At 37.7% G+C, this 144,179-nt stretch overlaps 1 protein-coding gene across 1 annotated transcript; it reads left to right on the forward strand.

The window, feature by feature from the left end:
- Positions 1-32,736: 32,736 nt before the first annotated feature.
- Positions 32,737-82,204, forward strand: OLFM3 (olfactomedin 3). Its single transcript, XM_054286327.1, has 6 exons — positions 32,737-32,947; positions 66,462-66,608; positions 69,001-69,156; positions 72,217-72,436; positions 79,018-79,124; positions 80,856-82,204. The coding sequence occupies exons 1-6, from the start codon at positions 32,879-32,881 to the stop codon at positions 81,531-81,533; spliced, it is 1,377 nt and encodes a 458-aa protein (XP_054142302.1). The 5' UTR covers positions 32,737-32,878; the 3' UTR covers positions 81,534-82,204.
- Positions 82,205-144,179: the final 61,975 nt, after the last annotated feature.

The raw sequence follows: 144,179 nt of genomic DNA on the forward strand, positions 1-144,179 counted from the left end.
ACTTTTGCTTTCCCAGTAATTATTTTCATCTTCGTGTTGCTGCTTCACTGCTGCTCAAAACAGAAGGCATTAGTCCACGTTCAGTTTTCCCTGTGTTGTACACAAAGGAATTGTGACCTCATTGGTCTCTAAGTTTTATTTCCATCCCTTATTTGTACACTCAGAAAAGTCAGTAAAACATTTCTTTTGAAACTGCTATAACTTCTGCAAATGTGATTTATTGATTAGATGGCAAAGCATCAGTCATTGACTTCCTTATACACTGGCATTGAAGAACATCACAAGAGACTTACACTCACTTTCATTTATTTGCTTCCTAAGCTTATAGGCTTTCTGGTTCATTGGTTGTTAACAGTAGTGCTGACTTCCAAACCAAAAAAAAAATTACAAAAATCAGACTTCAATCCAACACATTAAATGGAAAAGTACACTTTGTATTCATTGAAGAAAGAAATGCAAGTGATAAGGATGAAGATAAATATAAACCACACCATTCTATGAACAAGTTTCCTTCCTCACACTGATGAGAAATGTGAGCTACATAGTAAAGGCCAGAGTAGCCTAAAATAAGCACAACTGAGATCAGAAACTGCCTCCAGTAAATTTAAACTAAAAGTTAATTAATGAAAATTATGAACAGATAGTTTTTCTGGTCTTATTTTTACCCGGTTTAAAGCAGACCCAATTACAGTCACACCACGCTTGTATTTATATGGCTGAATTTTCCACTGGAGTTTGTATCACAGCCACTAATCCAAATGAAGACTCTATGAAGCAAGAGAGAAACACTTAAGATAGTGTTGAAATAGTTATATGAATCATCTGCAAATCACAAAGCAGCTGACTTCATTTCCTACAGCATGGAATATGAGAGGAGATCATGAAGAGTGCTGAACCTTTACATCAAGCAGTATAAAAGGTGTTTATGTGTTCTAGCAGCTGTTTCATAAGTGCTTCTGAAGGATAGCCTGCAGGTTTCTTCCTGAATATTAAAAAGAATTTCATAATTGAATTGAATCATGTTAATAACCTAAAGAACTTAATTTAAAAGTGGTTTGTTGGATTGTGTACTAGAGGCAACTCAACAGAATTGTGTTTTTGTCTCCATTCTGCTGATGAGTCACATAAAGAAAACCATCGTTTTTCTCACACAGAAAGTGAGATAATCATAATACCTTCTTTCTCACCTACTAATGAGAACTAAAATATAAAAACTAAGCAATGTTATTTGTAAACTGACACCTTAACAGAAAAGAACTAAAAGTTATTTAAAAGCATTGTAATTTTGATCTTTTGTGTCTAAAGATCATTTAGCAACATTAAAACTTACCTAAATGATAACCCAGAATAGTAAGACAAGTTCTCACCCTACACTTTAAGCTCCTCATTTATGATACCTTTGTTAAAATCATAGCAACTACCTGAGCTAAAAGCAGCATCGTTAGACTTGCTGCCATAAATCCATCCTTTTCTTTTAAATTTATCACATTTTTGTTAGGAACATTTTCACTGCAGCATTCTGGTTGAAACATCCTCTTGTTTAGCACCACATATTGGGAAAAAATGAAATTGCCTCCTGAGGAAGATGAAGTATTGGCAAATTTTCCTGAAAATTAATAAAAAAGTTGGTACACACGTTGACACCCTCCTACAATGATTATTAAACATGTATAAAGCATGATTCATTCAGTTAAAATAGTTACATAGCCAGAAAGTTTGTGGGAAGCAAACTCATGCTCAGTATAAATCCAGCTGAAGTCCATGGCCTTGTACCAGGGATTAGGCTTTTGACCTACATTTCCTAAAGGCATGAAAATATAATTCAGTTTCTTATGAACAAGACATCTAGCCATTAGAAACCCAGGTGACCCTTGCAGGCACGACTGTCAGTCTGACCCAGTAATTCCCTGCATTAGTATTACCCCCATGCCACCTTGGAGGAGAAAACTCCTTTCAGAACAAATTGTCAGCTCCCTTTTAGGACACTGCAATGAATTATAGGCTCTGACATTGATTTGTAGATGTTTAAACTGGTCAGTGATTTGCTGCAGTCAATGGCTCTAGCTGCAGAGTGCAAAACCAGAGCACCTCTCACAACATGTAGCTGACTCAATATTTTCCCAGAGTAATTGCAATTCTTTTTATGTTGAGGAGATGGACTATGATTCATATCATCTCCCACAATCCCTTCTTCATAACAAACCGTTTGAACAAGAACAAATTATTTGGAGGTTTTCACTGCCAGTTCTCTAGGGAACAATCTATTTCTACTGCCTGATGGTAAACATGTGCCACAGAATTTTGAATTTTGAAAACACTACATTTGAAATAGCCTAACATCTACTGGAAAGATATGACCATAAGTAAAAGCTATTGAAATGCTTCTATTTTCACCTGTGAATACTCCTGCTGGGGACACAATACAGGTTAACAATATGTGCATATGTGTTATGCATATTTTTTAATTCAATTATTACAGAATTTTTCATTTACTGTTAGCAGACAAGGATTTTAAGGTTCCGACAAGATCTCTTTCTGAGTAACTATCAACTCTCTAAGCAAATTAAGAGATGAAGGAAAGGAAATCATTGCAGGACAAGATCTGCTCACCTGATAGAAATAAAGACAAGATGAAAAAGACAATTGGATTGATGGTACAGAAGTACAGAAAAGAGATGGGACAGAATATAACACAGTGGTTATATTCACCTGTAAATATCTAAACTATCTGCAACTAAAAAGAAATGCACAGAAGTAGACATTTGGAGCTTACCTAAAATATGGTACTCCCCAAAATATATCTGACCTGCAGTGTGCTGTGTCAGCTTAGTTACATTGGTGCAATACATGTTGGTGTGGACCTTCTCCCTAACAGGCTCCCTCTAACCTCAAGCACTCTTACTCTTCCATAAGTTTAGATTTATGCATATTCTTCTCTGTATCACCAAAGGATTTTCTATTATCTTCCCAAGTTCAAGAGCATTCTAATCTGCCTCTCCCAATTTCTTCCAAGACTCACTTTCTGCCACAAGTAACAAGGAATACAATTTTCTTTACTTGCCACAACTTCTCAACTTGGACTTATACGGATAATTCTTAGGGGTGAGAGGATGACCTGATCTTGCTTGTTCCAGAGTGAGGGAATCCTACCAAAGGAACCAATTGCCTTGGATTTCCAATTGTAAGGCAAATTTCTAGTTAGAATACCAAAAGCAGCTTTGCTTTTCTAAGATTCAAACTCTAGTCCAACCAGAAGTCTAAATAAACATGTCACTTAAATAAGATTCTTCATAAAAAGCAACTAAATGCAGCACTGTTTACTATGACTGGTCTCCTCAATTCTATATAATTTCAATATTTGCAACTATAGAAGCTCATTTACCAAAAATATTTTAAAACATATCAACTCCAGTGTTGCAATACTGTAAAATAAATGAGAAACAACACAACCACCTATAAACAAGGTTAGCTATAACACAAGTGGGAAACACATTTCTCAGAAATATTGTAGCATAAGCCGACACATTTGCCCTTGTAACTCTGTTGGTTATCACCCTAAATTACTTACCTCTTTCAGGGCATTTAACAACTCATCTTCCTCACTAACCATCACTTCTCTAAAAGCACAAAGCTGTGATTGTACAAGGTTCTTAAGTGAGCAGACCACCCTAGTAACAGAAGTGAGCCCTGAGAAATAAGAAAAAGCATTTATCATTCATGTTTTAACATAGTTCACCTTTTGCTAAACTTCTTTTTTTCTTGAAGATTGCAAAAGCTTGGAGAAATATATAATCAGATGAAAAAATGAAAATTCACAATCGGAACACGGTGACAATGCCTGTTGTGTTTGTAACAAAATAAGCCAGTTCTACACCTTGACATATTAGCCTGAGGAAAGAAACAGCATTATACAGCCAGATTTGCCTGCAATAAAGCTCACTGTCAGGTGAGCAATGAGCTCACAGGGATGTGTTCCCTTACTGTCTCACAGCAGGATTATCTGAGGTCATGCTACTTGGACAAGCAGAAAATTCTAAACATCTTCAAGGATATGCAGTGCTAGGACAAAGGAGATTGGCTTTAAACTGAGCAGGAGTAGGTTTAGATTAGACATCAGAAAGAAATTCTTCCCTGTGTGGGTGGGCAGGCATAGGCACAGGTTGCCCAGACATACTGTGGATGTCCCATTCCTGGAAGTGTTCAAAGCCAGGCTGGATGGGCCTTGGAGCAGCCTGGTCTAGTGGCAGGTGTTTCTGCCCACAGATCTTTAAGGACCTTTTCAACCCACACCATTCTATGGGTCTAAGAATCCATAATCTGCATGCACTCCCTCCATATGATTATCACTGGGGGTGACTGAAAACTAACTGGTTTTAACTGGCAAGTGGCTACCAAGTGTTCTGGTGGGAGAACTTTTCCCCCCAAAAAGCAATAGGGAATTCACTGCACGTTTATAATTTTGTCTAGATTTGTCTATTTAAGCTTTTGGTTGGTTTCACGTTTGTGATTTTTTTGGCCAAAAGAAGTATAATTTTAAAAACAATGACTAGAAAAAGTACCAAGACATTAGAGAAAGCTGCCATTCAATGCACACTGTTAAAAAGCACAACATGAGATAGCCCAGCTGAGAAACAAAAAAACGACCAATAATTATTGGGGCAGGTAAGAAAACGAAAAACTGGGAAGAAAAGAAAATGCTACAGGGATTAGTCATAGGAAGTGCTGAGGTGAAGAGCTAAAAATGTATCCACTGTGCTTAGACACAAAATTTGTGTCTGAAGGTGAAACCAAAGCTGTGCTTGTTCCAGATCTCATTCAGCAATTGTCAAGCAAAAGGAATATGAAATTATCTCATTTTAAATTGTCAGAGAGTTCAGGACACTCCATGTTTTAAACAAGATTTCAGTTGGAGATGTATGAAAAAGTTGAAATAAAAAATTGCTACTTCTTTGCCTTTTCAGTGTCTTTACCGTATATTTCTATGTAAATACTTTTATGTTTGTAAATGGAGATGTTGAAGGAGAAAAAGGAGATGTTGAAATTGGAAAAAAACCAAGAAGAGTCACAACAGTTACAATCTTGCCAACGTACAACACAAGAAAAAATAAGTGATGAGCATAAGGTTAGTAAAGGCTTAGTATTTTATTTATTAAACAAGAGCACTGCAAGAAAGATAAAATGAAACAAGCAGTAAGGAAGCAGCAGAATATTTTTTCAGGGTATTAAATTACTCAGAGGTGATCTTTTGAGACATCTGTATTACAAATACACAGAGATTAAAGAAGCATCTAGTTCTAAATTTTATCTCAGTATCCATAAAATTTTTCATTGGAAGCCCTTTTTGTATTGATCCAAACAGGGTTTTTACTTATCATACTACAGCAGTTTCCATTATTATTCATCTAGGGTGCAAAGAAGCTCTTTGTTCTGTAAATAATTAGGATTCAGATGCCAAGAAACCAGCTCAGAGTGAAATCAGGGTCTTAGACGCTCAGAAAGACACATACCACCAAGATAGAGCCTTCACAGTCCAAAACTTCAGTAATACTAGGCACTAAGTAATACAAGCCCATAGAGTGTAAAAATGAAACACTTCACACTCAACAAGGTCATGAAAGCTAAGAAATATGAAAAAAGGCAAAAAGCCCATTCCTTTCTTTTGACATAGTGAACAAGAACATCCAGAATTCAAACTAAAGTGAGAAGCTAGCAGCACCCACTGATTCTCAAGGCCTGAGTTTTCTCTTTTGCCCTGCAAAGTCAGCTCATCTAAACAGCCTCTTCCTGAAGCTAGAAAGGAGGGAAATGTTTTTTTACCACAGGAGTAAAGCTCTTTTTCTGCTTGAACCCAGGGAATTCACACAGGCTGACCATGACGTGTTCCCCTCTGTGTTAGAGAGGATCCTTTGGCAATCTCTGCTCTTCCCAGACACTAACATAAACTCAGTGTGTACCATTTTTTCCAAAGGCAAGTACCAAAAATTTTTACATTAGAAAAGCTTAGATTGCAGGAAAATCACAGACTACATTTGCTGCGAAAATAAATGAAGAAAAAGATGCTACACTGCTATAGGAAGAGCAGATGCCTGCTTAACCCATAAAGTAGAAATATATTGAGCAGGCTATAACTAATATTTTCTTCTAATTAATTTAGAATATAGGCATTCTAAATTAACACAAACATACACTGTCATCATGTATAACCATTTTGTAATGCAGAGAAGTGTAAGACATAATAAAAAAATGGGCAAGGAATATAGAAACACCTACAGAGGGAAAGGAAAAATAGGGAAAATGCTGGTTTTACCCACTATGCTTCCAACTCCTCTCAGCAAAGAGCCCTATAGCCTTATATGTCAATCTCAGTGACTATGACCACATCCATCAGCACTAACTGTACAGCTCTGTGGCACCACCATTAAATTAGGATAAGCTTGTTAATAAGATTTGACTGCTCTGAAGTGGTGACAGTTATTAATAAATTTTACAAATGGGGCACTGGCAATATGCCTTGTTACAAAATGTCACTCTAGTACAGTTTTCTTTGAAGTTTCAAAGTGGCCTGATTTATCAGTTTCTAAATACTCGCATTGCTGAAATCTTTCAATCTCTTATTCCCTAACTTGCACATTCACTTGCAGCTGAGCAGATAAGAAAAACATTACTGCAAAATAAACTGGGAAAACACTGAAGCTGAAGGTTTGGAAACTAATTTTCACCTCACCAAAGTTTACAAGTCTGCATTTCTAGAATTTAGAAGGAAAATACTAACTTTTTTATCAGGAGTCTCAACCTGTCAGTAAGAGACCTTTTTACTGAGTTTTGATCTTCTGCTGGCACTATAATCATCAACAGACTCTATAACAAAGTGCAGAATGTCTCATCTACTTAGGACTCTACACCATAGCAGCAGCCACCATGCAAGCTCCAGGGTCCATTCCCAGAGGGGCTGTGCTGTACAGCACCCACCCCTCTTCCCCACCACACAGCCCTATCTCCTTCCTCCAGCATTTCTCGAGCATGCTCCACAGTACCTCTATCTCCCTTCACATCTCCCTCCAAAATGCAGAGTCTAAAGCACTGGATTCACAATGTTCAAGCACAGATGCTGTTATTCCCCACAGCTATTGCCTTATGGCTTAGAATAGAGTAAAAAATTTACATAACAGTTTACATAATTGTTTCAGAAAAGCATCAATAATATTGTGGGACCAGGCAGGTCCAAGGAATTTGAAGAAAGAAAAAATGCTATTACTGATGAAAGTGTGTTAATTTAATCTCTAAAGGTCAGGTTAAGCCTGCAGGATAAAGGTATCTGCTGCCTTACACCAGCTAACTTTATTTCTAAACTGACAGAAAATCTAACACAAGGGAAAAGGAGAACGTATGTGCAACTGACAGCACAGAAGGGTTTCCTTGGAGAATGAAGTTAGACCCCAGACTCAGTATGTGGTAAACCACCAGTAATGCTGCAAATCTCTGGAAAAAACAGCAATTATTGCCCCTCACCACTGTGACTTCCAATCATCTCTATTCAATTCATGGGTACATTCCTTCATTATACAACAGACATGCTCCTTCCTACAACACTCACCCAGTGTGGTACAGTGTTAGGAAAGAGAAGGAACAGGCTCACTTCGTGCTCCTGTCTGCAGCTACTCAATGTGGCTGCTTGTGGCTCCCCACAGAGTTCTGACAAGCATGGCCTCGGGACACCTCCAGTAGCATGAAGGAAAAGCACATAAGCAGTAAAGAGTTCAAGGACATAATGGTTTCAAAAAGTTTCTGCTATTTTTTCATGCTGTTTCTTGTGCAGCCTGTTCTTGACACTGTTTATGCTTCTGTGCAAATAATATTTTAATGACAGTGTTATGAATAGTAAGTCATTAGAAGCAAAGAGAATAAATTAATAAAATAAATCAATGAAAAGCAAAGGCAAGAGAGAATTTCAGTGGTGAAAATGCAGAGCTTTGCTTACTGATGCTTTTCTCTTGCTGCAACATCCAATTCATTTTTAAATGGTCCCTAAAACACTAAAGGAAAACATACATGAAAGCTTTATACTGAAGGTGTAGTGGACTAGTAGAGCAGATGATATGTATTTGTTGTATCTGCTCTTCTCTAAAAGGTTTCTTGCAGGTAATGTACTTAATCAATGCTGTTTACAGAACACTGCTGTTTTGTTTTTGAGGAATCTGCAAAGAAATTCTGTTTAATCCTAAAGCCAATATGGAGTTCAGCAGTTTCTGCATTCCATATTCCTTAGAATTAGGTTTCTTATTTGAAGTAGAGGAAAAACTATTGAAGAGAATGCATGTTTCCTGCTTTTAGAGGTAATCTTCCCTGTGCAAGACAGCAAAACCCAAATTCAAATTGGCACAAGGAACTGTGTTTCCAATTAAATTTGTATCAGAGTGGCATTGAGAGAGAATGAGATAGCAGTGAGAGCCCAAGGATATAAGAGGTCAGCTTATACATAATTAATTTGTTAATCTTCCATGGCATTTCAGTGAAATGTGTTATTTTCCCAAATACATCCAGAAGTATGACAAGCTGTCTTTTCAAGTGGTTTTATGTGCCTGTGCTCCACATTCTGTATTTTGATAGAAAATAGAATAGGATTATGATATTTTTACCACTTTTAAACATCTCTCATCATTCTGGAATTTGTTTACTTTGACATCTGCTATTTAATAGCATGTTCATATTCAGTCAGAATGTCAATCACAAGAATCCAAAAATACCAAATGGCCTGGGTTATTTCTTCACAAAGAAATCACAGGAAATTGACTCTAAAAGTAATTCCTCACAATCATTTATGTTTGATATTCCAGTTTAATTAACGGTTCAGAGGTAAGAATGCAAGTCTTTTAATTAATTTAACAGAACTGGCTTTTTTGTTTTACTAATTATAAACTTTGTTCAAGTTGTGTTTAAAATTAGAATTAGATAATTCCTTTACAGCAATGTATTAAAATTGTTTTGTGAGCTCAATATGAGGAATCATCACATACAGAGTGACTGATTTTATGAGGAACACACAAATAAATGCATGCACTCCTGGACTGCTTTGCTATGTTGTGAGACATTTTATTGCTTTGTATTTCTCAAATTGTCTCTGAGAAAATAACAATTATGAGGATGATTTAAAATTATATATTTAAGGACCACTATATTATAAAGTGGATTTATTCAGGTTTTAAATGGTTAAATACCTATATAACTGAAAAAATTCTCTAGCTCAGAATGCTCTCTGTCTGCATGTATTATCAAAAGAAAAATCTTGCTTCAAATACAAGGAGCAAAACCTGTGCCTTACTGAATATTACAAACAATATTAATAGGAATAAATTGATGCTGACCTTGAATGCCCAAAATTATTCTGTGTCAATGCTGACTCATAGGATGATTTTGACCTACATTAACATTTTATTACCTTTTGGCACTGTTTTTAGGCTGAGCCAAGATAACATTTGGGCATTACTAATTTCTTGTTAGTGCCTGTTTAATATACAGCCATTTAGGTAAAAATCAAAGAAAGAAAGAAGAAATTAAATACACAACAAAATGCACTTACATTTAGATTGAAGAGATATTTTAAATATTCATCATGACATATGTATTTATGTATTCATGATAATCACAGTTTTCTATTCTCAGCTGCTGTGATCTTTTGTTATGCAAAATGTGAAGTTACATGAGCATTTTTTAATTAAAATTCTTAGCAGGGAGCTACCTTCAATACTCCATTATAGCTCATGCTAGAACGTGAAGGCAGTAGAAATTATTTCACAGAGATAGTAGATAGATAGACAGACAGAAAGACATGGATCCAGGATCAGTTTGTAAATTACCTTCTTCTAAGGCATAAAGTTTTTGATTCTTAAGCATCTTTAGCTGGTTTAGGCTAAATTACATGGCATGACAATTGCATTACTGCCAGACTGTCAAGCAAAGAACTTCAGGAAGCCAGAAGTCAAGGTCCTCAGAATTACAGAGGCATTTAAGGGGGAGTCTAGAGGGCATAATCTGGCCATTGTCATACTCTAAGCCTAGTGGTTTCCTCAGCCTTCACTCCAGAAACCTCTGTTCTGGAGACTTTTTCTCCTTCCTCACTGATGTTGTCATCATCAGTGACGGTCCTAGACTCAGCAAAAAAAACTCAACAAACTAACTAATAGTGTCTAGGGAAAGCAGACACAGAATCCTAACCTAAAACCCTCAAATACTCAACAATTGTCTTCTACCAGCTTCCCTGATCTTTTAGTGTGGCTTTAACCCCTTTGGTGTTGAAACAACTTTTGTCCTGCTGCATTTAACCTGCATTTAGGAGATCCACAGTTCCAATCAAGAAAGTGAACTTCATCTATAAATTGCACTTCATAAGCTCTTTGAAGCCTGTGCACAGAGAAAAAGAAACAAATGCTTCAGTGAGAAATTATATTTTGCAAATGGAAGAGGCAGCTTGAAATTAACATTATTTCATCCATAAATACATGAGGATAAATACAATACTAAAGCTTCATAAAGCTTCTGTGATGGATTAAGAAAACCACTATTACACTACTACAAATTTATTAAACATAATTGGAAGGGAACTTTTTCTTTTGTCTAAAATTAATTTCATAAGCAAATGGAATGTATTTAGACTGGAAATAGAGGAAATGCAAATCTCCCTTTGACTACCCAAGTCTTTCAGTCTTTGTTAATAAAAGCAGAAAGAAGACAGGAGACAAGGGAGAAAAAAGGAAAAGAATGCCTTCATGTTATAATAAATAAGCTTTTAAACACAATAATTTAAGCTGATAGCTGTTGAATTTAAATACAGGCAGACACATCACTTGGAGCCTTGTGATCAGCTTCCAAATGGTGTGGTAGACTTCCAAGGTAAAAGAGGTAACACAAACAATGCTCGAAGACAGGAAAAAATCAGATATATTACTTGAAAAACTTTCTTTAAAATCCTTAGAAAGAATTAAAAAAAATAGTTCTTGAACTGCTGGATAATAAAAATCAGCTGTATAAACTATAATGCTCAGTGCCAAATGGACTAACACATTTCCAATACCTGCAAACCACATAGGACTAGGCAAGTCTTGCTCCTCTACTACAAGGAGCAGGAAGATTTACGTGCACCAAGTGAAGTGGCTGAAAGAGAAGTATGAATACGAGAACATGGTCTGTAGCTTCTGTCCCTGAAAAGGCCAATCCACAAGTGTCCTTCCCCATAACCTAATTTCTCCTCATTTTATAAATGGTAACAGGAGAGTATGTGGAAATATCTGTATTTAGAGTTGGTTCTAGTCCAATTAACAATGAATCAATATTGTAAAACAAAGTATAGGCTTGATGTACATAAAACCTTAACCTATGTTCTTCAAAAAGGCACTCAAGGGAAGGAATAAAATTGCTTCATCAAGCAGAAAGATTTAAAAGCCTAACAACTAACTAATAGCAAGCATTCCTGGATTTTTAAATACAAGATCAAATTAATACTCAGCCTTTCATCTTACTCATATTATCTTTCTATGAATTCCAACCGTCCTTCAGTAAAACAAAAAACTTGAAAGGCTTGGATTAATATTAGTACCACAACATTCCAAATTTCTAGAAAATGCATAAATTATAACAAGGAGCCACAGAGTATTGGCTCTAGCTCTCCAGAGAGGCAAAACCAGGGTCCCCCGTTCCTGCTTTCATTAATATCCCTCAGGACCTCCATTTGCATGCTATTTGCCAACTTCAGAGTAAAAGGCATTTGGGTTTCCTCTCCACATCAGATCAGTAACTTTCTCTCATCATCCTACACACAGTGAAGCAGGAATACCTCTCCCAGCTTTTAAATTAATTTACTGCATTTTGAGATATCTACAAGGCTCATTTAGTATCCACATTTTCGTCATGTAGCACACCACAGTTGCCACCTTTGATCTTTACTACAGTATTGGAGATCTACCTGATAGGCAGCTAGTTTATTTACTACAGTGTTAGGTGTCCTTTGAGTTTTACAAATTGGTCCTCAAACTATGCCTAGGTATACAATAGTGAGCACTGGAATTGACACTCCCTTTGAAAAACCTTATTTCTAGTCCTGGCTTCCTTTCAAGTACAAAGAAATGACTGAATACACTAAAAATAGTGATGTGTGGTTTTATCCCATCAATCTTCTGTTGTTTTACCCACGTTACACCAATAATTTGATTACTTCCTTTCAAAATCCAAAAATTATTTTAGTAACTGTAAATTATGGTGGGAGAAAAGCAGGAGTTTGAAACAATTTTCTCCTCAGAAAGTTTTCCCAGTTATGATGATCAGTAATAGAGATTTAAATTATAGATGCATACACAAACTAAGATACAATGTAGAGATATATATATATATATATATATATATATAATGGTAGGTATAAATACAGATGTTTCATATGCAAACTAATTACCAACATAAAATTAGGTTCACAATGAAATCATAAGAAACCTAGAACTAAAACATCAAAACCCCAGGACAGGGAGGATTTATGATTTTTTCCAGTTCAGACACAACTGTGTATTCTACACTAGAAGTCTGGTATATCAGAGATCAAATGAGAAGGAAAACACTGAAGCATGGACAGCACAGGCACTATGACTGGAAACTGCCAGAGAGAGAAACTGGGAAATAGCTGGACAAAAAGCATAAGGCAGGGAGATACAGCAGGGGCATGAACTGAGAAATGCAGGGATGATTGACAGGATTCACACACTGCAGTATAAATAGGAATAGCCTGAATGCAAGGATACAGAAATGATAACTCAGACCACTGAATAACAACACAAAACTTTTCTGGAAGAGAAAATCAGGCACACTACCATAGATGACACCATATCTCTGGAGGACTGGGACTCTTTTTTTAGTCTATTAAACTGTAGGAATAAAATTCTCATTCAATTTACTTTTCTGAATGGGTCATAACAGGCAATGAATCAAATCCCTTGCTCTTTTTCATGCCTTTAACTGTTATGAATGAGTTGGGTTAGAGACCCAGTTAGAAAGACAGAACTTGTTTTGCATCAGCTAACTGCCTGTAGAGAAAAAATATGCAAAGGACTAGGTATTTTTTCTACTACAAGTCACCTTAAACAAAACAAACTGGAAAAAAAACCCAACCAATTACACATTTATCACATAAAGATATTAAGGCAATTTCAAAAGGAGAAATTTTCTACCATCATCAACCTCTACACATGCAAACACAGTTTATGAAGAAAGTGGTACAAGCCTGCACAAAGGCAGAATTAAGAAGGAATAAAAGCTTTACAGGCATACATATATTGATATGGCATCCACTTTTTCCATTAAAGACTAAATTAGCAAAGCATTAAAGAAGTCTTAAAGGCTCTACCACACACTGCATCAGAAATGCCAAAGAACACCAACGACAGATGTAAACGGAAGCAGTAGTACCAGTAGCACAGTATTAATAGCTAGTTTTAATTTGAGTCAGATCAGCAGCTGTCATGATGGGTGGGTTTCAACTTGAATTACTCCATGGCAACCAAGCTAAAGGACTCTACTGCACTCAGATTTAATATCTGCAGAGTACATGGGTTGTGGCACTTGCTCGTATCTACTTAAATCAATGTGCAAGCAGCTATTTGCTCCTCAGTAGCCTTCAGGTGACTTCTTAGGTATAACAGTAGTCATTCTAATCAACAAACAAAAAAAGTACTTGCAACATCATATTATGCACTTGCAGACATTAGGCAGAGAGCTTAGCTAGAGACCATGCAGTATGGCTCTTCAGGGTAAAAGCTTCAATGCTGAAAGACAGAAATTATGAATAACTTTTAAACAAAAAAATTGAATACAAAATGGTAAAAAAAACCTACACAAAACAACACACTTTACTTCATTAATAAAAAACCTTACTGCATTCGTTTAGCAACCATTTATTGGGAACTGAATTTCCTTAGGAAGATCAATTCAAAACAACTGAATATTTTACTGGAGCTCAAACCTCTAATCAGGAATTACTTGGATTGTAAACCAGATGCATTTTCTTAAGAAAATTCACCAATGAAAAGTAAAAGTATATCTAACACTACTAGCAAAAATAGACATGAGTTCATATGATATCTCAGCATGTAATTGTGTACAGTCAATGGATGGGAGGATAATTGCACTGCCTAATTTTACACACTTAAGGCACACTTAAGGTTTAGCAGTCCAATTTCCAAAATTCATGTATATTTTCTATCCAATCTAAACAGGCTCCCACAAAGGACAATCACAAAAACAATCACATCAGCACAGATTGCCATTCCTTATGCTGATTTCCAAAATACTTTTAATTGCCTTTAATACACGTCAACTTCTGATTACTCACTACAGAGGCTCTAAATCATCCACGCAGATGTCTGGATTTTTAAAAGTGATGTTACATCAAATTCATTGAAGTCCTGTACAGGTTTTTCTTTCCATCAAGCAAGATATTTATTTGACCTATCAGCTATTTTACAAGTGGTCTGCTTGAAGCCTGGGTAGAAACCCTTTCTGTCTTCATTGCCTTAAGCATGGGTCATGAACAGAAAGCAGTGCTATGAGGTCTACTATGTGAGCTGCTGTTAGGTGAAAAATTAATAATGATTGACCCTCAGCGACATGTAGAGCTAAAATCAACAGTAATGGCAGCTCAGATATCTTCTATAGCTATACTATTTAATCTACTGCAATATATTGGAGGCCTAAGTTTTGATCAAGGGAATATACTTTGAATATGTATGCTGGATGATGTAAATATCTTTTTCTCACCCTTGGTAAAAATAAGAACACTGTTATGTGAAGGATTCTTACAAGAAATCAAAATATAATGTTTTCACTACAGAGAACAAAGATTTCTTCTTCTGTCATGAATGTCAAGCATTTCTGAGTCATTGTGAGAACAAAGAAGATGCTGTAGAAAAGCCTATACCATCTTCCCCCTCAGTCCCTCTTGATCCTTTCAGACACACCTTTCATTTCCTTTTGGGTGTTTTTTAGGAGGGCATTGTTGTGACTGGAATAATAAAATAATAAAATGTTGCTGGAATAATAAAGTGTTTCAGGAAGAGCACTTGAATGCAAAAAGCCACTCTTCAGCTGAAAAGGAAGCAGCTGGTACTCTGTAACTATGCAGCAAAGAATGCATGAACATTAATTTCAATTATTCCATCATTATGGTTAATATAAAACATACTGCTTTAAAGCAAACTGTCCCTGTAATCTTTTCCGTATTTCAATCTGAAAATACACTACCTGAATCACTTCTGCTTAGTCTTAATTTTTACATTCTCATTGTATGTGTACTTATGAAGGCCTGAGATAGAACATTTCCTTGCAGACAAGCAGAACAACTGTGTTTCATACATAAAAGTATACTGAAAGTATATCTCAAAATTTTTCTAAAAGCTGTGTTATATCTGGACCTCTGATTAAAACTGGTCTTGTACTTTGGGGAATAATTTCAATGACAATAAGCTTCTTTAATTTCTCCAGTATGTTCCTTCTTTGCTTGGGAAATTTTTTTTTTCTGCACAACAGAGATATGGGGATGAAGGAAGAAACGTGACTTTATTTAGATAATTGTTTGTATAAGATACTGTTTATGGTTACAGAATCATGACAAAGGGGATTTTTTGATTAATGAAGTTACTCAATTAAAAATTATTTAATGTGCTGGATTAGCAGGATGTTGGGAAAAGACTGAAACAGTTACCTGGCAATTGATCAAGGAGCTTTGTCTCATAGAACAATACCAGCATAAAAATAGCTCATAAATCTGAAAAGCTGATTACCAAAACTGTTGTGGGAGCTTTATTTTTTAGAAGAATATTGAATTAATGAGGAATAATACAAAGGGGGAGTTTAATTATTCTGATTAGAAAAATTTTCAACCCTGGCCTCTCAGGCTGAGTGTGATTATGTAGGTCACATATCTAAAATGACTTTTATGCATATTTCATTAAAAGCCACATCTTTTCATGAAGGATAGGAAGCAACAAGCCCTCTTCAGACAGTGCTCTCTCTACAATGCTTTAAAAGAAAGCTATTTCCTTTGTGGTTATGGAGCTGTTCAGATGAGTCATCAATAAACACAAAACCAGGCATATTTCATTTTCAGGTTATTGCTTTCACACAACAATAAATTGTTTTCTTTCCCACTCTCCCCAAACCCTCACAATAATTTTGAGTGTACAGTAATTAGACAATGACCAGGATTCTTAGTCTACTTGTACCTTTGAAGGGTTACTATCAAACTGATGAGAATTCTTCATAAGCATTTTCAATGAAGTCTTGATTCTGAGTCAATTTGTAAGAATTTTCTATGAAATTTTGCACATACAAATGAAATTAAACAATTGATAATGAAATTATTGAGCAAATATATTGATTTTTTTTTCAGCTGACAGCCACTGTGCTGTTTTCAGACAGGAAACATGTTTACATCCCATTTTAGTGTTGTTCTGCTTTAATTTTTAATTGGGTTTCAGAATTTTTTTCAATGTAACAAAACATTTCTCACTAGATTTCTCACACATGTCAATGCTTTCAGTTTTTTAATCACCATTGTCACCTTTTCTTAGCTGTAAGACTGAGATTTCATGTACTGCACATACTTAGGAGAAAGGTGAAAATGCATGATCCATTAAGAATCAGAAAGACTAATTACAACTTAAATGATAATTTTTCGCCTAGTCTTGAACAGCTAATAAGCATAGTGGAGCATCAGAAGGTTGACAGGATATTGCCATACACAATGCCAAATCCTGGATGTCAGATCAGTGACTGAATGTGGATAAAGTTCTAGTTTATCCAAAACATTTTACTGCTGAACTGAACCATGTGTCTTCAGAAGGTCTGTGGAGATTAATTTACACACTACCATATCTACTTAGGGTCCTAAATAACTGCTTGCAATGAGGTTTAGGGGAAATAATTTCCCAAGTACTCCTCAACTCCTGTTTTTATATACATTCACACCTACATATAAGGAACAATCATGATAAAACTGTGCTGTTGTTAAATTATGAAGCCACAGTTTCTATCACCTCTTGCTATATATCTTGGCTGTGGTACTTCTGAGTCTGAAATATTTGATGGAGCTTCGGATTTATTCCTCCAAACTTCAATTATCAAAATGAATTCCATTATGATTTTCACAGCTGAACAATTTCAGTCTTCAATGAACACTATAGGAAAGGTATCTGGAGTTGTTAACCAGAAATTAGAAAAGAAAGGCATCATGCAAGAGAGATGGTTTATCTAAGCAAAAGCACTAGTTCAGCACTGCCTGAAACAGCACAGACCACAGTATATTACGTGATTGTTTCTCGTGACAAGAGAATTGTCATCAGTCCCTCTACTGCTGTTGAGACTGCAAAGCCTTCTCTTGAAGCTTTTTACGCAGTTCCTCCCTCAGTGTTCTAACCCTCCTCAGCATCTCCTTAAATGCCACTGTGCTCTAGTGGCTTATTATGGTTCCAGCTCCCTTCTGACCAAACTGTGCCAGCTATCCATTGCCTGATGAACCATGGCATTTTGAACTATCTTCTCAATAGACAACACACACACAGGGGCTTTGCCTGGTGTGAAGTTTCCAACCCACACCAGCCTGAGGGGAAAAGAGAGACTAACACCCCAGAGAGACTTGAAGCTGTCAAAAAACCCAGACACATACTAAATCCAAAGGAGGAAGGATGGAAGTTTTACTCTTAGTGTGGGACGGAGTTCAAACCAGAAAGTGCATAGGATTTGTATACACTCCATCTTGTGTGCAGAAACTTACTGCACTCAGCAGTGTTATTCTGATGTCCCACACTACCAAATCATATCCACTCAGAGAAAACTTTCCTTTGTCTCCTCCTTACATCAATGTCATTTACAGCCCTCTTCATGCAGGCCCATGCTAAATGATTGAAACCATGGGAGTCCCTCAGACTGGTTCCCAAGCAAGAGGAGTCATCTTCCAAAGGATCCCTTCCTCCAACAAGAATGCACAGGGCAAAGATAGACAGGGTCTACACTTGGGTCTACTACAACCAAATGACATGAAATTCTGTCACCACTTTTTCTGACCCATTTTTCCCCACAGGAATTCATAGGCCTTAGCAGATCCCATACTAGCCCATTCCTTTAGTGAATCACACAAAAACGAGTTGGAACAGGTAAGAAATATGAACCTCTTCAGAGCTGCAAGTGATTCATGAGCTAATGCCCTGGGGCTATTAAATTTCTACAAGAGAGTGAAAAATTGTATGGATCTGGACATGTTTGTTAACACAAAAACCCTAATGCTATATGCTTACACTTATGATTACCTTTTGTGCTTTCCATTTTTTCTTGTAATTTTTCTTTTTGCTTAGTTTTCATGTGCTGTTGACATTTCAAGTATTTAATCTGGCACGGAATTAACTCCTAGTCTGTACAAGACCATATGCCACACTTAGAGCAAATACAAACAAGGAGCTTTCATCTAATCTCTATTTTAATTTGCAATGATCTAGACCAGTATAATATGAAGGAGTACCATACCAATACCAACATAGAAAATCAGCAAAATACTCCAGAGAGCACATCTGCTACATCAACTAAATTGTACCTGACATCACACACATGTAAACTGTGACTGGGCACAATGTGGGTAGCTTATCACAGGGCTCATAGGAAATCAACATTTTTCCAACAATTATGCCTCTGAAACTTATAGAAGAAACAAAACAATACCAGGATCTGCGCATTCCACTGTTTTTAATTGGCAACAACAGTTAGACTTAGTCTCAACGTTTCCAGTATTTGCTTGATAGCTCCTGGTCTGAGCCTAGTAGAGAAATCAGAAGACAAAACTGCACTAGTTTTTATAAACACAACTAAAAACAGAGAGATAAAATCACTGAGTTTGGCATCACAGGAAAAAAGTAAGAATTGAGTAAACTTTGCATTGTCCAAGTAGACATGGGTAATTTCCATCTAGCTGTACTCATTCTTTGCTACACCTAACTGAGGTTTAGCTCACACATATTTCCTGATGCTACTTTGTGATAGCAAGGCAGCAGTTGTGCATTCTCCAAGAGCTCTTCTCAAACAGCTTTTGAGAAGAGAAGACAGTCTTCCTTCAATTCTGACTGTGACTCAGATGTTGAGATATAAAAGGGACAACAAAAACATCAACAGAAATATTTTCCAGTATAAGGGACACTTCATCATCTCAGCAATTAAACTACATTTTAAGATCACTGTACCTTATGCAAGGAAAAAAAACCCAACACTGTAACAACCATATCCTAAGGGGTTGCTTTCTTCTGCCTGGAAGTTAAGTGACATTAAACATTTCTAAAGCTCTGTGTTACACAACAGAAACAGCTTTCTTAGCCATGTATGCATGTTGTATATGTCATTTACACTGACTGACAGTGACTTAAAGGTCAGCATCCAAGCAAATCAAGACTCTTGGGAATGGCATATTGCAAATTAATGATGAGTAAATTTCAAAAGGTTCCTCAATTTCAATTTAGCTCACCCTCTGTAAGTATGGAATGCCATATCTATAAAAAGAAGTACATCTATGACACAGGGTTGTATCACAAGTCGGTGCTGATTGAGAGTTGATTATAAACATTGCAAATATGATTACATGGGATTTTTTTTTGCATTTTAAGTTTTAATTAGTTGAAACTCAAACTTTATAACATAACTCAAAATCAGACAAATTCAGTAAAACACATTTTTACACGTGCTTATGGTTGGGGCTTTTTAGCTTAAGTAGGTAACCAGAATTTTTTTAAAAATTAGATAATTTTTTTTGGATTTGTTTCAGCTCCTGTTTTGCTTTCTTACTCAGTATTTTTTGTTTCAGTCCTTTCCCTCTTTTTTACCTCTGTTCACAGCCTGTCCCCTTTGTTACCTTCATTTTCCTTCTACTGCTATGCACATAAAACATTTCTGCACTGCATAAACATTGTCTAGGATATGACTCCCAGTTACCAAAATCCACCATTTTTCCTCACAAATAATGAAAACTGTTTAAAAAATCCAGGAACACTATTTCAGTTAGTCTTCCCTCTGTGTACATAAGATCTATACATATAGTAATAAATTAATGTTAACAGTTTCATATACAACTTTTCAACCAACCCACACAGCTGAAGTTCTGAAATACAAATAGTAGAATTTTATGCAAGTACTTCTAATATCTTCCTCTACTAGCCTGGAGAGCTGTGCCATCTTTACAAATCTTTGTTGTGTTAAGCAAAGCTTCTTGAGAAAGCACCTACTGTTTGTATCTGGTTTTGTTTTTTATGAATGCCTTTGATCCTGCTTTGATATTGTTTCAGTCAGTCCCACAGAATGGGAAACCAAAGTTGCATTAAAATCCTTAGCATGTTTCTGAAAGCCATCATTTAATACATAGGAAAAAGTGAGACTATTAAAAATCTTTCAGCAAGATTTCTATAGAGCTTTGATTGAAAAAGTTAGTTTTTAATTCTTAGATTATCAATATCAATATAATTAATAGAATTAATATGCTGAATCTAGTTAGGCAACACATTTTCTCAATTTAAAATAAATAATAAAATCAAGATCCTCTAGTTCTGTGTCTTTGAACAATCAAAATATGCAGAATGCCTTTAATTTCATTTAGATGAAGGCAACTAATTGGGAAATTACATTTTAGAACATAGCTAACTGTATTCCTACAGAATCTAAAAAGTATGGCAAAGTCAGTAACAATAGCCTCATGCCAGCTGAGAGAGCCTGCTCTTTTAAAGGTAATTGTACTCCTCTATCTAACACATAACTCAAAAATGTTTGAATACAAGTGGCAGTTACAGGTCTGCAAGATGATACCATTCAGTACTATTCTAATATATTCTGTCACAGACCCATATAGTTTACAGACATGTATTGATCAATCTGAAAACTGATACAATCCAGATATTTTTTTCTGAGAATTTGTACAGAGAAACTGGATTATTTAACAGGAAATTACCAAACCTATATCATTGACTCCAACTGAAGATTCATAATAAAATATTAGGAATACTTGTCATTCAAAATGTGCTTGGCCTTGTTCAAGGACTTCTCAATATCAAATGCATAAGAGATTCCTTTGGCCCATGACTGGTTCAGAAGTAAGGATATGCTGATCACCTTGCTAGCAAACAGAACAGTAAAATGTAAGATCTCTCTGCAAGCAATGCTCATATAGGTGTCTCCTCTGTACCACCACTAATACTTTTCCCCCAAATTCTAATATTAAAATAATTTCCTTGACACATCTATCCCTCTCCTCAATTTGGATTAAATTAGCCAACATTTCATTTCAAAAAACTAAGGGGAAGATGAAGGATAGAGCAAAGTGTTTGCTTTTTTCTCCTGCAGCAAACAGGATCAAAAAACCCAAACACTCTCTAACACAGTTCACGCCTTGCCAGTCTGTTACTGCTCAAACAGTCCTCCAAAAACCATCACATTATTTTTCTTCTTCCAGACAATTATTTTCAAGTATTTAATGTTCTTTTGAACTTAAGCCTCATACCTTAGCAAAGAAATCCAACGTCTTGGCAGGAAGGAAAAAGCATCCTCTCAACTAAATGAGGCAGGGATTTGATTAAGAGGTCTCAGTCTCTGTCAGAAGTTTGTCTGGAGCCACTGTGTGCCTTCTCTGTGATTTCTAGTATCCAGTTATTTAATTAAACTGACAGATGCCCACAGAAAATATTTTATTAAGGTAGTAAGGGCTTCAGTAACTTTCCAAATAGCTAATTCATGTAGAGAATTTAGAAGTTATTAAAAATTAATAAGCTGTTATCATTCTCTTCCTGGTTCACCTTGCAGATCTGCCCACTCAGAAATTTTCCTTCTTTTTCACACTATGCTTAACTGCATTAAAGTATGAAAGTCTACACACAAAAACTGACTACAGTAATTTGGACAGTTTTGGCCATTTCTACAAAGCAAACAGCATTGCCACTGCAATGGATGCACATGTAAACTATCCAGTAGGGGCCTAGACAGTGCCAACAACTTCTAACTCGATTGCAGGCATCTCAGCACAGCAGAGTGACACTTATAAAGGAATGAAACTGAAAGCTTATACAGAGGTCCAAACTGTTGGCTTCATGGCTGAATGAATTATCAAAACTAATGTTCACAGCCTGTCTGTAAAAAAACTTAAAAGACTTCCTAGACTAGAGGTAATTATTTTTCTTTCTTCATCTCGTTCTTTCAATGGTACATTAATATTCTGAGCTGTGGTTTTATATGAACACTTATTTTGTAACAAGATCAAAGATGAGAAAGCAAATATTGGCCTTTAAATGCAAACCAAAGAAACATAGATATTATTATGTGAATAAAGCTTTTCTCTCTCTCCAGCTCTCTTTAATCAACTGAGAAATTAATATACTTGAACAAAGACAGGAACGCTGATTTATGCATTGTGCTCCCTAAATCCTGTCAAATATATTATAACAGTTTGTTCTTGACTTTTACACATCCACCTGACTCACATTCCATATTAACTGCAAAAAAAAATTAGTTGGGAAATGAACCCATTATGTCCTATATTACAGGAATTAATTTTTTTAAGGATGGGTGTAGAAGGGGAGCCTCCACAACATGAAACACAGGATGGAAACACAATGTGGTTTCTTTATGGTTTGACTGGAAACCCCTCTGAAGGTTATGCACATCCCTTTACCTCCATATAAAACACATTTCATCTGAATTGTAATAAATGCAACCACTTCACAGTGATGGAAATACAGACAGGCAACATTCTTATTAACTTCACTGACTGATGTTCCTACCAACTTTGTGATTATAACTGTGCATATAAATCTCTTCAGATCAGGAGCTTACACTGCTTCAGAGAGAACTTAAATTGTAATGAATGATTTTTTCATTAAATCAGTGAGCAAAAAGAGCATGTTCCTTTACTGGCAATTATCTGCAACTTAGTAGATAAAAAATATCTACTCATTGGGAAATTTTCACAGTTTTTTGAACAAATTTTAGTTGTAAGGTTTCTTGTGAGATAAGCAGAACTTGGTACAAACCAGCAATTAGCACTCATAAATTAATGGTAGTCCGTGTGATTGATTTTTTTGGGTCACAATACAACAATCTTTTTATGCTAGATGACTCAAATATTTCACTAACCTTTCTTAAGTAAATGGAAGATAGTGAGATACTGATTTCTCATCATATCTACACAAATACCATCAGCAGGCCTAACTTCGCTTTAGACAAACACACAAACAGAAGAAATGTTTCTTAACAGCTAGAAAGGAATACATAAAACAATCACCAACAGTCAAAGTCTATAGCATTTTTTACACAGAAAAGTTCACCTTGAGAGCCTTGGGCAAAATTCAGCATTGCTGAAGAATTCAGACAGCATTTTAGATTTTTGTCTTAAGTATCCCATTATTTCTGTTTCTGCAAATCTGACAAGATTACAATGAAAAACACCATGTAGATTGGAAAAACCAAGGGTATTTTTCTACCTAATATGGCAATTTGTTTTAAATAATTATCATATGTCTCCATTATTTATTTTCAGAGTTTGATAAAATGTCGTTTACTCCACACCTGATCTGCTATTATAAAACAGAACCAGTCAAATGCAAATAACATGAGTATTTCCATTAAATAATCACAGAGAAACATTTGCTTGGTCATGTCCTTTTTTCTTTCCTTTTTTTTTTTTCCTTCCTTTTTGCATGACCTTTCATGGCCTAATGCCAGGCTCCAATCCTGGTGCCACTCAGAAATGCATTTGTGGAAATGTCACATTTGTGTTTTAAGGTTTGAAGCACTGGGCTTCTGAATTGTATTCTACTGGTTTTATACATTTTCTTTTTTTTCAACATGGTTGTATTCTAGGAAGAAAATGATCTATTTCCACAATTAATTTCTACCTGCTGTGACAGTGCACCCTCAGGGTAAATATGATATTTTATATTAACACACTGAAAGCTTCCACTGTGATTGACCTTAAAGACACTCACAAATTAATTACTTTGCTCATCAATATGGCATGGCAGCTAAAAGATTTGAGCAGATACCCAGCCAGTTAACATGCATGCTGCCATCTGCTGAATTTGACAAGGGATTTGTACTACCCTCTCTGAAAGAAAAGCTGTGCTGCTTTCCAAGAAATATGCTATCAAATTCCTCATACCCAAGTCAAATAATGACTATTCATGTTCTGCAAAAGAATTGGTAGTGTCTCATGGGTTTTTTCACCTCTGAGTTTAAAACTAAAAAGGAGACTATCTCAGCAAATTCATTCAAACTTTGGGATTGAGTCCACTGCTTAACAGCTGAAGCTAGGTTATATTCAAAATATCATTAGATTTAAATGAACCCTCAAGCAGTGCAGATGTGAGAAAGGAATTTCACAATTTATGTACCTCATTGTCCACCCTCAGTACTACTCTGATTTAAAATGCTGTCCTCTGGCTTGGGACAAAATAAAATTGTATTAATGTGTAAGCTGAAGTTCCTGTAAAACAATGGTCAGGGGCCAGCACAGAGAAGCAACTTTTTAAAACAGTTAATTATGAGAGAGTTTGACACCATTCACACAAAGACTACAGCTAGCTTCTGAAAAAAAGCAGAGCTGTTCCAAAAATATGCACACTTTCAACTTGTACAGTACCGTTCCTGTAATTAAAATTAATATCAAACTGATCTACATAGCAATATATAAATATATATATACATATAAAACTGCATAATATACATCATACTGGTCAAAAAATCCATACTGATGTGAAATTCAGCACCTATACTCTCTCAGACATGCTGAGGAATAAGATAGGTGGCTGGCCCCAAGTCCTGCTCACAGCAGAAGGGACAAGGCAGTTGTGCAGATCACCACCATTCACACTGTTCCAGGATAATCCAGGCTGGAGGAGACCTCAGGAGGTCTCCAGCTCACACTGCTGCTCAAAGTAGGGTCAGTTGTGAAGTCAGACTTCAAAGTTACTCAAAGTTTTATTCAATCTGGTCTAGGAAACCTCCACAGATGCAGATAGTATGGCCCTGCTGGGCAACCAGTTCCACTGCCTAGCTGAATAGTGAAAAAGAGTTTCCTTATGCCTTAAAATATGAGGTATTCATAGTTTTTATGTTTTCTGAATATTAAATATTGTGGTATTATTCACTTTTTGGACAGACTGGTTATAAATTATGGGTTGTTTTATAAAAGATAAAATCACTGGAATGGAAACCACAGAGTGAGGGAGAAATACAACATTTTGCTCCAAAGCACAGCTTTATTACAATTATTTTTTACGGATTATTTAATACAGTTATTCCCTCTAAAATTTAAAAATGGGTTGATATCTTACAGAAAATTGAATCAAATCTTTATAAACTTTCTTCTCTAAAGAAGCGATCCTATGTTTACTTTGACCAAGTATCATGGTCACAGCTATGAGTGGAACTGGAATGAATGGAATCATTGTATCTGTCCTTCTGTGGCTGCTGAGCAACAGGATAGGAGGAAAATCAAAACTACAAAAGAGCCAACTCTCAAGAATTTGGGGTAACACTGGGAAAATGGAATAGCATAAAAAAAGGGATAATATGTCCCACATGCAAGTGATAGACTCCTAAATCTGATACTGTAATGAGAAAAATGAAAAAAAATGACACTGAATGATGTGGAATGCAGGAATGCAAACCAGCTCAGAAGTAGCTGAGCTGTTCAGCACAACTCTTCATTAGCCCACTGCACTGCTTGGAGACCTGGATGGAGCCACCTTTCTAAGTATTTCTCTTCCCAACATTTACCTCCTGAAAAGGTGCCTACCTACTCAAACTGATCTCAGAGAGCACACTGACAGGCTCCTTCCACTGCACCCACATCAGTATTCAAAATCTAATCCTAAAGAGGCACCCAGGGGATTCCAGTCAGCATCATCTTGAGAAATTACTTTTTTTTCCAAGTTAATTATATTCTAACATCTACCTGGAATTAAAATATCAAATATGTGTCAACTTACAAAAAGTACCCTAACCGTGCCTGAGTTTATGCCATCAGTTATAACAAGCCCTTGGCTATATGGAACAGAATCATGAATATTGTAATAGTGCCACAAATAGCACCACACTGGTAGGTTCTTTTAAAAAATGAAACTTATTAAAAAAATCAAAGCAATGAACTACTGGATTACAGAAAACACTCACCTCTTAAGCCCATTTGTCTTTGCGAGAAGTTCTTACAGTTTTCTTTCTCCATTCCAGCAGAAATTTCTGCATCCCAGAAAGATTCTACCTAGACTGATTCTTCATTTGGGGAAAAATATCAGGTATGATGCTTAATTCAAAACCTTAATATAAAACAGAACACAAAGCCCATCAGAATGTTTGCACCATCATTTGCAATCATGACCTAATCCTTCCCTTAATACGTAATGTATCCTTAAGGGATTATGACAAAGACTGGTGCTGCAACTGAACTTTTAGTAGCAATTCCTTATTATTATTTTATTACTTTGAGATCCAATCTGGCAAGACAAGGAGTCTCAGGAACTCTACAATGATCAATAGTTGAGCATACTCTAGCCTTTCAAATCCCACAAACTTCATGATGCTACCCCAGAATATTGCAAGCAGCCTCTTTACTACAACACTCTGGTCAATAAATACTCACATAATTGCTATGAGACACAAACTAGTTTTGCCTGCATATTTAGAGAACATACCAAAATAAATTCATACACATGTCATCATACAGAACACTGCTCTTTGTCACTTCTGCAGTTGTATTTGCAGATTACATTAAAAATACATAAATTAGAAGAGGTATTTAATATTAAACCTTCTACAGATTCCTGAGACCAAGAGAGAGACTTAATCAGCCACTTAACCCAAATTTAATTGTGACTTGACAGGCTAAAATTTAGGTATTTTTCGAGATGTTAACAGTAAATTTTAAATATTGCCAAGTGAGTATTATAGCATTTAAAAATCATATTATTCCTACTCATATTAAGTCAGACAAACCAAATTCTACCAAAAAACTTCTAGATTTTTCTATCTGTGCTGTATTCTAAAAGAAAAAGTATTTTAATCTTAATTGTCCAAGTTTCACTTATTCTCCAGGATCATACTTTTTTTGTGATCTTGTAGAAGCAAATCTTAATCCTTAAATTTTACAATATTAAAAATGATAGAAGTCATGCATAACCAACAATACATTTGAAAATTATTCTGATGGGATTTGCTGTAAAGTAGTTGTCCATACTGGAAGGGGAAAATGCCAGAACACGTGTGAGCAGAGTTCCATAACCTTCTAGGAAAACCATTTTTGGTAGAGGTACATTCTTTATAGATACTGTCACTTTTACAAAGAATGCCCTTCCTACATTTCACACTGATTAAATCTTTAATTACATTTCCTCATTTCTATTCACAGTGATTCAAATATAACTGAACTATAAATCTGAATATCCTATAGCTATGTTTTACTCTAAAGATTATGTTAACTCCTAAAAGGCCAGAAAGAAGATTCACTTCATAGATTTGTTTTTGATGCATGAATGAAGTCCTGTATTAAAAAGTAAATAAATAAGCATGGTATCTGAAAGAAAAACAAAGCCAGTGAAATCACAGAAATGTTTAAAAATATTAATCTTCTCTTTATATACAATTTAAACTTCCACAGAGTTAAGTCTTTCTTGTATTTCATAGGAACTGTAAATATGTGGGAATACTTTACTAAGGCCATTTCTTCTCCAATGAAAATTAAGGTCAAACTTAAACTTTGGCAAAAGTAAATTCTAGATACAGATTAGCTTTAAACAAAGAGTTAAAGAGGTGCCCGAGTCACTGGTTCTCTGTTAAACCTGTCCACATCACCCAGTACCTAAATGTTTCTGTCCATCCATCAGGTATTTCATGTTTGTTGAGGGAGACAGCAACATTGATGCTGACTCAGAGCTCCTCACATCACAGCACATCTCACCACTGGCACCAGCACGAGCTCACCAGGAAATAACAGCACTGCTTTTCTGCAGAAACTTGGATTTTAACTACTTTCAGTGCACTCTTACAGAGATATGCAAAGAAAGTTAATGTTCACAAAAAAGTTCCTAAAACAACTCTGAGTAACAAAAATTCTTTTGAAAGACTCACTTCTAAATTGGAAGGAGTAGGAAAAACATCCACTCCTAAATTTATTTTCAACAATTATTTAGCCACCTTTTAATTCTGAAAACATACAAAAAATCAAAATACATTTTTCAGGGAAGAGTAGGACTTCAAAAAAAATTCTCTGTTTAGAAAAATAGTCATCACTAGGACAGTTAGACTGACAAAATATGCTTTTAAAGCCTCATTTTGATATTTTAACTAATACAGATGTGGATTAGAAAGCAAGCTCATAGTATTGACAGATTCCAAAAATTACTCTGCTAATATGATGGATAATTATAAATTGTACTTCAATCTGATGCTAAAAACTATCAAAATATTAGCAAATTTAATAATATAAAGTAGTCCCACCATGAATTTTGTCCCACATATGCAACACTTTTATATTTTATTTAACATCCATATACTCTTCACTGGCTAAATTAAATTAATTTTTTACAAATTTTTATAATCATCTGATTTTTAAAAACTTCATGTATTCTGTTTCTGTTATGTTCCTTCCAAATGTAAACAAATACACTGTGTCAAAAAGCTTAGCTTCTGCACCAATGATAGCTTAGTTTTGTTTCTACCTTTTTCTATCTCTTTAGCTTCCTTGAGATATCAAAATCTTTTCTGCAGTGAAGAACAAATTTATCCTCTTCAAGGACATTTCAGAGCAGCTAACATCAACAAGGGCCAGTATTCAACCCTTCTTTCCAATTCCTAAATTTTTCATTCTCACAATCAGGAGAATGCCTAAAATTCAAAATCCAGACCACCTTCTTAACCCAGTAGAAAATTCAACACCCATTAAGTATTAGGTATAAGACCAATTTAATTAAGTTTCCTGTTTGGAAAAATTTGTTAGCACTGCAATTCTAAAGTTTTCAGATATTACCTGCTACAAACAAAGATTGCCTTTCCACAGATACACATGTGAGGTATCCTTTTTCATAACTCCTATTGTGGTATTTTCTGGGGCCCCCCATGGCAGGAAGGAATGAATGTGACTCCATGTTCTTATAAGGCTAATTTATTATTTTATGTACTTATATTATATTAAAGAATGCTATACTAAACTATACTAAAGAATAGAGAAAGGATATTTACAGAAGGCTTAACAAGATACTAATTAAAAACCTGTGACTCTCCAGAGTCCCGACACAGCCGGATGGTGACTGGTCATTAAGTAAAAACAATTCACATGAAACCAATCAAACCACCACCTGTTGGATAAACAATCTCCAACCACATTCCAAAGCAGCAAAACACAGGAGAAGCAATCAGATAATTATTGTTTTCATTTTTCTCTGAGGCTTCTCAGCTTCCCAGGACAAGAAATCCTGGCAAAGGGATTTTTCCAGAAAACATGACCGTGACACCCATCACTGCTTTCCAGCTGCCAAACTCAGACTGCAGAACTTCAAACTTACTTATATGTAATTTGGTACCTACAGCCAATTTATCAACTTTGCTTTCCATGCACCCGAGTGAACAAGCCTGTGCCTTACCCAACTGCCAGCAATAGATCTCACAATGTGCTGTGGAGGAAAGCTGCTGTAATGCAGGCACACACTGAGAACATCCCTCCCCATCCAGACAAGCTGCACTCACAGCGTGCCTCCACTCTGCTAACACTCTGGCCCTTGATGCCTGCAGGAAAGCTTTTGGTGTCTCCTCTCTCACAATCATGTATTTCACACTGACTGCAGCAGTCAGTCCCCAAACAAAGACCTCAAGAAGAAATGTCATTCACACAGAATTTCATAGATTTTTAAAGATGATTAAAAGCTTTGCTAGAGAGAGATCTTCACAATCAGGTATTCTCTTGCTGCTTCAGGGTGTATGGCAGAAATCAAAACTTCTCATGAGAACTTGAATTTTCAGATAAACTTTAACAAACCAAATTATTTCAGGTACTAATTCCTAATGATTCTCACCAGTCTTCAGACAGTCTTTTCTGTCAAAAAGAAATTACTTGTCAGATTGCTAGATGGTAGAAGAACCTGTTTATTACATATTTTCATTTTCTTCTAAATATATTATAAAAATCAAGAAGAAAAGAATTGGGTCATTTTATGTTATCCTTTTGAAACATATTTTGGTACTTCTTCATATATCAAACAAATTATTAGTTTGTAACACATAAAAGTATCTGAGAAGTTCAGAGTTCTGAAGGTTTGTGTTTTTAGCCGAACTACTGGTTTTATTTTTTAACTTAACTCTTCAATATTTTACTGATTTCAAAGGCAGATATTCCAAGCAGCATCAGGAAGTGGAAAAACATACTGTATCACTGAAGCTCCTTAAAAACTTTGCATTCTATGATTAATTTAATAGTTCGTATGCTTCGCCAACTTTATCTATGATAAACTGAGATAAAAAGAAGGGGAGAAAAGCATGGGGAAAAATAAAGCTAGGGAAAATTAGGGAACTAGTCACTGAGGTGCTCTAGAAAAGATTAAATACCTTCAATCTTGCCTTTGTGGCTTTGAATTTATGGCCTTTTTCCATATGAAATTGTTTCTGCTGAAAGCACCATTCACTTTTTCCTTTGGACAACCTGAGGTTTTCAGTGCATTGGTACCATTACTTCATATTGAATTCATATGAATATACATGGATGTCCTCTTTTATATTTTTTTAGTGCCACTTAATAGAAAATAGGGGTTTTACATACTTTCTACAGGAGGGTTAAAAAAAAAAATCTAATCTCCTTTCTGTATCTTTTATATTTTCCTTTTAGAAGATAATTCAAAGGCAGCTGCATCAGAGGGGAATCTCTTTCCATTGTTGACCCTGGAATGTCAATGAAAGCTCATTCATAATTTCCTTTCCAAGCCATAAGGAAACATAATTTGCAGACCTACCTTCCAAGGAAATGAAAGACTGTATCTCTGTAAAAGATGCTGCTGATGAAAAGGGGGTATCTAAGACATCTTAGCATAAAATATACATTTTAATTCATTCAAAAAACAAAATCTAGTAATTGTAATCCTAGAAGCAATTCAAAAATGCAATAAAACACTGGAAATTACAGGAAAAGTAAGCATTTTTGATCTGGAAGCATTATGCCAAGGATGTGCAATCTTTTCAGACAGCCTGTAAGCACAAATCTCCATTTGTCTTTTAGCAGTGGTCTTAGCTGCTCAAGGCAAACGACACCAATCTTGTGGACTTGGAGAGTTAGAAAATCATGTTCTGTTCACACTTATCCTAAACCCTCCCAAACTTGGGGTTTTGTTTTGTCTGGAGTTTGGTATTTTAACACTCAAGTTTTGCTTCTTTAAGGATATTTTTAACCCACTTTTCCCTTAGTTAAGATTATATAGAACCTAAAAAAAAAAAAAAAAAAGGCACAACAGTGTTGGCCTTTCTGTACAGGATGCTTAAAAAGCACACAGTGAAACCCCCAGAGAATCGAGTTAAGATCAAAAAATTTCCAACTGTAAAGCTAAAATAGATGTTTACCACACATTTATAATAATCTTAACTGTATCATAAATAAGATTACCCAGACCATAGGTCTTGAGTTTGAGTCTTCTAAGGGAAAATAATTGAACCATTAGGATGCTTCACCCATGTTAACAGGATAGTGCACTTACTTACACTTGGGCCATGCTCAGCTGCGCTGAAGGCACACGCCTGAGGAAGCCAAATCCCTGTACTGTGAAATTGACCTGTGAAACCGTCCTGGGAAACCGACCTGTGGAAGTGTCCTGTGAAACTGACCTGCACAGGGACAGCAGCCAAGGCAGAGCCCTGACTGGCAAAACAGCGCTGCCTTGACTGCAAAGATGGTGGCTGATGTAGGGAAAAGGAAACTCCTGCTTGCCCTCGGGCAGGCTTTCAAGGGTTTCCCTCAGCAAATGACCCCTACCTGCCTGCACCTGCACAGGCTTCAGCTCACAGGCCAAACCAAGGAGACGCGATAGTCCAATAGGCCAGCTGGAAAGCATGGCTGGCTTTAGCCTCACCAGAGCTCAGTCAAGCCCTGATTTAACTTTCTAGACGGAGATGAGAATGGGATTCCCCTGAGGAAAAGCCTCTTCCCGCAGTTCCCCTCATCAACCCACCCTTGCCATGGTGCCAGGCGCTCCTTTCGGGACAGCGGCTCCTCCCCGCCTACAGCTGCCCTCCATAGAGGCTCGGGCCTGCGCCAGCCACTACCGGGGGGATAACCGGGGGTGGGCTCGGCGGGGCCGCCCTACTGGAGGCACCGGGCCACCCTCACGGGGGGGTCGGCGGGCCCGCCCCGCCTCACGGGGGCACCGCGCCCCCCAGCGGCCCGGCCACGCCTCCCCTCACGCGCGGCCGCTGCCCGGAGCCCCCGCACCGCCCGCGCCCCCCGCCCGCGCGCCCTCCCGCCGGCGCTGATGTCACATCCGCCGCCCGCGCCCGCCCGCTCAGCCGCACCGGCTCCGCCGTCTCCCGGGCCCAAAGTTTTGCGGTGGGCTGGCCGGGGGGAGGGGAGGGGCGGAGTGGGACGGGGCCGCGGAGCCGCTCCGCCAGCTCGGGCAGCGCCGTCCTCGCCCGCCCTCCCCGCGCCGAGGCTGCCCACGGAATGAGCGTCCCCGGGGCGGCTGCCGCTGCCGCCTCCACTCGGGCTCCGGCGGGCGGGCAGAGAGCGCGGCTGCCGGCGCGGTCGCTGCGGCGGGAGCGGAGTGAATGACCGAGAGGAGCGGCGCGGAGAGGCAGCCCCGGGATCAGGATGCGGGCGCCCGCCAGCATCCTCAACCTCCTGCTGCTGTCCTTGCTGGCCGGCCTCGATCCCTCCAAGGTAGGAGCCGGCTGGGCGGCAAGTTCGCAGCGGCGGAGCCTGCCCGCGCACGGCGTCCGCGGTAGCGGGCGATGCTCCGGGTGGCTCCGGGGAGAGGCGGGGGGTGTCCTTGGCTGTCCGAGCGGCCAGGACGGAGAGGAGAGCCCCGGCCCCGGTTCCCTGCCCGGGCGCGCAGAGCAGGGCACCCCCGCAGCCGCAGCCCCCGGCAGGAGCTCGCTTGCCCGCAGGAGCTGGGCTGTGCCCGCCGGAGCTGGGCTGTGCCCGCAGGAGCTGGGCTGTGCCCGCCGGAGCTGGGCTGTGCCCGCCGCAGGGGCACGGACGGCGCTGCCGTGCCCGGTCGCTGTCCAAGGCCGGTCGCTGTCCAGCGCGAACCGGCGGCGATCCATCCCGCTCCAGACAGGGAGGCGTTCATAGCGCCGGGTGACTGCACCAGCTCTGGGGAAGCAGCGAGGCGCTGGAAGCGGGGATGGGCAGCCTCCGACTGGAAATAAATTTGTTTAGAGTGAAACTGGAGGCGTCACGTGAAGACTCTGAATTTAGTACTACAGCCACGCTTCGGGCTGCTGCAGTTCTGTTATTTACAAACGTGTTCAAGTCACCAAGAGATCGCGGCTGAAATTGAAACAATGATAAAAGTCAACAATAGATTTTAGTCGTGCAGCCTGGCTGGTGAAGGAGATTTCAGATTAAGTCGTTTAGAAATCCAGAATTGCACTCTGCCACTTAGAAGCAGTAATGACTGAAAGCCCCCAGGTCTGCAGATGTCTGTAGTGCTGTATTTTATAGATGGAGAACTTGTCTCATTTGACGGGTTTTTTTGTGGCATAGAGTCTTGTAACTGTGATATTATAAAAATGTGAGAAAGAGAAAATGTGACAATAGAAAACATTGCTATAGTGTTGCAGTCCATTACCAGCAGCACTCTGTGCTACGTTGCCACGATTTACATTGCATGGTGGTGAATGTCATATTAATGGTACCAGTCAGGTACCTGACAATGGTGTGAGGCAACGCTCAGCTCCTCTGGCAGGTTTTCCATTTGAAATAAAGATATCAATCTGTACATATACAAATATATACTGAATGTCCAACAATATGGAAGGGATGCTCCTCTTTGAAAACAAAAACAGAACCTAAAAAGCAATTCAGTGGAAATCTGATTTACAGCTGCAGTATTCTGACTGCTTTTCAATCAGTAAGATGTAGTGACAACTTAAAAAAGCAGGAGGTGATAGAGGATTAATAATGTTAACTAAGAAATTAGTTCTATCAGCTTCATTAAATAAAAGCTATTTGGAAGTCAGGTATTGCTGTACCTGTAAGGAGACTCATCAAACAGTGCACACACGGGAGTTTCACATCTGTGTGAACAGCAGCACATGGTCTCATCATAACTACAGGTTTCCATACACTCATTTTCTTTATTTTTCTGTCTTCTATTGCATTTAGCAAGATCTACTAAAGAGACTGCATAAAAGCAAGAAAAGCAAATTTATATCCTTCTATGTCCACAGAAGAGTAAAACCACTAATGAAGCAAACAGATCTGGCAGAGCAATTCTTTTTAGTTCAGACCCCAAAATAACTCTGGGAAAAAATGTTCCATTTTCTGTCTCTGTCACCATCCAGCACTGGAAAACAGGATGAGGCACTGAAATGAAATGGCACAAATGAACTTTGGAAGCTGTGCTTCCAGCCCTTTTTGCTGTGCCATGCTGTGCAAAGGGCATGAAAATGGCCTTTTATTCATCACTCTGTGTGACATTTTCAGAGATATTCAGATGTTCTTTCCAGGCTCTTTTGACTTTGTCAAGGGTCAGGACTAAAAAAGCTCAAAAGTCCTTAAGATTATATTAAAATTGGAAGTCTGTTTTTTATCAGAGCTAATTGGGTTTTCATAAATTAAAAAAGTGAGATCAAGTGGATCCTACACCACATTAAACATAAGAAGGTGTCACATAGCAAACAGTATTTTTTGTTGACTATGAACAATATATTTCATACTTCTGTGTAAAATTATGTATGTAAAATTTTAACAACATTTTTCTAGCAGAAAAGTACAAGTTCTGATTGAACACACTTCAGAAATGGAATTAGTGCTCAATTATTTCTCTTGCTTTATGCTAAATTGAAGTAAAATAATAATTTTCTGCCCTGCAGTTTGGAAAGCAAATCTATGATTTGTAAGAAACAAGGGAATGGTAAATTCTTTCTTTTCCAGAAGGAATTGTGCAGTATGCTCATGCCTAGAAAGACAACTTTCTACATGCCCTTGACACTCACAAACTGCTTATCTTATAATGGAGATGAATCACAACACATATTTCTGGTATACACAATACATTTCTAGTCATGTCCTACATAATTTTCAGGTTTTATTGATCAACTATTTTAAAATAATGCCTTGGGGAGTAAAAAAAATCTTTAATTTAGTACCAGGCTATCGCTGAGTCAAGACTGCTGTCTCCAGGCACTCTTGTTATGACAGAGATGTTGTGCTGAACTTACTCAGTTATTTACTGATAGTAAAGTGTTTAAGTATCGCCATCTTATGGTAAAATATGTAACAAAAATTTATAGATTGTTTATTTCCCAGTCTCTGAAACATTAAGATTTTATTTCAACCATAGTAATTTATTGTCCATGCTCTTGAATTCTTTCTTTTAAACTTGATATAAAATATTAATCACCTTTAGAAATTCTTCTTTAAAAACTGGAAGGCAGCTCACTAGTGATAAATTTTAACACAGTGCTAATTACTGAATTTCAATTTAAGATACTTATTAAACATTATGTTTGTTGACTTTATTCTATTTTTTCTCTGTATTTACATAAGAAATTTTTTTTAATTATCAATTATAATATATTTCATTAAAGATTTATTTCCAACAGGGTGGCTATACATTTAGCAGAAAGTCAGCTACACTGAAAGGATTTGGATAGAAAAATCTTCCTTCCTTCTCCTACTCATAAGTGCAGTATCTTGCAAGAAGGAAATATCCATAGGATAGTTGGAAATTTCTAAGAGTTACTGCTAGATGGCATCTCTGTGCTGCTTTTCTCCACCTGGAGTTTTCTGTAATGACCTTCATAGCATGTAAAGTGGACTTCTTTTATAAGGGTTGCTTTGCTCACCATCATTTGATAATCACAGTGGTATGACCAAGTAAGCATTTTGTAGTGTGATAAAGCTGCTCCACATAAAAATCAAGCTCAGCATTTTTTGAAGTCTAGATGGCGTTTTGTAAGTTTAATTTTATTAATCTAAATAGATCTGATAAATATGTTCATGTTTCAGTGCAGTTAATGACCTTTAGGCCTTTAATGGCTTTATATCCTACATCTATTTATTTTCCATTGTTTGAATTTTGCAAAATAATATTTCAGAAAATGACTGCCAAATATAATCCCAGACAGAAACTAAGTACAGTATTATAAAGGACAGTTACAGAAAGGAACTGTGATTTATATTCATTGCATGGATAATAGGATGGTTTGGAATATTAACATTAAAAAACAAAAGCTGGTTTGAAATCAGGCATCTGTTTTTGAATGCTTAAACTTTGCATCCTTGGAATGGCTGTGTTTCTAGATTTTAAAAACCTATGATTTTCACCCATAATCAGACTATAAAAATAGCCACTAAAATCTTTATTTTTCCTGGATTTCAAGAACTTATCAGTAGGAAGAGTGCACCACTTTAGTGCTAGTTAGCAATACAAATTAATTTATCCCCACTGCAAGAATTTACAAGAACACCATGTACAGCAAAGGGTTACCACAATCAACTATTTTACTGAAAATATGACTCATAGGAGTACAATACACTACTAAATTAAATCTTGTTACCTACTTGGAAATTAATTTACCTTGTTTCCTATAGTATTAGTAGTTAGTCAGTATGAAAATCATTCATATTTATTTAACCTCCAAGGTTTAAGAGTGCTCTAAATCATTAATTGCTGGCTGTGGTCAAGTCTCACTTGGTGTCTGCTCTCCCATTTCTGAGCAAGTGACTCGACAGCCATTGAAGAACATCCTATTGCTATCAGTATGCCCTGGGCTCTCTCCCAGGTGTCAGACAGATATTCACTACATCGTTTTAAGTAACATATTTTAAGCAAAAGCACATGAGAGTGACAGCTAATGATTACATCATTTTAAGTAACATATTTTAAGCAAAAGCACATGAGAGTGACATCTGACATCTGCATGAGTGCTAACTCCCTTGTTGCTATCAGACACCACGTGGTCTTTAAGGGCTTTTTAAAACTTTTGATGGGAAGAGGTCTTTTTTTTTTCCTCTGGTTAAAAACCAATTCCTCTGTTGCTCATGGCTATTATGTCTTTTACTCATTTGAATGCACTCAAAACCAATTATATATGTTATACAAAATCTCAAATATACTTGCATATGTATCCATATACACAGACAGACGTATCCTTACAGGAAACAATTATTTTTCCAGTAGAGGCATGTTGCCTTCAGGTAACCAGTCTTCCACCTTTCTTCTATGTTTGGCCAAGTCATGAGCCAGTGAAACAGAATCAATTCACTAAGTCTGCAAAGAAGAAAAAGCTGGAGCAGACAAGACAACCATCAGAAACAAGAAATGCAGTATTGAAGCTATTAAAACATCAGCTCTAAAAATGGTGTTTCTAGTTGGCTGCAGATTTAACACAGTTGTGTTAAAATTGCAAGTTCAAATATGTGAAATTAATAAGGGACCTATTAAAAAATGAACAGGGAGTCTTCAGAGGGGCCCCAGTCTGTTTGGGGCACTGAAATCCCCTTTTTCAAAACTGCAGTATAACAGAAATTGTTCAGGGCATCACTTAGGCATTCTTAGTGAATCTTGACTGAAAGCTGGAGAAATTCAAAAGGGTTCTGTAAATCTTTGCAGCCGAAGTGTGGGACAAGTCCTCTCAAGAACCATCTTCAACAAGAACAGCAATCTATCCTACTGCTTCACTCCACAAGGCAGTAGATTTCTTGTTTAGAACCAAACCTAGGGAAAGCAAGGACTTTGTGTGCCTGGGTTTGAGTACAGAACTCTTCATGAGTGAGAATTCGGAAACAGTGAAAAAGTAACCTTACTTTGAGAATTTCAGAACTACTTGGAGAATTCACATACTGAAATGTTCATGGTAGAATACTTTCCTTTCATACTATGCTGTGCTGCCTTCAGCTTCACGACAGAGCTTTGCACATCAGAAAAGCTAAAGAAGCACTCAGGTATATTTTTCATAATTCAGTAAACAATCTTAAATTGGAATTTGAGTTATAGCCAAAAGTAGATTGAATACCAGGCCTATGGATTAGCATTTTGTGAACTCCTACCCAGCTGCTTCTGCAGCTATGTCTTTTCACATGAAGGAAAAACATTTTATGTAATTACTCATAAAATATGCAGTCCTCTTTATTTAAAACATTTTTTTTCCTCAGGAGGAATTAAAGAAACTTTAATATTCTGACCTCTTCTGAGCCTTTTCCAGACTTTTAAATCACTTAAGTAACTAACCTAAAGCAGCCCTAGATAACACAAATTCAATGTTTTTCATCCTGCATTCCCCTGAAGAACAGTCATCTGTCTGCTGCACTGCCTTCTAACCAAACAAATCCTTGTGACTGTTATTTAATGATTCTGTTTACTTATTTCACTGAAAGGCATATATCAGTCAGCATAGCAACAGCCTAAGCAAATTCTGAGAGCAAGTAGCCCTCTTCACTGCTGTGGTTTTGGGAGATAGTGTTTGCACCCTCCTTAAGCTTCAGGGTAACCCATAAGGGGGTAACCAGAACAACTGGAAAAAACTAACTCCAGTCTGAGTGAGAACTGAATGAACTCTTATTAAGTGCCATTCATAATACGGTGAATATTGTTCTTAAATTATTGGGGCACATTATTAAAAGACAGTTTTTAGAGATTTTCATGGATTTCCTTTCTTAGAACCACATCTAGAGGAATATACTTCAAAATGTGTTTGTGTGTCCTTCTCAAGGAGACAACTAAACACATTAGTAGTTTTTCATGTATGAAATTGTAAATGCTATTTGAGTTTGGACTTCAGATTTAAAATCAGATTTACATAAATATGGACTTAATTTAGAAGCATTTAGATTACATTAATACTTGTACTGACAGCAAAAATTACTGATCTGAGATCTCATAAACACAAACCTATCATGCCCTTCCTTACTCATATTAAATGTGGTTGTTCAGTCTCAGCCTCCCTACTACAATTAGGTTTTTTGTATTCTTTTTGTATAACCTCCTACATATTATTCAAACTATTTGACCTTCTTATAATAAGACTTTATTTTCAATATATATGTTTTTCCCAAGAAAATTCATAGAAGGCAGTGTAGTTGAAACAAACTATTGCACCGAATAACCATCAGTACACAGACTAGATGATGGTACAAAGATTGTAGATCCAGTCCTGAAACCTTTTGACAGGTTTGCATTTATAATGAGATCTCAGATTAATATTGCTTGCTGTCATCACAGGTATTTCTGGGCACCTGCATGAAGAATATAGAGATGCATGTCAGGTAGAGTAGCCTGAATACAAAGATTGCCACTGACCTGTTTTCCATCCTGTCCCTGAATACATACACAATTATCAAAACACTAAAAACATACATGTTAACAATCTCCCCTGAGAATCAGCTTTAGCCACAAGCAAAGAGGATGATCTGCATTTCTGACTTTTTAAAGCCTCAAGTTCACTTCTGATTCTTTAACCTAGAGGCTAATCCTACTGCCACCTCTGCCTGCCACATAACATGCAGGAATTTACTGACTTCTGGATACCTCCTCAGTCTCCAACAAAAATTTTGCAAGGGCTCTTACTTTTCTTTATGATTAATATGTTGATATTAAAATAACATGGACTTTACTGTTCAACAAGCTCAATAGTATGTATGTATAGTAACATGTGCAATTAAACTAGACATGCAGAAATGTAGCTGGAAAGGCAAATGAGTAAACCAGAAGCTATATTCCATACTATGTCGTACAAAACTTAGAGTTTTCAGTCTTACAGAAGTCTCCTGGCCCTGAAAAATATGCTGAAACCAGTGTATGCAAAGAATAAGACAAGTTCCTCTAAGGTAGGAGCACATGTAAATAGTAGGAGTGGCTATGTCTTTACCCTTCTAATGAAATTTTATTTAAAACCCTTGAAGCTACATATGCACTACATAATTCTATGTTTTTTGATGTAACAGGTTCACTTACGACATAAAAAAATCTGTCAGCTGTGGCTTATGCAAGGTTAAATAGCTGATTTGCATTCTAATCCTTTTCAAGAGAAAGTTTATAAAAATAGTTTTTAATGACCTTCTGCTATACTAGTTCTGCAGACACTGCTAAAATAAATACTTCCATATTTGCAGATGATACAGATATATATTTCTACTTTGTTTCCTTTCCATACATCTTGCTGCGATCAGCGGTCTGTCCAGCACAATTCAAGAAGCTCAGATTTCTGTGCTGTAGTTGGTTTTTTTAGTTGATTTTTGCCCTCTGGACTTTCTTTCTCATAAAGCCACATACATTTGCTATGAATATCCTTGCTGTGGTGATTGAGTAAAGTAAGTGTATCCAAAGTTCTGGGTACTGGCCTTGCATGTACATATGGTGCCCTGCTTTAAATGTTTGCTGTTATCCTTATCTGGAGTGGATGTTGCTGTTACCATTCTGTGAGATCTCAAAACACCAGCAATGTTCTGTTCTTTCTTTAAAACAGCAAAATACAACTTTAGTCTACAGACACACACACACACATATATGCATATGTATATGTATATGTATATATATATATATATACATATATATCCCCTCTTACCTGCCAGTGAAAAAGAGCATGCACCTGAACAAAACTGTGAAGCAAAACATTTACTGAATCAGTGTTCTCAGAAAGCCCATTGTATGCAGACTATGGTGTTTTATCTTTTTCAGAGACAAAGTTCTCCCTCTCTAAGGTGGTCTCTCTCATCTCGAGCACTTAGGAGAAAATGTGTATTGGCTAAAGCACTCAGTCATCATTAAAAGTGTTTCATGAAGCAATAACTTGATTTTGTGAGCACCACCAGGGACTAGATTGTGAAATTTTAGGGCAAGCAGAGAAATAGTTTCTTGTCCTCAAAACACCTTTATTTATACTTCAGTCAGTGCTAGCTTTCCCCCTCTTCCTCCTCCTGCTCTGTGCTTCAGACAGCAGCACATGAGGACCACAAATGCAACTCATCTGTTCTTCCAACTCCTTCAACATCACCTGTGTGTGCAGGGATGTACAGGCAGATCTGCTCCTCTACTTGTCAGACTAGACAATGAAATTATCCTGGTGGATGTGGTGCACAAGGAGAAGGACTGTGTTTGTTCAGTTTAAGTTTCTTCCAGCCTGCATGAGAAGGGAAGAAACATTCTTCCTTTGGACATTTCAAAGCCAAAAGACAGAATGACATCAGGCTTCCTTGAAGTCTCTGACAAGGCTACTGCACAAGAAGCCACCAGGCAACATGGAAAGCCTAGAATTTTGATTTTTGAGAAAATGAAGGAAAAGGGATGTTCACAGATACTGCAATACTGGCAGTAGTTGAAGTATTCCAATTTGTCCAGCTCTAGATTCGTCAAGTGTGCAAGCTACACTAATGGTTAAGGTCGCCACTGTTGTTTATACAGAAGAAAAATTTCCCCAGATGCTATTGGCATTCTTATTATGTTCACCAGTGTTTTCAGGAATAAAACTAATTGCTGTTGCTAATAGTTCTGTCCCATTTAAAATAGCACAGAAATTAAGGAAGGTTAAGACTGAGTAAGCCAGTCGGTCCATGTCTATACAAGGGACATGTTCAGACCCTGACAACATTCATGTTTTCTCATGTGGTTCCCCAAGTCACTTTCTAAATGGATGCTAAGAGTGATGCTGATTACTGAAAAATATGCCTGATAAGCCCTAACTGCCCAGTTCTGTTAAATAGACACAAGGCTGGATCTTTTCTCCTTCAGAATTTTCCCAAACCACATGCAATTAGATATCATCCAGCACTCACTCCATTCTCATTAGCAGTCTTAGCTATATGCTATTTGTATTTTGTGATTTTCTGGTTTAGCAGCCTCTAATACCTAAGAATGACCAATGTTACCTTTTCACTTTCCAGTCCCTCTGGGCCCCTACCTCAGAAACTCAGTATAACTTAGTGCCATGGTGTGTGTTCATTACAAGTCTGTACTTGGAAATCAACTTCCTTGAAGAGTAGCTGGCTGAATGACCAAAGATAGCACTGGAGGTAATGGGGAGTTCAGAACAAACCCTGAAATGCCTGACTGTGGATGAGGACTGTGCCACTGCTGACTGAAAAAAGAGCTCTAAATCCAGCTCAAAGCTATATGCAGGACCACCTGCACTGTGTTGTCCCTTGAGAAAACAACTTCTGTTGTCACATGGCACCAAAAATGTTTGGTTTGAATTGTGTCATTTGGAACATGCATACATTTTAAAAATGCACAAGATATGAGCCTTACAGGATAAAATGTAAAATCTATCTCAAATGAACAGGCTGTGAAACTGAGAGTTTGTGATAAAAAGAAGGATGAAAGTAATAAGCTAACTAGTGGATACATTGAGAAAAAATGTACTAGGTACTCTGAAAAATGGAAAGAATTGGCTTAGAAAGGGAAGTAAACAAGAAATCCTAATGATACAATGTGAGGTTAAAATAAATAATTCTACTGGGAACAGCCTGGAAACCTTGAAAATGGGAATATCTGAAAAAGTTGCTGATACCTGAAGACTATTTTGACTTTCATAAAGGCACTGACCTGTTAATAAAATTAAGCCTAACCGTACCCAAATAGACTGGGACTGGGATATATTTCATTAAAAAATATACTGCTGAGTGCCTGAAGAAAGCCCTGTGGCTATATCTCCTGCTGTACCCATCAGCTGTGAGTTAGAGTGTTCCCATACCTTTGGCTGTGTCTACAGGCCTGTGCCCATCACAGATCATGTGGACAGGAGATTATTGTGAACAACACATCAGTGCAGGACACCTCTGAAGAAAGTCAGGATGAAAAAGCAAATTGTTCATTATTTGTATTTCCTAACACACTGCCCTCAGTAGATGGGAAGGAAAACAGAAGTGAAATCTTCCACAAATAGCTATTCTGATTTTTAAACAGGTGTAGGTTAAAAAATGTTTGTACCACTTTCCTATCAAGCAAAATCAATGATGAAGCAGAATGTTAGGTGAATACTATAATTTTGAATACACATTTATAATTTGTTTTGTGTAAGACAACAAATTTTGTGTACTTACTTAAGAAATACCAATATATTTATGGCTTATCAATCCAAAGTTGTTAAAATTTTAGCATTCAGATTTGTGAATTATTCATAAAATAGCTGTGCAGTAGGAATTATTTATAGAAATGTTGCTGAAAATAGCACTCTTTTTAGACTGAGTCTAGTAAAAGAGAAAGCTAATTTTGTTAAATTGTTTAGATCAAATTATCTGCTTAGCCTTATTATTGAGAATACAGTGCAGTCTATTTTTAACTACACAGTGGGGCTCTCAGCACTTCTGAGAAGAGTGAGATAGAGCCTAACACATTCCACTGCTGCTGTTCTGGAGGCCTGCTGTGAATATGCAATTATGAATGGATTCAGTGTATGAATTTGCTTTGAACTGTACTATCTTGTACTGTGTTTCTGGGAACTGTTAAGCCATCCTGTTCTGTTTCTGTCCAGACTTCTGTCTTTTAAGGATATCATACATTACTGCAGAAGAAATAAAAGAAATCTTCCATAAGAGAAAGAGTAGGCAGAGCAAACAACATAGCTGTTTTTATGGGATTCACAAGGGATTTGTACAGTACAATCTCAAGAAAATAGATTTTCTTATTCTATAGCTAGAAAGAGAATGTGTTGGAGTCTCAGGTACAATTAAAATGTGTTAGGAGCCCAAGGCCAGTGTTTCTGCACAAGAACCAGTGTAGTTACAAACAGTCTGCACTGCAGCAGGGAAACAGTGGCAAAGGCTGAGGATTGACTTATGGCCTTATCTCTGGTATCCGTGTCTAATTGAGAGATGCTGCAGCCCCTGAGCACTGTCACAAGTCAAACAAGTCATACCAGCTGAAGATCTGACCCTAACTAAATTCCCTGTTGTAATTTTGTGGTGTTACTGAGTCTAGAGTGGTGCTGCCATCCCCAAGCCAGTAATTACTGGCTGTGCCTGGGTCTGACATCAGCACCGCACTAAAAAGTTAGGTAAGACAAAATCTGTCCACCATTATTTAATATCCTTGCCCCCATTTTCTTCCTTCCCTCCTCCTCACTAAAGGAATCCTAACCTGAAATAACAAGAGACACTTTTTGCATCATTTTTGTCACCAAAGGTTCTCTGAGAAGTCTGGCTGAGGACCCATTGTAGTGCTGTTCATCATTAACTAAATAAAACTCCATAAATATTTCATTCTGGTAAAACATTAATATTCAAATATACCAACATACTCCAGCAAACACATCAATTATTGCAGATTACTCTGAGTTGATCAGGCACATATAAAGATTTGTTTCCGCCCTAAACAATAGTTATTTGTGTTTTATATTTGGAAAGAGAAGTTAGTACAGAGTGTTGTCATTCCATTTGTCTAGTGAAGCAATGAGCAAAAGCAATTTCCAGAGGAAAAAAATGGTGACATCCTTAGTGGTGGGAACAAGGTACCACACTGCAGTCAATTCAGGGTTAGTCCTAGATATCAGAAGACACAATGTGCCTCTACAATTTTTGAGAAGACAGATACACTTGCATAATACAGTGACATTTGATGCTTAGAGCCATCACTAGCAACCACCTTAAAGAACACTCAGAATTGCATTTCATACACAGAAATGTTTATGGAACTGAACATCATTTATATTCAGTAAGGATTTCGCTCATCATTTTTCTATTAGTTATCATGCAGACACTGTTTCATTTTTTGCTAACACCAGGACTGGATATCTACAAAACACAGATATGGTAGTTTGAACTCACACTTCTGGGGTTTTTTTAGCTCAATTTCCGGGGACTAATTTGAGAACAGTGCAATAGTGGAGTGTGAAAAAGAGAATGGTTCCATTCTTTCTGGGCACATTGACAGACAATGTCTTTTACCATGCACACCTGTAACCAAGTAATTAGGTTTGTAAACAGGCAATATGGAACAAAATTCTTAATCCTTATCCTGTCTAACTGAGTAAGAATTTAGGGATTTAGCTCTGTGTAACAGTTGCTTCACATTATTATTGTATGGTTACCTTTACCCTGTGTAATGATGAGAGAATATGTTGTTGCCTAGTGTTTGGTATTCATTGTACTCAATCTAGAAACAAAGTGCATTTATGTGGTGTTGTCTCACATACATTTATTTTCTCCATACACTGTGAAATAGCATACAAATGTGTTACTTCCTTGTACACAAGTTATATTTTAATTATACCAAATCTGCGCCTCACGGGCTAGATTTCACCACCAGTGTATTCAATTACAATCAATAGAGGTCACTTCCAGTTCTACCTCCCTTGCTGTCACTCCAGGGCTTTAGCAATTTAACTGTGGGTTCAAATTCATGACAAGAACACACATTCTTCATAGCACATGGAAAGTAACAGGATTTTAAAATTCCTCTTTGTTGCTAGGCTGGACTGAGCACATTAAAGTATTGAAATTAAATATTAAAATTTGAAACACAATGAAATAGAAAATAATTCAGTCAGACTTGTTCCAGACTTAAATACTTTCTGTGAATTCAGGTTTGGTTTACCAAAGAACCCAAGCTTGGATAAGCTAAGATTAACCCTTTGAAGCAGTTTTGTGGTGTCCCTCTGAGAAGCTCCCATGGCCCTTAGGGGATGGCTGATTAACTGCACTGCTGGGACAGCTCCCCCTCCATGGAGTTTCCACAGCGTTCCTATCAGGAAACCCTCACTGTATTGTTAGTCTGCTCTTTACTGACTGAACCTGAAAAGATGGAAGTGCCAAGTGACACAAGTTAATCCCTTGTCCTTAATGAAAATTGTGTTCCAAAACCTTCAAGCTTTTCTAGCATGTATAGGGACAACTCACTTCCAGATGAACTGAGACATTCTTTCTGTGTTTATAAAAATGTAAAGAAATCCTTTGGAAACCATATAGGTCACCTACTTCCAAATTATGCCCTGGGATACAATTCTCAATGATCATTAGATTGGTTTACTATTATATGAACAACACAGAGAAAGATTTCTTTCCCCCTTTAATCCCAAAGATGTTAACTATTGCTATTAATAAAAGAAACTATTTACTATTCTTGTCACACTGCCTCATTGCAATGGCATATTATCTTGGGAAGAGAATTGTTTTTGTATTCCTTCCTACTCTGAAATTCTCTATAGCTCCCTGTGAGAAGAACAAAAGAACAGGACTTGTTCTTCCTCAGCAGTCACACAGCTGAGCTCATAATATGATGCTGAGTTCATAATGCTTCCAAGTGTTTACCAAAATAAGAGAGAGAATGATGTTTGTTGTGTTTGACTTCAGATTATGAGATTTCAGGAGTATATACTCCTGTAGCAATGAGAGGAAGGAAGGACTGGTCCAGAGCTCCTTTTGGTTTTTAATGTTCCTTGTTCTTTCCATTCTTATTCCTTCCACATTTACAAAAGCAATAATGTGGAAGAAAAAGTATTTGTAAAGGGACACAGGAGGGACCCTTCTTTTGTTCACTCTGACACTTGGCATTTATTTTATCTCATTTTGGCAAAATTACATTGCAGCTGTCTGGAAGTGATATTTAGTCTGTTATGAACTCTGCATGAAGTATTTTTAGATTTGATTTTGGTAAGCCTCCTCTCAGTAAATTATTTCTAATTCGTGTGAGTTGCATGAACCTGAGAGCTCCATTAACCTTCGTTATGCCTTCTCCTCACTGCATAGTCTGAGCTCACATACAAACACAAAGAAAATATTTAAATGAAACAGTGTCATTAAAAATGTTCCAAACTTAAACTACGGATTTAAGGAGGCACAGCTACCTTATCTATGCATAGATCCCACCATTGTTCTGCTTGACTGCTTTTAGTGGAGCCGAGCCCAATCAATAGTTACTGACATTGGCCTTCATTTCTTGTCAGCTCAGAAGAGCTCCTTTTCTGTCACTCTGCTGCCCTCTAAAAGCATTGCTCATTTTAATGGTATTTTTGGGGATCCTATCCCCTCTCAAATGAAAAGCAAAAAAGTCTCTTAGGTACTTCAGAAATTTTTCTCCTGCCCAGTTCACTCCCTCCAACCAGAAACAAATCTCATGCTCCATACTTTCATCAGAATACTCCCAGGATCACAGAAGATAAACTAAAAACAGAAGCTTCAGAATGCCTTTAATCCATTCCTCCAAAACAGAACAATTTAGCATACTTGCATCATAAACTCTGAGCCCTGCCCTAGAAATACAACCAAAATTAGAGTGCTTTTTGCTGACAGATGATGTCATAAGAACATTTTCTCAAAAGTAAAATGAACACATTTGTCTCAAACTAAGACTTCAGGCCATTTGCTCTGGAGTCTTCAAAATCAGTGAATTAACTGTCTGAGCATTACAGAGTTTTCACTCCTCCTAACTTGTAACTATGCATGGAGCTGATGGAATGTGCAGGTGTGACTGAGGAGATCTTAATACTGTGCTATGGCAAAGAAAGGAAAACAGTTGATCAAGTTAGTGCTTGATCAGATGTCACAAATTATATGCAGCCTGTAGTTCAAGAATGTTATTCTAAAGATATCTGGCATTCCTTATGTTCCCCTTTAGGCTTCATATCATTTCCAGTTCATTAACTCCTTTGTTGATGTTGTCTCAGTTGCAAAAGATGGTAACTTACATTGTGACTTTTAAAAACGTGTTCCAAAGAAGGGGATTGATCCTGGTTTCCTAGGAAAGTTTCTTAGAGCCCTTCTATTTCAACCAACAGGATGCTGCTTGTACTAGAACAACCTGAGCCTCCCTCCTTCAGCACTTTGCAAGGTCTGGGTTCAGAAAGTGGGGATGCTGCTGTCCTCTGGATGGGCTCTTCTCTTCAGTGCAGCACAGGATGGACTTGCCTGGAAAGGTTTACCTCAGTCTCCTATTTCAGAAACCCACTAAAACACAGATATCTGTGAAGTCAATGGTACTTGGTCATGTAACATTGCAAGGAGAAATGTACTAATTGATTGAAAGTATGACACAGTTCATATTATATTTTATAAAACTCTTTAAAAAGCTGCAGTACAGGTCCCTCAAATCTAAGTGTTCTTTTGAAAGAGTAACCAGTAATTTGCATATTACTTCAGAGGCAGAACCATGTTCAGTCTTGCATTTATTCCTTTAGTTATAGGATACCTATGAATCTGTGTAATAAGTAGGCAAAAAAAAGTGCTGAAATAACAATCAGTAAGGTTCCATAAGGTGGAATATGAGGTTTTCTCTCGGATTAAATAATCAATTAATACAGAAAATTCTCTCCAGTTGCTGATTAGAACAATAGTTTTTTCACTGAGCTACAAAAATTTTTTATTCATATTTGCATACCTTTGTGCTTCAGTAAAACTAAATCGGGCCAGAATAGTGGGATTCTTCCATGAATGGAATAAAAGCCATCAAAAAGCACTACTGTACACAAGATTTTTAGTGATATGTCCACAATCCTTTACTATTGATAAGGAACTCATGAGAGACAGTAACACACCAGTCCTTTTCCCTTAAATCTGTATCTCCGTACCAGAGGCTGGCATTTCTGCTGCATTTTCCTAAGATTACAGGCTTGCCTTTCAGCACCCTCTGACATGTAGTCAGTAAAAACACCAGAGAAGGACTGACATGCTCATAAATCACTTTCTACTGCAGCCTTGGTGCTGCCAGGAGTCTCAGCTCCCTGCAGCATAACCCGGAGCTGAGTGCAGCCTGTGATGCCAACTAATGCCTCCAGGAAGGCAGTGAGGAAGAGAGAATCCTGTAATCCAGGGAGTTTTCATGCTCAGACATCCCTGCTCAGCCACTGCAGGACACTAGAGAGTCCCAAAGCATCCTCACACAAATCAGAAAGCTCCTGTTTCTTGATTTTTGTTAGCCTTCACTCTTACACTTCATCCTGCCCTCTCTGAAAGAGCTCAGCTTTCAGCTGCGGTAGTTTTCTTTGGCAGACTGTAAGTGTATTACCCGGCAGGAGCATCATACTAGACTGAGGAAAAGTCTTAAGAAAGGGTCACTGAGGGTAAGGAGTAAAGAATATTATCTTGTTCAGTTTAATCTATTATTTTTATTTGTATTCTTCTTCTCTTTCTTCTTTAATCTTATATTAACATGTGAAGTATTTTTTTCTTTTTTCCTCTCTTACAATAGATTGCAGACAACTGTTTGCCAACCCAGAAGGCTTAAATTACAATATGAATACAGACTGTGAATTGCCTTAGATTCCTTCCAATTACCCAAGACTGACTTCGTGCAGCTAAGCTGTCTATACAGAATGCTGAAAGGCTTTTATCCTGCTGCTTACATTCAAAATGCATAAAACAGCGTACCATGGTACAGCTACGTTGCAGTTCTTATGCCTTTGGCATAAGTAACAGTGTTAAGTAATTTGGAAATATAATCAGTCTCTCAACATCTGATAAAGCACCTTCTTGTTTAGGGGTGCTTTTCTTTTCCAAGAGACTGATATTCCCAACTGTCAGCCCTTTCAGTTTCCATTGCATTTTAAAGGAACTCTGTTATATCAGCCACACTATTTTCCTCAGATTGTCTTAGAGATAAAGAATATTTGATTATCAACTCTAGAGGCATCTAATATTTAAAATTTGAAATTTTTCACATGTAGAGTGTAGGGTCAGTTTTCTCTTTTTTATTATTTGTAAAGTTCCTTGAGAATTCTTTTATCTAATGGAGCAGCACTTGCACTTTGTGCTCTGAAACAATGTTGTTTCCAATTCATTACATAAGGAGAAATGAGGCATCTTGTGAAGTAAGCATTAGAATATGAAGTCAGAAAGTCTGCACTGCTAAGCCAGATTGGTCTTTGGGGAAATTGGATATTTCCACTCCACTAAAAAGCCATTATAATAACATTCTTTTGACTGCCAAGCAAGCTGCACTGGAGACTTGATTTGCTCCCTGCATAATGTATCTGACTTCTGATACCTCACTTTTGAGTCAAAGCAAGAGATTTTACCCTTCTTTTCTGTGAATTTCTTGCATCTGCTGACTCCTAGCCTTCATTCTTATACTGGTTTAATTAGATTCTAGTATTCTTGCCAAGTCCAGGACAACATAAACTTACAGCAATGCAGGAACAATATCTTCTGAATTAAACACTAATTCCTTCAAGACCCAAAGTGCAAAGAGTAAAAACAATAAATTACATTTGTATCTAGATAAAATTTGCATTATACATTATACAACCTTGGCTTTCCAGCTTTATCTGTAGAGCACAGTGCTACTGAGGTAAAAGCTGAAGTCTCATCTGCCTTGTAAACCAGGGGTTTTATCTCCTCCCCTCTGCCTACTTGCTCTGATGTGTTACCTGATCTTGTTACATTTTGAAAGAAATATTTCCAAATCCAATATAGTCTGTCTCTGAGACTGCTGATCAGCTCAAGGGATTTATAGCAGTGACATTTCCTGTACATGGAATTCATAGCAGAAATTAAAGCCTTCAAGGAACACTGACTGAGATACTAATTTGTGTTTTCCTAGCTGGTCTTCATGTAGTGCACAGACCAAAATTTATTTCTAGGTAATTCATTATACCCTCAAGGAATAACAAGGAAAGTCCAAACTAAGAAAGCTTATCGCACTAGAAGGATTTAGCAAAGCTAAGTCTAGCTGAGTCTGATACCTCAGTTACTTAATGCAGGTACCCTCAAGCTCCAGCTCCTGGGAGAGTCTTTGACCCTGCAAGGGAGGATGGAAAATCTGCAGCCAGAGTTCTTCTGCAAAGAGATCCCTGTCTGTGAATCTCAGCTGAACTCTACTGTTCTAACCCCAGAAAGCAAACTGTAGAAAACTAATAAACATTAAGGGAGGGTTCCAGGTTCATGTATGTATATAAGCCAGGTAAAGCTTTTATGAAGTTGTGTCATTTATTGAACGAACAGATAGAGAAAATGGTTTGCTAAGGGAAAAAATCAGGAATGTATATGGCTTAAGAAACCATAATCAGGAGTTCTGAAGAATCAAAAATACACAAGAGCTGCAAACAGCTTCTGTATAGCTCAGACATGTAACTTAACAATAAACAAACATGAAAGACTGCCAGCAGCAAAACATGAGGGTAGAAATCGGAATAAAACAAGATTGCTTGAATGTCTCCATATAGGTGTGTTTTTGTAGCCTGCTTTTCAGGCACTAGAGCATTCCCATAGACTGTGGGTGTAAGCAACAAAATAAATGTATTTCAGGTCTCTATCAATTTCTAAAAACAAATAAAGTGCCTAAACTGATATTAATTCTAAATACCTCGAAAAAGAATTTGTTGCTTAGCCAAAAATATCCATTCTTCTTACTAGTAAGCCATTGAATTTATGTGAAATTACTTGATTGACAAGTTTCTGAGGATCAAAAAGTCATTTACAACCTAAGGACTTGTCTTTCACCTATTAATAATTTATTAAAAGGAAACATTTTGTTTTATACCAGTCATTTAATAAAATCCTCAATGATAAATTTAATGTATGGGTGAAAAACGGGCATGTCACAAACTTTATCTACTGAGTTTCCCTTTAACTCATGAACTTCTCTGTATCCTGAGTTCACTGACTGTATCAAAAAACCTCACAGTCCAGAGCAGAGCTAAACAAAGTGAGCAAAGTTACAATGTGCTGTGTCATCTATCCAAACCAGGAGGGTTGTGAGAGAGCTCTGGTGTAAACTATGCAAGTCACACTCTGCCTTTAAAAACTGGTTTTGACTATAATGAGCACAGCCTGTCTGCAGAGTGACTGTCATGTAATTAAGTTACTCCAGAGCTGAAACTTAGTACTTTATTTTAAAACTCCCCTTAAATCCCTCCAGGAATATGTGGTATAAAATCATGTTGAGTTTTGTTGAAGTGCCCTTCAGGAAATGACTTGTATTGTCTGTAAAACGTGTGTGTGGCAGTAAAACAAAAAGGGATAATTTAGGATATTATACACAGTCTTCAGGCTAAAGTTGTCATCCCTCGCATCAGATATAAGGCCTGCAGAAGTCTGTTTCCTAAACAGTCTAAAGCAGATGAGAAGGTGCAATAAACTAATTCTTGGTTTCTTCTGAAAAAGCCAGTGTCTTTTGTTCATTGGGAAGCTTTCCTGTTATTCCTGATGGTCTCCTGCTGAAATCCTGCATTAATGGGCCTGCCCACCTTCCCCTTGACCACAAGAGAGAAGTAGGAACACAGAGAGGAGTTTCCTTGTAGCAGCCATATTTTCATACTAGAGAATGTATTTTCACCATCTTTTTTCTCCATTATATGCTATATTTTAAAAAAAAATAATTCTTTCAAATAGCCCTATGGCATTCCATCTGGCCCCAAAGATAAATATTTTCCCAAAGCACTGGCTGAAGTAGATTCCATCTGGAATCACTTTTCTCCTTATTTGTGACAGATTGACTCTGTTGTATTCATAAGAAAACAAATAAGCAATAATTTGTTCCATCAAAAAGCAAAAAGTCAATAAAAATATGTGTGAAATACAGTTTCTTCAGTTTTCCACTTTTGAGTTCCACAATATTATCTTCAGCATCTTCCCATTTCTGTCAAACCATCTCCTTTTATATAGATTTTAAATCATTTTATTCTAGTTACAAATCTAAAATGGATTTTCAAAGCTAACCATTATGAGCCATCATGCTTTTTTATTGCTATTTAATTGCCTTAACACCACAAGCACTTTGACAAATTGGCTAAGGGTTTTTTTTTTCCAGTTTCATGTCAGTAGTTTTTACTGTTATTGCTTAATGTTTTGCTGCTTTTTTAGAAGGAGGAGATGGGAATCTTGGCTAGGAATACACTGATGCAAGACAAAAACTCAGAACAGAATTTTTGCTTGGTCAGGAGAGAGGGCTATAAAATACAGATAAGAACTTTATAGTCTGAACTATATAGTGGCTTTGATTGAAATTTCCTGTTCTTGTTTTGTGGTCCTTGATATGAGTTTGTGCATGTTTTTAAAATTGTATTTTTGGATTGAAAACACTTTCCAGAGCTCCAGCACAAGTTTTGTGTCCAGAGTTATTTTTTGCCCTTGTACAAATAGCTCTACTTTCTGTAGCACTGCTAGCCAAGCTGCAGAAACTAATGACAAGATTTAGTAGAAATATTTTATTAAATTTCTCTGTCATTTGCTAATAAGTTAGTTAAATCTCCCTGTAAAATTAATATCAAATCTTTAAGGTTATGTAAATGCCTTCATTAATCAAAATCTTGGCCCTTTTTTATTAATTAGATCTAAAAGCTTATGTAAAACTTCACCAGCATTGCCCATGAATTTTATTCTCATAGGCACATTGCTAAGCCATCCTTTAAAGACTCACTGACTTTGTGATGCTCAGTTGGTGAATTTCCCCTCATTAAAGCTAGAAAGAATGCCTGCATTAACTTCTTGTGGACAGAAACCTTCTCTGTAAATGAAATCTTTGCTTCTGAGCTGTTCACTGATGCTCACTCCTCACTCATTTCATGTTTTTCTCCTGTGAGATAATAGTGGTGCTTTAATTTTGATATTGTAACTAGAGGATTATTACTGCACATGGGGATTAAGTACTGGAGATGATAATAGCCTCAAATGCTGAAGAGACATTTAAAAATACAGGTTATGAAGAGTGGGAGAAGGCTTCTGATGGGATATCACCTGAGTCTTCATTATTTATACTCCACTGTTGTCAGCTCATTAAATCCCACAAAACTGCAAAATTCCAGTCATGTCCTAAATTAGGAATGACCTTCTTTCCTTTGGTCATAAACTGCAACTGTTCAAGAATGACTGCAATGTGATTGATGTGCATTGTTAAGGTTTTTTTAGAATACATTTTCATCTTCATTTGGAGGATGAAAAATGAAATTTTAGTGTGGGATAAGTCATAGATTGGTTTGGTGTCAGACCTGCCTACTGAGCTGTAACAGCTTTGTTCCCTTCCAGTGTCCCAGCCTGGAGTATCAGACACTGCTCTGTGTGACTGCAAAGGCACCAAGCCCACCAGCTCCTCAACTGCTGCAATCCTGGTTCTAGCAGCTGAAAAACCACCCAGTATTAGTCCAAGACCACAGCTTCCTAACTCAGAGAATAGGATTCAGGGCCTCTTTCAGAGACACAAGGAGGGGGTAAAGGATAACACATGACAGGGTGAAGAATCACAGGTGTTGAAATTATTAACCTTTGAGTGCCACTATGCAAGCTACACACTTATATTGTGAACATAGTTGTTTAGATTATGTCTCAGTTTTAATTTTCCACAAGTTTGAAAAAATACCTACATTTATGTCAGTGTTTACTTTAGCTCACAATTTTCTGTGCTAGTTTTTGAGAACTTTCAATGTACTCCACTTTCTTGTAATCAAAAGAATGTGGCCTCTCCTAATAGATGCTAACTGCTGCCCATATGGATTTTTCTGAGCATTGTGCTGATAGTAAAAGTTTACAGAGTGGTGTGGCAATCACACCTGAGTCAAACTCCTGGTAGAAATGGAGGAAGAGAAGTCAGAATTCAAATCACTTCTTTCAAAGCAATGTAGAGATCTCTGATTTTCCAACACATTTGCTGAGCCGGAGATCCTGGAATATCATGAGCTGTATGACTGATGGAGCCTTTGTCTCTAAGAAGAGGCAACTAAGAATATTAACCTGTTCAGGATTTTGTAAAGTCTCAAGGAAGAATCTCAACCTTCACACAGAAGGCAGTATGCCTAGGTGACAGAATGACCAGGCTGAGGATGGGCACACTACCATGACTGCCACTGTGCCCATGCATAAATACTAAAATTAGTTTACAAGGTGCTTTGAGTTGTCTTTTAAGTATCTTTCTTTTGGTATATTCAAGTGCCAAGATAGGAGCAAAGAGGCATTAATCCCTAATAGCTCACCACTAAATATGTCAGCTTTTTGAGAGCTATTTTTTCCCCATCTCTTCCTTCCTGTAAGGGAAGATTAATAGAAATCAGCAATTGAATCCCTTAAAGTGAAATTGTATTTAAAACTTTTATTTCTGTTCTGTAAAACATAAATAGGAAATTTAAAAGGCAGCAAGAAAAACATGTGTCATAATTTCAGTAAGGTTTGTGGTATATCCTCTATTTTTTTTTTTTTTTTTGAGTAATACAATTTTGGTTCCCAAATAAATGGCTTCATTTCTTAGAAGTATTCAGTTTTAGAAACAGCCTTAGAAATTAGCAAGTGCTTGCTTTCTCTACACTTGTTTGAACATGGAAGTATTTTACAGCATCTGGGATCATGCTTTGTGGCATATCCATGCATTGTTTCACCCACTACTGAAAAGCAGCATGTCTTACTGAGCTGAAACAGCACCTGGCTCATTGTGTTCAAAGCACTCCACAGCATTTAGAACAGGTTAAGTATCCAACTGAAACTGCAAGAAGCATTTTGCTCAACAGAACACAGCTAAATACTGGAGTTTGGCCACAGCATTTGGATTAACACCTCTGTCTTGCAGGCAAGATTGCCCACAGGATTTTCTCATTATTCACTTACACTACTTGTAAGCTTTCATCCCTATTTAAAAGTAAACCAGGCCTTCCAGGATGGTGTCAAGAAGCAGAATACATTAAGAATGTATTTGCTTGCAGTGAGACACATTCACAAAATCTTGTTATTTTAAGATGTTGCAAGAAATGTGGGGTGCTTTCTGAACAGAAATGTAATTTTTTTTCTTGGAATTTCTGCCTACAGAAAAAGCTCTTTATATCTCAGGAAGGAAATGTTGTTAATGCCACCACTGTTAGAAAATCCAAACAGGAAGGTGCTACAGCCTTAAATGCCATTATCAGTGCCATGCTCCTTAAACCTATCAACTCTTGGTTAGTACTGTAGCCTGTGGGTTGCCAGACCCACTCCACTGGGAGTAAGCTCAGCTTTAAACTTCTGAAGAATTTTTCCTTATTTCTTCTCTATAAAGTATATGACAGATATGTTAGAAAGGGGTATCAGCATGATGTGACAGTTTAAGAGACTTGCCAAAAGACTGTATGAAAACATGGTGGGATGAAGGGCAAGTTAGCAGGATAACCCTCCCCACCTTACTTTTTATTAGTCAGTCTTGACAATTATCTGCATTGGGAAACATGGGAGAATACAGCCAAGTGTTTCTCTAATGCAAAGCTGTAAATTTACAAAGAACAGACAAAGACTTGCTTGTCAGAATGCAGCAGAAATCAAACAGTACATGGTTCCTCTGCTCTCAGTTCCAAAGACAGCACTTGGCCAAATGCAAATACAGCCACACAGCTGCTAAATTAAAAGGAGAGGAGCTGATTTCTGGGCTCTGAGGGACAGCTCCTTTCCACACAGCAAAACTACTCTTTCCCTGTTGAAATGCTGCCTCCATACCCAAACCATCTAACTGAATCATGCCCAGGCATAAAAAGAAAAGGTAATTAGGGTGTGTGGCACCAACAAACACTCTGGTTTGCTGTGGGCCAGCATTCAACCCCATACTCCCAACCCTTTTGTATTTGTAAGTGGAGACATACCCCACTAAGTCTTTTCCCGACGACAAAATTCCCCTTTGACGAGGAATTTTGTTTTGCAAACCTTTTCTACTTTCTTCATTTCTGTCTTCTCACTTGCAAAGATTCAAGGAGATGTTAAAAAGGCACTGAACAAATTTACCTGTATCTATTAAATGTGACAGGCAAGGTTCAGTTAAGTGCTGACTGCAAAGCTGTAAGTTTGCATTAACCAGGGGAAGGGCCAGTTATACTGCCCATTCTCACAGTCTAAATGCACTTTGGCCCTAAGTACCTTAGGTCTCTGGTTTTGAACATCAAGTTACAGTCAGAGCTAGCTGAAACCACTTATTTTATTAAATTACTACAGAATTTACTGATTTTCATGTCTCAAACTCTTTCCAGGATTATATATGAACTAACTTCATGGGGAATTTCAGTTTCAGCTCCATTAATTTCTTAAAATTTACTTTCAATGATAGCCAGCTCACCTACCTCACCCAGCCTCTATAGAATAATATGTATTTTCAAGATGGAAAACCAAAATTGTACATAAAGCATGAGAATTACTCCAGGAGGAATTCTGTATAAATTCTCATATCAAATCCATACAGTTTTCAAGGAAAGCAAAACTGCAACAAATTCCAGCCCCAGAACCATCCAACATTGCATCCTCATTGCTCAGAGCAAGATAAGGGATCCCAGAATCCTCTAAAAACATAGATTTCCAGCCTCTGTTAAAAGGAGGACTGTCTGCACAATCTTTAGTCATTATCTACTTAACAGATGTCTCCATTCATTTTAGAAAACATGCTCTTTCTCCCATTAGATCCATCATCATATCACACATTTGAGGGAAAAGCTTATGAGGTTTTATTGAGTACCTGATATAAATGTTACTGGAAATTAAAATGGCAGGAAATCAACAGAAGAAGCTTTTCTTTTTATTTCACTTAGTCCTTCACCACCCATTTATTTTCCCAGCTGTTTCAATTAACTGCAGACTTTGTTAAAGCAGACTGCCCACTGTGTTTCCTGTTTCAGTCAATTCTCATAATGAACTAATTCTTCTGTAGAGACACTACTTTGTTATTCTGTACACTTGGGATTTGCTAACAGCAGAACACAAGAGAATAGGTGTGAAAAAAACATGAAAATGTTCTTTAATGTCTTCATTCAAAAGAAGCTCCCTGAAGCCTGAAAAATTAACAAGCAGATAGCTAAGACCACTTCAGAAAGGTCACCTCAAGAGTAGTGGTACAGAAGCATGTAATGGACACAGACTAAAATTCCCTTGCTCAGTACTTCTCTAAGTGGAGACACCTGACTGCAGAATGTCACTGTGTATGCACTGATGAACTGTGAAAAGAAATTTTCTAGAAAGGGCACATACCTCTCAAACTGCCCTTAAAAAACCTGGATATTGCTACTCACAGGTAGCACTGCAAAGCCACAGGGTTTTGTTGAACAAAACCAGAGTAAGATGAAGAAGGCACAATTCTCTAAATTCAGAGAACTGCAGTTGAACTGATAGCACAAGTCTGTTCTTTCTCAGTCCATCTGCAGCTCTAGGAATGGTAATTGCCATTCCAGTTCTGAGAACTTTGCTTTGTGCATGCATTAACCTAATGTGAATAAATAATCATGCTCAGGAACATGACTAATGAACTGCCATTTTTAAACCAATGTACTACTGAGCACAATGGATCACAGAAAATAAAGAACTAAATGCACTGTAGAACAGCAGTGCGATGAGGGAAGCTTTGGCTTTTCTTCTTGAGCTTACTCTCTAAACCTAATCTGTCAAAATAGAAACTTACGGAGATTTGAGATTCCTGATTTTGCTCTGCTTCCAAGGAATGTAGTTAAGCCAGCTGAGCCATGAGTATGCAATCACTTCATCATAAATGCAAGGTTTCAGGTGTTTACATTATAGCATTTACCCATGAACACAATTTTGAATTGTAAGAATTTTTAAGGTAACATTGTTTTTCACATATGTTAAATACGCTGACATCGGGGTTAAGTGGCTGTGGCTGAACTTCACAATTTCCTCTTTCTTACAATCAATGCTTTCCTCTGGCCAGGAGGTAATTAGTTTTTGGGCTGGGTGGCTGGGTATATTTTCACATGTTGCTGACTCAGGACATTTGCTCTGTTGCTGTTCCTAATACTGATGTTAATTGCTTTTTACAGTACAGAGATCCTACTACCTCAGTTGTAATAAGAGAATGTTGGGATGTATTCTCATTTTCAGTAGACTTAATTCCTATCAAAATGTAACAGGATCTCAAAGCAAAAGTAATATCAGAGACTAAAAGAGCCTTCAGACTATTTATTAAATAAGGCTCTTAAATAAGACCTTTAATGACCCTAGTAATTTGTAATACAGTAATTGAATATTACAGGACTAGCATACAATAACATTAACAGCATTGAAATTGCTACAGGTTGACAGATTTTTATGTAAGATCAAAATATGGCATCTGAAGTCATTCTGTAGGGATGCTTCAGCTTTTACTGGCTTTAGAAGAAGTTAACTAAAAGAGAAGTTATCATACCAGCAGAAATCTAGGGTAATAAAGAATTGTTCAGATTTTAGAATTGCTGTTGTATTCTAGCTTTTGTTCAGAGCAGTTAACCATAAACTAGAAATGTGAAATTGAAGCTTTAAAAAAAGAACCAACAAAACAGAAAATACAGAGCTGAAATTAAACACAGATCATAAAGTTTTGTTTCTACTTTCTAACAATATGAGAACAAATCTTCAGCTATTCTGTGGCTTCCTTTGTATATGTGAACTCAGAGGTGGTAGAAAATTTTTCCACTCTTTGCTTGCCATTTTTAAATTTACCCAATTATTTATGGTAAAATAGAGCTATAGTTATTTTAACACTTAATTTCCTTTAAAAAAAGCGGGTTCGAAGACTTACACAGTTCTGGTAAAAACACAAAATATAGTTTCACTATATTTCAATTGAATATTTTCACTGTTCAGGAAGGAAACATTTTTAAGACTGTGTTCCCTTGCACATCTTCTCTAGAAATAGAAGCAAGGATTGCTCTGAAGCAATTCTTGACAAGTGGGTGCACAAAATGGGAAATATCAGCTATGTGGAATATTGACAATCCCCCAGAGCACGTGCTGTCCCTGTGTGTGCAGGCACCCCCGGGGCTGCCATTCCATTTGCAGCTGCCCTGGAAGGAAGGGATTTCATCTTCCCAGGTGAGCCTCACTCCTGCAGCCCCCGGGCTCCCAGACAGCTGCACAAGCTGCCCTGATCCCTGCACTGCAGCACAAAGGGGCCTTAAAGCCTGTGCAGCTACAGCAGGTCTGACTTTGGCAGCACGGGGATGCCAGAGCTCTGGGAATGCTGAATTGTATAACCAGCCAAGAGGAGTGGAGGATCACCTCCTGCTGAGTTCTGAAAAGATGTATCCAGCAGCAATACTGGGAATCACATGGCAGCAAGCTTTCTCCTCTGCACTTAAACCAGTTGGAAGAAAATAAAGTGCTAAACTGCATTAATGAATATTCTGTCACAAGAACCAAGAAGCTTGTCATCTGTTAGGAATAATCATAATAACTGAACAAGCAGCATTCTTTCCAGGAGCTGACATTACCCTGGATGGAGGATAATCAACAATCATTTTTAATCTGGGCATCAGAAAAGTCTTTTATCGCCTTTTGAATATATTTTGTCCAATGTTAAAATTCAGGAGGAGACCAATTACATTCTTCGGTGAAACAGCAAATGTTGGAGAGAAGAAAACCAAAGATATCAAAAGCTGCAATTCAGTGTGGTAAAACAAAATTCTATCATTACATTCAGGAAATGTCCTGGAACTGAGGGAATCACTGTGCTTATTAAACTTCTGAGAGAGGATGAGAATAGAAAAAGGTGATAAAACTGATGAATTAGAATCTTTTTTGTATTAGGTCTAGATAGGATGCTGAGACACTTCAGAAGAATCTAGTAAAACTGGAAAATTATCCAACATTGTCAAATGTTACCTAATCCATAGTGGAAGTAATCAGTGGAGGTCCTTGGGAAATGGACAAATTGCCAACGAAATGTGACAGTTCAGCAAAAAGCCTCAATTTGATGTCAATCTGGACAGTTCAGTTTGCACATGTGTTCAGGGGACAGCTTTGAGCCCCTCTCCACAGAAACACAGACTCAGGGAAAGGCTCAAATGCCTCCTGCCACTAAGCTCTTCATTAGGCTCAGGTAAAGGCCTGACTCAGCTCTCAGTCTCAAAATCTCCATATCAAGAATGGACTACAGGGACTCTACAGAGAAATGTACAGAATGACCACTATCAGGCAACCCAAACTTATATCAACTTTATCTCCTGAAATACAGAAAACACTCTGAGCAAAACAGCTGTGATCACATAGCATTTCTCAAATTTGCCATCTGTGCACAACTTCTAGCATCAATATATTTCAGTGCGTTTCACTGTATTCAGCTCTCTTCAGTGAATTAATTTTTTGAGTATATGAAATATTTCACAGCTGACATTACTGTGTAACTACCACAAGGTACTTAATACCTGGATACAGAGATTTCTATATTCTGTTGCAGGGCAACTCCTTAAGTTTATATAATAGCTCTCAATGGGTTTTCATTGTCTTTTTTAAAAAATGCGTTTACATGTGTCTTCCTTAAACTGCAGAGATTTACGGAAATCATTCTGAATGGATATTGAAAGAGAATCGTCTAGCCTGAATTGATGCATAAACTCTGAGAATCTGAAAAACTTTTGCAGAGTTACAGTGGTTTTAATAAATACATCCATGATGACACACACCCATAAATATACATCCCTTCAGTTTCAGTGCACGCAGGGTTCCTTCATAGCACTGCCAGAAGTCCTTAAGAAAAAGTAATTTGCTTTTCTGAAGCAAATTCAGAAACTAAGTCCATAACTACCCTGAGGAAAATGCAGTAGCCTGTCTCTCAGCAAACTTTATGCAAGTTTTCTCTCAAATAAGTGCCATTAAAAGTCCTCGCTCAGCACTTCTTTTACAAATAATTCTTAAAAAGTAAAGCTGCCCCGTGGCACAATGATTTCTAGACTGTTTTTTCTGCTTTTCTTTCCTCCCCCACACTCAATATATAAGCAAGATAAATTGCTACAGAACCTGCAGCTCCTTCTACAGCACTAGAGAGCAGTAGATTTAACAGCAAAGCCAAAAGAAGTCTCAAAATGTGTGATCCCAAATTTATCTTCTGTTCCTATCCCAGCCCAAATGAAGACATAGTGAGTCTGCCAACCCTGGGAGTAATGCAATAACTCTTGGTACAAAAACTTGTAAACTAACAAGAACACTGAGAAATGTGACTCTTCACAGCCTCGATGGTTTTTTATGAACAATAAAGATCTTAATAACAAGCTGTGCAAATAATAAAGTCTCTGATGTTTGTGATTTATGAGAGATCAGCAAATCACTGGAGGTCCAGAAAGGTTTCTGGTGCTTTGATGAGCAGGCTGGCAGTTCTGCCCCTTCCCCAGGGACAAGTACAGGACAATATTTACAAACAGGCTTGAGCATATTTCTGCCAAAGCACTGATGGGGAGTAGGGGGGTTATTTGTGCTCAGGTTTTGCATTTCAGACAGGAACACACTGCTCTGCCTGGACTGAACTAATTAAGGGCTAATTGACTGTCTAGCACCTATAAAGAGATAATTCGCCCACGCCATCTCCCACTGGAAACTGCAATGACTATTAGCATAGAAAGGATTGTTTATTTAGGGGTCAGCATAAGACACACATAAGTATTTGTTAGTAAGAGCAGAGAGAGGGCAGATGAGGATATGGATGTTTTTAATGGACGATTTAAATCTGGGTAGCTTGATCTCCTCTCATGCTGTGGATGTTGTGTGCTGCAGTCACGCCTCTCACTGCCAGCCTGCACTGGGATGATAATCACTCACTATGAAAACTCATTAGCTCCACAGCAATGAGCCCTCCACTGCTGAAGCTGGGTGCTGTTCTTAGTACCATGGCAATGATCTCTAACTGGATGTCCCAAACTCTCCCTTCTCTGGTGGGACTAAATACCACTAGAATAACCACTTCAGACTCTCTAGTAAGTAGCTGTTATATGTTGCAAGCTATCTTAATGCTGAGTTAGTATTTAAGTGCCAGCAAAAGTGTTAGTTTGTTGCCTCTTTGTAAATCTCTTTTTTAGTTACTAATCTTCCTTTCATCTCTTAATGCATGCTTAATTTTGGGCATCATAAAACTGCAAATTGTTGAGCATGTTGTGGTCTTACAATGAAAGGGAAGGTTTCAAAATAGTATCCTTAAATATGTAACAACAAATGCCTTCACCTTGAGCATGAAATTCTAAAAAGAATACAGCAATGTCTTTTCATTTATCTGGACTGTTCTTCCTATCTTTACTGCTCCAGAAAAATGCATTGTGTTGTTTAGAATATTATATCTGGCAGTAGCTTTCTTTTTGAAAATTGGATAATGTTACCTAGTAACTATTCACTATAATATGCAAAGGGTCGGATTCCTTCCTATTTTTCTTTATTGGAATACAGTTAAACAAATAAATAGCTGTTAGAAACAAAATAAAATTGGTACTAGGAGGTTAGATACCAGAATTTTTGAAAGGCTGCTAATGGGAATAATACAAAAGACAGAAATATCACTTTGTATCATTGATGCTCATATACAGCAGCCTCAGTTAATAAAAACCTCCAGGAAAGCTGTGAATACCTATGAAATCATGAGAAGCCTAAAAAGTCAAGTAACTTTTTACTTTAGAGGGAACACTATCCTGGTATTCAAAAATTAAATTAGAACCTAATTTTCCTAAATGTTTAGTAAAACACTCTTGTCTATGTATCTTTTTGTGTAACTGCAATCAGATGTTTATATAATAGTAGGTTATGTAAAATATAAATGTAACTATTTGTATAGCAGTTCACAATTCTCAAAACTCAGAATTTTGTAACTAAAAATTATGCATTTACTAACCAAAATGGAATAATTGAATATAGGCATGCAGGAAAAATACTACTGCAGAAAATCTCTGTATTTAGTCTATAAATATTAATACTTCAAAATTAAATATGTTGTAAGAAAAATTCTGTTATCTTTTAAAGCAGCATCTGAGAGTACAAAGAAAAGCTCCATTTTCCTTAAATGTAATTTCATTTCACTGAGTCACAGTATGTATTGCTAGTTCTTGTGGCTGTATAAGTTCCCTATCACATTTACATCCAAGTTTAAAGTTGCCATTGTGTAACTACGAGACAAACATTAGTTATTATGAGATATATATATTGATATATATATATATTTATACACACACACAAATATATGTGTTTGTACTGATATGTTCAGATTCCAAGTAGCACAAAACTGTCATGCTCCCCTTGGCTACAACAGGGCACTGCTGATAGAAATGCCTTCTAAATATTAAGAATTCCTTCAAGAATGCTCTTTTCACTCCTTGAGTTGAGCTATAAGCATATTTTTTGTTTTGATAAGGGTAGCAAGAGTGCCGGTAGAGCTGGGAGAATGATCATAAAAACTTGATTATCTGAGCTTGGCAACATCTGCCAAATAAAAAAAAAAACATGAATTGCAATCATGCAGGGTTCTTTTTTCACTAAACCAAGCGCCATAAATCTGGTGCCTTTCTTAAAACGGTATATGTTGGTTGAAAGACTTTATGCCCCAAGTGCTCAGTAATACCAGGGTCATCACTGACTGATTTTTGGCTGCCATCCAGAGTTCCCCACTTGCAGCTTCTCCAGTGAACTCTGCAGCCTGAGCACTTCTCCAGAGTTTCTCTCCCAGCACATACACAGCTCATAAATTGTGTATATTGTACAATGTACAAAAAGGACAAAACCTCCCAATTTCCTGCCTTCAGCTGGAAGAATTGTGCAAGGATGTGGGGTCAGGTAAAGGGCCTCCTCTTTTGAGCCCTGTCACAGTACCAGGCTTGAAATTGCAAGACAAACCAGAAAATACTGTTTATGTTTAAGCAAGCATCCTAAGTAAGGTACTGTCCTTTGACCTGTCACCATAGTAACAACAGAGGTAGCTGTAATAGTTTTATTACAATATATGAAAGTGCAAGTGAAAAAATAAATCTTTTAGAAGTGAACTATGTCTTTATTATAGCAGCCTGCCACAACAGTGGCTAATATTGGACTTTACAGGGACTTGTCTGTTTTCCCCAGATTTTCAAGAACTACTAGAAGTTACTATTGTTGTTTTCCACTTGTCATTACTTTTCTTTCTTGTTTACTGAAGGCCTGTGAGCAGTAAGCCTGTGTTTGAAAAGTTGATGCAGTAGCTTCTGTAAGGTTTTGATGATTTTAGCTCTTTTTCTGCACAGCAGTTTTTGCTTGAAGTAGGGATTAAATGTCAAACTAAAACAATAAAAGAAAAATAAAGCAAAGTGCCCCTTTGCACACATGCATGTTTTTCTCTGCCATCACTCATATTACCCATCCTAATTAATGAAGGAAGCCTAAATATCCAAATAGAAGGAATAACAGAAAAATTCATAGGACTGTAGCCAAAATTGTAGAAGGTACTGCCTCTTCAATTACTTCTTCAGAGGAGTCAGTCCACAGAGATATTGGCACCTCTTCAGAGATGAGGAACTCTGCAACTCCTGCACTAAGCTGCCAGGAAAGCATCAGTATCAAAGCTTCCCTGTTTAAATAATCACTTTCTCTGCTGGCACTGAGTACAATTGTGTAATATAAATAGCAACTGATTCCAGCTGTGTCCAGACCAAAATTACTTCAATGATATCCATTAGCATCTGCACCATGAAATTCATCACTCAGTACAATATTAGGAAAGAACAAAGCACAATATTAACTGTAATTTACAGTTTAAAAAGAAAGTTCAAAAACTGTTTCTTGTATCTATTAAGTTCCATCACCTGAATGCTTTCAATCATCTCATTATATTGTTTTCTGTCATTCCTACACTATTTCTGTACATTCCATTAAAGAGATACTGAATCCCACACAAACATTAAATGCAGTTCAGTGTTACCCTGCTCTGCAAACAAATGTAAATTATTTTTTTTGCCCTTCTTTCTCAGTCATGGTTGCTGTAAAAAAGAAGAGATTATGAATTCCCAGTTTTCTGCTGTCCCAGTGAAGGACATGCAGTGTCTTAATTGCCCAGTGGCTTGCTTGCCAGGAGCCCCATTCCCCTGGCCCAACCAGATACTTTTCCATCCCACCCTGAGCAAGTCCCTGTTCCCTTGGCCAAGTGCAGTGGGAGCCTGGGGAGCAGTTCCTGTGAGGTGCAGCTTCCAGAGCAAACCTGTCCCCCACCCCCAAAGTGCTGCTGAGCCAGTTCCCACCTGTGAGTCACACACTGTGCTCTCCCCAGGCTCAGATGTTTGTTCTTTCCTGTCTTTGTTGTTTCCATTAGTCTAAAGTAAAAGTCATCCAGGCTGAAAGGACATGTTTGTTCTCTGCTGATGAAAAACTCTAAATGTCCCTCTGCAGAGAATTAAATCACCTGGTTTGTGCTGAATCACAAACAGAGTGCCATTCTCATCCACCCTGGAAACTGTGTGTGCTAAACTCCTCTAGAGAACTATTGCAAAGGTCTGAGATATGGCAAAACTGGGAAACTACCAAACTAATTACTGAAGAGTAATAATTGTTGGCAAGTTGGAACCTCATTGCAGGCATGTACTGCAAAAATAAAAATATTCTGCTGCAGTGTTTTTTTCAAACAATAAAAATCAGTTCAGTTCCTTTGATTGTTATTATTTTGTTGTTACAGACTCAGATTAGCCCCAAGGAAGGGTGGCAAGTTTATAGTTCAGCCCAGGATCCTGATGGCCGTTGCATTTGCACTGTTGTTGCACCTGAACAAAACCTATGTTCGAGAGATGCCAAAAGCAGGCAGCTCAGACAACTACTAGAGAAGGTAAGTCTTTCCAAAATATTCCTCCTCTTGGTCATTGAACTTCCCATGGAAATCTATTGCTTTCCTTCTCAGTTAATCCATCATGAACTAATGAAGAGTTACCTGATAAAAATTGTTATTCAGGGTATATCCCCTATCTGTGTTCTCATCTCTGTTATCTATTTTCCTTACATCGCACCTTTCCCAACCCAAGTTTCATCTCCTCTCTCCCAAATTCTTTTTTACATACAATAGGACAGATTTTTCTGTGTAAAATCAGCTACAAATCCCACTTCAGGCTAGCTCAGGGATTTAAACTACAGCTTCTGCTATGATCACGTGAGACTGCTGAAGGTCATTTCTCATCTCTTATCAAAAAATAATGAGAGAGACACCACAGCATCTTGAAGGCAAACTGCAGAGCATAAACAGTTCTAATTTTTTTGTTGTTTCTTTTTCTCAAGTTTATTTATTCATTTTCTGACGGTGCAAATTTTCCCCAACAGCCTAATTCTTAATTCCAGTATTATCCACTATTGCACATATGGTGAAACCAATGAAGTCTTGTTTTACATCAACAGAAAAATGCTGCAAATATGAAAACACAAACATTCTACATTCCCTGCATAAGTAAGCAAGGTTATAGTCACTGTATCACAGCCAGTGGTACAGAACCTGAGGCCCAAGGGAGTTTTAACAGCAGCAAAAACCAACATAAAATGTTGACTTGAAAATACATTTTTAGCACACCATTTTTAGTATTTTTGTAGCTATAGAAAAATCATTCCAGTGTTAATATAGTGCCAGATCCCCACAGATTTTTGCTCTCTGTGCTTCCATGAACTTCAGAAGGGACAAAGTTTCAAGCTGACAGAGCCCATAACATGACATACATGGAGAGGACATTGATGGACCAGCAGAGAAAAGGAGCTGCCTCCCTTCATAGTGTCTGTTTACTGAAGGAAGGAACACTCCAGTCTTTGCTCCAGCATATTCCCCAAATACTCAAATATTACTAAAAAAACTCTTTACTTTGAGGTGGGGGCTGGAGGGGTGTGATAAGATCACAACATAGTTTTTGAGCTGCCACAGAAATGAACCTAAATCATCAGCCTCTCAAAGCTGTTTTCTTGTGATGAGGACTGTGGCAGTCATGAATAGGTAATGTTGTATTACTATTTCCTGAGTCCATACAGTCCTTTAATTAGAGCCTCTGTGTGAAGTGTCTTCTGCCAAATAGAAATTCTCAAAATTCTTCCAGCACCCAAAGGACTTTATTTGCCTGCTTTCAACAATTAGATAGCAAAAAGAAAAAAAAAAAAAAAACAAAAAAAAGCCTCTGCATCTTACATTAAAAATCCTTTCTCAGAACTATTAGTGGCAACTGTACAAAAACTAATCTATACTATTTTTAAGAGTAGTTTCTAAATCCACACTTTCTGTAGATCATAAGTTAGCTCCAAACATGAATATTCCTTGAAATACTGCATATTCTTGCAAACCACAGGAGTACTGCTGGGTTTGTCTTTCCTTAAAAAGGTACAAAATGTTTTGTTTGAGCCAAAACTTCAATAAGGTGCCTAATACATTTGCAGCAGTCTAGTTTCATCATGTTTTAGAAAAACAAAACACTTGCTGAAACAGAATAACTGCACTTGGAAAATGTGTAATTTTTATTGCTGGCAAAAGCATTGCTTTCATAACAGAAACTTTTAAAAGTATGTGTAATTTACTCTGGATGACAGTTACTGTTGCCTCACTGTGGTAAAAGTCCTCACTATAGCTACAAAGTCACTTGCTCTACCAAAGTAACCTAAACATTCACTACTTTTCATCTGGAAAAAAAAATTGTAGTTTTCTACCAGTGAGACAATTGGATAAAATTTCTAATTTTACATTTACTTACGAAATTATGAGGAAACACCTTTGTGGTGATTGACACAGCCCCGCTTATCTCTGGGTAGTCTTCTGAATGCCTTATATTGAATGATTCTATAGATGCCTATTAACAAGTAAACTCATGCTCCTCACACTGACCAAAATCTCCACATTTCAGTCCTGTCCCTCCCAAAGTGCCTGGAAGGAAGCATATGCTATATGAGCACCTTCTGAACCACAGCCACATCTGCTACAGGTCTCAAAGTAGACTCTATTGCCTGATAGCCTTTCCTGAGAACAATGAAAATTATGTTTAAAAGATCTCTCTCTCTCTCTTTACCTCTAAGTAATCCAAACAATTTTTTGCTTCAAGGCCTTGCCCTGTTCCCCAATATTTATACCATCATGCAGTTACAGAATGTGTGGTAGAATGACTCACAACTAATTGACAGAAGTGCATTTCATTGCCTGACATTTAACCAGGGAAAAAAGCAAAGCAACAAAGGTGCATTTAGAAAGGTGCATTCTTTAACAGGTTCAGAACATGTCCCAGTCTATTGAAGTTCTAAATCTACGGACTCAGAGGGATTTCCAGTACGTTTTAAAAATGGAGACGCAAATGAAGGGGCTGAAGGCCAAGTTCCGGCAGATTGAAGACGATCGGAAGACGTTGATGACAAAGCACTTCCAGGTAGCTCCAGTTTTTACAGTAACTCCCAAACCTGCTGGAAACAATGTGCTGAGTGACAGTGCATGGACTGCTAAGGTCTCAGCTGGAAATGCTCCTACAAGGGTGCCATTTAAAAGAAAAGCATAATAAATCTTCTGTTATGATGATAATCTTTTGCTGTGTTCAATTTAATTGTAATAGGGAGGAATTATTAATTATTAAGTCATTAGAGAAATGTCACTATAAACAGATTCCTGTTCTTTCTGTATCAATGTGCATGTCATAGAGAAATTTATATTCTTTCAAGCTGCAGTGCTAAAGGGGGAGATCCAGTGGAATTAATAGCAAACAAGTGGAGTTCTGTGCTCATACTGTTCCATGACATTTACTGCAGTTGAAAGGAAGAAAGGCTATAATAAATCAGTTTATTTTAATTTTTATCCAGTACAATTAAGATCTAATTTCATGTCTGAAGGTCTGCTGTTTTGAATTTGGGATGGGGAGGAGGGCAATCACTCCCAGGCACATTTGTGTGATTAAAAAAAAATACTTCCCCTGAATTTTAATGACAACAAAAACCACAAGCCAATCCTTTTGTGAGGAAAAAGGCTTGCATATATTACAAGTAATATTGTGTATTCTGAAAAAGCTACCTGAAGTACTCTTCAGGAAAAAAATATTTCAATAGCGTATTTAAATTCTTTAAATACAGTCTGATAAATTAATCTTTCAAGACTGTGAAAGCACAAAATAGGTGCTAGAAAATACAGTCTGAGGATTACATTATGTTAAGCAAATACATATTTTTTGAAGTGTTTCTGAAAGTTCACATAAAATGAACCTAATTTTCCAATTGGTGCTAGAGTTAGATACCTAAATAATTACATATTCAAGAAGTCCAGGGGTTTTCTTCAGAGCCACTGAACATCAAGTGGATCTTAATAACATCAGGAATTAAGTACACTAATGATCTGACTACCAAGCTTTATAAATTATATCATTGTTCTTAGTTTAGAGCTGTTTGAGCACATTCTCCCAGGTTTTTAGTTAATAGAAAATATCTTCACCTTTTTTTCCTTCTTACTACAATAACAACACTTTTGCATAATTCCATTATATATCCTTTATTCTTATTTTAGTTTTCCTTGGGAATAAAATACCAAAATTTGAATGTCTGATACACAATATCAGAGGTCAGAGAACTCCAGTGCTCTAACCTTTTAAATATTCAATATTTCTATTGGCCAGTCATTTACCTCCATTTGACACTTTACCAGGAGTATAAAACAGAGTTCCAACCAATCCAGTTACAAAATCATTTTAAAAGTCAAAATAATACAATATGTTGTTCTGAAATTTAGTGTACTCAAATTCCAGTGCTTTATCTTTCCTGAGATAAAGAAATCGTGTTGGATATAACATAACCTTTCATATCAACTGCCACAAAGTGCCAGAACACATCTACCAACTATCTATGCTGCAATAGAAATTAGTTCTTGTACCACTCATCACAGCAACAAGGTCTGGAGTGTCAGCAGAAGCCATTTTTTTAATTTATTTATCATGAAAATGCGAGAATCAACTCTATATGATTTACTGAAGTGAGATATTCTAAATCTGTGTTTTCATGCTGACCAGAACCAAGGAGTACAAATTTGGTTCAGATCGCGCTTGAGCATATACTCAGTATATACTTTACTTTGTGCCAGGCAGGAGGTATCTGACTGCCACAAAAAGTTACAGCAAGTTTGCTCAAATGTGATACATCATCTGGCATAAATGCTACCAGGAGTATATTACCTTCACTAATTCAAAAAGATTTTATCTTCCTGAGTTGGCCATTCACTGTCTTACAGAACTGAAGCCTAAGTTCATAATTTCAGAATGAAGTAACAAAAACTATGGTTTCTGGAGCTATTCTTTCTCTGTCACAAAGCCTACTTCCCTTGTCATCAAGGAAAAATTACTATTCATTTCAACAGGCATAAAGTAGGTTTAGGTTAAGATTTTATTAAAAACAGCAATATAAAAATGGTTTTAACTGTAAACAAAAGGACTTCATTTCTTTGTGCCCATTTTGGTAACTGCTGCCATAATGTCATTGAACTGAGAACAGAATCAACAGAAGTAATACTCTGAAATCCATATATATGATATATCTGCTACATTTCAGTAAAGCAAAATCTTTTGACTACAAGGATTCTTTGACATTTTCTACAGAATAGGAACAAAAAACAACTTCAAACAATTGGTTTAAATTTAGTAAAGCCCCTATTATTAGTGCTTTTAAAAGAATAATTAAGAAGTGAAAGATGGGCAACCAATATATGCTACAGATTAGGATAAATTCTCAAAGTATGAGTCTCAAAAACTTCTGAGGAGAGGGCAGTCTGAGATTTTAAGATGGAGTCTTATTTCCTTCAGTCAATGTTTAAGAATAGCATTGGCAATGCAACAACTTCACACGGCAAAAAACCATTGGTGATATTCCAAAAGAGATGTCAACTGAGCAAGTTCAAAAGCATTTAGTGATGCAGCCAGTTGACAAGTACAAATCACAGTTCAGAACCATGGATTTTTACTTCAGAAGAAAAAGTTATCTATCATTGTGGCTGGAACAGAAATAAACAATTTTCAACAGACATTGAGAAAAACAAAGGATTTAGTACTTTTAGGGAATGAAATAGAGATTACCAGCTCAACAACTACATATGGCTGCTCTGTAAACCAGGTATGACCTTGAACACTACTGTGAGTTCAGGCCTCTTCATCTTGTGATGAAAGACACACTTAGGGGTACTTTATACCCCCTAGATGAAAAGTCATGAGGTTTGTTCAGATCATTTGAAGATAGCTCTTTACTTTCAATAGAAAGACTATTCTCTCATGCATTGAATCTCCTGCTTACTACCATTAAGTCTGAAGTGTCTGAGACTTGCACAGTAGACTAATAATAGATTTGTAACTAAAATAATCATTTTCAAGTTGTTTTAATAATCAGGCATAAATATTACATTAAAGGAAATTAGGGGATTGAACTGCTTTAAACATCTCTAATGCACATATGATTGCCTTTAACAGGAGTTGAAAGAAAAGATGGATGAGCTTCTGCCACTGATCCCAGTTCTGGAACAATACAAAACTGATGCCAAGCTGATCACACAGTTCAAGGAGGAAATTAGGAATCTGTCTACTGTGCTCACTGGGATTCAGGAAGAAATTGGTGCTTATGACTATGAGGAACTGCACCAGCGTGTAGTCAATTTAGAAACCAGGCTTCGTGACTGCATGAAAAAGCTCAGTAAGTTAACAAGTTCATGGCAAATTTGTCTTGGCTCTGCATTTTTAGTTGTCTCTCTTTAGAAAGATTAAAGTTTGGAGGGAGGGAGGATTTGTTTGTTTCTTTGATGAAAGACTGCATTATATTCTGATCTGTGCTACCCTAAAAAAAGACAAGAGTAAAATCCTAAGGTCAGTTATATCATTCTAAGTGCATGACATAATGTAATGCCTTACTGTATACAAAAGGAATTAAATGAAAAATCATAACAGATGGCAAATTCAAAATCTGAGGTTTAAACCACTTGGAGAGTTACAAATATTCTTTCAAAAAAGCTCAGAGAGACACTACTACTAGAGACTTCTTTGGGCTGTCAGTGGGAAAAAAACAGTGAAAAGTAGAATGGAATCAGTTTTGAGATGTCCACATCATAACCCTGGCACCTTGCTGTGTCACCTGAGAGGCCACTCTCACTGTCCTGTCCTTCTTAGCCTGTAATATTAGTATTAAGGAGATCTCCCCTTCTCCAATTAGCATTGCAACCTAACCAAACTTCACATCTAATTTAAAGAGACCAAAGCATGATTTCTGCAGGATGCACAGCAGCAATCCACTGCTACTGCTGCACCAGGTTTACCTCAGGCCACCTCCACCTTGGCTGCTCCCATGCTGCCTTTACAAGTCAAACGTTGAGCATTTCTGAAAATCAGCACTAGCTCAGTATCAGCTATAAAACTAAGGCCTGAAGGATCAATATCAAGTGTCAGCCTCAACTTCCATCAGGGATAGGTAACCTGCTTTACAAACACAATGCAGTCTTCCCAGTCTTTCCATGCATTTGGAGATTTCTGAATGGATCACTATTGCAAACAATAGTGATTGGATAACTACAACAAACAATCCAGCCCCTTTATGAAAAATAAACACTTCACACTTTACTTAACACTAAATAATTTACTTAACATTAAACGTGAATAAACTTGAAAATCCAAGGTTTATGCCTGAGACACTGTGATCAGTGTCTCAGTTATCAAATGTGGGATGTTTTAAATGCTACCCAGGACATTAAATATCTTCTTAACTGGATAAGCAGAGCCTCCTTATTTTTGTGATGCAGGAGAATGAGAAAAATCTAGGTTAAGTTAGCTTCTTAAATAATTTATTTCTTTATTTTATTCTGGAAATAGCACAGTGGTGATGTGCTAAAATACATGAAAGACTTCTTCAAACAGAAATTTCTTATGATCTTATTTTCCCCTCAGTACACACACAAAATAGCACATTACTGCATTGACAGAAGGCAGTCAGGAGAAAACAGCTGTGTTGCAATACTGCAGCAAGCAAGAAAATTCCTGTGAATAAACAGTATTTTCTGATAGTGAGTGTTCCAGTAAGTTATTAGACACCAAAAATCATCAGTTTAACAAGTATTTTGTTTGGCTTTGCTTTTACAGCATCTTGTAAGAACAGTTAGTGAAGCAATGAGTGTGAGATATATTTTGTACGATGGACTTACTAGGTGTATTGACATCCTGTCTATCCTGAATTCCTGCAACACATTCTAATCTCCATGTACCTAATGAAAAAAAAAAAGTATTAAAATTATGTACATTAGCAGTTGAAAGTTTTTGTAAAATAAATTATTAAGCATACCCATTAACAAAAGGGAGTGGACCTTCTCAAGATGTAACACAGATGTAAACATTCATCATTATTGACATTATTCCTTGGCCTTAGATGCTTTAATGATTTTTGTGGTCCCCAACTAATGGGCTGGCTGTTTTTCTGGCCTATCCCTGTGTGCCTTTTGAAGCACAAGCAGCCTTAGTTTGGCTTCCTGTAACTGCTGAGAGCTGGGGCTGCGTGCTCAGATCAGAGAGCATGAGGAAAAAGCAGCTTTCATGCCAGCACCTGCTTTGTGGCCACACTGGCCATGCTGGAGGTGACCCAGCCGTGCCTGTCCATGCCAGCTGACAGCCAGAAGCCAATGGCCCCAGTGTGCCACAGGACCTGGCTTGAATCTTCACAGATTTTGTTGCATTTCATAATACAATTTTCTAATCAGTGTATGCAACAGCTACTCTCTATTCTTCTCCCAGCAGGTGTTTTTCAGCAGTATAATGCATTATTTATATTGTCCTGGCCACTTAAAAGGGTTCTTCCATCTGCACTGGCAACACTTTCAGCACTCATTGCAGTACACTAAGCAGTTATCTTACTCTCACTGAGGTTTAATGGTTACCACAGCAGCTGGGATGACTGAATTTTGCTCCTTCTCTTTGGAATAAGAGAAAATTCAAGATGAAGCTGCTGGGAAATTAGTCAACAAAACTTTTAAAGGGTGCATGCAGCTAACCACGGGGGAATTGAGTGCATGTGATTACACACACCCCAAATTCACATGTAATTTTGCATGTATGGGTCCTTTGCTGATCGTCCTGTGAGTCCTGGGTATTTATAAGAGAATGCAGGTTGCACAGGATGCTTGCAACCTTCCTATTCTCGTCATGACATGTTTTTGAAATTAGAATAAAACTTACATGGGTAGCATTCATAAAAGCTAATACTCTGACATATAATTAGAGTAGATATATATCAGATTTAGGTCTAACTGCATCTGATTATAATGTAGAGTCTGAAAAATATGTTACAGTAACTTTTTTTGTTAAAAATTGCAAAGTAAAATATTCTATGTGTCCAAAGAAGTTCTGTTACATCAGTGGCAGAGGAGCTGTTAGTGCAGCCATGAGACTTGATTGCAGTGGTACTTCTACTTCCAAACCATCCTTCCCTTTGGAATTTGAAGAACTTTACAAATACCATTTAGTATAAAACTGGACAATAGAGATATAGATTCTTATCCCTATTTTGTAGATCAAGGAACAAGCAGCCCAAAAGTAGAAATGGATTTTCCAAAGCAAGTCATGGCATTTATGCAGAAAAATCCAGGACTTTCTCTCAGCAAACTCTAATAACTATATAATAGTGCTTCCTGGATTCATATTATACAGGAAAATAGACATACATTCATTAAGAACTAATTCTTCATTCACTCATTTTAGTATGTTATAATAAATTTAACCATAAGCAGAAAAGTGTAAGCAGTAAGCCATTTGGAATGCATTTGTGCAAGTGCCAAAACCACCCTCACTTCATTCTCCTTTATTTATTACCTACCAAAAAAACCCATAATAATGATGCTTATGAACCCTTCAAGAGAATGTTGTGGGTTTAGTTCCTTTGCCAGTCCTTCTACAAATGATACATTCAGTTGCTCTATATGGCAGTTACCAATATTCAGACACATCACAGAGGATGGGACTATCCACACATTTATAGCTAATCCAGAGCAGCTTCTCTCCAGCTGCACTGTCACAGCCTCCTCCTGGTACTTGATCACTGTGGAGCTTTCCAGACACATTCTGCCCCATGTACTTTCACAGCTCACAGGCTGTACAAAAGTACATCTATTTTCTCTTCTACTGGTCACTTCATGCTCAACTTCTTCCTAAATATAAATAAATCGTGGAAATCATGAACAGACTTACAAGAGTCCACTGCACAGAATTGTTGCAGGAGAGGAATCAAGCCAGAAACACCTGGATTCTGCATATGATATTTCCTGTACAGCTTAGTTTAGGATCTAAAAAGACTCTATGATTGGGATTTTCCAACTACTACTATCAATTATGGCTGGAACTTGCTAATGTAGGGCAGCTGCTTCTTTCAAAGCCAAGGAAAAGAGACTGAGGGCTTCTAAAAATCCCACTGCTTTTCTGTGTCTATCCCCAGTTGAACCTCTTAGGGAAAGAAGAAAAAGAAAGCCTAGAAGTATCACACTTTTCTTAGAGTTACTGAACTTCTTCACAGGTGCTAGTATGGACATATATTTGACCTAAATTTTATTAGCATCTGGTCCTTCTTTCAGGGAATCAAATTGCTATAAACCAAAACTTTTGGTATGTTCCCTTCTGCCACAGGGAAATAAAAGGTTTCTGCTTAGTGAGGAAGGAAAAGAAAAATGGGACCTACTATAGGGCAGGAGGGGAAAAAAAGTCTTCATGCTTCTTACAAAGTGCTCTGTTCTGTTATGCCAAAAAGTGAAGCTTTGTCACTTTTTCAGTCAGCTGCCCCCCAGCTATACAGCAGCTCTCCTAGGAGTCTTCCTTTCTTGATCACTGCATGCTGCCTGGGAATAAAGATTTGATCAGAAATTCACCCTGGCTCAAACTGCTGATCATTTAACTGCTGAAGTACTTCATCTCTTCACATTGAACAGCATCTCGATACATTTTGAAAGATTATTCTCTAAAAGCATCTAACTCCTGTGACAGGGGTACACAGCTCTATTCATATAGTTTAAACTAAATGAAGGCTGAAGAGGTTCATTAATTATTAACAATGTGTAACTAACTCTTAATCAGCAAGCTATACATTCAGGACAAATACAATACAACAGTGGAACCACTGTACTGACACTTAGGCATACAAATCTCTGAATTGCTCTCTAACCTCCTCACACACAGAGCAGCACCCAAACAGCCCCAGAGCTGTGTGCACCCCCCTGCAAAATGCAAACACCCGAACATCCCCTGCTTTTAGCCCTGTCCAGCTGCAGCCTGGAGCCTGCTGTGTGCCCATGCTGCTCCCACCATGGCCGGGCACCGCTGAGCCCAGCTGGAGTGCTCCTGCTCCTGCACCTGCCCTGCCTTGGCCCCTGACACAAAGTGCCTCAGGGAGCCCTCACATCTCTGCCAGGGGCTCTTCCATAGGTTTGCCCATTCAGAAGCAAAACTTCATAACTCATTATGAGTCTACTTTTAGTTTCCTGGATTTCTTTTTTTATAGAAGAAACAGTGCTTCAGATTCCAAATTCCTTTTATTCTTTCCCACTAATTGCAATACTGTGTTGTAAAGGCACGAAATAGTATTAGCATACCTTATAACTGATGCATTCACTGTATTTTAATTATCCTAGAAACTACAAGTTCAGGAGTAATTGTTATTCTGATTTCTTTCTATTTATTAGTTTTCTGATAACTCATTCCAAATTAAGTATTCCAAATTCAAACTCAAACCTTAAGAAGTGTTATCTTATGCCCATTTCTGAGACTATTTACCAACAGACCGCCTAAAAATAAAAGCCTTCACCTTGATAGGTTATAGTCTTCTACCTTTCAAGCTAATAGCAATTCATGCTGTAGAAAAAGAGCACTCAGCACACAATGCTAGCAGCCTACTGACAAAAAAATCCAGAATAAAAAGTTATGTCCTATCATAACCAAGCATTTAAAAACCTATAAGATTCTTTAAAATGGGAAATTCCAAAAATATCTTCAAAATCCTGCAACCTAAACAGATTAAGATATGGCTCTTAACAATGTCTCTTAATTGACTCAGAAAATAGCCACAGTCTACCCTGCTCATTGAGGTCTCAGCATGCACTCAGTTATCTTCATTTCTGATATGTCCAACTTCCCTGGCTGTGAACAAAAACTACCCAAGCAGCCTCTGAGTTTTCACCACAGCATTAACCCCATTCTAAGTGACCCAAATAGACTGGCATGATACATTCCTTTCTAGTTACAGAGTATAGAATTCAGGCTTGATGTGACCCTCTCTTTTGAGCTGAATAAATTCCCTCTCTACACCTGATACCATTTGTTTTCTACATTTCCTACATAGATATGGTTATCAGTATAGCACAACCATGTAGCACAGAGAAGCACTTACTTTTAAATTTAAAAAATTGTTTCACTTCTTTTTTACCTTCTTTTCTTTAAAAACATGTTATTCAACCTAATTGCATGCACACCACTGTGTGATATTACATCTTGGTAAACACATTAATTCCACCAGGAGCTTGTTACTAAGAGGGATCTTATTAATGTCCCCTAAAATATAGATTTTTGAATTGTTAGGAAGGTCAGCATCTGAGGTGGTATTGACTTTCATTATTTGCTCCCAGGCAGCCAAATAGATTAGAAGCCAACCAATACAGCCAAGCTTGCTAAATAATTCTCATACTCACTTTCTCCAGGCAGCCTCCAGTAAAGAAAGAGCCGTGTGTGTGTAAGCAGGGGGCAGGCGGGCACAAGCTTAGAGTACAGCTCTATGTTGTGTGTACAAGCTCATTTGTGTGTCTGCCCTTCACCACCTTGTTACCCTGGCCAATGGAAAACTGAAACATCCATCAATCCTAGCTTTGTGCTGAACTTTCTGAGGGCAAAAGGCCAGAGAGGGATTATGTCTTGATTTTTCAATTATTATTAAATGCTCTTCAGCTCAGAAGATATTTTATCGGTTGTATCTTAGCTTATGCCCAAAGACCATAACTGTGCTTTGATGCAAGATGCAAATACAAAATGTAAATTACAAAGATGCAAATACAAAAATACATACTAATAAAATTTTATGTGCATATTTTTGCATATTTATATTACTCTTCAATATGGAAAAGTTCCTCCTGTGAAGGTGACAATCAATCTTAAACATAAGCCTGAATCGCCTGGAGCCACTGTGTAGTTTGGAGCTTTTGGTCTTGTGCTCTAGCTGATGTCGAGGAGAGTTGTGCATTATTGCATTTGTTTTTTTTATTTCAGCATGTGGCAAATTGATGAAAATTACAGGCCCCATTACAGTGAAGATATCTGGAACCCGATTTGGAGCCTGGATGACGGATCCACTGGCATCGGAGAAGAATAACCGAGTATGTTAAGGCACCATCTTTGTGTCCTGGAGTCTTACTTCCTTTATTCTAATCTTATAAAAGATATTTTCCCCTAGGATGTTACATTCCTAGGCATGTTTTTCTATTTCAGTCATTTTCACACTCAAACATATCCAGAGAAAAAGCAACAGTATTTTTGGGAAAATATCCAACTACAAAAGTTATCTAAGCACTTTTGTGCCATTTACTTCAACTTTTTCAGGGTTGATAATCATCTATCAGAACTTAATTTTTTTTTATTTCCTAACATATTTAATTGTGCTTAGGTCTTTTAAGAACCAGAGTAATCTAAAACATCAGCATTTTTACCCAAGAACAGGACCCATAATGCAGTACAGTTAAAATTTGCAGGATTCAGCCCCATATATGCTCTGGTCAGATCATTTGTTCTGTCATACCCATGTTTTGTTATTTGGATCTCCAATAAGATCTCAAATTGGCTACAGTTTTGAGAAGATGCTCTCTCCATCAAAGAGTTTTGGAAGTCAAAACACTGGGCTAAATTTGTATGAAACCCACAACATTAATTTTTTGAATACAGAAAAAAACGACAGGCAACAGAAAAGGCAACAGAAAAATGACAATAGATAAAGATTTGTGTGCAGCTCTCCCCTGCCCACTGTGTCCGTACATATTTGCTACTGACTGCAGAAATCTCAATTACCTTTAGGAGAGCATCAAACTCTGAGAAACTAAAAGGAGAAAAAGCAAACTGCATGAAGGAAAAAAATGGGGGAATGGAAGCTGCCTAAAGAACATTAAAAAGAAGTAACAATTCTGTTTTAAGGGGGAAAAAGGGCTTTGAAACTTTACTGGTTTCATTGCCATTGACTCTGTTTCTTTTGCTAAGAAAAGACTCTCTTTTTCCTTGAATAGAGAATCAGCTGAAAAAAAATTTAACCACATTTATTCTTAAGTATAAATTCAAGTTTATCTCATATACCATTTCCCACCTCTCTCTCTTAGATTATTAAATACCTTTAAGCAAGCATGATATAGCAGAAGCACAAACACTGAATAACCCAGAATTAAATTTCTCTGAAAATGTATTTCACTGTAGTTAGTAACAGACGTGTTGAGAATTCACCTGTACAGGTAAGTTTGATGCAGAAATTCAAGAATTCCTCCTGCTTTTGTAACAGGAACATGGGCAATATTGCACTTTCATAGCCTTCTGCACAGCTAAAACTTGTTTTCCCTCTTTTTCTGCAAGGTCTTTGTGTAGTGGCTTTGGTTTACCAATTTAAGATTTCCTGGCCAATGCACCAAAGAGTGTGGCAGGTTTTGGTGCTGGCCAATCACTCATGCACTCACTTCCTGCTGTGAGACAGGATTAGGAAAAAGGCAAAGCAAGCTCAAAACTTTAAAAAGGTATAAAGAAAATGTTACCGACAGTAACTAAAAGGAAAAAAATGTAGTAGGAATCAAAGCAAACCCTTCAGAACACTTATCCTCACCCCACAACCTTTTCTTTCCCACTGACAATGTAAAGAAACAAAACCTAAAATTCCCAGTCAGTTTACCACCTCTAAAATAGTCTTTCTTTAGTTCACTTAGGGAGAGAAGTCCCTCTTGTTAATGCTATGGAGACTTCTCCACAAGAGAAGAACACATTGACACCAAACCATGATACTCCCTCGTGCCATATTATGATCACCTACCACACACTGTGTTTAAGATGGTCACTCCCAATCTTTGTTTCCTTTCCAGGTCTGGTACATGGATAGTTACACCAACAATAAAATCGTCCGTGAATACAAATCCATCGCAGACTTCGTCAGTGGGGCTGAATCAAGGACATACAACCTTCCATTCAAATGGGCAGGAACCAACCACGTTGTCTACAATGGCTCCCTCTATTTCAACAAGTACCAGAGCAACATCATCATCAAGTACAGCTTCGACACAGGGCGGGTGCTGGCGCAGCGTAGCCTGGAGTACGCTGGCTTCCACAACGTCTACCCCTACACCTGGGGTGGCTTCTCTGATATCGACCTGATGGCAGATGAAATTGGGCTGTGGGCTGTCTATGCCACCAACCAGAACGCAGGCAACATTGTCATCAGCCAGCTGAACCAGGATACACTGGAGGTGCTGAAGAGCTGGAGCACGGGCTACCCAAAGAGAAGTGCAGGAGAATCCTTCATGATCTGTGGCACCTTGTATGTCACTAACTCGCACTTAACAGGAGCCAAGGTCTACTACTCCTACTCCACAAAAACCTCCACTTATGAGTACACAGACATTCCTTTCCATAATCAGTATTTTCATATATCCATGCTTGACTACAACGCAAGAGATAGAGCTCTCTATGCCTGGAATAATGGACATCAAGTCCTGTTTAACGTCACCCTTTTCCACATCATTAAAACTGAGGATGACACATAATTTTATTTCCCTTACCCCTCCCTCCCTCAAAGCAGTCTCATTTGTGATTAACTCTAAAAGCATCCATCTCTCTCAGTTCCTTTTAATTTACGTTTCTTTCTTCATTAAACAAAAGCAACATTTTCTACTATGTAATGCATCTCAAATATGGCTGAACCTGTCAAAAATGACCTGTCAGAGATAAAAAGCATCTTAACTCATGATTTTGCAAGGTCTGTCAAGACCTTGTCTTGAAAAGCACTAAAGAGGATTTAAATGGCTAAAGACAGTTTTTAAAAGATCATGATCTGCCTTATTTTAGAGTCAGAGACTAATGGTGGCTTAAATGCATGAATGTCTTTTTTTACCTCATTTTTTGTTTTAATATATTGCTTAACTTCAGGAAATATTTCAGTAGTGTCAGACACATATTGCACATTGTATTTTTTTATTTATTCCAAAAAAAAGATTTAGTAGGAATTTAATTTTCTTAGACAAGGCGTATGATTCATTTTGCCATCATCCAATTTCAGATGTGGTGCTGTACAGTATGTTTTTAAATCTCTTGCAAACATTTTATCAACCGTATGTATTTCTACCATTGTAACCACCATTGTGCAATTGTATCTCTTCACTTATGTGAAAGTAAACTAAGTACTATTTTTTATAAAATATATTGAAGCTTAACTGCAGTTCTGGCTATGAGTCAATTGAATGTGGTAAAAATCTGATAAAAGGTTGTTATTTCTGAGAAAGACCAGTAGCTTCTCAGATGCATGATTTATATTCTCAGCTTTGCTTCCCAGATCCCCTCTTCACCAGTGCTGCTTACTGGCACATTTGCAACTTTGAAGCTTCCTGCCAGTTCCAGCTTCACAATTGTTTGCTCTGCCCAGTTTTTATCTCCTGCTGCTGGCTTCTCTCTCTCTCTCTCTCTCAGTATTTTTCTCCTACTTTCTTCCCTTCCACCATTTGACTGCCCCTGTTTATGCTTATCCCTGCTGTGACTTTACAAGCCAGAAGCTGGAAGGAGCTGGTGTCCACCAGCTGAGAGTGGGAGTGCATCCTGTGTTTGTGCTACTCTGGGGCACTGAGAAGCAGTGGGAAAAGCAAAGCTGCTCTCCATCTGCCTGTCTTCTTATTCATAACAGGAGAACATTTATCTGTTGACAAAACTCTTCTCTGGGACGACAGTAATCACAGAAAATACAGCAGGGAAGGTGCAAAGCCCAGAGGATCAGTGTGGCCCCTGGTATTCACCAAAATTCTTGTTAGAGAGCACCATCAAGGCCAAGCTCTTGCAAAGAGGTTTGGGGCTTGCTGGCAGTAGAATTGCTACTCCCAAATTGATGCCTTCAAGAAACAAATATTTCTGAAAACTCTGGGAATTGCTGTACTATCTCATTAGAAACTGCGGGGCAGGTAGAGGTGTGCATAATTGAGAAAAAAGGAATGAGGTGCTATCTATCTCTTTTGGCAAAAATAGAAAGAAATTACCATTAAACACTAGTAATCAGACTTTTTTAATAGCTGGGCTCTAACATATTGGTAAAAGACAAGTATCTGAAAAATTCTGTTAAAGCTGTGTTCCTCAAACTATCTCAGCTTCTATTTTTTATATCCTTTGCAATTGAAAAGCCAGATATTTTATTTGCTGGTTCTTCTAATGTACCAGCTGAGATCACCTAAAGCCTACTTAATGTTTTCATTCTTATAAATATATGTGTCTATATATGTTTACAAGTATGCTTTATAATACAAGCCCATGTGAAGCTGAACACATTGCCTTATTTTTCATACCAGTTGCAAAACAAAAAAATGCTAATAAGTTTTCAAAAACTGATAAAGGAGGCAAAAAAACCTGCAAAACAAACAACTAATTACATTGCAACAGGACCAGAGAAAAGTTACTTCCTTGCTCCCATCTCCTCTCTAGATCAAATGGTAGCTATTGTCCCATACAATCAGTTACACAGAATTTGGACAGACTCAGTTCAGCTAAATAGACAAATTAAATCACTTCCCTCCTGTAACCAACTTACCTGTATTGACAATGAAACCTCCTCTGTGACATGTGAAAATGTATATGACTATTCATTAAAAAAGGTATTTTGTGTTATACAGGGATGTTTTATGAAAATGGAGTATGTTCAGATTTTTATCAAAAGCCATAAAAAACCCCTCAATCTTTCCTCTGTACAGAGTAATTTCAACAAAACACAAGTTTTTTCAACCAGTAGAGTATTTGTAAAAACATTAGTCATTAGATTGAGAAATTAAACTTCTTTCTACTCTATCATCATAAACTTGAAGAATAGCCACAATCACTTTATCTGAAAACAATGATTACTACCATATTTCTTTATAAGAATTTCACACTGTGTGATTGGCATACATACACTAGTATAGGTTGATAACAGTTCTTACAGTAAGATTACTCTCACCTGATTTCAATACCATTTACAGGGTAATACACCTCTTAGGCAAAGAAAAGAAAAACACTACTACAGGGTGACAGAGGTGGATGGAGAAGAGGGTTAGGAAAAGCACCTTTGTAAGGTGGCTTGTCGAACCAAGACAAATCCTGACCTTCTAAATCAGTAACAACAGGTTGGATTCAAATATTTAAACATGAAATAACAGCTTCCATACAATCAATACAAAACATGGTGAGATATTATCAAGTAACACAGCTTTCTGCTAAGGAGCACTTGTTTTTTCTGTGAATGTGTTGATCACCTGTCTTTTCAAAACTGGAAATTCCAAAGTAATATTCCCATAAGGCTGAAACCACCAAGACTCAGTGTAAGCAGATTTCTGTTACAAGCTTTGCCTTCATAATTGGGCAGCACAGGTAGAAAATCTTCATAATGCAGAAGCAACCTACAAGTTTTATAGTTGAAGCATGTGCTTTTTATTATGATAATGGGATACCAGTAGTAGGTAGGAGGAAAAAAACCATCTCCCTAAACATGAGGAATCTAATTGTAAAGTCTCTTTCAGTATATTAATGACCTTCTGTTTCAATGGATAAACATGTAAAAGGACCATGTCACTCCTCCACCCAAAACAGGATACCTAATTTCCAAGCTGTGCTGGCAGCAGAGAGGGGTGCAGACAATCCCCAGATCTACCCCAGGAACACAAGTCTGCCAATCCTCCAGGCATCCTGGCCTGAGGGAGCCTAAGGAACATAAATGATGCACACCACAAAAGCCATAGCACTCTCCCTGGAATGGACTGACTACTGCCCAGGACAAAATAGGCAGAACAAACCTTCCCAGAGAAAGCTTCCTGCACAGTAATAATCTTCTGTGGTCCCTTCTGGCAGTTTGTGCCAGCCAGTAGCTCCCAAGTCTGTTGCTCTGCTGGAAGGCTGAGCAGCCTGCCCTGTGTGTCACAGCATGCCAGCAGACCCCTGGAAGGGTGGTGTGGAACCTCCCCAGCACTGCAATCACTGCTAGCAAAAGATGGGATTCCATTTGAAAAATTAAAATAAAATGGCTGAGTGATGGATTGATACAAGGTTTTAATCGCAGATTTCTTATATCTAAGAATCCTCCTTTTCAGACAAGCCCAGGGGCACTGGCTGTCACTCAGCCCAGCAGCTGGATCCACAGCAAGGGCTGTTTGTTTCAAAGCACAGTCTGAACAAACCTGTTACCTGCTAATTTGTCATAATCAATTGCTTAGAAAATGCCAGAGTAGAGATGAACAAACCATTCACAGCAAATTACTCATCCAATAAATTGTATCCTGTTCCAGTTCAAGAATTGCCAGGGAACAGTCTTGATACATACTGATGTTTGTGCCAGTGAAAATATTTTTTGAACTCATTTGAATAAGCACCTCTTCCTATAAATCACCCAAGCATTCCCTGCTGTGAATCTCATACCCTTGACATGCAGAATGCAATGCTGAGCATTTGGACATCTTTTCCACAAAAGGCAAATGAGGGCTGCAGCTGCAGATCTTTGGGCAGAGCTGCATCACAGCTGCTGTGCTGACAAGCTCCCCACACCACTAATTCCCAGGAGAGAAACTCCTGCAACAGTGTCACAACTGCATCCCACCAGAAGCTCACACTCAAAAGGACTCAAGCATGCAAACTACCTTCCACAAATCAAAAACCAAATCCTGAAACTCACTTCCCCTCCAAGAAGAGACCACCTTACTTCCAGAACTGAAAGCAAAGCCTGTTTTCTAAGTTGAACTCTCCTCAGTAATTCTCCAAACACGTGATCATATGCATGGACATCAACATGCAAGCAAATAAATTAACTATAAAATAATCCTAGAATTATAGAATAATGTTATTTTTCTATAGGAAAGATCATTTAGGTTATGTGAAGATCATTTTCTGCAGGGTTTCTGAGGGTTTCTGCACTCACTTAATGGGAAACTGAGGAAAGAGTTAACCAGCACCAAGCTGTGGAAAGTACACAAAAATGACTGGTTTGCATAGTATGGCTTTTTCCTGGCCCTAGAAAACAGAGAGTCTATATTGATGCAGTAGTTATGACCACAGAGTCACTAAACTGAGGTGTGCAGTTTTCTCAAAACTGCAAGCACATCGCCCTCCTGAATATTCTGGTATTATGATTAATTATCATCCTTATAATCTGTGGGCTCCTGTAGACTTCTACTTGTGGTCAATCTGTGTATTTAGTAAGCATTTCAAGGTAACTTCTACAGTGCTACATCTCTCTCTTTTCCTCAGAAGCCTCTCACACACATAGCACACATTGTGTCAGGACATGAGGGTCATGAACACAAGGGACACGCCTTTTCTGCAGCTCTCATTACTCAGGAGGGATTATTCATAAATATAGATATTGATTTTGATTGATATCAAAACTCTCTTCCAATACCACCTCTGGAGGGAATCCTCACTCTTAAAACAAAAATCATTTTTTATTGATTTAAGCTTCCTCAGGATTGTGTTTCAAAAAACAGAAGAGTTTTAAACACAGCTCACTATAGATGAATACTATATTTAGATCAGCTGCATTCTGGCTCCACCTTGACATCCACTGTCCAGAAGTACCTTTTTCCCTAGAGACAGTGTGACTGATAGACCAGGGCAGCACAGGAAAGTATATGAAGACACATGAAAATGACAGCTAACAGCTCAGATCTGCCATCTCAAAACATTGAGATGTGTCTGTGCCTTTTGTACAGAAGTTTGAATTCCTATTTACACAGTTCTTATATTAAAAATAAACAGGAAGAACCCACTGGGCCAGAACTACACATTTTTCCCCCACATATTATCAGCCACATACACAAACCACTCCAGCTTATTTTTCTTTATATTTTCTCTTCTTTTGTTGGCTCTAATAATCTTGATCCTCACTTAAACCTGCCTCAACCCCTCTCATCTTGTAGTATGTTTAATGAGTGGCTGTTCAGATAGAACTCAAAGTGCATAGAAGATTTATAGTACAGCAAGTTTCATCTGGAGAAGGTATAATTTTTTTTTCCAGTTTAGCTCTAGCATGCTCATAAAACTGCTTACAAGCAATACTGATTGTATATCATGGATTGCTCTACAGAAATAATTTAAATCAGATTCAAGATAACTTTCTTCCCTTTTATTTATTTTAAAGGAAATATTTTGTTTCATATCTGCCATGGCAAGAAATTCATTCAAATTAAATTCATCATTGTCCCCAGCAGGTTTAGACATCCATTTCTCCCTTCTGGATGACAGCCTCAAGGTGGTCAGCAGCACTTCCAACTGCAGGAAAACAGGTCTCACAGTAATTGAGTGTGCACCCTGTACAAGGTCATTACACCTTTCCAGTTAAGCTCCAGGTCTGTGTCACACCATGCAAACAGGCCATTTATTCAGGCTCCCCTCATGTCAGTAAATCTGGCTTGCTGTCACCTTGAAGGACACCCCAGATGGATGGTGGCTGAGGCTGTCCCTGTCAGTGCAGCAGGGGACAGGCAGGTGCCCTGGGGAGGCTCCTCATCACCACAGCTCTGGCAGCAACTCATTCCTGGGGAGAGCACACAGCACCTGCCATTCCTGCAGCAGCCACCTCCTCAGGACTGCAGGTTATTTACAGACACTCATTTAGACCATTTCCCACTCTGTCAGGGAAGAAAGGACATTTGTACAAGTCTCAGTGTTGAGGCTGAGCACCATGGACACAAGTGCTCAGCTTAAGCCCAGCAGGGCTTCATTGGCTCACCAGCAGCTGATGTTAGATTTTCAGTTCTCCAGTCAGTGTATCACTCATTAGCTCACTTCGGCTGAGACAGATATGTGTGTCCAAAAGTTCAGTTCCCATACTCTCAGACTGATTTTTAATGCTTGGCCTGTTTTGTTTTCAGCCTAGTTAGAAGGCCTGCATCCATTGGTAAAGTGGCTGGTCAGTTCACAGTCATGCTACGCCTGCCATGGGTGACCCCTTCCAGTAATTTCTGAGGAAAAAAATGTTATTTTATATGGAGTCATTTGGTCCCTTCATGGAGGAGGAGCCCAAAGGCTGCTCCCACACCAAGCAGCATCAGGGATGGGCATTACCTTGGGCACAGAGCTCTGCCCATCCCTGGGCATCAGACACAGCCCAGCCATGCTGAGGCGGAGCAGAGGGTCCCTACCCAAACACATTTTAGGCTCTTACATCTCTGGACTAGCTCTCCTCACAGCACAGATCTCATCAAAGTATTTACAAAAGCAGTTCTGCTCGGCAGGCCAAATGAGGGAGGAAAACATGACAATTTTTATATGCTTTGACACTTATTTGGGAGATTCACAGGCCTCATCCTGGCCCTGTGCCCAGGAATGAATTACACTCTGAAATACTAAACTGCACTCTTATGGCAAATACTAAAATGCTGTAATCCTAATAGCAATGCAATATCATGATAGAGAGCAGAAAAATGACACACAGCAGAGCTCCTAATCTGAAAGACAATAACACTGTAAAATATAACATATTAAAAAAATTATCCCAATTAGTGCTTCCCAATATATGCTGTAGCTTAATAACACTCATAGCTTTTCAACAGAATACACCAAATACCAGCTCAGTTGATTTTATTGGTATTACTGAATAGTAATATGAATCACATGAGTAGGTAATTATGGAATTGAATATTTATGTATCATCTAAAAATTAATACTTATGTCATTCAACAGACAAAAAATTTTAAAATCCTATAATTATGAGCATGGAACACTGCTTATTTGCCATATTAAATTAGAAGAAGAAAACACATTTCAATAGAAATCCCACAGAGTAGGATGATATTTCTATTGAAGATAAAAATTAGAAATCAGTGTATATAGTGTATCAAATATATATGGATGAAAGAGCTACATAAATTTCAGTTTTGTATTTTCCTTTCCAAACTGTACTTAGAAAAAGCACAAAATCAATTTTGCAGATAATACGGACAGATGCAGATGTAAATAGAGACACATGACTGTACCTGGGTTGTACATTATATTTACAACCATGCCTGGAGAGAATATAGCACGTGTGGGCAAGAGCTTAGACACTGACTGAAGCAATAACAGCCAGGAAACAATTCAACATGCAGCATAAGAAAACTACTCCCCTGTTAGCCAGACTTCCCAAAATGGAGATATTTCTTCTACCTGGAACAAAATGAGCCATGCCTTACAGAGGCTGCAGCCAGACAGACAGACTGGGACAGCCACAGCCCCCAGTGACCAGGCAGCTGCCACACCATGCAGTGCTAACAGCAATATGTCCATCCTGGGGAAACTGTGAAGCTCTCAGCAGACAGTCCTGAGAAACCCTAGTGTTCCACATAATGGTCACCCAAATAATCACAGGAAGCTCTGTAATTAAGTCAAGCAGACTGTACAGTGTGACAGGCTCTGTAAGAAAACAATCTTAGTGTAAGCAGCTTGTAAGGGGTTTGCAAAGCTTTGTGCCACTAACTAGCTAGGCCACTCGGTGGCACAGCCTCAGGAACATTTTGTCCATGATTGCCACCTGGCCACCCAGGAATTAGGAAGAAAAATTAGGGTGATTTGTTAGATCACAGAAATTCTGATGAATAAGCAGATAGCTACAGCAAGTCTAGAAACCCTAATTAGGGTTTTTTACAAATTTTTTTCTGATTTGTATTCTTTTTGGAATGCCTCAGTCATCAGCTACTAAATAGATATTCCTTTGGCCTGCCAAATATCCCATTTTAAATAGTCTACACTTAGATATATTGAAATAGAAATTGGCCCCATTGTCATGCCTGGATGTCTTGTCTGTGTGAATGCACCTATCAATATTGACAGCTAAATTATCTTTCACTGACACTACTGGGCCCTGTCCTGTAAAATTTCAGAGCCCTTTTACAAGGTGTTTCACTAAGCTATGGAAAAGGACCTTTGCCATTTCAAGTAATTAATTAGAAATGTCTTCAACAAACACTCTTCTGTTTCCCTTCTACATCAACAATGCTGTCTCTATTGACTTTTTAAGAGGCATTAGGAACCCTATCTGAAAATATTTTTATACCAATAAGAGCTGTAAAAGAACTGACTGAATGATTTGTGTACCCAGAGATGCTGAGGATGTGATGTGTGAACAGTGGGAAGTTTCACCTCTGTTTTGCTTCAGTCAATCCCAAACTATCGGACTCAACAAGGAACCAATACTGGAGTCAATTTTGGAGAAGTGTAATGGTCTGTGAAATAGGAAAGGTCAGATCAGGTAATGCATTATTCAGTATAGATTTACACTCTGACAGTATGAATCTCTGACAGATTTAGATCTAAAGCATTTTTCAGCACTTTTGGGTGCATTCTTCCATTCAGATTTGTTAAAACTGAATAAATACACAGCAATGCTTCAAGAAACATAAAAAGGTCAACATTTAAAAATTGTCTCATCGATTGGGACTTTCCTGCCCATATGGACATTACTGATCTAGAAAGTCCCATGAAAGTGGTTATGAGTAACCCTTTGTGAGTTTCTGCTCCAAAAAATCAGATAATGCTAAACAATGGTTACTTTGGGCTGCCTTTATTGTCTTTGGCAATATAAATGAGATAACCAGCATTTAATCAATTTTAACAATTATCATTAACATAAAAATTAGACTGTATATTGGATAAGCGATTTATCCAATATATGTATTGGATATATGTTTATATGTAAATGTAGAATGATTTTTGGTTTTTTCAATGACTCTTACAGACCTGCCAGGAATCAAGACTAATCACAAGCTTTTAAAGAGTATAGTTCTACACTTCATTTCAGTAGTAGTAAATCCAGTTAAAGAGCTTCCCTCTTTTCACCTCCTGTTTCCAGCTCCCTGGTACTACTCAGAGCCTATTTGAGCTGATACAACTGTGTGGGGTGCTGTGTAATTGACAAATAGAATAATCTAGAGTTAAATAGAAAAAAAAATGGCAGGGGGGAATAAATAGAGAACATAGATAACTAGATAGATATTGCCACATAAACACAAAAACAGCCATAAGTATCTCATGCCCTATAAATGTGGCACTCATTGATTTGGCTTATAGATTAAGTTAAACAGAAAAGAAAGATTTTGGGACATGATTACAGCCTTCAATTATAGGTTCCTCCAGACCTCCATCTTGACTGTAGTAAAGTTAACGTAGCATGTGGAACATAAATGTTAAAGCAAGAGCCCCAACAGTGGGATGCAACAAATGGACTTTCTCTTTTTTCAGAAAAATTTAAGAAAATTGCCTTAAAAATAAAAAAAAAAAAACCAAAACAAACAAAAAAAAGATGTTACAATAGCTATGTAGGAAGAGACTATGGGTGATGGTGAGCTACTGATGGATTAGGCTGAGTAAACCTTTAAACCTCTTTGGGTCAGGAGAGAAGCATTACAGGGGCTGTCTGAACCCCACCAATCCCCACAGAACTGATTCTGCTCAGTGGCTCTGCTCTGCCTCAGTGTCTGTCCAACAGAAAAAACAAATCTCAGGCAGGGGACTCACCCCGTCCCAGCATGGCTCACAGAAACCCAAACAGACTGAAATAACCACAAGCCAGATAATCTGGGCAGGTATCAGACCCCAGATAACCTGACCCTTACTTCTACACATTTATGTCTGGCTTTTTAATCACTATGGTTTGTGCCGGGATGATACTTGCTAATAAAATCCATCTTTCTTAACCATCACCTTTTATTTTGCAAATACACAGGAGTGAGTTAGAGACCTCCATATTTCCATTTAATTTTATTATGAAAGACAGAAACCCAATTATTTTAATTTGGTTTTTGTTTGTTTCCATTCTTGAAGTTGCAATAGTCCAATGAGGATACTGCCTTTGTCTACTCAGCTTCCAAGACACTACATTAAAATGCTATGGGTAGAAATATTTCTAAGAGAATGTATGAAGACACTAGCTTCACCTTTCTGATTTTTTTGTGATATCTGAGTTTCCTTCTTTCTAAAATAGCTATCACTTCTTCAGGAAGTATTTTCTTGAATAAATTATCCAGGCCAATCCATCTAATTTGAGCAAAAAAGGCTGAAATAAATACCTTCCACACTATATTACAAAATTACATGGAATGTAATTTAGCAAATAACCACAAATTTATACAAAACATGTATATGAAAGTCACTTTATTAGACAATTTTCTGGCTCAGTAAACCATCTTCAAGATCTCCAATCCTGTACTAAGTAACCAATTGTTGCTGTGTCACTGACTCATGACAGGCAGATTTTACCCCATTAATATTCTAAAGATTCTTCCATTATTTCAATTTTACAGAGCCCATTCATCAGCACCCCTTACAACAATACTGAGACGCTATCCTAACATTCAGCTACAATTTCCAGAGGTACTAAATAGCTTTTCTCCTGTTAATAATTCATTACAGAAGCTGAAGTTGCCAGACCATATCAGTCATGATGTTCACAACCATCAAGGCCAAGGCCTTTTTGGGGGAAAAAATGTTCTACCAGCTTCACAGCTACCTTGTGGAAGCAAAAACCTGCACAAATAGTCAGTTTTCCAGCTAAATTTCTATCTGTGCTGTCACACCAGGGCGAAGCAGCTGTATCAAACCTGTCACTCCTGGAGAGTGGAGGACATGCTCAGGATAACAACTCCACATCTTACAGCGGGGGCTCAGACTGTATGGGGGAGAGTTCCCAGCTGCTGCTGGTTACTTCATCCCTCTTTATCATTGACCAGCTGTGGGAAATTTCTTCTTATCCAATTCTGGGATAATTCTTTTTATCCAATTTTGGACAATACCGAGCATAAATTAAAAGACTGTATTGAATGTAGTTGATAACAAGAATGAGAACAGGCAATGCAAAGCCTTAAAAGAAATAATCCCATGATTTATGCTCGTGAGCTTAGTATCAGCTTCTACAAAGATCTACATTTTAATACAGTAATATTTTGATGAGAGTTACTTTTTCTTCTTGAGAGCTGGATCACTATTTTGTATACTTTAAAGTATCTAAATGCTTATAAAATATCTTTGGGAAAGAAAATTCCCACTAGAACTTGCATATTAAGTTAAGCTTTTCTACTGAGAATATTATTAAATCCCACTAAATCCTATTTCCATTCAGTCATCAGAAGCTCTGTGCATAAATACATAGAAAGAATGTTATAAGGGATTATGTTTGTGAAAGAATATTAGCCAGCATTCTTGGCTTGGTCCTTAGCAACAGAATAATGATGATTCCTAAAAAAATTAGTTTTAATTTCCCTAAATCAAGAAGTTAGTGATAATACCGTTTTAAATCACTTAAGTACTTTTAAGAACCTTAGAAAGATCAAACCATGAGAACAACTCCCGGAGATGAACACTTTTCCTGCTGTAACTTGCATAATGGCCAGGGATACAGAATAGGGGATTATACCAGATTTGCCTCCAAATACTCTGAAAATGAAAGATGTCATTAAATGTAGAGAATGATGTATGAAAAAAACTTTTATGTTTGTTTAATACAGTGTGAATTTATCCAACAGGGAGAGAAATTTCTTTTGGAACACTTTTGACAGGTAAAGAAAGAAGATGCTAGCCATAAAATATTCCAATAACTTGTTCTAGAAAGAAAAGATTGGGTTTGGTGCTATTCTTTCTTTTCTCTAAGGTTACTTCAGTGTCCTTAGAAAGTGTTCCATTCATTACCAACACTGAAATAGCTGTTTTTTTGGAATAATGCCCTAGTGGTTGGTGCACAAGCAGCCTACCTTTGCTGCATAAGTAAAGACAAGCACATGGAGCCAAATGTATTTCCTGATTCAGGAGACTGCAGGTTAAGAAAAACACTGTGGATGCACATTTAACCAGTCTAGTGTAAGTCTTCAGCTTTCTGAGGAACTTCTTTATGGCATTTTCTATGCTGATTTTCCCATGAGTAAGTTTTATATTTTACATTTTTAATGTACCTTTGGAGCTTCATTTTGGTAGCTGATAAGTTCTATAGCAAATTCTATAGCAAATACTCTTTGTGTATGGCCATACTTAGATTCAGACAAACTGTCCCAGTTTCTTCACACTGGCCAGCAGCAAGTATTTCAATTACTGTTTGGGGGACCTTTAGGGGGCTTTATGGCTGCATTGATAAGACAGAAATGGTAGATGTTTTTGCTTTTGTGGAATTCATGTGACACATGTCTGAAAATTACAATATGAGAGAGCACATCATATGACAAAGAACACCATGTAAAATAATAAATCAGATCATTTAAGCAGCCTAAAAGCACCAAACCTGAACTGAAGTTATTTGTTTAGCCCAGATAACAAGTCAATGTGTCATTGGAGATAACACTCTGAAGGAAAGGGAGGTTTTGGCTCTAAAACAATAAATGAGAAATGAAAGAGATGTGTTTGTGTGTGTGACTTCAGGAGCAGCCCTCATCCTCTTGTGTTTGTCTTGTAATGTACTAGAGGCACTTGGATTTAAGGCAATTCCTTCAGCAGTTTCCAAATTCATACTACTAAAAACCAGAAGTGCAGCAGCTGACAAGATGATTGAGTGACAAAATACAGTGAAGTGTGGAGTCTACAGACTATTTCAGAGTTCCATACCTTGGCCATCACTGATCATGAGGACAAATAAGACAAGTAGATTAAATGCGCACTCTAATGTAAATTATATTCACAAAATGAAAAGGTTAACTAACACTGAAGCCCATTCATTCACTTCAGTGCATTGCAAAATCATCAGTTCTGATTACTTTAATAGAGCTCATTTACCCTACAAGGTGTCTGGTTAAATGAAATAACTTTATCAAAATATATATTTAAACTGTAGTTGACTGAATCTAGATTTAATTTTCCAGTGCTTTAGCTCAGACAAATGTTTTTAATCTTCCCCTCCTAAAGCTGTGGCATTTTTCTATTATGACCTTTATCTGGCATGTATGATGGATAGACACTGCACTGGCAGTACAACCATACATAAATTTAAACTGCCACAGCAGGAAGAAAAAAACAATGTGTTAAGTCAAAAAAGACTGGACTGCCAAGTACTGTATCTATTCTTTTCCCTTCTTTGAACTAGAAGTGCCTGTAGCTGAATGCACTTAAATATCTGTCTTTTTTTAAAAGATGGCATGGAAAATATTTTGAAAATCAAAGTGCCACAATTCATTTTTTGTCTTCCGAAAAACAAAGGGGAAACTTACAGTATCTAAGTAGACAGAGACACAAACTACTCTTTATTCTTTTTTCCTCCAAAAGATACTAAATATGATTGAAAAATGTGTTATTTTGCTACATAACGTGGCAAAAGACATCATCTATTGTTCAAATTGCAAGGAGCAATATTTAGCAGCATTTCTATTAATTCCTTTTTATTTTTCCAGTAGTTAGTGATGTCTGTCAAACAAAAGAGGGTCTTCCCTGCATTTCTGTACTTCCATACAGAGTGGCAACAGAGTCTCAGGCAGTTTAAATTCACTTCTGGAAAACAGCAAAGAGAAGAACGAGTACATAGTTGAGCTGTGGAGCAAGGAGTGCTTTGCCATCATGTCCTCACACAGCAAGGGCAAGTCACCCTCTGTCCTTTCTCCTCTGGTGACCCCCATGCCCCTCCAGGTGCTGCTGTTTTCCCCACAGCCATGGTTAATCTCTCCAGTACAGGACTCCTTAGCCAGCCCAAGCAGCAGAGCACAGTGTGGTGAGCACTGCACCCTGCAATTCCCATGCCACTGCAGAGAAAAAAGGGATAAGGGGATGAAAAAAGAGAAAATAATTGCTGCCTTCAGTTCCCATTTATACACAGAAGCTGAGGGGTACAAAAGGCAAGCCAGATGAGCTAAATGGATGAAAACCAGACACCACATACATGTGTCCCACCATCCCTCCTCCCAGTGACACTGCCTCTCACTCCTCCTGTCCCGTGAGCACAGCAAGCCATACCCAGCTTTGTCTCACTATCTCCCCACTTGTTTCAGGAGATCAATAAAGCCACTAAAAGACTCTTTGTTCCCTACTTCCCTGCAGCCAAACATCAGTTTGCAGTCACTAGAGAAGTCCTGTCAGCCTCGGCGCACGTCTCTGGTTCTACATGATAAGAGCACTTTTTGGGTAGTGAAAGATTTAGTTATGCCTCATCAAACACTGTGGAGTTGTTGGCAGTCTCTGAAACACAGCACATTATTAAGCGTAGATTAAAAATAAACAAGTGGCAAAACTGAGAAACGCGTACCTGTTTTCCAGGGATTTTAACTTATTTACATTTCATAGCTGTGGCTGTAGAGGATGAATGTCCTTAGTAACTTTTGGGATATATTGTACAGATTATCTTTTGTCCACAGAAACAGATCTGTGGAAATAGTCACAGCTTATTGTAATTGTATATCACTAACATAAGATTTCTTGCAGTAGATAGAAATTATTAAAGTTATATCACATAAGTCAATGAAAGTGCTGCCCTTGAGCAGATAGTGGCAAGAAAATTGCACTGTTATTTTTCTAATAAAATAAAAAACCAAACACATGATTTCCTGATTTTCTTATTGAGAAAGGAGACTAGATTTCATTCTTACTCTCAAATTTACCTGCTACATTTCATAGACTAATATTTCAAACTCACAGCATCTCAAATGCACATTTCAAATATGTAGGCATTAGCTTATTGAGGCATAGACTGAAATTAATATCTAGGTTTTTTTTAAAAAGTAATTAGGCATTACAAAAGCTTAATATTCATGCAGTCTATGTCTGAAAGACAACAGAATAGCAGTCCATGCCAAATTAACAAAAAATTCAATTCCATCCCATCCCTATCAGCACTCAGGAAAAAAGGGAGTGTTCAAAATACTCTTTGGATATTCTTGGCAGATGTCCACTGTCTCCTTCTCCAGGCATTTGAAATGTTTTGAAAATTCAAAGCCATTAACATCTGCAAGGCTGTTGGCAGACTGAGGCTGGGTATTTGATAACAGGCCTGCACCACAGCAGCTCCCTGAGAACTCCGGCTTTGCCCTTTCAGGCAGCACTGCAGGTGTGCGCTGCAATACCTGCACATCAGTTCAAGCACAGCTCCAAGGGAAACAAGCCTTCTGCCATGCATCTGCAGGTGACCAAGGGGTGCTCTAATCAGACCATAAACTTCATCCTCAGGTGTGTCTGCTCAAGCCTTTAAGCATCACTAACAGAGCCCCTGGTCAAAAGCTGCCCCACTCTTGCAAGAGCAGAGACACCTGAAGAGAGGTATTCCATGTCAAATCTCTTAAACCCCCTCCCTTGAGAATCAGAGGGTTTTTTACAGTTGGCAAACCTTATTTCTGAAAATCAAATGTTGTCTATTAAAAGCCACAGTTAATTATGACCTTATAAAAGAATTTTCAGATATGTATAGAATCGGTACAGAACTGACTCCCTAAGGTGGGGTGGTTACCCTGCAAAGACATCAGAGCCAGGAAAAACAGGTATAAAAAACCCATTGCTTTGATATCTCTGGAAAAGCTCCTCTGCTGCTGCACACACCTGCACATACTCACCCTATTCTTCTCATTGTTCAAATTAAAATCATGTGAAGCAATAACCTTAATATTCCTACAATAAACATAAGAATTTTTGTAGAAGAAAAAATGCCATGCATACAGACTTTTAAATAACACCAAGAAGTACCATTTTAACAAGTAGCTCACAAGCTAACAATCCTTCAAGAATATCTCTCAAATAATAAATCAACAGAGTAAATAAAAGGTCTAAGGAAAGTGCCAGTGTGTTTTATTACAATAACATAGCTATCTGAAGAAACAAAACAGCCTAATAGCTCATTAATTTAAATAGTTCCTTAGCTTTTCCATAGGGAAAAAAAATCTATTAGCACTAGGAATGTAAAGAACACTTAAGGGTGAGGGATGTCTGCCATCATACTTAGCAAACAGCTGAAACCTCTATTTAGGGCTTTCTCAGTTTTTCCCATTTGTGCCTCAGTTATGCATATATGCCAACAGTAATTATTCCAGCAACATGCAGTCTCTCCTGTGTGCCTGATATAACACAAAATACCCATTCTCATCCTTAATCAATGTTTATTCATTTCCTCTCCATTTGCATGGTTGAATAAAATGTTAGTTCTAAGCATAACAAGAACTGCTCCAAACCTCCAGACAAAAATCTTGCTGTAAGTACAAAGTAAAGGAGAATCTTTAACAAGGCATTTCAGAGACATCTCATCTCCAGTGAATTGCCCAGAAAACTTCTGCTGCTCAGATCTGCTCATTTACCACATACAGAGGCACCTTCCCTGTTCCTGTTCTTTGTTCATCACACAGGTACTGAGCTTTAAAGAGACCAAACTGATTCTGAGCTTGTAAGGACATTTCCACTGATTAGACCAGAAGTATATGAGCATAGGCTCCCTCAGAGCGTAGGAGAAGCACAAATGTACTTCTCTAATATTCCATTCAGTTTTCCAAGCGTGTAAAATCACAGGCTGACAATGAGTAAGAAAATAATTAGAACAATACATCCAAGATCAAATCAAATCCATCTTGCAGCATATATTGTTTCTTAGAGTAGTGACACATATTAAAAAAGGACGTGTCTAGAGGAAATAGAAACTCTAAATTTTGATATGTTCATGATAGTGATCGTGTGTGACACCTAATCAAAATCTGTCCAACTACTGACATTTCAGAGTCAATGAGAATGACTTAAAAGCAAAATTTTTAACAATGTTTTCATGTATCTACTGGAGCCAGTTTCCATTGACATTTCCTTGTAGACAAATTTTAAATAATTAAAACTAGTAACATCAGCCAACTTTTCTACTAAGACAACTGAGCTCTGTCTGAAGCGAATTGGACACGTTGTTGTTAGCACTGGCTGGGAGACACTGTGCTGAAAGCAGCCTTTGGTATAGCACTTCTCATTTATAGCAGTCATTGCTAGAAAGCCTTACTACATATATAAGGCACCTCTGCCAGACTTTGTCCCTTCAGGACAAGCAAAACAAGTAATGTAAAAAGTACTCCTGGCCCTGGACTCCATGATACAGGTTGATGCAAAGAGGTCAAGCACTGCCAAATCTGAATGCAGCTGGATAGCACCTCATTAAAGTGAGACACTTTTAGTCAGCTCTGCCTAGAGCCACCATCTCACCTCTTCAAGTACCCAACCAAAATTATTAACCTAGAGATGTAACAGCCCTGAACTCTGCAGCTGTAGGAACTCCTCTAATCCCTCAGGATAACAGCTTCAGGGAGATCTAATCTTAACTTTGGTGCTGCAGTTCCCTTCCTAGGGATAGCTGAGCTTAACTGACCCCCCTCTGCACCAGTACAAGGCTCAGGGCACACGTGTTTGTCAAGGTGTCTGCTTGTGGCTGTGTTTTGGGGACAGAACCCTTGAAAGGCATTGTGGAACTACTGAAAACATCAAGAAACTGTGAAAATGAGACCCATTCACACTTAGGACATTACGTATTTTGCTACTCGTTAAAGGAATACAATTATCAGGGAATGAAAGGAAAATAAACATACTGGCACAGTTCAAAATTTACCTGAACTATCAGTTATTAAGAGCCACCAACCCGTTTTACACTTACACTGCTTTCCTTTCACTCAAGCCCAGAAATAGTTTTGGCACACAGTATCCATGCCTATTGTGCCCAATGAACAAAACTTCCCTATGAAGACAAGGCTGTTTAGATGCCTCAGCTGTAACCTTATTTGCATTATAAAACGCTTTTTCTATTCTTCCGCGGAGGGAAGGGAAGTATGAAATATAAGCAATGTAGTGCAATAAATGTGAGAATTAAGTATTTTCAGTCTACTAGGAAAATAAAGCATAGTGATGGCAGTTCTGAAAGAAGAAAGTTTACAGTGTTATTCTACAGCTGAAAAAAATATAAAAACTCCCCTGCTGTGAGAAAAAATTAATCAACTGCACTAACGTGCATGTTGATACAAGTCACATAGAAGTAGAGGTAATAGACAAATACGTGAACCAAATCTTACAAGCTCTGGGAACCCAGCACATGGGCTCTAATGCTGAACCTAATTTGCAGCATCCTGTTCAAGGAAGATGAGAAATAACAGGACAAAGTCCAGATCATCACATCATCTGAAATCTGGAAAATCTGGCCTCTTCTTGAAAGAGTTTGGTTTCTTTGTTCTGTGGGAAAATAAAAACCTGTGGAGTCAAATGATGATAGGTGATTATGAGACTGCAGTGAAGAAGATAGAAGTAAACTCTGCTCCATGTTCATTGTGGGAAAGACAAGTAACAACCTTAAACTGCAATAGGAGAGTCAGGCTATGGAAAATATTCTTACTAAGTTTCTTTAACTCCCAATCCTTATCCATCCCCATGTGATTTGAATAAAATAAATATGCGTTCAACTCTTACATGTTTTGAAGTAATTAAAAAAATTATTAGGCATGAAAAAGGTACATAGTTCACTAAAGACAGCAGCAAAAAATTCCATCAATTTTTAGTTTTAGGATCTTGTCCCTTAAGAAGATTCAATGTTGATATAGCCGTTTCCCATTTGATAACGTGCAAAAAGAGATAGAGTAAAAAATATTTTAGTGAGTTCATAATCTCCACAGCAGAAATAAAGGTTTCTAGAACTAGTTGCAGAACATAGATATTTCTTTTTCTTTTTTTTTTTTTTGCCAATAGTACATCAAAGTGATTCTGTTGTGCTTGGAACAAACATTCTTTTTTTTTCTAAAATTAGAACCACACGTGTGTTTTGAAACATATAAAAGGCAATTACTATACTGTTTAATATAATTAATTAATATACTGTTTAATAGGTTTCTCATGGATTATGCCACTTTTTCATACACCTCCTTTTCCTCATACTAAAAAAATTTAAAATAGCAGAGACATGAGACAGCAAGTGTTAAGCTGAAAATTTATGGTTTTGAAGGCTGATAACCCTGTGCTAGTGGAATGGTTTTTCCTTTTATGGTTCATCTTACATAAAATCCAATTTTATTCCGTTTTCTTAAGTGCCCAAAAAGCAATATCCTGGTAAAAACATTGTTGAAAGCAGTAATTGAGTGAAACAGCTATGAATCCTAGCCCTGCATTCATCTAGAAAATACAGGGCATTACAGAATAATTGTCTTCACTTTGCAGTTACTCCAAAGGCAATATTTCACAGACAAATGCAAAAAATGGGGGGAAAAACACCTTTATTTTTCACCATTACTTGGACAAGAGCTCAAACAATGCTCTGTAAGCTTATAACAATTTTGCCCCCAGTTTTATACATTTGCTATCAGACAGCTTCAAATCAAATCAGGCTGAAGGTTTGTACCCGGGCTATCAACTCTAAAGTGATGGGATTTTTGTTACAAAAAGTTTTCAATTACTTATCTTTCTGAATTTATAAGGAGAAAAGCTCCTCCATCTTGGGAGCAGATTTAGATGTGCAGTATCAACAGTACTTTGATTTGATTTTTCTATAGATACATATTTTATTTTGAAAGTATAAGAATTTTTGGATAATAAATTGACTAACACTAAGATGGGAGGTTCTCAAAAAGCCAGTAAAAAATGACAGCTAAATATCAACATTAACAATTTATTATAGAATATGCCACAGCTAAATATTTGATAAAGCACTCAAAGAGATCAGCAATATGCTGAAACATTGTGACTGTGTAATGTAAACCAATAAGTGAAGCAATGCTTTCCATTTACATCTATTTTATTACAATTGGGTTGAATTAAAATAGATTGAACTGATTGTATTTCTGTGTTTAATCCACTGCTGTTATTCATAAAGCAGACATATGGGTACAATCAAGGCAGAGCTGGATTCTGACCCATCCTTTCTTCCTTCCTAAGCCACAGTGCTGTGGCAGCTGCTGAGGCAGTGGCCAGTTCTGAATGGGGTGAGTGGAGACAACATCCAGGGGTGCCCCTGGGTCTGCATTCAGAGCAACTGAATTCCAGAGTTCAGGCAGTTCCAGATTCCAGAGTTCAGGCACCCCTGCAAGCCTCTGCAGCACTGGGACTGCAGTTTTAAGCTTGCCCCTGCACCCCAGTTATGATGTTCTTACACCACCTTCAGGGTGTGCCGCTCTGTGCTGGTACTGCACTGGTGAGCGCTGGTTCTGGGTTATGTACAGGGATTACAGAGAGCACATTGGAATGCTAAAAAAGCACAAGAGAATGATGCTTGCAGATGTTCTAAAAGCACACCAAACACATCTTAGGTTCACATTTAGGTCTTTTGGATATCTTGACGATTACTGCTTAATCAGATTTCAGATTAACATATGCTTCTGTCTGCTTCTGTATAACAAAGCCTCCCAGATAACAAGTGGTTATAATTGAAATTCAGATATTTAAATTCTTGTGGGGATTTTGCTCCCTCTGCCACCACTCTTTGTCTGCAAAAAGGACAATGTTCATTAGCACTTCCATTCTTTTGTAAAGCTTAGACTCTGTCTGTCTGAAATTATCTGAGTTTACAGAGTTTTACTGGACAGGCTTCTTAATTTTGAGAATGTAAACACTGCATCTTCAACGTTTCTTCAAGAAACATCACCTCTCATTAATTTCAATATAGTATGCTGTACACTGATTACACTTGTTTATATATTCTGGCAAAGACAGGGCCAAAGTTTTTTATTTAGAAAAGATATCCTTCTGAAAAAAAACATTTTCATGAATGTTGCTAAAATATTCTAACCATTCCTTTGAATTCAGGCAATAAAATTGTTTACTATACTAAGCATTTCATTGGGTCTTCAGAGTAGATTGCCTGCTTCTTTAATCAATAAATTGCAGGCACATGGGGCCAATCTAGTCAAATAAATTTTAGATCCTTTTGATTCAAAGTTGTTGGAATTTCTATAGCTATATACTATTTATCCAGTTTATATATATAGTATGTAGACTATTTCTTTACTGAGATGCAATTATATTACTGTGTGTTAGAAATAATTAGTGCTGCAATGATATTACAGCAACACACACATACTTGACACCAATGGATTTGTTTTCACTGTTTTTGGGTATCTCTCTACATGATGACAGCTTGATTCTTCAACTGAATCCAGACTAAGAATCAGTTCTAGTAGCAAGTATACAATTCATTTATTCCTAATGAGGTGTTTAATCAAAATATATTTGATATCTTAGCTGTGGAAAATAGTACTGAATATAATGCAAGCATAGAATTGATAAGCCAGAAAATATCCTTGCTCTTCTCCGGAAATGTTTAGGAAGCAATAATTTCAGACCATGAAAAGACTTCTCTAACTTGCAATCCCAACCCTAGAACTTTAAAATAGCATTTAAATAAATAATAAATGAAATTATACCATAAATAAACTGAACTATCAGTCAGGTTGTATTATACACCCAAACAATTTTGAGTCCCACCACTGGAGGTGGTTGTAAGAACTTCTGAACTGCAGAAGCAACACAAAGTCCAAGACATTAGAGCTGTGTTTGTTGTCTTAGGAATATATTTTCTGAGTTAGCATTATACTGGCCCAATATTCTGCACACTTATCTCCAGGGTCAAAGAGGTCTCCATAGCAGAGTAAGGTTATCTGCTGCTCAGGTAGCAATGCCTCCCTCTGCAATGAAGTGGCCTGAGAGGAGAGCACGAGGCTGTACCAGACCTGTGAGCACACCAGCTGTGGCTGGGCAGGATGAGAAGCCTTAGAGCCATCTGGGCTCCCATTTCCATATCCCCTTCAGGCAGGGTGAGAATTGGCAGATAACCAGCGAGAGGGCACAATGCTGCTGTCTGGCTCCTCTCTATTGTAATTTTGGACAAGCTGAAAGGAGCAAAGAATGAAGAAAACACAAAACTTCCACTACAGTCTGCAGAGTTTATTTCAGTTCACCCTCACTGCACAAGCATGAAAGGAAAGGAGTAGCTTGCTATGGGATTTTTACAAAGGCAGATCTCAGACAAGAAACTGAGAATAAGAAGGATAAGAAACTCCCAATACTGCACTCATTCAAGTGGACAACACCAAATCTACACATTTGCTAAAAGAAGTTTCAGATCTACACTAGGGATAGGGGCTCCTTGGCCTTTTAGGTTCCTCCCAGCACAGCAGCTAGAGATGTGAGCAGGTGTAAGAGCCAGATTCTGTGTCCTCCAGACCCTGGCTGCTGCAGCTGCCTTTGACTTCAGCAACATCTGGCTGTTAACAATACTTCCCAAAAAAATGTTGCAAAATGGCACTAAAGTATGACTTTAAATGCTCTACAATACACCCCCAGATTTTTAAATTTATGGTCCTTTATAAGACAGTTTGTACAGTTGGTCAAATAATGAGTTTACTTATTAAATGGTGAAAAACATTATAATATTATTTATAAATTATATTACATTATTATTTATAAAATATTATAAAAGTAGATGGTACGTTAGACCATGTTATAGCATATGTCAAAGAAAAGTTGATTCAGTTCCTCAGCATAACATACTGTGTATATTGTTTCCATTCTACCATTATTGTTTCCATTATAAAAAGTTGCCTGAGAGAGACTGGCCAGCCCAAGCCTCATTCTAGACAGAGGAAGATGAGAGTATATCTCATCTCTTCAACACTCAACTTCCCCTAAGCTCTGCAGCTTTTTCTTTCTCTGGATACCCTGCACAAGTGGAGGGAATGAAGACACCCAAGACTAATTGCCTGTTCAATAGTTAATTTTCCATGGATACTGCAGGCACAGAAATGGATGGAAAGGCAGGGGCAACTCGACATGACTAACAGCAGCCTAATGTTGATAAAAATACTTGTTTACAAGCAAATTAAAGTTGAAAAACACTTTCACACAACATCAGTAGAAACATGTAAATAATGGGTTTATAATGTGGTATTGGACGTTCTTCAGAATGTTACAAAGATGACAAAATTTTTAAATGTGCTAAAAATATGATGCTGGGAAAAAGATAAACCACTTGCCATTAAAATTCTGTAGATGTTTTCAGCTACAATGTTTCACAAAAAGATTAAAATAGGGATAGCAGATATGATCAGATATGTTGTCCATTGGCTTTTTATCCTTTCACCACTTTTCTTTGCTGAAACACAAAATCCAGCAGTCCATATATTTTATGGTATAATCTGTCCAAAATTAATGGGGCTATAACCATGACTCAGCCAGCTCTGCTCTGTTACTAAATCTTATCCAAGTATCTCTACTGCTGAAGTCACAGGCACAACCAAAGCCGTGCTTTACCACAAATACATCTAAGGTATAAGATGATTTATAGGTTAGAAAATCCTTAGCAACCCCATCTACTCCAATATGGATGCCCAAAATAAAAGAAATTCTGATATGCTGAGTTCATTTAAAGACATTCCAAAAACCCACCGGATATTGAAAACCAAAGTCTTTCCATGATATTATAGACACCATCAAAAAGCAAAAATGAACTGCCATTTGCACAGCAAAGGAAAACAATTTTGGGGACAGTCTCATTCCCTGTGATGCTTGCAAGTGTGCACACAATCTGCAGAATGGAGGTCAGTGTTTCATCACCTCTCTGAGGTGTTTGAAGGTACAAGCACAGAACCTGAACTGCAAACAAAAAACTGGGTTGGTCCCATCTGTCTCTTACAGTAAGGGTGACCATGGTACTAAATCATTTTCCAACTCTCCAACATACCCCTACATGCAGAGACCTTGAAGTATTTGAGTTGGAAAAAAGGAAGTGAAAGAACAATGTTTGAGGGTAACTTTTTTTTTTTGGTAAGGAATTTTAGATTTTCTGGAATAGATTCATCATTATCAAGCAAAAAAGACTCAAATTATCGTATTTTTAAAAAGGTTTTTCCCAGAGTTTGGGAAAAGAGGATTTTTTTGACCTAACAAAAAGCCTTGCAGGGACACACTGAACATACTAATTCTCTGATGTAAATTAGAATAGCTTCAAAGCTATTCTAAATTCCACTTTTTCTGCAAGAGCCAGGGAAATTATGCCTGCCAAAGGCTGCTGCAATCCAGTATACTCCAAGAAGGAAGAACAGTGCAGACAGTTAACATACCTTTGTTATGCATAGGGATTTATTTTACCAAGAAGCAACCTTACCTGTCCAAGTAGATCAGCTGCTAGATTCTCATGTTTAACACACCAAATGTGTATAATTTAGCAGTCCTGGACATGCAGATTTGGTTTTGAAAACCAGCATGATAAAAGGCTATATGGTGAGTGCTTTCTTACACTGACCTATAGAACACAGTTGTTTAAAAACGGCAGATCACAGTGAAAAGGCACCACTTCAGCCCAGACCCAGCTGCTGCAATTTCTGTATGAAATCCCCAACTGGGATTTGTGTTTATGTGCAATGGCCACAGTTTGTTTCAGACTCTTGAAGAGACACTGCAATAAGCCAGAAGAAATGTTTCAAAAACATTCCCAGGTAGAAAAGCACCTGCACAGAGATTACCACTAGCATTTGGTTATACAGGTTTGGATCACTTCCACCATTTCTGGGATTCTATAGAAACTCCAGAAATTAGGGCTTCTCTTGGTAATCCTTTGTAGAGGATTGGATAATATTTTCTGAAGACAACAGCCTATGCTAGGTTACCTCTGGTCTACCAGTACAGAAGTAGTAACTGCATAATTAATAGAGCACAGCCTCTGCTGGGCTGAATTCCCACAGCAGGGATTTGATTTCAAAGCTATGAAGAAGGATCTGGGAGCTTCATCTTTGTCACATAGCCCAGTATAGCCTGAAGGAAGCTCATGGGGGTAAGCCTTCAAGAGAGATGAAATGTGAGCCCTATTAGACCTATTGTTCTTTCTTAACTCAGGTGGGAAATATCCTTTTCCACACCCAGTTCAGTTCCCTTCATCATGCCTACCAGAGAATTGCAGTATTTTTAACCATGGTCAATAGAAAAAAAGCTGGAGTTCATAAAAACATGCCAAGCTTGAGTACTTCTACAGAAAATTAGTTTTCTTTTCAAAATGCAATTTTTGAAGTGTCCAAACAGCACTTTTTGTAAAATATGCCCAAGTGTTGCTTGCCACATCTCAGATGCCTAATTCTAAATTAAAATAAAAAATACCAAGTACAAAGCAGCAGGCTGAATCCTGAGACTAATCTACCCCAGAAACCTCAACCCAAAGGCTTGTGAATATTCATTCTGGACCAGGTTCTGATGATCTTACACGTGCTGAGCAGTACCTCACTTCTCATATTACTGTACTGAAATTGATGAATTTGTACAGTTTATATCCCCATGTACCTATTACTTCATCGTGGCCATATGCTGCTGCTAGGAAATTATGAAAATAATTTTGGCTGGGTTTTTGCCATTAAAAAACACAGTTTATCATATTGTTATGTTCTGACATCAGACTTTGATAAGAAGCCTAACTGCTGAGGGAAGGCTGTGCTGCAGCTGCTACTACTGGATATGACTGTCCAGATGTATTTCCTTTTGGCAAATTAAAGCCTTCAACGTTATCACCATTGTTTTGGCAGTTTGCTGAATCTCTAAGCGCTAAATGTCACAAAATCTCTGCTGGTGATTTTCAAATTACACTCAGTGGCAAAACACAGTCTGCAGTCCACCTTCAGCCCAGGTTTTCCTTAGGAAGGAAGAGGGAAAGCCCAGTGGCTCTTTGCCTTCAGAACGATGGCAGGAGCTCAGCTCAGTGGTCTGCTGCACATATCAAGAAACGTCATCTGCTGTTGCCATCACATCCTCCCTTCCCCCCATTTTGCAGGATTGCATTATCTCTTACATGTTGTGTGACTTTTATTTCTCCTGGTGATTATCCCCTGGTATTTCTGGCTTCCTTTTGCAATAGGAATGAAGAAATAATGTAGTTGCCTTGAGGAAGACAGCATGGCAATCAGAGAGAGCAAGATGCTCAAGCACCCCATAACTTCCTCATTTTTATCTGCATTGTGCTTTTACCTCGTGTTACGTACAGCTCCCCATGATGCAAAGCAATGGAGAAAGCACACACATAATTACTTCTAATGGATTATATTTACAGTATTTCTGTCTCTAATCAATTAGGAAAGGTTTTGTGAAGGTCACCTTGTTTATGCAGCGACACAGGACAAGCTGTCACCCCCATTAATGCAGAGTGGAACCACAGCTAATAAAATGTGCAGTTCCTGGGTGAAGGGCTCACCCAGCAAGCTCTTTTATTTCAATGCACAATGTTTTTCTGCCAACAGCACCAACTGATACCTCATCAAGGATCAACTCAGGCCTCTAGGGAAGAGATTCGGCACAGAGAACAAAAATCACAAGCGTCTCTTCAAAAAGGCTTAATTTTAAAAATTATCTCTAAAAGTTCTGATGGAAATTCCCACATGATGGCATTTCATTTTTCATATGATAACCATTAAGAAGTATCCAGATTTAATCTAGAAAATTTGGCCAAAGATGTGGGTAAACAGAATTTAGGAAAGAGGCGCTACTTTAAGAAGCTGACCTTCAATCCTTAATGAAAAGCTCAGAAACTAAAAATTGAAAATACATATCTTTACTTTCAAGAACAATTACTTGAAAAAATTTCCTCTGAATTGTTTTTAAAACATATTTCTTAGTAGCTTTACACTGAGAAAATGGTTCATTTTCCCTGAAGTCTTTAAAATAACAGCTTAAGCTGCTCTGCAACAAGTACCAAGTCAGTCAATTCTTCAAATTTAACACTCCTTATAAAAATAAATAAAAAATAAATTTTACAAAAAGAAGAAATTTAATATAATGAACAAAAAATTCATATTAAAATGTCAGTGGAATTTTTTGCTTCCAGATAGATCAACTGGTAATGCATACAACTGTGTGCTAATAAGAATAATAGCAGAGGACATTATTTTATGTTGAATAATGTCCGTGACAATTCTAACATCTTCAGGGACATAATTTAAAGAGATGTTATTCAAAATAGTATATTGATACACTGCTGAGACAGAAATTTCAATCCACAGAACTCGGGGAACTTGCAAACCCAAGGCTTGTTCCCATGGTAACTGCAATTACACAGCCTAACTTATGCATTATTGCCTTTTCTTATGAGCTGCCAGAACAGAGTCTGACTGCTGGAACTCTACCAGGACACTTTTACTGCATTTGTAACTCTAATCTACAGGTGCCACTATACTCCAAACTCTTACAGTTATTTTTGCACTCTGAGTTACATTTGAACTGGAAAGTCAGGAATATTAGCACAAATCCAGACTGAAACAGCAAAACTACAGCGCTTCAAATCTCACTGAAATACACAACCCAGAGCAGCACATAAAGCTTGTCATATATATTTTTTATGACAGTAAGCTGTTGTTACCCCAAGCCTCCCTTGATTGTTTTGTTAATTCCTATTATTTCAAGAGTTCCTATTTTGGAAACATTAAATTTCTCAGAATCAATCTACACAAGGAAAACAGTATACTTCTGTTGGTAAAGGAAATTCTTAATAACACGATAAACCAAACACTAAATAAATAAAAATATTTGACTTTAAGTTCTCAAAAACCTCTACCCTCTGCATTACAGGTTATGACAGAAACCTCAGTAAAATATGTTGGAATTATCTTTTCTTCTTCCTTAAATTTATTCTGAAAGAGTATATTTCCCTTTGAATTAAGAATGAGTGAAATAAGTCTTCACACAATTCAACCATTCTCCTTTCAGTTTGGTTAAACAATGTAAAATTGAGCCAATAGTTCAGTTCAGGACAAAGAACAGTTGCAGCTGCTGAGATCTTCTTCAACCATAGCATAAAAACACACAAATATGAGAAAATTAAGACAATATATTAGGAGCCAACTAACATTCTGACAGATAGCATTTAAGCCATTTAAGCATAGCTGTTATGCCAGAATTTATTTTGGCTTACTGATTTAAGAAACAAAGCACACTCCTATAACATGAGCTTTCAAGGCATGTGCAGGTAACACAGCTCCCACTGGAACAGAACACATCACAAATCTGAAAGTCTCTGAAAATCTGGGTTTATTGATATCTATAAGGAAAAATAATTGCAATGAATTATCTACGAGGGTGCTGTGTACCTGAGCTCAGTGTGTGCAGAGCTCTCAGAGCTCTGGGTGATTCAGGTGCTGCAGCCTGCTCTGTGCCCAGCACTGTTCTCAGTGCCCAGCAGCTCTGAGAGCCTCACCCCTGCACTGGGCACTCAGCACAGCCCCAGTGCATCCCTCACACCCTCTCAAAGGCTTTTCCAAACCTCAGCTAATCTCCAGTGAGGTCAAACACTCCCTAAAACAAGCAGGTAGGATATAGTCACAGGTAGGCTTACTTTTTCAGGGGGGAAAAGGGGAGAGAGGGGTTGGGGGTTTGCTTTTTTGTTGTTGTTACTGGTTTGGTTTAAGGTGAGATTTTGGGGGTTCTGTCTGGTTGGTTGGAGTTTGGGGGCTTTTTGGTCAATTCCATTTATTTAATAGTGATTTTTAAAGGGTTTGATGTATAATATGTTATCTTTTCAATGAAAAGAGTGAAAAAATATCAAGTAAGCTGTATGAAATAGTCTGCTGCCTTGTAGTTTCCCAGCTACTTGCTGATGACAGAACTACCCACTCTCCCTTTCTCAGTTCCTTTCTTTGTGCATATGTCAAATGCTGGCATGCAGGCTGCCCAAAGGGAATAGAATATCATCTCCAGAAAGCTGTTAACATAAGGCTGTGCATGTACCATGCCATTATTATGACAGTTTGCTCTAAAGCAGAAGAGACAAGCAGAACAGGGGGAAACTGCACAGCTCCTCTTTCTACCTCACGTCTCCCGTTCATTCATTCCTTAACGTTCACCTTACTGGAGTCTCACACGCAGGCAACTGCAGAGCACAGAGCACTTCACAAACTCAGATGGCTGTAGCTGGGTTTGCCCATTTTCATTACTGACAATTAAGAGCAATCTTCTTCAAAGGCCCCTGAATTATTAACTTCAATCAAAATACACCTCAGAAGCATCTTTTGTGACAAGAATCTCTCAGCTCTTCCCTTCTCTGAGCAGTGGGATCATTTGGGTATGAGCTGCAGGGATTTGCCATGCTGCAGCAAGCAGCAACCTACTGCAAGAACCCATTCACTTGATATTGCTTCAAGTGGCCAGTCTGGATCAAACTCAATTGGCAAACTTGCTTCAGATACTATTGCTCCTCAATTCTTCTGCCTCATTATATTCCCATCTCATAGAAGTAGCCTGGAAATACTTAAAAACACATGACTTGCATAAATATCTTAAATAAAATATTAATGAATTACTGTTTCCATTAGCTTCTTTAGTATTTTCCCCAGAGTGAACACTGCAGCCTTGAAATATTCAAGAACTGTTTCTGCTCTCATATTGCCAGTTCCTATCAGAGCTATCCTCTGCTCCTTTCCCAACACTACAGCAATTTCATTAGCCTCTGGTATTCCCTGCCCTCTTTCTTTAATAGGCCCCAAAGAGATTGTTTTTAATTTCCGTTCCACCTCTGGCATAATTAACCCAGAGAACTCCTGTCTTCCATTCTGTGAGTTAATGAAATCAAGAATGGTAAAGAACAGTATTTCTCACCTATCAATACTCAGAATTGCCTCCTACATTTCTGTACTTGATAGTGTTTTTACAACTCAGTTGATACATAAATTTGACCTGGTTGAGTCACTGAGGTGTTCCTCTCCACCATTTGGCAATTTTCTAAAAAATAGCATTTTGTATCTTGTTTATAAATAACATCAAAGCAAGGATTTCCCTGGTTTTGGCCAGAGTGCCTAGTCAGAAGAGCAGGGTTAGTCTCAGGGATAGGGAGCCAGAAAGCCCTTGCACCCCCGTCAGGATACCTGTGTTACGGGCCAGAGGACAAGTGCTTTCCCCACAGGAATCCAGGCACTCACAGAGGGGCTGGCCCTTGGCAGGTCCCCACCCCTCAGGTAGCATTTATTTTGGGATAACCCTTTTTCTCTCTTTTGTGCCCTTGACACAAATGTTTCTGCTGTGTTCAAAAGGAAAGTCAAGGACAATAGCTAGATCTGAATATATTTTGCTTGATTTCCAGCTAGCTCACACATATCAAACCAGTTCCAAAAAAAGATATTTTAAACATAGAAAAGGTGCTGAGTTTAAAACATCATACTATATAATTGGGGTTTGAATTTTTGTTTAGTCCTAATGTAGAGATCAAATATCAAAAAGAAAATAAGTACAGACAGGTGCCAAAAGGATCTCTTCAAAGAGAATACACCCAGACTGGTATATTACTCACTTTCTTGATGCATTTGTGCCCCCTAAAATGAAGGGAAGAAACTAAATACATTTCAGCAGGGTTTGTTCACTGTTTAACTTGCTCTGAATTAACTTTCATCCAAATGAAGTAGTGCATGCAAGTAAAACCATTTACTTCTTAGCCTTGTTTTAGTCTTTTAATTACCTTGCACTTTTGGAAGACAATTTGGACAGTAACAGGAATGGATTTGAAACACTGATGGATTTCTCTATGCCTTCCTGACTGCAAAAAGTGTATTATTGTAACCTTGACATTATCTTACTGACAAAATGGTTTTGCACTCAAAATTAAACACTATGTCTCATGGAAAACAAAACTAAAAAATTAAAATAATTAGGTATGCATTTGCTCCTTCTCTCTTTGGAGATTGAAAAGAACCTGAGGCAGCTTGTTTTTACAGCATGTTTGCTGTCAGGGGGCAATGAAGTGCAAATGGGAGCCAATCGAACCTGGTGATTTGTTTACTCAGGAAGGCAACAGCCAGAGAAAAATGGAGGATTTTAGTAATCAGTCAGTCACATTAGATAAGGGACAAATTGGTATATGATCTAGCTTTATTAATAAGGAGACTTCCTTCATGGGATTAGAGATTGACTAATTATCTTCCCTGAAGATCAAGGAATTTACTTGACCTTATCTGAGTTTGTAGGTCCAAGATATCCTTACCTGTTTTTTCCTAAGCCCTCAGGCAATACAGACATCACAAGTTTTTACTTCAATATTCACAAACCATTCCAGTATACCCAGTAGTCCCTATTGTCTCCAAAAGAAAAGCTTTATAAATAGGAAGTGGTTTAAAGATTTCATGCTCTATATCTGGTGAAATTTTAATTTGTGTTATCAGACATGTATCAATGACTTCTAAATATGTGGTGCAGCTCAAGCATCCCCTACCCACTGGCAAGGGACAAGGAAAAAAATTCTTCATTAAAATGCCTGCACGCAGAATGCCTAATCCAAAATCTGCTGCAATAATTAGAAACCTTCCTGATACCATCATTGACTTTTCCAATCAGACTCTTTCTTGTGGAAAAACTCGAACTCCTTTCATGAACAGCTGAGTAGATTTTAATGTTCAGTGAGTTCAACCAGAATTGGTTCTACAAGATGTTATTTCAGACCTTTAGTTAAAGTGACAAACTTTCTTGATATGCAATCAGAAAACATCAGAACTCGCAACACACAGGCCTGAAAAGCAGAGAAATCTGTAGCAATTACAGAGGACACATTCTGAAGAAAATAATTGTTTCTTAGCCCTGTAAAACAATATTCTTTATATTGATTTATCTGAGTAACAGTGACTCTTCATAACTGGACTAATTAGAGGATGAGGGCCAGCTCTAGCTGGAACCTATCCTCTAAACATCAAATATAAAGCTGCTCAATTTCCTATTTCTGTATGATGAAATATATAAATTTCTTGTATAAATTTCTTATTTCTGTATGATTATACAAGAGAAATAAACCTGATACTACATGAAGCACATTAGGGAAAGCAATTGCTATGAAAATTTGGGTATTCCTAACACCAGCATTTCCTCACCTGATCCATCTTCCCATCAGCCCAAGTGTTCAGTTCCAAAAATCCCATAAAATTCCACTGAAAATCACAGTGGGGAAGAACAGTAGAAATTTATATTTTCAAGCTTTGAGAAGTTTGGAGGCAGGAAGCAAGTCTGATATTTTTGTTAACTAAAAAATGCTACACCATTCTCTTGTTCTCTAACAGGTGATTACAGGTAATTGACCTGCCTTTACTGCTGTTGGCTCCTCAGGACTGATGCCTTTCTGGCACCTTGGTTTTTCCTGAAGAGGCACCTGACAAATGCTACAGAGGCACAGCCTGAGCACCTTTCTTGTCACTGCTCCAGTTGTCAGCTTGGAGGGGATAATTTAAGCAATTTTGTGTCTATAGAAAAGAAACCACAGAAATAACATAATTCTGCAAGTCAGGGCATGAGCTGCTTACCTCATGCTAATGGAAATCAGATGCTATGGGGAAGAAGCTGAAGGGAATAGTTGTTAAACCACTATCTTTACAATTTGATTTGTACAGTCTGTCATACAGCACACACACAACAGGGTTTTATGACATTTTTGGTTAAACTAATTACAGCAACAAGTTTTTTAAAACTGCCTCAAGCTTCTATGCTTCATGATACAATAATCTCATTGTCTTCTCCATTTTATCATTGCAATCTTGTTAAAAATCTCTGACAGAAAGAAGTTCAGTCTCTTTCTGCTGATAAGCTGGTATCATACTTAAACCAAACTCATATCTTTTAATCTAAAGCTATTCTGATGCCAACAGCCTAATTTGAAGTTTACATCAAACAACTTCCCAGGCAGCCTGGGGTTCTCACCAGCTACATCCATGTTCTCTCTGTGAGTAAATGGAAAAGGGGTAGAAGCAACAATGACAATGAATCAAACTATGGCAATATATTTTTGAAAGTTGATTTTGAACATGTTCTGAAAGAATTTGCACCAGAATCCAGCCTTTTATGAGGCAAACTCCCATTTCACAGGTTGCTGGTATCAAAGATTTTTAGGAAGTCTAAGAACACTGCATCCTTGTCTGCAGATCAAAAACTTTTTTGAAAACAATTAAAAATGCAAATTATTAATGTCTTTATGAGTAATTTGTCAACTTAAAAGAGAAAAAATAAACAGAATACATTGTTTCCCCCATGAAACACAACTGTCTCTAGTTGTTGTCAAATAATTCATGACCAACAATAAAAATAAAAAGGAAATTATCATTTTAATATCAACCCAAGCGTAACCTCCTCTTCCTGCAAAAAAAAAGTTAAGACAAAGTATCGCTATTCAACAAAAGAGAAAATATCAAAAGACAGCAAAACAAGTTTAATAAGACAACTAGGTACCAGAATTTCTAGAGTTTACTATTTAATGTATTCAGCAATTCCTTCTGCAGATGTGTAAGTAGCTTTTCTCCTCATTAGGACAAATTAAATTTTGTTTTCATACTTATGAAAACACAGAACCAACTTCAAAGAAAAACAAGGACTATGTAAAGGAACTTATTCTTTTAAGTTTGTGAAATTGATAAGACTTCAGATTTCTAGAAAACTAATTAGAAGAGAATAACTTTTGGCAAATAAATATATTATGTGAAATTTATGAAACATGAAGGAAACCGAACTTGCAAATGTTTGTTCTTCTTCAACTGAATTATTCATTGCAAATCATATTCTTGTGACTTTAGTCCCCTCTCTTATCACAAATTCTCTAGGAAATGACCATCATTTTATTCAAACACTCATTACCTGCAAGCATTTGCTGAATATTTTATGTCAACAATTTTGAGTCCTTGGGATGTTTGTAAAATCTTTGCCTCAGTGCCATACTACTCTTTCATATGCCTGGAATGTTTGGCCAATTTAATTAAAAAGCAATGTTTCTAGTGCTCTTATTGAATGACTAAAATGGTTTAAACAAGAGAAAAACAAACTATGAACGCTGAATAGCAAATAATGAAGCACCATAAAAAAAAAAATCAAGCAAATATTTAAGGCATAGGTATAAAAGTGGAACACTGATATGATTAATCACTGCATTACTTGAGAGTAATTTGGTTTTTTTTTTGTCTGTCCACTTTATCTACAAGCTGTTAATTGTCTCAAAGCTGTGTTTTAAGGGCATTCTTAATTGTAAAGTCTAATTCTACATGGAAATAGCATTTATGGTGACTGTTTCTCCAATTCCACGACAGCTGTACTAACAGGTATTTTTTCCGAATGAGGAATAGATGCAAAATTAAAGTAAAATCCAGGACAAACATTTCAAGCTTACCCAAGACTTCACAACATCCTGTGCATTAACACATGGTCACATTTCTCTGAAGTTCTGCTGAGCAGCAATTGCCTATGAACTCAACATTTTGCTTTATCTTCTTGAATATAGGGGATTCTCTCTAATATTATATAAAGCCATTTAGAAGCCTCATTCACAAGCTCCCTAAAACCAGGCACAATGTCAAACTAGCAGAATAAACACTTAAATCAGAAACACATTCCTGGCCTTATACTGTAACATTCCATTATGAATCTCAAACAACCATTTACATTTTCAAGAACTATTTATATGCTGTAATTTCATTTTGCTTTGAATTAGGGCTGGAAGTTTTTAAAACAGACACTTTAATACAAATGAGTTTTGTCTGACATAGAGGCATTATACCTCAATAACACTGAAAAAACTACTGAATTTCATATATTGGATATATCTACAATATCAAACCTGTGGAAGGTGTAATGAGTAGTATATTAATGAAAGTTTTGGAATAGAAACCAAAGCAAAAAAGGGATCAAGACAGACGAAAAAAATTTAAATATTTCAGTGGCATCAAAATTAAACCACTTTCAGAATCTATTTTGACTTTTTTACATAATCCTATATTTAGTTTGAGTTTAGTAAAACTGCATTTTCAATTATTCTGCTTGAACCAGCACAGAATGCAAAAATTTGAACTAAATATTATTGAAATCTCCCTACTGCCTTCTGTCAGACACCAATTCTGAGGAAACGCTGTCTGTACTGTAGCCCAGTGCAGCTAGAGAATATCAGTGTTTTGCAAGGATGGAAAAGGAACATCTGGAACTGAATTCTGGGAATATTTCCAATCCAAATACATAATTACATTCAGACAGTACATTGATGAGGTATTCTACAAAGACATCACAGACCATAATTAGTGCTGCTTGGAAATAACCAGTAGCACCAGTTTAGCGGAACTTCTGCTGACACCGACTTTCCAAATGAAATCCGTGTCACAAATTCAGAGACTCCAAATAATTTTGAACTACTATCTTATTGGAAACCAATAAAAGATCAACACAAGGGCACTTCTGATCATTAAAAAAAATTCCTGTGTACCAGAGCTCAAAATTAAAAGGATCTGCTAGGGCAACATGAAACAACCACAATGGAAAGACATCAGTGGGATATAATGGCAAGGAAGAAAAAAATTCTATCTCTTCTGTAATTGATCAAAGCTAAGGTAAGATATTTGCATAATTAAAAAACTGTTGACATATGAGTCAAACAACAGAAATTTAAAAAACTGTCACACAAGCGAGCAATACGAACATGGAGAAGATGCAGAAGGAAATAAACATGAATGTTGTACAGATTGTAGAGAATAACTCAAAACAGCCACGGGGAAGAAAAAAAGAAGAAACCTCTTTATTGTGATGAAAAACCATAACAAAAACCTACTTTTATACCAGAAAAATCACCACCACACACTGAGAGTTCTAACTGGAATAATCGGTGTACATTCAAATAGGTGTGCAAGAAAATGCAACGAATCAGACATTCCTTCTGTTTCCAGAACAGGCTGAACATGCCATTTCATTGCTCTTGAATGTTGTATTCTCTACAAACAAAAGGGGCTGCTTTTCCCTCTCTTCACAATGCACCACCCCTGCAGTTCCTGGAGCTACACAAATCACACACAGTACAAGTGATGGATGGATGGGTACAGATCAATACAAGCTGACTGCACAACTTGTATGCTGTGTTCAGTGTTGTGTTGTTTATCTGAGCAGAGTTTGATCACAGGATCTTTTAAACAAGGAGAAAAAGAAATTCTAAATAACAAAAAAATTGACATTTTCAATAGTGTCTGTATTTTTTGTCAGACATTTATTACAGGATCCTGTATATTTAGAGAAAAGGGAACCAGTAAAAAAAGCCATACAAAACTGTTGAAGAAATCAGGATATTACTGAAAACAAGACAATGGATTCTCCTTACTATACTTTTTCTTTTTTGTAGGGTCCTGTAATAAATGGCAGTAAAAAGAATAGGACTTTTACATGCAGACAGATAGAAGGAAGCAGCATTGGGAAACAGAGTTAAGACCACTGTAAATATTAACCACTATGGCTTCCTAAGAGCCACTTCATCCTGTGTGTGACTGTACATAATCATTTTATTTTCCAAGTTTTGTGCTGCCATTTTATTCTAACAATTATTTCTTATAGGTTACTATCAGACAGATTGCACCTCCAGAGCTTAAGGGCATTTGATGTCAACTGACGCCGCTTCTCTGAAAAAGCAAATCATTCTCTCCTACTTCTGCTTTGCATCAGTGTCTGGCTTAATGTATCACACATTTCAAATTACTGTTCTTACTGCAATCTACTGGAGTTAATCACAATATGCATCAGGGTTTACTCCTAATCTTTGGGTAAAAGTATCCATTTTCCCTTTCAGCATAACCTACTGTGCTCATCACACTGGTCCAAACTCTCATTGGGCAGTGTAAGGACAAACACTGCCTTCTACTGCTCATTTTGTTATTCCCTCAGATACACCTCATTTTTGTATAGACTAATCATTGAATAAAGGAAGTATTTATTTGCAAAGAAAGTAATGGTTTTACAAAAGAAAATAGATAATATTAACACTATTTGTAAAACATTCCCCCTCACTCTGCAGTAGTCATTGCCTTAAAACATCAGTTTCAGTCTAAACAGTCTTGCAGACCTTTGTAACTTTACAACTGCATTGACTATAGATAAGTTCTTCATACTTACAAATTAGGATTTCAGCTAAACAAAACAACATCAATACTTTTGTAAGGGAATTTTCTTGGGGTGAAGAAAGGAGAATTATCCTTGGCCCACTCAGGGTGTTCAGCTTTGTTATGGCATCAGAAGGAAGGTCCAGATGACTACCCTTGATTAGATACCTAATTTTGCAAAGTGGAATAAACCCATTCAAAAACTTGCACATATTAGAAGTAACTTCCATTTGTGGCCAACAAAATAATTGCTTTGTTTCAACATGTTATTACAGTTTCTTATTAAATTGCCTAAAAAAACTTTTTTCAGGCATTTTTTTGTCCCAGATGACCCTCATTAAATTCAGTAACAGATTTACTATTGACTCAAATGGGAGCAAAGTGAGACCTATGCAGGATGGATATTATTTTCTTTGTCTAATACTTCTTTACAGAATACACTAGAGAAAGGAAGGGAGTCTTCCTTTCCAGACAATGAAAATACATGGTTTTAATTCCTACTTGAAGTATAGCCAGCACTATCCCCATGATATTCAGTAAGTTCCATAAACGTGACTAAAGAATAAATATGGCCTCATACATCAGCAAAAAGCAATCCATTGAGACAAAAGTCTGTACAGTTCACAGTTTCTACATTTTTATTTCTTAATCCATTGACCTCAGTAATAACACTAGCACAAGCAGATGGGACAAAGCTGGCATTAAAGCCTGTTACCCATCAGGACCCCAGACTAACACTGAGCTGTTAGACTTTTTCTTCAGAAACTTCTTCAGCTTAAGCCAATAAACAGAATATCACCTGAAATAAATCTCTTAGCGGCAATTAATTCCCATAAACAAGTCCATTACTGATCACTTGTATTAACATTAGGGGATTATTTAAAAAATATTAGCTAAAAGTAAACAGAAATTGTATTTTTCTAAATGTACATATAATTAATTATTAGAGCAAACAAACAGATAAACAATACTCCTACTGCAACTTCACTCGGCCAGCATCTACCAGCAAATACAGGGATGACCCTGAAGTAACTCATTAACCAGTTGGAAAGATTTTGTTCCATTCTAATATTTCTTCCTCAGACTGCTACACAGAGATATAAGAATTTGATGCCAGTGTGGCCTGCCTGAGATAAAAAACAGACTTGAAAAACAAAAGGTAATAAACACATTTTTTTCAGATGCTATTTAAAGAAAAAGTCTTTAAACAGTCTGAGGATTTTTGAAGGTAAACATGCAATTTTAAAGATTATTTAATTTTATTTCTCTGAAAAATATTTTAATGTGCTTTAAATTTAGACAGAATTAAACATGAAAAATCTAACCTTCGCTAATCTACACTCAGTACACTCAGTTTCAGTCATTAAGAGCTCCACAACTTCTGCAACAATTATATAGGGGACATTGAAACACAAGACTGATACTAACATTAAGCATTTCACATGTCCCATCTCTCATCATACATCTGGGGAAAGCAATTCCTCAGGTACCTTTTAAAGTTTTTCACATGTAAGAAACTTTATTCATTTGCTCTGCAGTTAGCTGTTCTCAAGCCTGGGTTTATTCACAGAAACATTGAGCCCAAAATTTTTCAAAGATGGCACCCAAGGTTCACATGAAAATAAGTTCTGTGTACATATTATAAACTTTCTGCTGTTTATTCTCCTGCTTTTTAAAAGCTTGCTGCTGAAAAATGGAATAGAAGCAATAATGCATGAGTTAGGTCACTAGTCACACACCATGAAAATGTAAAATGAGCAGCTCCCAAACAACCTAATCATGCAAATGTATTGGCTGAGCTGTCTGGCAAGTACCTCTAAATTACAAATAGATCCCTAGAAATCAATAGCCATTTCCAGACAGAAATATTTAAACTGAATTCATATCTAACTATTCTGAGAAGATCAACTATTTCTAATAGAAAGAATACAAATCAACAATAAATGCAAATCCTATTCAAAAAATAATTAAACCAGTAATGCCAACTTACACCTAGTTTGGTTCTAATGCAAAAAGTGATCTGTCTCCTTAGATGTCATCTATTCTGCTGTAAGTTAACTTAGATCTTTTCATACTAGTGCTTTCAAGTCTTGGGGTTTTTCCTCATTTGTTTCAGAATCTTTTTCTTTAGGTGCAATGAATTATTAGCATGCTTTACTAGCAAAATCCCTAAACTGCACATACAGCACAAAGCACTTTATTTAAAGAGGCCAGCTCCAGGTAGCCCATCTTTTCTGCTCTCACAGGTGAACAGGCTGCAGAGCATTACAGAGGCAGCTGAGGGGACAGAGCAGGGCAGCACGGGGTGCATAAAGGATATGGCAGGCAACTGCAGCACCATAAAGCAAGGAGCTGGAAAGGCTGTCTTGCTTATCTTGCTCTAATTTTTAAGACATTTGAGAATTTATTTCTACTTGCTTTTCTTCTTCAATATGAGACTTATTTTTTTCCTCATCTATAGTAGTTTGTCCATTCTCACATAAAAGAGAAGAGGACCTCAGTTTGCCTCTGCACCATCCCAAGGGAGATGACGCAAGCACAGCCATCACATTATCTAGCACCACAATGTGTTCATATTATACAACTGAAAGCTAGATGTTCTTTTCTTCACAATTCTCTTTTAAAAACTCCTCACACTTCAGCAGTCCCATGAAAATGTATTTTAACAGTTATATCACAATTAGGTATAGTTTCCAGTAGAAGCCAAAATATGAGTGCAGGCCTTCAAAAAACTTTATTCTCAGATTGCATTTTCTGAGAGCCACAGATAGCCTTTAGTGTCCCCATAGAATTCAGTTTTCCTTTTACAAGTGTATTCAGCTATCCATCTTTGTAAGAAATAAATCTTTCACCTGACAAATAGCTTTATAAAAAACCTGACATCTCATTTTCTTCCACTGTATTTGTAGGTACCTACTGCAGTAAAAGTACAAAAAACTCCACACAAATCACACTTCCTAAAAGCAAATATTATGATGCTTGGGAGCTTGATCTGAACATTGTTACAAAGCAGAATTTATCAAAAGAGCTATGCCTGGGAAAAAAGAAAAATTACTCTAGAAACACAACAAACAAAGAGGAGAAATCTTTCATTTGCTGTGAAGGGAAAGCCAGTGGGTGAAGGGGGAGGGAGCAAGAAACAACCAGGATTCACACTAAGTTGCAGGGGAAAATCTGGGAAGAGATCCAGTGCAGGATCTGGTCCTTTAGTCTACAAATGACTCTGGGAGCCTCATGCTCAGACTATAAAATCTACTATCTTGCTCTTTCCTGAGGATAAGCATTCATCTGTGGTGACCTCCCTTTTTCTGTTTTAGTGTTTTGCCTTTCACCTCAGAACCTCTTGATGCTTGTCTTGCCTACCTCTTTCTTTTCCAAAGTGTTTCTTATAGTTTAATTCTGGGTCAGGTTTTTTGAGGTTTTTTTTCATCTTTCCAGGTGTTAAACATAATTGATTTTTACAATTAATCCTCTAGTGACCAACTAATGCAATGTTTGTGTTATAAACTATTCCTTGCTTTGGGCTTCACCTGTTGAGAGAAAATAGAAGATCTGCTTTCTTAGTAAACTGCTTGGATGATATATTGGAAGTAAGAAGAAGTGGAGACTGTTGCATGCTGTTTCTATGTGTTCTCTGATAATTGGGACTCCAGGACCCTTGGCTAAGTGAAGAGTCAGACTAAGAGCTTCTAATTTCTATGCTTTAGTCCCAATTATCTGCAGAACACAATGACAGCATTTCCCTCCACACTCTTAAATTTGTTACTGGTGGGAAAAGAAGAAACTGCTGTTCCCCAAGAGGAAGTTTGAAGTCAGTGTTAAAGCCAGCTGCCAAATACAGAGATACTGCTTCTTCTCAGCATTTGCCTGCCCTGATAGCCTATGGCTGAGCTGTAGCAGACTCATCCAAAGATGATTTGGTTTTCCTGAGAAGATCAAGGTATCACATAGTAAAGCCCCTCATTCTTTTAAAGTTTCCCACACTGCCAGTGATTGAATATGGGTCTGCATAACATTGCTATAATCTTAACAGGCTGCCACCAACACCACTGCTACTGCAAACACTATTTTTCAGGCAGAGTAGTAAATTTTTACAGGTACATCATTCTCCTCCTCAAAGTCACTTGCTGGTTAAGTGCCAATCACACATCATCAGCATGAGGAGTGCTCCAACTTAGGCTGATGACGTACCAGAGCCCAAGAATGAAGTCAGCTATTTCATTCTCTTTACAATTTCTTCTTATTCAATTATTTCCAATTTTTTTACTCTTTTTAATCAATTTCTCTGGTAAACAGTATACTTTGAGTTGTAAATTACTAAAAAACCACAAATATAGACAAGAAAAAGGGAAAGGTGTCATATTGATTTTTTTCCCATCTCTGTCACTAATTAATACTGGCATAGTTTTACATGAAAAAAATCTGGGTGCTGAACTCAGACAACATAGAAATTTTAAAGAAAATCATAATCTTAATTAAAATATTGAAGAAAGGATGTGATATCCTTCTTAATACTCAGCAAATGAATACAGTAAAGAATTGGAACATAGAAAGGTTTAGGTTGGAAGGAACCCTAAAAGTCTTCTAAGTATATCTAGCTTGGAAGTCTTTTCCAAGCACAGACAAGCATAGCAGTTTGCTTTTTGTGTCATCTCTGGGGTTTCATTTCAAGATGCCTAAGATCACTGCCAAATACTTCTGGATTCTACAGAACCTTCAGTCAAATCAAATTTACATTACAAAGAAGGCCTTGTGCCACATATTCACATCAAAAATAAATGCAATTGAACATTAATAACTCAAGCTGAATAAATAATTTTATTTTATAGCTAAAAATTTGCTGTTCTTCTCCAGTTCTCATACAATTAGGGATTGATTTTCACAACCCTAAGATTAAACTAAATTCATACACACAAAACCAAACAGGTTTTTCTGTGAAAAAACCCCAAAATATTAAGAATTTCTCTTATTAGTCATTGCTAGAAACATCATCTATTAGAAAGTCTACTGAATGAGTTATGGGAGACTGCTATTCAAATAAAGGGAGAAAAGACCCATGTAAACAATGATACCTGCAATTTACTATTTCTGCAGGCACAAGAATCACTTCAAGATCCTGAGTTTAAAATCTGTAGCTACAGTCCACCAGAATATTTAAACAGTTTCATAACACCACATATATGAGTAAGGCTGTCAGCTTCAAAGGGGCTTGTTAGGCTTAATCCAAAGCAGGTCTTGAAGAATAAGATGTCATACCATTTTCTTATTAGTACAATTTAGAGATCATAAGAATATAAGTTTTTAAGATCTCCTAATAGCATTCATAATCCACCTTATTTACTTACCATCTCCTAAGATGACTTATGACACGGTTGATTATTTTTCCACTTCTCAGACTTCACTCTTTATTATTTTTACTATACTGTCTAAGCAATGCTATCATCAGGCATCTCATCAGCAATGGGTTGAAATCTCAGCATTGTTAATAGGAATATTACAGACATTCCTTTATACTACTTTAAGCATAACTGATATGCTAAAAGAATCAGCATTGAACTTCTTAGATTAGTATCAAAAAGACACATTTTTCTGCAATTTTTTGTTAACTTATAAACATAAGTTTGCTGCCTGAGCAGTGCAGTGGACATGAAGAAAACTCCAGTGTTGCTCAGTAGAACTTTTAAGGAAATTTGCTTCTCATCTTGCTGGAGATTGTAACCTTGTTCCCATTGTGTCTTAAAGCAAAATAAACTAAGCATTTATACAAGTGCCCCCACAATTTTCAGAGACAGAGTGAGCATCAGGCATAGTGGTACTGTGGTTTTTTCCTCACTCTTTTCTTCCATCTTCCCCCTTATGATTGAGAACAATTCACAGGATTAGTGCTGTCAGGGAAGAATGTACAAAAATGCATTCCTCTCTTGAGAATGAAGTCAGGGATAGCTGTGAAGCCTCTGGGGACCAGAAAAATCAACACATCAGGAAACACCTAAAGAAACTAATAAAATACCCTCGTTTGGCTCCCCTCATTTCCTGTGAGCTAAATGTCACTGACAATGTTTTAAAAGGTCAGTCAACACAGGTAATGTGCATATCCATGTGCACTGGTACAATTCCAAACAAATATGATGCAGGATAATTTAGCACATGCATTTTAAATACAGGGTTTTTTCCTTCCACTATTCTAGTTTATATGTCTCATCCCACAGGATGAGAAGCAGATAACCCATACTTGGGTTAACACCTGAAAAGACACTCGGGGATTTTTACTAGAATGTTTGTAGAGGAGAAAAAAACCCAGCCCACTGAACCAGAAAAGAGGCAGTGGATTAGCCCTACACAAATTTGTCTCCTCTCTTTCAGCAAAAAGGAAGGAAACAGTTGAGCCTTAGAGATGCTTCCCATCTTCTCCCACACACCACCTCAGATGGGAACTTGCCAGACCCTCAGGATTAATACTTACTTTTCCACTCTCCTGTGGAAAAGCCTAACATGTTCCATTGCCAAAGCCCATCTCAGGTAAGAGCCATTAGGGAAAAACAAAGGTGCTGGACTGTAGGGTGCTCATTGGGTCAATAGGGATTGCAGCACAAGCATGAGGTTGTTGGTTTGTCATGAATGTGGAGGAATACTTGTCTCATTTTTCTCACCTGGGTTTAATTAAAAATTTAAGACTCAAGAGGCCTAGAAAGCCACAAGCAATCTCACCAAGGGCATATGTGTTTCCTCGTAGATAAAACTTTCCCTTGTGGTAGCTGACTTCAGGGAACTTTGGTACTACAAGGGAGGGAAAAACGCTGCTGAAAAGCAGCAACAAACAAGATTTTACAGCAGGAACAACTTGGGATGAACACTGTGAATAGCAAAAAAAACTCCCAAGATATTCCATAATGTATTACAATTCTGTAGAAAAGAAAACAGACAGCAACATCTGTGCTATGGTGATGCTGGTGTTGGAGCCCATGGAGAGGGATTTACAGCCCCTAATGTACTAAGAAGTGATTTTGTGAGTCTATTTGTGTACACACACACCATACCGAAGTCCTAGTGTTTTGTGTACTGAACATGCAACAGAGTTAAAAACCTTTATTTCCAGCCAGCACTTGAAAAATTAAGACTGTCATTTGGTTAATACTCATTTGAAGTTACAAAACTACTGCCAGCAAAAGTAATTTATCAGAACACTTGCCAAGCTATGTGGCTGATTGTTTTTGGCACAGGGCTGCTGCAGCCTGAGTCATTCACATCAGTTAAAATGAAGACTCTCATTCACAAAACATTGCTCTATTGAAGCAAAGGAGTGTTCTGCTTTATTTTTCATTTCACTGTATTTCTCTGCTATTTCTGTGACATCTAGAATAACTGGAATTAGAGCCTTAGATCACAAACTTCCAGACTCTATGAATAGAGTGATGCAGCACAAATATTCCCAGAGCATATCTGATACTTATCCTTTCCATTCAATTCTGAAAGATGTGGCCTGCTAATCTCAACAGCATTAATAATAGAAACAGAACATGCATTTACCCAGAATCTCTATCATTCTGTTAGAAAAGAAGCTGCTCTGAATCCGAGACTGAAAATTAGGTGACCTCCACATTCTCAGACAGTTCCATCAGATAAAGGACAGTTTCTGTCAGCTTCAATTTGCATCAAATCCTCACTCAGCAAAACTTTCTGCTTTTGTTGTCAGTACAGAGCTCCTTAGGAATTTTAAGCTCTCCAGAAAAATCTTACTTGGCCCACAGTGCTGATGAAAGCATCCTTAAGTGTACAAAATACAGATGTCATCAACAGAACATGCTTATCAGATATGAAGCAAAGTGATAATGCTAGGACATGAACTATGAGTCTCTCAGCTGCACTTCACAGCATTTTCCATTACCAATTTCTTGTACACTTGCAGCCATCTCAAATGTTCTTGCAATTTTTGGTGGCTTTCATTTGAACATAGGTGCTTGATTCACTGCAGTTTGGGTCTTACAACCACTGAGATTATGAAAGTAACTTCTTGAATAAATGCTAGACTAAAATCCCGAAGGTTTAAGATTTAAAAAGCGAGTTTCAGCCTCTGCCCATTATGCCAAATTCTCCAAGAATACATAACACCAAGAGGTACTAGTTCAAGTCCATGCTCTCAGGGCTAATAGATTTTTCATACTGGACTTCATTTTCAATTCACTGTAAATTTTTGTGCTCTGGCACATGGAGACTCCCACAGTTTTGCTCCATCTCTAAAGGACTAAGCATTGTCCACTGACTGCAGTCTGATCCCCTTCAAAGTACAGCAGTTCTTACCAGGTAAATCCAAACTCTTTCATCTCTCTCAACCCACAGGAAAGTCAGTTTTCTGTTTTGAAAGGCAGCCAGCACGGGCCAAGAGTCATTTTCATCACACTACAGCTCCACCAACTACACAAAGACTGAGGCAGAATATCTTCTAGCCTAAGACAACAGAAAGGAGTTCAATCCCACACTAGTTGCTGTTTGAAAGCTTAGAACTGAGAGGGATGATGGTTAGCCAGTTATCAGCAAGCGCTTCCAAGATATAATATTCCCTCCTTTGGCATACACTTATTTCAAGTATATGAAAGTGAAAAGAGTTTATGCACACAGCTTGTGCTATTCTAGCTGATGTCTCTTGAGATGTGTCTTCTTGCAGTGACCCTAACCCAAGGGCTGTTGTACATGGAGGAGTTTGAGGCTCAGCTCACAGCTAACCTTGTGCTGTGTCACGTGTACATTCTGGCCAGGGCTGGGCTGGCTGCAGGGGCAGCTCAGCCAGATAATTGTAGTGACAGGAGCCTGGAGGCAGCTCCCATTCAGCATTAGCAATTCCAGCACTGCATGGCCCTGCATTTATCCAGAACTCCATTAACAACTTCATCTGAACATAATTTTTCTTTGACAGTAGAAATAATTGCTTGCATTACAGCATTTTGAAAATTAGTTATTTCAATCACCTCAAGGAAAGCTAAAAAAACTTAGAAATTTTTATTTTTACCATATATATGAAGAATCTTGTCAGCTAATAGTATAGAAATTTTCTCTCAAAGTGAAAGCACAACATATTTCATGTGCAGCTCATTGGTTAGATGATCTGTGGAGCCTCAAGAGCACAATCTCCTATTTACTTCTGTTCTGAAAAGTCTTCAGATTTTGTCCTTTCAATAAAAGGAAAAGAACTCTGCTATCCCAGAGCCTGCAGAAAACCCTATAACCCACACTCAGCACACAATGCAGAGGCACTTTCTGCTCTTCATTCTGTTCAATAAAGGCCAGAGGAGAACTGGTTTCACAATAAGCTTTCTGCCAAACACAATTTTAAATGCAGAATTTGATGTGAGAGCTGTTTGGAGGAAATATTAGTCATACAACATGACTACAAATTTATTCTGTATGTATTTCCACAGAAATGATAAAGCTTTTTTGAAGCTCTGAATTTTATTCCAGTGTAATGTTAGACTGTTTAAGATGGCACTACATAATTCAAAAGTAAAAGTGAATGTGCTGTAGAAAAGAAATTGTATAATAGAGGCTTAATAAATGAGAAGTCAGCATTATCTGGATCTTTCTAATCATAATTTCAGTTGTTGAAGCACCAGGGACTCCATCAGTCTAGACACTATATTCTGATTCAATTACATTATGCATTAAAAAGTGGTGGTTTACAGCATCCATTAGACTTGTTATTACCCTTGTGCCATACTCAATTGACCACAGGAAAAAGGCTTTCTCCTATGGGAGGTGAAACTAAAAAAGCACATTCAGTGAAATGCATTAGTAAGTACCCCCCAAAAGAAGTTTCAGTTAATTTCTTTCAGAGATGAGTATTCCTGCAAAATGCAGAGTAAACATGATGCCTCATTAAACCTTTGTATTGTTCAGACCCCACATATATATAGGTGTAACAATGATTAATGGAAATAAACTACAATAGTCTGTGACTCAGAATAAATGACTAAACCTTAGCAGGACTAATAACAACAACAACTTGAATAAAGCATATTAGCAGGAGACTAATCCAAGCCTCATTCATAATATCTAGCATCTCATTTTTCTCTTTATCTTGAGCCTCAAAAGTCAAAAAAACACAGCACTGCCATTCTGAGCATTCAGCTGATGACAAAAGCCAAAAGAAAATGTTTAACTCTGGTCAGATTGATGAAAAACTCTTTGCTGTTATAGTGAATATGAGACACCCATTTTACAGCTCACAATTTATCTGTCAATTTAACTCAGATCTACAATAAAATACTCTTCCATTTTCAAAAATTGCCATCCAAGTTTGTTCTCAGGATCTGTGTAGAGTTTTCAGACATCTGCAATCTTTATCTACCAGCAACTGCTGTGTCAAAGCCCCTCTACTTGTTATTCAGAGAATGATTTCTCTCCAAATTAGAGGTTTAAGCACTTGTACAATAATTCAACCACAAGGTTAATTTTTTTAGACAAAGGTAGGTCATGACTTTTCACATAATTATATTTATTGCTACATTAACATTTATCAAGTAATTGCATTATTCTGGGTTTCAGATATAACGAAGAATGAGGAACAATAAATTTCCCCATTCTTCTAAGAATTTGACATGTAAAATAATTCTCATTTGAAGATTAAAAAATATTTTTGTGTATTAGGAAAAAAGATGTATGCATTTAATTTGAAAGTCTTGTTAATGAGTAGGAAGAAATCATTAAATTATTATCACAGAAGAATGTTTTATTTGAAAACTTACCTAAAGAAATTAAACTGCTGCTAAAAAAACTTGTTCTCACTAACATAGAACTTTTTTGTGCAGTTTCCTTTTGGGTAATGAAATCTCTTCAGCCAAATAATTCTCACTATTCTGTGAATGCACAATAAATTTACTCACAATTCATGCCAATAGCATAATGCTTTTTACTCTTTTGCAGCAGCTGTGGATGCCTCAATTCCTTTACATTGCTATGCTTTAGAGCACAATTTCCTACAAAAGCCATTCTTCTTCATGAAATGTGAGCAGTTTAATTCAGGAGCTGCACATGCTGCAGCTCCAATTGGTTGTCACTCCAAGGCAGCCAGGAGTCTCCCAGCTCTGTCCCATCCATCCCACTGGAGCTCCAGCCATCTGCTTCCCTCAGCACTCCATCCCTCTCACACTTGTCAGGCGGCACACGAGATTTCCTCTCCAGTTTGCTCAGAAAAGAAAATGCCTGGCTAATAAATGCTGCCTGTTTGACAACACTGAACACTATTTACAAACTGTGGTTCCCTTTAATCAACTCGTTTGTCCCTGATTCCAAGATGTGATCGTGGCTCATTTTAAGTCCACGACAAAATTCTCATTGAGACAGATGGAACTGAGGGAAAGTGTGGGCCCCACTGTTACAGCAAGCTCCACCAAAACAGGGTCCTCTGCCCATGAAAGTTCCCCACCACAGTTCTGTGCAAGTTTTTGGTACAATGGTATAATAACTGGTATGATGCTCAGATCAGAAACAGGACATCAGTGAATAATTCCTCAAAGCTTATAGATAAGCTGGATCCCAGACAAACACATCTTTCTCTCTGCTTTTTGTACCAAGGCAAATACCTGCCATATCATATGAAGAGGGAGTAAAGCAGCTATCCTCTTCTAGTGCCAGTGATGCTATGCTGACTTGCAATAACTGTCTGATTGCTTACCTGCTAAGTTCATTTCCTCTATGAAACCTGATGAGGCACTCTATTTATCTGATTGTATAAATATTAAAATATATAACTTTCAAGCATGGAGTTTTTGGGACGTTTTTCTGGTTTTGGTGAGATTGCTGGGGTTAAATGTTTGGTTTTGAAAGGTGGGGACAGGGGAGAGTGGAGTGAGGCACAACTTTGAAAAAGTATTTTTCCCATAACATCCTTTAAGTAATCCACACTGGCACTAGTCAGCAAAGGGTTGAGTTTTGTAATAAATCACTGTTTGCCACCAACCTTTTCCTTTCCCAAATTTGTGTGACTTCCAACAGCCAATGCCAATACACTGTGCTTTTATGTCATTAGTTAATGGCTAGAATAAAAAAGCCCAGAATCAAATTACAAACAAAACAAGACTTGAAACAGGAAAGCTGAAAATGACAAACTAACCCAGCATTTCTTTATTTCATCCCCACAGACACTAAAGATATAAAATATTATTAACCCTTCACCTGAAGATGGCACAGAGCCATTGGCTCAATAAAGGAATAATGAAGCATCAGGAACAATGCTAAAGGAATTCAGTAAGGGCCATGAACTCACTGCCAGTGACCTAATGCATCAAGTGACCAAGACAAGCCCCAGGTTTGGCAGCCCTTGGGTGTTTTTTGTCATTATGTGATTTATCAGTTTTTAAACACCATAGCCTCTGCCATGCAATGTGGAATAGCCAATCACAGGCTTTCCTACTGGCTTTTAAAACTATTATTCACACAATGTTGTGGTATCCTGCAGCAAGAAATCAAAAACCACAAGCCCTTATTGCTCATTATCCTGATGGTATGTGCCAAATCTGCAGCTGGAATCGTGGCTCTGCAGAGCTGGAACAGGACTATGACATTCCAAGTGCTGCTGCTCAGGTCATCCTAGACAGCAAATACTCATAAGCAGAGCACATAAATGTAAACCAAAGTCAATAGCAAAATTAAAGTTCTCTTCTGAGAAAAACACAAATAAAAGGAGATAAAGTTTACATTGACTGCAATACCAGATACATCTTCAGGAATTTGGGCTGTCCCATGCAAAGTGACTGAAATAAGATGAGATCACTAGAAAAGAGCATGTATTAAATTTCAGTTGCCTCTAGCATTTACATTTTTTATGTTTCCCTATTGGAATGCTCTAAGTTCTAGTAACTTTCCTATTATCTCATGGCTCTAACATTCCATTTATTATTCAGAACTTCAACGTTACACCTTACTCATGGATGGATGCTGTTCTCCAGCAATATCCCCTTTTTGTGCAAATGTCCAACTGTGTGGGTGGAGGAATGACTCCCTGACGTGACGGATCAAGTTTTTTAATTCTTTCAAACTCACCTGGGATTCATGTAAATATGCAAACACATGGGGTAAGATCCCAGTCCAAAATCTCTTGGCCTGAAAATCATCTTAGGCCAAACTGCCCAGCACCTGAACAGGAAGCATGTGATCTGAACGAGTAGTGAAAACATGATTGATAAGACAAAAAAAGAAAAATCACACCTATGAAACAAGAGAAAACTAGACAAATTTTGTGTTTTTAAGATTTCTTTTTCATTCTCTTTGTAGAATTGTGTTTATGTTAAACTTTTTTTGGTAGTGGTATCAATACTGTCTTCCAAAAACAGTTCCTCATTTAAAATGCACTGGCCTGCACTGCTTTCAGTTCCAGCAGTGTATTGATTTAAAATCCAGGCTTCAAAACCTAGTGATAAGGAACTCTTATCTAATTGGAATTATACCACTTCATTATTCCACAATATGAAAACTGTACTTAGCTTTCCATGCTCAGACTTAACTGTTCTAATGCAGAGAGCATTTATCTGTGAAATGGAGCTGTTCAGCAGAGGCTCAAGAGCCTATAAAGCTTTGTGACCACTTCAAAAAGGTATATGTTTATGACCTTCAAAGTCCACCTTCCTGATTTATTCAAATGGTTATTCAATTATTCTCTAAAGCTACTGGATACCTTTGCATCCCCTTCAACAGGAATTCAATTGAGTCCATATACACAAAACCTAGACAAGGCCAGGAATTCCACAGTAAAACATTTGCCTAGAAAATGTTGTTTAATGGAAAGTAAAGGATTTTTTTATAATAATATATTAATGTTGGTGAAAAATCCACAGAAAAGCATTCTCCTGTCAAGAGATGAGCTCAGTAATTGCCAAGAACTGTAGGAGATGAAAAACCTTATTACCCAAACTGTAAATTTTACTGTCTTAAATTCTCAGTTCATGCCAAAGCAGCAATGGTGTCAGAGTTCCTTCTATGAGGCTTGTTTCTGACCAGTCACAATAAAAAAATACAGAATACTGCAAATGAAGTCCAGAAGGACAGTTAAAATTTATTGCCAAAATCAATTTGGTTCTTATAGCTTACTTTTCATAAGGCATAATAAAGATGGCTGACATAGCAAAATCATCCACATGCCCTTCAATAAACTCCACAGATGCACATCCTCAGTCATGACTTTTCATCTTTTATATCCTACTTCCTAAGCATACATCACACTAATATATTCAAATAATAATTCTTACTGCCTAGCCACTACAATTTTATATGATCATTTATTGCTGCAGTTTCTATAACATAGCAATGATATTGGCATAACTAGAAGATCATTCGTAGCGAGGACCTACCACAGCAGTTTGTGTCTCTATTTATGTGTCTTCTAGTCAATCTCTTATTTCTAGTGTGAACTCTCAGTGACCCAAGAAGAGAAACACAAGATTTGCTTGTGCTCTCAGAACATCACTTAACCTCAGCCTGAGTGACATCTAAGAAAAACAGATGTGGTACCAGCCCAAAAATAGAGGGGGAAAATTACAACAGAGGCTTTGAAACAGCAACCACAGAATGACAACAGAGACCACAGAACTACAAAAACAAATCACAGAAGATTGATTTACAGTCACTATAGCATGCAAGTTTAGAAGCTGGGTAAAACCAGCTTTAGAGCACCAAAGAACAAACAGCCATCATGTACACAAATAACAGATCTTCAACACAACATCACTTACACTCACTGGAGGAAAAGCAAGTGAGCAGACTGCTTCACCAATCACACAAAAAGGAGCTGAAGAAGGCGCAAAATCATGGGGAAGAAACCATCACCTTTGCCTCAGCAAAGAGCTCGTTGTGTTTACAATTCATTGTAAAACCCCCTTCTCTTCCTTTCTAGGAAAATTAACTCATGCAACCTAGGGGCTAAAGTAGCACAGGAAAAAAAGGCAATGCCAAAAATGGAGATGATAAATTTTGCACATATCTATTTATATTATCATCACAAGTAAGCTGTAATAACAAGCTAATTTGGACATTGCTAGCACTGTGACTGGACTCATAGTAATCCTTTGACCAGGTGATCAGCACCATACTTGAGAATAAATTCTTGCATCAAGTACTCTTCTTCACTCTGCACAGAGAGGGCATTTCACCTGGCATCCTGCCTTTGAAGGCTGGCTGTTAAATCAGGAGGTGACTTTACTGTCACACTACTACAACTTAACTTTGTTAGTATTGATTTTGCTCATAATGAAGTGAAACAACTGAAGCATTCCACCTCAGTAAAAGTTGCATGCTTATTTTACTTTTCTGCAGAAAAGAAAATTTCTTCTTTTCTGAAAGACAAAGCTTCTCCTCGCTCCACCTCTCATTATTGTACACACACACAAAATGCAACTCATTTGTATAAAGTTTCTCACAACAAATTTTTCCCTTAATATCTTCTGACAAGATGAAGCACCTCTTTGTGATCAACAACCAAATTAACACATTTTCAAGTTTAAAACATTTAGAGGACAGGAAAGCTATTTTCTCACCTTGTGCTATGAAAACAATCAAGAAATGCCATATTGCTGCAATGCAACACTGCAGTTAAATTGCTCTGCTGCCTTGGAGAAGAAACAAATTCAGCATAAGCATTTCAGCTAAATCACACTATTTTTGGTGCTAGACAACGGTCAATTTCCATTTGTTCTGGAGCATCTCAGCTGGAGCTGTAGCAACAGATCTTTAAAGAACACAAAGAATGATTTAAAGAAAATTCCTCTACTACTTTCATTTCTTACCACTGTAATTTAACCTAAGAATGATATAGCATATCCACTTTAACAGAGTATTTTGCACAGAACTGCACCCCAGGTGGCCCAAACTGAAATTAAACCACAAGGAAGGACTGATACAGAGCAGGGGAGGAAAGGAGAATTGGGAGGGTGAATAAAGTAAAAATCATTCTTTTCCTCCTCCAGTTTCTGTTATCTGTTATTCTGTTATTTGTAGTTGCACTGTCCACAAAGAAATCCTACCTCCTTTCCACATCGTCTTTTTAAAATACTTAATATTTTATAGAAAAAGCAGGTCTTGTACAAAACAGCCATAAGCATCCTATGTCACTTCCTACGCTACTTGTGCTGCACAATACTCTGAATGCATGCACCAGCAGTTCAGGAACACAAACTCTTTTGTGGCTTATCACTTAATTGGCAATTATAATCCTATAATTAACTACAGAAAAAAGCCTCTGGCAAAAAGCAGCTGAGTAATTCAAACAGGAGTTATTTTATAACTCCTAAAACTAGTCAGCAGCAGCTTATCTGCAAATGCAGAAATAAACCCCACTAGAGAGTTAGCACCACCAATTCTCCTGTGCCCAGTCTATCCCCCAGCCACCCAGGGCCACATCAGTTTAGAAGTGACAGGAAATGGTTTCAATGCAGCCATCAATTTGATACTACCTGGGACTGACTGTCACCCTTCCTCATAAAAAGGGAGAAGGCTAAAAAAAATCCTGATTCACCTTGCTGCTGTAAACAGCCTGATATATTCTCCTAGTTGACAATCACTTATATGAGTAGTGGTGCAATAAATGAGCTAATGAAAGTGTCACTTACAATAAGATGTCAGCAAGCCAAAAAAGTCAAGCCTGACTGGCACCCGTCCTGCTGCACTTGACTGAATTCTTCAGATCACACTGCACTGTTAATTACAGCAACACAAGCATCTGCAGCAGCCAACCTATTCTTTTTATGAGAGCAGCAGATGGGCCACAACTGTGAGCAACAGAAAATAAAATCCAGTTGGATTCACCCCACCTTTCTTCTTGATCCTCAATGCTTCTTCTCCCTATCTGCTCATCATCTAAACCCATCACTAAAATACCATGGATTTCACCATGTACTACAGGTGCCTTCACACAGCCTGAGCCCAACCAGTCCATCAGACCATTCAGAAAGCATTGAACATGAGATTACTCAATCAAATTCTCTTTGATGTTCATTTCACAATACTTGTAATTCCAAGGATTAAACAGCAAGTCCAGCAGGCCCTCAAGGAGACTCCAGCTACTGCAGCTAACTCTAGAAATACATTAATAATTCTATACTAATTCCCACCTCCTTCAAAGATAAGTTAAGCAAACCATACAGCTACTTCTCTGAGTACTAGTTTGTGTTATTTGCAACCTAGTGTTTCTCTTGTTAATTTTTTTTTTAGTTAAGGACTGTACACAAAGAAACAAGTCAGAGGAGCACAGAGCTGCTCAGGGAGCAATTCAAACTCTTCAGTGATATGTGTTGGGAGCCCATACTGTAAAATTCTGACATAATTGCCAGACTCAGAAGTTATTTTTCTCTGGACTGGAATCCAAGTACCTCTAGAACTAGAACCCACGCTAAGGGCTCCAGGGTCATTCCTATCCCATCACTCTACTTCTCAAATACAAGAAAAAGCAGAAGCATCTCCAAACCCATTCTGGTGCTTAGCACTCTTATATAGGATAAATAGTTTAAAACACTTGAAGAATTAAAGCATCTGTGTCTTCCTGATCAGAGCAGCTGCTCACAGGACTGTACTGACAGGTTTGCAGCATCTCCAACCAGTCCTTGGCTTCCTCCTTGAGTGTGTCTAAAATTAATCACCTAACTTATCTCCACTTACAAACAGTCACAATATTAAATAAATCAAAACATGTAGTTTCTGTAACACAGACAAAACAATACTTTGTTCAGTATTTGTCTCCTTTATTTTTCAAATACTAATTCAGGAAGGTGCTAAAGTAAGATTTGTTGTACTCAAAGAAACAAATTTATAATAAGTTGAAAATATAGGTTTTTGTGATTAAGGGCTTGCTGAACTATATTGTTGGAATTCACTGCTAATGCTGCATAGGATTCTGCCCACTCAGTTTCATATTGCTGGGTGCATAAAGTTCAGTGAAAGACACAGCAGGGATTACCGAAGACCTCAACAGAAGCAATAAACAATGATAGAAAGAAAAATACCCCGTGTACACAGCTCCAAAGAAGAAAACTAATAGAAACCTGCTTCATCCACACCAAAATGAAGTCCTTTTCCTAAGGCCAAGCCTGCAATTACAGTAAAATTAATCTTAGAAATCATGGGAGATTTGGGTAAGATGAGAGGCTTTCAGATTTGTCAGTGCAAAACTAACATGCTGGAAAGACTCAAGAGACAACTGAGTCACTGCAACAGACAGCTGCAGTTGAGACAGGTTATTAAAAGTTTCTATCAAATCAGAGACTGAACAAAGTGGACCCAACTTTATGAGCCCTCTGTCCTACAGAAGGATGAAAGGTGTCCATTTATTGTCTACTGTGAGTCAAGTATCTAGCTGAAATTAGACAGACAGAAGCAAGACAGAATTAGCCATAAACCAAAGTATCTCTTCAAAGATTTTTTTCTTAATTCTAGAAGAAAATTAAAATTGACCTTTTCAACAGTGTTAGGCACCACTTAGAAACTGCTTTTATAAAATCTGCAACATAAAAACATGTCTTAAACTTACAAAGAAATAATTGTCTAATTTTTTTGAATCCATCTGAAAGACATTTAACACATTTTTAATTACAAACTTTTTTAATGTGTTGTTTTCTTTTAAGATATACAGCATGTCAAAAATACTATCTACTTCCTGCATGGCTCTATTATTTTCCCTGTATTTAGGATTCATCACCTCACAGTCTCCTCACATGCCACTTCACTGATCAGCTAGGTTAGAGTGCACTCTTTCACTTTTTCAAAAGTCCAAAACACCACCTGTATAATCTCACCAGCTCCCAAAAGACAGTTGTGTGAAACTGACAGTAAATTCGTGGAAAAGATTCCAGCTTACTGCAGTGGGAACATCTGCATGGGAGCTCACACCTAACAAAATGTCAGGGTGTGTGTTTCAAAGCAGATTTTTTAAACCATAGCAACTTGGTGATAAAGCCTGCCCTCTCCACAACATCCAAAAGCTTGAATCCAATAAAAATTTTAAACACAGATTACCTAGGTGTATTTGAAGGTCCCATAAATCAGTTCATCCCAGTGTAACTCAGTCCAGATTCTGTTTTGCACTAAGTTAGCACACACACAGTTATACATTCATTTCACACAGGTATAACACAGGAGCTGGGCTCTTCATTGTCCTTCTTACAGCATTCCATTTTATGAAAAGAACATACAGCTCTGTTCACCATGACGACCTTAGTGGCATAAGTCATCTTTTATAATTCACTTTTCTCTTTACATTCAGACCGGCTGCTGTATTCAAAGACTGGAACTGCTTCGTTTGCTTTGACACATGAAGCTGCAAAGTGCACCTTTCAATCCATCACTCAGGAAGGATGCACTGGCAATGGCAGGAGAGGTCACTGAGCAGCCACCTCTCAGAAACTGAAAAAGCACCATCTGGAGTTAGAGCTGGGGAGCTTTTATTTCTCATACCATGATATGAAACTTAATTCATCTCAAATGCAGGGATTCTCATGGCTCACTCCAGGGGAATGAAGGGTTCTCACTGCTCTCAGTGTGTAACTAGAATTTTAAGAGGAGTTGAAAAGGGAGGATTTTACTTTTCTCCAGGGCACTGGCACTCAGTTATGGCAGGAAAGGTGTGTATACCTACAGAAAAACTGAGAACTTCTGGCACTACTGGGCTACTTCTTAGTCCTTAAGAGTAGGACTTCTGGTATACAGGTCCTCCCACACCTGTCCAGCTCTGGTTACACACTTAGGACCAACTGCTGGATTTACATCTGGAAGCAGCAGGGTTGCCCTTCCCTGACATTCATAACCAGCTCCTTAGGATGCCAATAAATACATTGCCCATATTGATACACTACACAGGAGTGACGCCTTTCTCAATAACAAACCAACCTGATTAAAACAAATGCACTGCTGCATAGCAAGCTAAGCTGTTTGATTAGGCATTTCTTTTATTTTATATTTATTTCTTTCCATGACAATAACTAAGTAACTGAACCAAAGCATGCTATCTCAAATCAAACTTAAACCTCTCTACATTTCTTTTTGCTCAATCTGAAAGATTTTATTCAAACAAATCCAGAAGGCTTTTGTTTTATTTTGAGTGATTTACCCTTTGCATCTTTTGTCATTTTTACATATATAAATGAGAGAATTAGTAAAACTGGGATATTGAAAATACTATGAGCATACCAAAGTGAAAGGGCTTACTTTAAGTCCCATCTTTTTCCAGCCACAGGATTTTTTTCTACTTCTATTTAATCCAGAAAAATCACATCTAAAAGTTTCCTTTTCTACATGAAGGACTACACATGTTGCTACAAAAATCTCCTCTAATCCCCAGAGAGATAAGTTAAGAACCCCTTCACTTCAGGGAGTTTTACACTGTGCCAATATAGTTCAGTCACACCTCACCATCCCACGAAAAGGGCTCCAGCCATGGCTGCCACCTTCTGTTGATGTGGTTTCCTGGACATCATTTCACTCCCAACAGCACCACTGTGCAGCAGTGTTCCCTTCACCACCCAACATACAGCAGAAACCAAGCACCTCTCATTCACCACTTCCCCCCAGAGTTTGACTGGAGGGAAGGAAGAATGTTCCTTCACCTTTTAGACCTCACCTTTATCCCCCAAAGCCAAGCCATGCTCCTTCCAGGACAAGTGTAGCTGAAGCACACTGCAACTCCAGCCAAGAAAAGGTGCAGGCTCCTTTTATAGCAGGGGCTAATGAGCACATCCACACTGACTTTCAGGAAGTCCTTTTTCTGGAGGACAAGTTAATCCAACTGCAATGAGGCAAGGGGGCCACAGCTCTCTACATCTGCAAGATGTAAGACAGTTTGTCTCACCTTGCAATCTCTTGCAGTGTATGACACATGGAGTTTGTGTGGATCCTTAAAAATCAGTGACCTTTCAGGACACCTCAAACACAAAAATATCCCTCAGTGGAAGACAAGATGCCCTAGCTGGAGAAGAGCAGAAGCAGAAAATGAACCTCCACACACACAAATGTAATTATTGTCAGTAGCACCCAAGACCTAGATCTTTCTATTTTGACTGACAAGGAAATAAATGAATAATAAAATCTGTCACTAAATCTGGCTTTCAATTCTGTTTTGCTCATTACAGAAAGTATTTATTTCCTCCCTACAGAGCAAGGTAAACTAGGGAACAATAGGATGTTTTCAGGTCTTGATTGAACCACTAATGTCATCTAATTAAACAAAGGCTCAATGTATACCTCAGCACAAAAGAGTTTAACCAGAATATAACTTTTTTCTCCTAGTGCTTTGCTCACAGCTATAGAAAATGAAGCTCTGCTCCCCTCCTGCCTAGTATCCTTTTCCTTTCTGTGTTTGCCCCACCTGAGTAGTTCACAAAATGAAGTGTAATGACAACCACCCTGGCAGCAACCTGCAAGAGGCACCAAAACAAATCAAGTGCAGCAGTGCTCACTGGCTGACAGCTGTAATAAATTAAATTGCCTATCTCAATCCAATTCATTATGCCTTCCATGAAAAAAGGCCTAGATGTAAAATGAGCTATTCAAAACACATTCTGCATTTCTATTAATCTAACAGAGTGAATTGTTTTCTATGCAGTAAAGCCAACAATGCACTATGCAGTAAAGCCTCCACAGCACTGCATCACTGCATAAAGCTGTAGCACCCACCCAGGGAGAAAATAGAGGCAATGCAGGGAGCAGGAAAATGTCACCTTCGAGGGCTGCCTTAGAAGGTACCAGTCTGTGAAAAATGTGTTTCATTTGTTTAGATGCTTGCAGTTACCTGCCACATCTGTATCATTTAGGTCCTAAATTAATCCAGTATCTTTTAATTTTCAGTGGTGGAAATTATTCTTCATTTTTGCAGCATTCAAATTTCAGACTGTTGCTCACTGCCACCTGCTGGAGTTCAGGGAATTTTATAGGTTGGAGAAAAGCTGTGGGCACAGCAGTGGGGTTTTATGTATGCTTTTATCTACCAGATCCACCAACATTATGTCTTGCTACTGTTTCAAAAGTAGGGTTATTTTCAGACTTTTTTTTACCATTCAGCTTTATGTAAAAGCTTTGAACTCCCTTGTCCCTGCAGAAGCTGGGTGAACATAATAGAAAGCAGAATGTGGTAACCTGATCCATACTATAGCTGTGACCAGGTGTTCACAAATATAAAGGGAAAAGCAAATATCAAAAGTTAATTTCACACAATTTCTATGTTCCGAGATAAGCAGAAAAATCTAACACTACTTTTAATACAGCTGTCTATTTAGTCAGTCTAAGGATAGCTGCCCTTCAATACTGTGTCTGTTTCAGCCCAGTTAACAGAGAGCAGTATGTTTCAAGCTCAGTCCCTGTGCCTAAACCCATTTACAGAAGTTAAATGTAAACATTAATGCAGAAATTGCAGAGAGAAAAATATCCAGAAATGTAATGATCAGCACATGAAATGAGCTATTACTTGCCTGGTATCATCACAACACAAGTAGGATAGTAAATTGGACCCAAAAAAAGCAGACCTCATGTTACAAGCAGTATAGCTACCTGAGTGTTGACTCTAAGTTCTTTAACCCTCTTGCCAACTCTGGTGCCCCAAAAAACACTGATAGGAGACCCCAAGGGTCATGAAATTCCAAATATTTAAAAGTATATTACTGCTTCCTTGGGAGACATGAAGAACTGTTTCAGCTTCTCTTTTCCTTTGCTGAATAAAGTGTTATTTGGAGGTATTTGTTAAGGTTTCCCCAGCACTTTGAGCATAGTTTCAAGTTATTACGGAAACATCCTTATTATGCATAACAGGGGATTGTGTCAGACTCAAGTTACAAATGGATGCTGAGTACTGCAGAATTGCAGTACAAACATCTTGCATTAACCTGCTTAGACATGTGTGGTTCAGTACAGTGGATGCTGAATGTTCTGGATGCTCACAATGGCCTGAATGAAACATACAAGGTCTGAGAGCCAAAAATTCATCCAGACAGAGACCCCGGCTTATGGGGAAGGCCAAGGCCTGAATCCATGGGAGATTTGGACTGTGAATGGATGAATCCTTATTGACTTCACAGCCAGATCCCACTGCCAGGAGGCAGCTGAGCCAGTGAAAGGGCCTTTACTGCCTGCCAGCACAACAAAGCCTCAACCACAGCCTGGCACGTCAGGTCAGCTTGGTGCACAGCTGTTTTAGCACATAGCCCAAGAACACACTAAGCATTTGGAGTCTGACCTCTTGCTTCCAGAGCAGTCTGTACATTTATGCACATTAAACTGTTGGAGGTCATGCCTTATATGCTTCCTTTTCTTAGATTTTCAGCCTTCTCTCCCTATCCTACTGCACAGCATAACAGACACTGATCTTCTCTACAAGCTGCCAAAACTTACAGGGGCATGGGCACAAAACTTAGCTTTCCCCACAGAAGTTTTTCACATTCCCTCCAACACCCTGACCAGCATTCACCAGTGCCAGAAATCACCAGAATATGAGGGAATTCAGGAGTTTCTGTGAATCATTTGCTCAAGCCCACTCTTCCTGCTGTCTGTGAGTAAAGGAGCATCTGTCCTTAGAAAGACCAAGGTGAAGCATTTTGCTTCTGTGACAGGGCAGCAGCATGACAGCAGCTTCCTCAATCCCAATCCCTTCACTGCAGCACACTGTTCCCAGCACAGACAATATTCCCTAGAGCAGTTCAGATTGTGCAGCAGTGCCCAGGAGCCATGGCCAAGCACCCACTGCTCCAGATGCTCCTGCACAGGAGCCTCACCCACATCTGCTTCCAGGAGATGCCCACAATATCCATCCCTTTCTTAGAACCAATGGCCATTCCACTGCTACTTAAATGACATGTTACACACTCTGCTTTAATTCCAGCCCAAAGTAAAAAAGATACTGTGGTTTAATGGATTTCTAAAACTGCAACCTCAAGACCTCAAGAAGGCCTTCTAGAACCTGGGGCTCACCAGAGTGGAAACAGAAACCTGAACTTCCCCACTGCCCATCTCTCTCTAAATTGTTAGCATTCAAGTATTAGCCAAGTAAGAACCACAACTGTAATGAGAGATGATAAATAATGAATTAAACCCTTAAAATATGCTTAAGGTAACTGCATATTGCTGTGACAGTGCCCAGAGATCAACGAAGAATGTTCTCATGGTGCCCAAAACTGTACAAATAAAAAATAAAGTGACAGCTACAGGTCTGACAAGCTCATGGGCTAAATAAAAAGCTTACAAGGTTAAAGACATTCTTTCCATCGACTTCAGTAAGATTTTAAGAGGGCTCAAGGGCATCTCTGATGAGACAGCCACAACAATCTCCCTGAGAACACACTCCAGGAGTTTCCTGTGCTTCTGCCCTTCAGGATGGGAGCGGAACAGAGCTAAGTAGGCATTTAAAACCTGATTTGTAAAGGCATTCAAAAACTTAAAGAAACATTAAAGTACCTAGATCACAGCTTTTAAAAGGTATTTGGGTGCACAATTGCCACTGATAGAAATCAGTCCTACAGAAGCTCCTATATTCAAATAAATGCAAAAACATCTCAGTTCAAAATAATAATAACAAAAATTAAAATAAGAAAGACCAACACAAAACACAAACCCCACATAACACAGTAATTGATGAAGCTGACAGCACTGTAAAGTAAAGCCTCATTCTTAGCTGCTTAAGAATGACAAGGGGTACAGTTCTCATAATAGCTCACTTCCATTTTGAAAGCATTCGGAATAACCACCTATCATCACACTACAGCTCTACACACAGAAATGCAGACCATCCTATGCCAAGGTTAGCAATATTTTCCCAATACCTGTTAAAGATCTTTCAAGGAAAGCAGGAATTCTTGGTGCCCTATTAAACCAGTGGGCCACAAACACGTACTGAACAATTTTACTGGTAGGATTTCAAACTATAGAAGGCCAAGTTGGTAAATCAAGTCTTGCTGAATAAAGCTGTTGAATGCTGATTTTTTTTGTTCCCCTGGAAGAATTAATATCACTACTTTCAAAAGAGGATTTGAGGGGATGGAGGGTTCCCCCCAGATAAGTACAGTTTATCATTTCTTCCATTTTGGAATACAAATCAGGCCATCTGCCGGTCACATGAATGTAACCCAGCATTCCCAGGATCTCTTTTTCTGAATAGAAAGTTCCAAAGAAACTGCAGCACTGCATTCAATTTGAATAACATCAAGCATAAAGAGGCAATGAGTGACAGTTTCTATGAGAAAAGAACTCTTCTAGAAGATATTATGTTTCTGTATTTCCAGCACATGAGATTCCCAAAGTCACTGTTTGCAGACACCATGTATGTGTAGAAGGTTAACCAGAATTAGGAGCAGATATTTAAATTTATGAAGCTTGACAGCTTCTTCCACATTAGTAAGCTGCCTCTGTCTTCACATCACACTCTTCTCCCACCCTCAGAACCACATCCCACTTCTTTAGGCAGCACTGCTGCTGGGAGAGGTAGCTGGGAAAACTGAAGTAAGACCTGTC

This window comes from Melozone crissalis, unplaced genomic scaffold (assembly GCF_028551555.1).
Source record: "Melozone crissalis strain CALT ecotype California unplaced genomic scaffold, PUWL_Pcris_2 ptg000045l_1, whole genome shotgun sequence".
NCBI lineage: Eukaryota > Metazoa > Chordata > Aves > Passeriformes > Passerellidae > Melozone > Melozone crissalis.

Excerpts from the sequence above, each read along its gene's own strand:
- OLFM3 (XM_054286327.1), top strand. The coding sequence starts at position 32,879 with ATGCGGGCGCCCGCCAGCATCCTCAACCTCCTGCTGCTGTCCTTGCTG. Across the intron at positions 69,157-72,216 it reads TGATGACAAAGCACTTCCAG|GAGTTGAAAGAAAAGATGGA; the intron begins GTAGCTCCAGTT and ends TGCCTTTAACAG. Across the intron at positions 79,125-80,855 it reads CATCGGAGAAGAATAACCGA|GTCTGGTACATGGATAGTTA; the intron begins GTATGTTAAGGC and ends TTTCCTTTCCAG.